Genomic DNA, 136,185 nt, shown 5'->3' with positions numbered 1-136,185 from the left:
CTATATCTTAGAATTTTAATTTTCAAATATATTATTTTTTACATTTTCATTTTTTTGAAAACTCAAGTCTTTTATTTCTTAATTAAACATTTTAAAAAAAATCTAACCAATACTCATTCTATAGTATAATGCAATTTAGTTAAATAGGATTGAATTTACTAAATTATGCAAATGTAGGGTTGAGCTTGACCAAATCTTTTTCAAGGGACTTATCGATTTTGGGGGATCTTTTCCTTGATTTTTCACGCAGCTTGTTTGATTTTACCCATACAAGAAATTATTTTCTTGCTGTTTTCCCTAACACTCAAAGTTCAAACCCTTAAATGATAACAATTAAACTAATAATAAAAATAATTATGTTAATTAGATATGTATGTCGCTCTCAGTCATACATTTACATTTCCATGGACCACAACGAAATATTTCACTAAATATCAGCCATCTAAATCATCTGATTAAGAGAAAATGAAATGAAGTTAATTTAGCAACCATGCTAAACCTAAGATGCTATCAGCAAATTGTCATTGATTAATTGTATAATTCTAATCTTAACCTGATTTTGGAATTGTTTATGCTGAAGATCACATTTCGATGAGATGGACGTGCAGACCAAAACTTTACTATGCGTTCTCACTTATCACAACAATCCTGGACGTTGATGTATCTGGCCACACCATGATTCCTGTGCCACGTCGTGGGAAGAATAAAATTAATATTTTGGTGAGTAATAATGAAAAATAGGATCCCAATTTCATCAAGGTATTGATTACGTAAAAGTAAAAATAATGGGGGTACGTACGTGGAGAAATATTTTTAAATATGATTGTGCTTATCCAAATTTAAATAACTTACAATGATAAAAATACATTTAATTAAAAAGATAAATATATTAATATAAAATTGATATAAGTTGAGATAAATATAGCAATATAAGAGATCAATATAGATATTTAACCATATACAATTCAAAAACATAGAAAAGAAAACATTTTTTTGTCGTCTTCGTCGTCTAGGTATAGGTATAGGTATAGGTATAAAATTTGAGATGAAGAGAAGGATTCTATTTTTAACCATTCGAAGTAAAACTTCAATAAAAAAAAAAAGAAGAAGTTGGTGATGCGATGAAGAAATGGACTTCAAACTACTTATATATTTTCGTGACAACACAAAAATGATTCGCTAGTTTTGGACGTAGTATTTTGAATCATATTAAGCTAGTGATTAAAACAAAAAGGCGGAATCATTAGGGCCATGATAGCTCTTCTTGTATACATTAAACAATATTAATTTCCAAGGACCACATCAATATATTAAGGGCACTACATATGAATTTTTGTCTAGCTAGCATCACGTACCAACCCAGAAATATTAGGTTAATACAAGATATATATATATATAGCTCTCATCTCATCATATAATTAAATGGAAATAATTAATTCCTTAATTGGACCACAGCAATTAGGATTAAGGACCACTGCAAATGAACTTTGTTATTTTGGCCATCCAAATCGACTGATTTAGAGAGAATGAAATGAAGCACATAAGTAAGTTTTACAGCTAACCGGATCCCAAGATCGCTATAGCCAAATATGCCATTTTTTGGATTTTTGTTTCAACACCACAGGAAATTAAAAAATGAATTATACCGATGAAATATTAATTCCATTGATGAAAAAATTATTTATCTATATAAAAAAACATATCGGATTGGAATCAGATCGTTAGCTAAAATTACATTGGTAATTTTATATCTATAAGTAATTTTATTATTAATTTAATTACCAATGATTAGTTTTACATAATATTATTATTAGTAATAAAAATATATGGTGATCAATTTCTATTACTATATCAGTTGGTAAATATTATTGATGGATTCCGACAAATAACCCGTTGATAATAAATCTCATCTCCTTTATATATATATATATATATATATATATATATATATATATATATATTTGAGTTATTAATCTTTGATTATTATTTTTTCTTCTATTTAAGTGTATTCCATTACCCGAGACTGTTAAATGCTAATGTGATCGGTATCAACTGACGTGTGTTCGTTTTGTAGTGACATGTAAGAAAAAAAGTTAATTGCATGTTTTTTTAACGATCAAGCATATCCATAAAGTTTATTTAAACTCAAACATAAAATAAACACTGAAAAATACAAAATGGCTCGAAAAAAATTCCACAGCTAACATTGTCAAAGTGCCTTTTCATCTTCTCACAATAATGCTTTTTATTTATTATGTGGTTAGCTAAGAGGAAATTTGATACTCAAACAAAATATATATATATATATATATAAGGTAAAAGTGCATGTATTGCACTCTCTGCAAGTGGAAGGTATTCATGTCCTCTAAGCAGTGTGTATAATATTTTCTAGCGTAATAAAGAAAAAAAACTTTTTCATTGTATTATTAAAAGTGTCAACATGTTCTCTTTTTTAATAGTGCAACAAGTGTTAGCAATGATATTTCTGTTTGTTGTTGATAGACCTTTTTTTTCTTTGTCTCACCCTAAAAATTACAACCTGACCTTCTTTGTTGTTATCATTTCAATTTCATTCCTTATTGTTTTGATTTTTAATTTTTATTCCTGACTTCTTTGTATAATTTTATTTATTTTTAATTTTATCATCTAATCCCAATTTGTCATATACTATATTTTTCAATTTGGTTTTTAATCTTTTGATTATTTTTTTGGGTCATTTGTTGATTGATTTTTCTTTTTTCTTTTATTTTTTATTTCAATTTCAATCCTAATTCTTTTGATTGTTTTTTTTCTTTTGTGAAATTTATTTTTCTTTTCAATTTCACCATTCAATTAAAGATAAAATTTATTTTGTATTTCAAGTTTGATCCTTATTTTTTTAATTGCTATTTTTTTTTTGTTTTGAATCATTTTATATAATTGAAATTATTTTTTTAATTTTATCCTTCAATATTTGATTGACTGGGAATTGAGTTTCATGATTTTTTTAGATAAGATGCTTTTGATTTAATAATCCTGATTACATGTTTGAAAAGTAAACACATGTTGACACTGTTTTTTTTAAAATGAGCTTTGTGATTTTTGTTATTTTTTTATCGAGTTATCATTATCACATAACTTTAACCACAAGTTTGGTGGAAAAACTTGAGTTGACTCGGCTCTAATTACCAGGGTAACATGTTTGTTATGCTAACTCAAACTAATTTATTTAGATTTTTTTTTTCCTTAATTTCATCCTTCTATATTTAATAAGAAAATAATTAAGTTACACCTGTTTTTTTTTAAATATTTTTTCCTAGGTTATATATATATATATTTTTTAATTTAATTCATTTATTATTATTATTATTATTATATTTTATCATCTAATTAAAATAAAACCATTTTATTTTACACAAATGAGCCTCGAATTGCAGATTTTTCAATCTTTTTTAAAACACATTCGTGGTATCTAACGTCATATATATATATATATATATATATATATATAAAGTCTGCAGCGTAGGGTAGCTAGGTCCACAGCTAGTTACCTACTAATCGAGGGAATAGTGCAAAGACTTGGTGTGACAACAATGCTGATCATATTTTATTTTTCGCCATTTTCATAGTTGTCGCTTAGACTTGTATTAATATGAATTGGTTGAGCAGCATTATCAATCAAGCATAAGCAAAACCGTCTTCTTGTATCAGCCAATTACATCACTTTAAGCGGTACCATATTGTCACTAACAAGCACCTCTCTTTAATCTCCACCTTAATCCCACTAGTCCATTATCACTTAACCCCACATTATTGATCATCCATGGCTGATATTCAAGACTATGCAATACCATTCCTTATCTTCCTAGCTTCCATCCTGCTGGTGCAAATCATCTTGGCCAAGATCCGTCGCAACGCTGGCCTCCCTCCAAGCCCCAGAGCCCTGCCAATCATTGGACATATGCACCTCCTTAGTCGTGTCCCTCACCAAGCCTTCCACAAGCTATCAGCCCGCTATGGACCTTTGGTTTACTTCTTCATTGGCTCAAAACCTTGTCTTCTTGCTTCTACCCCAGAGGTTGCAAAAGAAATCCTCAAAATCAATGAAGCTAATTTCTTGAACCGTCCTAAAGTAGCCAACCTTGATTACCTTACATATGGCTCAGCTGATTTTGCTACCATATATTATGGACCTCATTGGAAGTTCATGAAGAAACTTTGCATGACTGAAATTCTAGGGAGTAGAACATTAACCCAGTTCCTTCCGATTAGATGCGAAGAGAGAGAACGGTTCTTGAAGTTAGTGTTAAAGAGAGCTGAGGCTAAAGAAGCTGTTGATGTTGGGGGAGAGTTGATGAGATTGACAAATAATATCATATCAAGAATGTTACTACGAACAAGGTGTTCTGATACTGAAAATGAAGCTGATGATGTAAGAGAGTTGGTGAAAGAGTTAAATACTCTAGGTGCCAAGTTTAATCTTTCAGATTCAATTTGGTTCTGCAAGAACTTCGATTTGCAGGGATTTGAGAAAAGGCTTAAGGATGCTCGGGACCGGTATGATGCCATGATGGAGAGGATCATGAGGGAGCATGAAGATGCAAGGAAAAGAAAGAAAGAGACAGGTGATGAAGGTGATACAGTGAAGGATTTGCTTGATATTTTACTTGACATATATGAAGATGAGAATGCAGAGAAGAGATTAACCAGAGAGAACATTAAGGCCTTCATCATGGTAAGAAGCCTAATTTATGCAAACATCTGCGCACACAATTGAATCACCATAATTTACAGGATCATAAATGAGTAGAGTTCAAAGTGTTAGTAGAATTTATTTATGACCTACAAAAAGGTTTGTGCTGCAATTAACATACTAGTGAATTGTGTGAACTAGCTAGAAATTGACATGTAAGTTAATGCATTGTTCAGAACATATTTGGTGCTGGGACAGACACATCTTCCATTACAGTAGAATGGGGACTAGCAGAGCTCATTAACCACCCGATTATGATGGAGAAAGTTAGACAAGAAATTGACTCTGTTGTGGGAAGGAGCAGGCTAGTAGAGGAATCAGACATAGCAAACCTTCCATACCTCCAGGCTATCGTAAAAGAAACACTAAGGCTCCACCCTACTGGCCCATTAATAGTCAGAGAATCATTAGAAGACTGCACCATTGCTGGCTACAGAATTCCAGCAAAGACCAGACTGTTTGTTAATATCTGGTCACTTGGGAGGGATCCAAATCACTGGGAAAATCCACTTGAATTTAGGCCAGAGAGATTTACCAGTGAAGAGTGGAGTGCAAACAGTAACATGATGGATGTGAGAGGGCAACATTTTCATCTATTGCCATTTGGGTCTGGAAGAAGAAGCTGCCCTGGAGCTTCATTTGCACTGCAGTTTGTTCCAACAACTCTTGCTGCTTTGATCCAGTGCTTTGAGTGGAAGGTTGGTGATGGAGAGAATGGTACTGTTGACATGGACGAGGGACCTGGGCTAACCCTTCCTAGGGCTCATTCCCTGGTTTGCATTCCAGTCTCCAGGCCCTGTCCATTTTTAGCAATCTGATTGTAGATTTTCAGACACTATGATCTTGTTTCATGTGATGTAAAATGCTGCCCCTGGTGATGGCATGGTTGGTTGTGTTCATGCATGAATGTAAGTGTTCTTCTGGTATAATTCCACCCCTTTTGCAATTACATAAATATGAATCTAATTTTTTTTCGTAAATTGATTCCTGTTGAAGTTCCAAGTGGCAGACAGACAATTAACAGTTAATAATCGACTAAAGATTCTCACCCGGCTGATTGATCATGATTCATGATAGTGAATTTAAAATAGTAACAAAAATTGACTGAAGCTTGTAACTTAATTATAAGAAAAAATGGCCCTTTAATTTTCAAACCACCCTTTTATCAATTATCATCACTAGCTTAAAAATTATGTTAAGTTGTAAAATATCTTTTTGAACTTTGACGAAATAACATATACTTTACTGAATTTTTTCCTAAACAATATGATTTTTCAAATACACGTTGAAATGATAAGTTTAACTACTAGATAACATCGCACATATTGCTTAAAAAATACGGATATTATCCATGCATTGGCATGTAATGAGCATGCATCAACAATTTTTTTAAATAAAATATTATTTTTTTAACTTAAAAATACCAAAATATTCTTTATGAGCATGGAAATTACAAAAAAAATAATTATATGAAAGGACAAAAATACTCCTAGATAAATGCGTTGCTTTTTGTCTTTTCTAAGGGTAAAATCATGTTTTCAATGTATTTTAAGAAGGAAAAAACCATAAAACTCTTGGTCAACAACTTTAAATTTTTTGATTCTAGAGGTAAATAAGTAATTATACTTTTTAAAAGTTTTTAAATAAATCTAATAACCATTGAACAATATTTTAGATTTGGTTGATTTTAAGGGTAAATATATATTTTTACTATGTAAAAAAATAAAAAATAAAATACTCTTGAATAATTTTTTAATAACCAATAAATTATTGAAAAAAACTAATTTACTCTTGACTTTTATTTTTTCATTTTAAAAATAAAATAATAATTTTATTATAGCAATTCAAGTTGAAATTTATATTTTGTGGTAATGATATGGTCCGTCTAACGCGGTGGACCCATATACACCACCATATCAAAGGCCAGCTTCAATTCTCAGCCCAGAAACAAAGCCTCAGCAGTCTGTCCATTTGGGCCTGACCCCATTTTACTCTCCTTCCAAATTTTTTTCTCCGCTCTATGACAGTTGATTCGTATTTCATGGTACTTACCGTCTTTTCTCTATCTTTTATTGTCTCAAAGTCTCTTTGTTTCTCTTAAGGACTTCCTTCCAATGTCTTTAATTTATTGGATCTGATTATGTTTTCTTTATCTTTCCCATATTTTAATATGTTCTATTCAAATAATTTTTATTTTTTATGATATGATTTTGATAAAAATGTAGGATGTGTTTGTTTGTTATTAGAAAAGTTGGTCAACGAAAAATATTTTCCGGTCAACGAAAAATACTTTCCAGTCAAAGAAAAATTTGGTTTGATTTTCAGGAAAGTATTTTCCTTTTATTTTGGGCGGAAAACACTTTCCGGAAGTTGTGAAAAAATTAGAAATGTCATATTATTTGCTGATTATATCAAATTTGATCCTCAAACTTTTGATTGCTATATATATTTTGTTTTGAATATTTGTTTTTCAATTTCATCCCTTAGAATTTAATTTTTATATTAATTTTGATTCTCATTTTTATAATTGTTATTTGGTTTTCCCTTTTTATTTATTAATTAAAATTTTTTATCTATCAAATTTAGTCTTCATCCTTTTTATTGTTATTTAGTTTATTTGAAATAATTTATGAAATGATAATTATTATTATTTTAATTTATTCATCTTTTAATTTTTTAATTTTTTAGATTTGATTTGTATTATTTTGATTATTATTTATTTTATTTGAGATAATTTATGAAATTATATATTTTTCCTATTTTATTCTCATTCAACTTTTTAATTTGTAAGATTTATTCCTTATTATTTTAATAAAATTAAAAAAAAATATTAATAAGTTGTTTTTCAGTTGATTTTTTATGACATAACTAAACACTAGAAAGTATTTTTCAATTTATTTTTCATTATACTGCCAAACATCGAAAAATAATTCACTTTTCTAGAATTCATTTGTTTTAAAAAAATTATTTTCCAGCAAACAAGCGGGCCTAATTTTTTTTATGTTCGTTCATTGAATTTTTCTGCGGCTTTACAAATAAATTTGACCAATACTTGAGAGATAGTGTTGGGAATAATAACTTGTGGGATTATTTAAAAACCAATCCAATTCCAATCACATTGTAATTGCAATATTTCTCTTCTAAACTATCATATATATATATACTGTGAGGAGTAAAGAAGAGGAAGAGCAACCAGAGTCACGAATTATGACAATCATTAGTCGAGAAGGAGAAGAACTTGATCTAATTAAAATAAAAATTGCATCAATCATGGATTCCAAGAAATAAAATTTGTATGTAATACTAACATTATGTTTCTATAAAAAACAGAAAGATAATAAATAGCAAAATTAACTAAAAGTCGTTGGATTTCCCTTTCTAATACTTCACTCTCAAGATGGTGATACAAGGCTTGGTTGATGTTCACTTTCAAATTTATTGAGCTTGGCCTGCAATGAAAATCTGGGTTTGGTTCATACTTGGACATACATGTTTGGTTGATGTTCAGTTTTGACCTGGCCAACTGCTTGCAGGAAAGATCAAATGCCACTGTCCAAAACTTTGAATGATCATCTAAGAATAGAACAACTGAAATAAACCCATAGAATGCTTGTAGACGTTCTTTCAATCTTGGGGCTCATCTTTGCTGTGTGCCTGTCTCATTACTGGGTGGCAGGGGAAAAATATGAAAAAAGTTGCTCGGTCAAAGGCTTTACTCTTTCGGAATAAAACTTTTGATAATTAAGAAAATCGACGAGCTTTTTCTAAAGTAGCATTAATTGTGGCCTTATTTGTGTTTATGATTGTGTTAATTCTATAAAACGAATCTGGTTTTCTCTATGATGATTTTTATGCTGTGCCATCTTCGCAGTCCCCATCTCCCTCCCTCCTCCTGGAACCAAGTGAAATTTCTAGTTCAAAAAACAGGAAAAAAAAAGAAGAAGAAGAGAAGACAATGTCTCCCTTATAAATAAGTCTCTGAAAACTTGTTAATCTCAAATAATGTCCAAGATTTCGATCATGGCTGATTTCCAAGGCTATATCATATTTTCCCTGATATGGCTAGTCTCCACCATTTTGGTCAGAGCAATACTCAATAAAAAACGAACCAAACCTCGTCTTCCACCGAGCCCATTTGCCTTACCAATCATTGGACACCTCCATCTCCTTACCCCAATACCTCACCAAGCTCTTCACAAGCTCTCAACCCGCTACGGACCGTTGATTCATATATTCCTTGGTTCTGTCCCTTGTGTTGTTGCCTCTACACCTGAAACTGCGAAAGAGTTCCTCAAAACTCACGAAACTTCTTTCTGCGATCGTCCTAAGTCAGCTGCTGTTGATTTCCTAACATATAGATTAGCTGATTTCTCATTTGCCCCTTACGGACCTTATTGGAAGTTCATGAAGAAAATTTGTGTGACTGAACTTCTTGGAGGTCGAATGTTAGATCAGCTGCTTCCAGCTAGGCATGAATAGATAGGGCAGTTTTCACGGTTCTTGCTAAAGAAAGCAAATGCAAGAGAGTCAATTAATGTTGGAAGTCAACTTATGAGGCTAACTGATAATGTTATATCGAGAATGACAATGAACCAAAGGGGTTCAGATAATGATGATGAAGCTGACGAGGTTAGGAAGTTGGTGCACGATGTAGCTGAGCTTACAGGAAAGTTCAATTTATCAGATTTTATTTGGTTTTGCAAGAACTTGGATCTGTCCGATTTCTTCTAGCCTTGTTGCTACCAATAATCAGATGTATGAAAGCGAATTCTCTCTTCTCTTGTGATGATGGTCATGGGATAGCCAAACGAAATCAAAATTTGGACAAAAAATATGATGAATTGCTGCTGCCCCCCCCCTCCCCCCCAATAATAAATATAAAATATTGAGTTATGATCATTTATTTTTTTTTCTAAAAAAATATGAACATAATCATCTTTCTTCTAATAATTGTTTTTGAGCAAATCGAAACAATTATCCTTTAATTGATTAAGAAAGAAATTAGAAATTAATTGATTCGAGATTTTCAATTAATCAAAACTAGCTCTCCTCCTCCTCCTCCTAATAAAATCCACGTTTGTCCAGCGTGTCGAGATAGGTATCCTGTTCCTGTCCAACTGTAATGGTCCCATAAGTAAAGCTAGATTGTTTTACAAATAATCTATTTTAAGTTTGAACCTTATCCTCTCGTGTCTTTAGTCTTTACCAGCCTTAAAAATTATAAACAAACAAAAATAAATAAATAGCTTAAATTTCTATTCATATAATTAAACAAATTTTTAAGGCTACGTTTAATTATTATTATTGTCAAGATGAAGATAATAAAATAAAGGAGATATGATAAAACATAAAGTAAAAATAAAATTATGTTTGATAGTGTTATAAAAAATAAAATGATTATTTATATATCATGTTTGGTTGATGATGAACAACACATAATAAAATAAAATAAATCTATTTTATCTTTAATATAAATTATTGTTAAACTTATAAATTAAAAAAATAATTACTTATTATTTTTTCTTACATTAATTTACATTAAAACCTAATAAAAACCCAAGTGAAAAATCTATTGACTTAAAAAAAAACCAATTGCCGAAACAATGTTATCTTGATTATTTTACAAAAAAAAATTTAACATTAACCCTTTAGATCCATGACCCGAATCTTGTCCTGAATCGAACCCCAAATTAAGTTTAAAAATTATAATAATAATAATTTTTTTCCTTACATATTTTAATTAGATAAATTTAGAATTAATTTTTTTATAATAATATTTTAAAAATAAAAAATAATAAAAGTTTTAGTAATACATATTGGATGTTTTGGAATTTTTAAAATCCATTAAGAAATTGTCTTAAGAATATATTTATTTTTATATCTTTATTTTTGATTAAATACATTTTTATCTCTATAGTTTTCGTTTATTTTATCCTGAAACAGAAACAAAAGGCTATCTAAAACACTCATGTATTTTTATATTTTTTTATTATATTTTTATATAGTATTTAATTATTCAAAATATTATTCTATTAAGTTTTCCATCCAAATTGAAAAAATTATATTTTTAATTATAAAATTGTTTTATAATTATATTAAGAATATAATATAAAAAATTAAATCTCTCAAAATACTTTAAAAAATTTAAAGTTTCAAAATCACTATACCATCAAAATTTTATAAAATAAAGATTTTATTATTTTTTTTAAAAATCAAAATTATATTCTTGTTAAGGGTATTTTTAAATTAAAAAATATGATTTTTTTAAAATTTGAATAAAAAAACTTAATAAAACTACGTATCAAAAAAATATATATTATAAAAAAAATATAACAGACATAAAAATATAAGAATAAATTGATCATTTAGTCTAAAAAATAGAATAAAAATAAAAAAAACACAAAATAAATTCGATGGAACGTCTACTACGTGGGACCCATACAGCCACATCCCCCACCATGTCATGGGCCATCTTTATTTCTCTCTCGGCCCGTAGTTTGTCTCTCTCTCCCCCTCCCCCTCTCCCCGTGTTTTTTCGTCCCTCGATTCGATTATCTAACAAAAGTATCAATCAGGCAATCAGTCTGTTTTTTATCTTCTCATTCTCTCCTGCCTTCCCTATTTTTTAGCCTCTCCTTCTCAATGACAGTCGAGTCATTCATAGTACAGACTGTCTTATTTCTATCTTCTCTTGTATTAACATCACTTACATTGTCTTTCTGATTTGTTGGATCTGATTATGTTTCCTTTGTTTATTCTTTCCCATGTTTTAATTCGTTTTACCATATCTAAATTTTGTTACACAATTTTTAATTTTTATGATGTTTTTTTTATAAAAATCTAATATTTTTTATGTTTGTTCATTGAGTTTTTTTTTTTTCAGCTTTACGTATTAACCAATAATTGAGAGATTGTTGTGCGTAATAACTCGTGGGACTGTTTTTAATCAATCCAGCTCTAATTACATTGTAACCTCAATATTTCTCTTCAAAATTATCATATACTGTGAAAAATATTTTCTGGGTTTCTTTTAAATTAATTCAATTTCTCATAAAGTTCATTCCTTTTCAGTGATTGCAATTCTGGGTTTCTCTCAAAAAATGGTAACAGTCAATATAGGAATGCTTCATTATGTGATAGACCATATTTATGGAGCATTTATGCACAGAACCAAAATAAGCCCACCATTCTTTTCTAGAGGATGGGATGGTTCAAAGCTTGAGCTTTTAGAGAGAATGATTAAGGACTTGTTCCCTGAAGTTGAAGGCCAAAATTGGCCTCCAACTTTTATACAACCTATTTGGAGAACAGTTTGGGAAACCAGAACTGCTTGTTTAAGAGAAGGGGTTTTTAGGACTACTTGTGATGAGCAATTGATTAGTGCGTTGCCTCCTGAGAGTCACACTGCAAGGGTTGCTTTTCTTGCACCCAAATGTGTCCCGCCACAGAAGACGGCCTGTGTGGTTCATCTTGCAGGTAACACGGTATATCGTTAGCTCTGCTTGAATTTGAATAGTAGCTATAGTTTTAGATTAATTTTTTTAATTATAATTTGTGAGTGTTTGTACAGAAGTTTAGATGATATTTTATGTTGATTGGAGAAATTGTGAATTAAATGTTTTTATTTGGTTCACGGATGGTCGTAGAAGTTGGTTAAATGCTTGTTTGATAGTTTTCAATCCAGTTTAATACTTTTCGAAATGTTAGGGTGATTGCAAAGTGAGTATGGGGTTGCCTCTGTTGGCAGTGTGATGAATGCGTGCAACCTCATTTCTGCCTTAATTTGATGGTTACTATGGACTAGATTCTAAACCTTCATTTTGCAGGCACTGGGGACCATACATTTGATCGTAGATTGCGTCTTGGTGGACCATTATTGAAGCAAAATATTGCTACCATGGTGCTAGAGAGGTTAGAGTTAATCTTGACTTATTAGTCAATCTAGTAGGTGAAATCTCTTTGATTGTATCGTGTATACTACAAGTGCTGGATTTGATTTGAAAATACAATTTGCAGCCCTTTCTATGGACGGAGACGACCCATGCTGCAGCGCGGTGCAAAGCTATTGTGTGTTAGTGACTTGCTTTTATTAGGTAGAGCAACCATTGAAGAGACACGCAGTCTCTTACATTGGTTAGACTCTGAGGGAGGGTTTGGAAAGATGGGTGTTTGCGGACTTAGCATGGGTAAGAACACTTTGGTTTTAAAATTCTAGGTTGTACTTACCTTTCCTGGTGCCATTCAAAAGTAGACTGATTGAGTTTCTTAAAATCAACATGCTAGTTCAGAGTTCCGAAGAACATCAAACAATGTCCAAGATTTTGGTCCATTTTCCTCTTAAAAATCTTGATGCTCTTATTGAATCTAGGAGGAGTACATGCTGCAATGGTTGGATCACTGCATCCCACACCTGTTGCAACCCTTCCTTTTCTCTCTCCACACTCTGCTGTTGTGGCATTCTGTGATGGGATACTAAGGTATGGCACTGCCTGGGAGGCACTGAGAGAGGATCTTGCGGTGCAAAAGACTGTGATGACTCTTGAGGAGGTGAGACAACGGATGCGAAATGTGCTGTCTCTCACGGATGTCACGCGCTTTCCAATTCCCAAAAATCCCAATGCTGTAATATTTGTTGCTGCCACTGTAAGTATCATATATCTGTATCACCAGATGATGCTATTTTAAGAAAATGTGAGAAATTTGTGATTATTTACTCCTTCAGTCAACCATTACTATATTTCTAGATGGGTTGGTATCAATTTCTCCACTTTGCATCAACATGTTTATCAAGTCTATGTTTTTTCCATTAAAACTGCAAGTTACCATGCCAATATATGCTAGTTTGGACAGCCAAACAGGTAATGCGAACATTGAACCTACTGATAAGCACTAAGACTATTTAGCAAATTAGTCCCCATGGGCTCTAGGAATTATTGTTACCTGGATATACATGCATTATGCCATTTTCATTTTAGGCTGCTTCTACTGTTTACAGTTTTCAAATTCCTTCCTGCAATCTAATATTAGTTCATATCTTAATCAACTGTAATTGTGTTTTTAGGATGATGGTTACATACCAAAACATTCTGTTTTAGAGCTTCAAAAGGCTTGGCCAGGTTCAGAGGTGAGATGGGTTACTGGAGGACATGTCTCGTCCTTCCTTCTACACAATGATGAATTTCGAAGAGCAATTGTTGATGGGCTTAACAGATTAGAGTGGAAGGAGCCTCCTTTGTGAAATGGATCACATATGAAGAAGGCAACAATTGTTCTCTTTGGTTATATTCTTCACCCAGTAATTCTTGCTAAACTTGTACAATGTTTTACATGTGATTTTTAGGAGCTCCCTTTAGATAGAAGGAAAAATGGGGTGTTTTTTGAATTTTTTGTTCTCTTGACTGTAAAAGGAACAACACTGATTGAGGGTATAATGTATTTGACTTAATTGGAATTAACAATAAAAAATCTGAAATAATCATGAAAGGTCTTTCTTTTTTTTGGTTGTGGAGTTCTGATTATGTTCAGCTACAAAATTAGTGGCTACTGCTATCGATGCTTCGCAAACTTGAAGAGTGCATTTTCAATCCCAGCGCTTGCATGTTTAGGAAAGCGTTAAATACACGTCATGAAAAAAACATGGCATCAATATGGACACGCAGTTTTTTAGTCTATATACTCCAGGTTCCAGGATTTTGTTTAGTTTATCTGGAGCTTGCTCTGCAGGCTGAAATCAGAAAGAACTAATCCTACCTGGAGTACTTCACGTAGAACCTGCTCTTATAAATCAGGCATCATGTCATGAACTCAAATGTACATTCTGACTAAACAAGGTTGTCTAAAGATGGTGGGAAATAAGAACTCGCAATCATCAGCATTTTTGAAGTTGAGAGACTCAGGGTAGAAAGAAGTGGAGAAGTGGGAAATCCCTAGCTATGAGAAGTTCGTCTGATATTATCAATATTACATGGTAGTTTCAACAGAAAACATTGGCATTTTGAAGCTGTGGTTGAAGAATTGGGGAAGGAGCAGTTAGAATGTTTGGCAATCTCCCCTATCTCAACGGAATCATAAAAAGGAAATGTCAGTTTACAAACACTGGCTTGCCCCATGTCTCCTAGGCCTGTATTGGTTTATTGAGTGGATAATTGTAAAGTGGAGAAACGAAAGAAAAAGATACATATTTTCCTCTCATACCACTTCAAGGTACATTTAAGTGGCAAATCCATGCTCAGGGGAAATGCTTTTCCAGCCAACGCCTACTTGCAGCTTTCCAGTGGAGTGCCGCACAAGCGCCTGTTATGGAAATATGCTGTGTAATCTAAGCTCGGCAACTTACCACCTTGGGGTATCAGAGCGCAAAGCCTGTTGTAACTCACGTTCAAGGACAGGAAACTTAACTCAGTCATCTGAGTAGGAATGCTTCCGAAAATCTTGTTGTGGTTAATATCCAAATATGTCAAGGTGGTTGGAAACACCACCTTTGAAAAATTAAACTCCAGCAAATTCCTTGAGAGATCCACACTTTGAGTAGTTTTGTTTGGACCAAAAAACATGGAAGCATCACCTTCAAGTTTGTTGCGCGAGAAATCAACCAAACGAAAGTTTCTGTTGTCTAGTGAAGCGGGGATTTTACCAGAAAGTTGGTTATGAGACAGGGAAATACCCCGTACTCTGCCTACAAAGTTGCCAAATGATTCTGGGACTGGACCAGTAAGCTTGTTCCTGTCCAAACCAAGAATATCAATTTCTGGCAGTAAAGCGAGTGAGCTTGGTATTGATCCTGAAAGGCTGTTGAAAGACAGGTCCAATACTCTCAGATTCTTGAGGTTACTAAAAGAGTCAGGTACTGGGCCAGTGAGGTTGAGGCGGCTAAGCGTGAGTGAAATGAGGTGTATGAGCTTGGAAATGGAGGTTGGTACGGGGCCGGTAATATTTGTCAACTTGTGGAACTCAAGGGTTTTGAGATAGGGCAAGTCCCTGACTTCAGCAGGGATTTCACCAGAAAGGTTGCCAGAAAAAATTCTTAGGGAAACTACGCGGTTCGTGGTGGGGTCACACTCCACCTAGTTCCAAGCTGTGCAGCAGTCAGTGCCTGGCAGCCATGAGGCTAGGTGGTAAGGATCACCAAAATGTTTTTTAATTTGGAGAACTTTTTATCACGGGAATTGCAAAGTTCTTCTGAAAGGGAGAGCGAAAGAAGATTGAAAATAAGTAGGGAAATGAAGAGGGTTTTCATGTTTGGGATTGTGAGAAATGATATGCTAGCGTTTCTGTTTATAGGGATAGAGGTGCCATGTGAGCCATTATTGAGAGCTCAACTTGACGACATCTTTCGACTTGGGTGTTCAGGAAACAGATCGAGTAAAGAGTGCAGCAGCCATCAAGCTGCCAAAGGAATAATTTTTGCTTGGATTTTACCTATCCGTCCATGGATGGACTAGGGATTGAAGACACTGAAAAGGTGTTTTGGTATCTGACTTCCCTCGTTAATGTTTCGAAAGTGAGAAAACTTTTAGACAGAATAATAAAGCTATAGAAAAGTGCTATGGTGGTGGAGTGGGAATTATTTTTTTTTTAACAGATATGAATGGATATTGCTGTGTCTGTTTGCCACTTTACATGGCTATATTCAGCAGACTTGGAATGGTCAACAGGTCAATTATGATGGCCTCGGTTTTTTTTTTATCTCATATGAGCTGGATCTCAAATTCTAGATATTTGTTAAATGGAAGAGTTGAACAGACCAAAACTGCCCTGCTCCAATAAGGATGTGTTGAGGAGACACAGTTGTTGCAGCATGCCATGCAACCAGTTGTCTTCCGGTACTTCATTAGTTTGCCATTTTGGCTGTAGATTCCAGACAATATGAGAAGATTTTGAAGTTGATGATCTCAAAGAACGTTCCAGCTGTGGGTGATTATACAGGTTTGCAACTCCACTTAAACTATGATGTAGGTTTTTATATATAGCTTACACTGGGAGACTATTAAGTTGCAAATGAGAGACTCCCGTGAGCTGTTACAGAAGCTAAGAGCTTGTGGAATCATGCATGGTTTCTTAGTGAAATCCATAACTTGGCTTTGACACTTATGTTAGCCTCTGTCCAGTTTTGTAGTTCAGTGCCATACAGGCACATATTATCGAAATATGTGGAGTAATCAAAGTTCTGCAAGTCTGATATCCTATTCAAAGCTTGATAGCCTTAAAATTTGCTTGGCCGACTTTGGGTTTTTTGACGTCTAAATTCACCATAGAGGCTCCTTAGCTGCTATTTACATGGCTATTATAAAAACAGTTCGTTTGACGAGTCAATAATGACGCCTTTCTTAATCTGATATGAGATGGATCTAAATTTCTGTGTCTTCGAAAGAGAATATAAACCTTCACTTCTGGAAATCTTTTGATACCCACCACCACAAACAACTTCACCACTAAGTGATCCCTAGCAGGTATTGTCAATGAAAACGACATTTATCAAGATGTGATAAAGACTAAAATGGCAAAATCTTGGTGCTTTGACAATTCTTATGGGACAAGTGATACTGTTGTCTTTTTTCTCAGTTAATAACACAAATATAACTTACTAATACAAACATTATAAATCAAGATTTGTTTTCTTCAATGAGAGGCACTTTAATGTCTGTCCTTCTGCTTTTTGCAGCAGGTCCAAGTGGAGAACTGCTAAAAACTAGTCTATGGCTCTGAGCCTCGGACAGTTTTGTTACTATTGTCAAATGTAGTATGCAAGTAAGATAGCCTAATGCAAGATTCAAATACTCTCAAAGTTCTGTGAATTCAATGGACTTGAATAAGTACAAGGAGGAATAATTGAAAACAAAGATAATAATAGATATTTCTTATCTTTGACTAATCTTATTTTCTCAATACATGTTGCTTTCAGAAATATTGCAAATCCTTATTACACTGGAAATGCTTCTTTATCCGCTGAACTATTTGCAGTTTCCAAGTGGAGCTCCGCACAAGCACCTGTTATGGAAATAACTGGAGTAATCAAAGCTCTGCAACTTACCACCTACCGGAATCTGACCACACAGCCTGTTGTAACTCACGTTCAGGGACTGCAAAGGTAGCTGAGTCATTTGTGGAGGAATGCTACCGAAAATCTTGTTGTGACTAATGTCCAGATTTTCCATGGTACTTGGAAATACCACATTTGACAAATTGAATTCGAATAGATTCCTGGAGAGATACACATTATTAGTAGTTTTGTTTAGCCCAAATAACATGGAAGCATCACCAACAAGTTTGTTGCGTGATAAATCAATGACGCTGAAGTCCATGTTCCCTAATGATGCAGGGATTTCACCAGTAAGTTGGTTGTGAGACAAGTAAAGATCCGGTACGCTGCCTTTAAAGGTACCAAATGATTCTGGGATTGAACCTGTAAGCTTGTTCCTGTCCAAGTGAAGAGCACCAAGATTTGGCAGCAAAGCTAGTGAGCTTGGTATTGATCCAGAAAAGCCGTTAAAAGACAGGTCCAAGAATGTGAGATTCTTGAGTTGGCTGAGAAAGTCAGGTACTGTCCCTGTGAGATTTAGCCAGTCAAGTCTGAGAGACCTTAGGTGTACGAGCTTGGCAATGGCGGGCTGTACGGGGCCTGTAATATCAGTCAGCTTGCGAAACACAAGGTTCTGGAGATAGGGCAAGTCCCCAACTGCAGCGGGGATCTGGCCAGAAAGGTTGCCAGCAAAAACGGTGAGAGAAATGATGCGATTGGTTGTGGAGTCACACTCAACCTGGTACCAGTCTGTGCAGCAATCAGTATCTGACTTCCATGAGGCTAAGAGGTAAGGATCGCCAAAATCTTTTTTGATTTGGAGGAGAACCTGTTTATCTTGGGGATTGCAAAGTTCTTTTGAGAGGGAGAGTGAAAGAAGGGTACTGGAAATGAGTAGGGAAAGGAAAAGGGTATTCATGTTTGCTTCTGCTCTGGTAGATCTCTTCTTCTTTTTTTCACTTTGTTCTTTGAGATATGGAGTGCAAACGCTCTATTTAAAGGGTTCTGGCATCGATAAGTTCGTATGGTATGACGAAAGACTATAGGCACCTCAAAGCTGGATTTATCGAGGGAAAGTCCAAGAAAATCTTGGCCAAAATATGTGACTAAACGATGCCATAAATGTGTCAGATTTCAATTCGTTTTTGCTCACGTAAGTAGTTTGTGTTCATCCTCTTGACTACTTCTATTAAATTCTACCTGTCTTTAATTGCTGGCCAAGTGTTCAAGTTATAATTCTTACTGGCGTTGTATTATATATTTATTATGGATCCCATGCATCAGTACATATTCTTCCCTCTTGTCCTGCCTTGTTATCTACTCGAGGGCTGGAAAATTCAGTCGAAAAAACTCTCTGGAAAATAAACTAAATACAATATAATTTCAACCATAAAACACTTTACACAGAACAAAGGCTTCCTCTTAATCAACTTTACACGGGTACACGAAACCAAAATAGTTTGCACCAGTCAAAGACGAGGGTCATGTTCATTGCTTCGGTTTCGGTGTGTGTTTGGATTCTTAAAAAAACGTTTTTTAATTGAATATATTTTTAATTTTTAATATTATTATTACGTTAAGAACACCTTAAAACATATTAAATTAATATTTTTTTAATGAAAATAATTTTAAAAAACCAGTCAAACCCCATTACTAAATACACCTCGCTTTTCCGAAATAACCAACCCGGATCTCAATTTCTAGATGGTGTGGAAGGAAAGTTCGGAGAGAAAATATATATAATATATACCGACACTTGAATACACCTCCACCAACAACAGCTTCACCGATTGATCTCTCATGGGGTTATACACGTAAGGTCCTATATGGAATCAAAATGCGATAAGGTTGCATTTAATTGCCTTGGTGATTTGATGGGTTTGGACTACAATAAGGAACTCAAGTGTCCACTAAGAAAAGATTGAGAGGGGGGATATATAGCAACTAAAATATAATAAACTTTCTTGATGGAATCTACAAAAATATCATTTATTATTGTTTATATGATTTTTTAATAATAGTTTTATGCGAATTTTACTTTATGTATAGATCTCGTTTTGGTAGGGATTAATTTGCTTTCCACCTTCGAAACCACCTGCTCTTTTCTCTTCACATTATAAATAAGATTTTATAGAACATAGTTGGATGAGAATACGGTCCATAATCACAATGTTAAGATATTATTATCATATTTTTTTTTTCCTTAAGTGAAATTAAGGTTAAATGGGTAGCCCTTCATTCTTAAAAATCTCATCTCGACCTTACAAAAAAATTGAGGATAGAGTTTTTATTTTTATTTTTTTGGTCCAATTATCTAAGAAAAAACACAGTGCCACGGGTTTGACTTTTCTCTTAAACATATGATCAATATCAGAGTTTGTTAGGCCAAAGATTTTGTTTGACCCACGTAATATTCACTCAAGATGAAGTCCAAGTTAACTTGTCTTGCTTCAAAGGTTGTAATTAAAGACTCCTTTATTGTTAAGTTTAATTAGTAGAAAGAAATCCTTTAACTCTTAATCTCTCTTAATTTCCCTCGAACACCTAATTACAGTACCCAGGTAGGTGATTAGTTAAAATAGATGGGTCATATTTTATTTTAACTCATAATTATTGGGTAAGTACGTGCCGTTTTCTTCTTCTCTCCCTCTCTTAATTTTCTATCTATTTATCTTCTTCTTCTTCTTTTGTTTATTAAAGACTCGAAATTGAAATTGGGTTGTGATGTTCTTTTTCATCGCTTCCTCTATTTGACGGATATAGCTAAGAAAAAGGTAATGATGTGTTTAATTCTTTTAATTTTAATTATGTTTTTAATTTAATGCATGGAATTCTAGCATTGTTTTAAATACTAGAGGGATTCGAGCATTGATATTTTTGTATTATTTGTTCTTTAGTGTGTGTTTGGATTTTTAAAAATGATTTTTTAATTGAATATGTATTAAAATAATATATTTTTTTATTTTTTTTATTTTTAATATCAGTAAATTACAATTATAAAAAAAAACCTTAAAAACACGTTAAATTAATGCTTCTTTAAACAAAAACCAGTTTAAGAAGCATATAAAATTAAACAAATGAACCACTGACTCTTAAATAATCAAGATCTTAATTTCTAGATGGTGTGAAAGAATAGTTTAGGGTTGAAATCTCAAAATGAAAATATAGTATATTTTTTTTGAGATTTTATTTGTTTTTTCATTTTCAAAAATGTTTTTAAATTTTTTTTTATTTTCATATTATTTATTCAATTGATTTCTGTGTGTTTATGCACTTAACCCTAATCTCAAGAGGAAGATATTTTTGTATTACGTGGACATTACGATTCTTACATGCATAATATTGTTTGGATACATGTATTAGAAAAAGAATATTTGAAAGAGTCGACATTGACAAGACCCTACAATGTATTTAAAAAATGAAACCGTGCATATATGGATTAATTGTGAATAAAAAGTGTAGAGGTTATATATATATATATATATATATATATATATATATATATATATATATATATATATATATAGGATAGCTAGAGCTTGCATGCATGAATATTGCTGCCACCCAATTTTCTTTAAATTCATAATTTCTTGTGTTAATTTAACACTTCAGTTTTTTCGAGTCTCTTCATTGATTTCTCCTCTTGAGACCACCACGATTAGCGCTTGTCATCTAGTTTTTTTTTTTAGCCGCCTTGCCCCATTTTTCCAGCTCCCAGTCAAATAGGTTAAATTCAGTTATTATTTGACTTGAATGTCTTTTATCGTTTTCCCGAGTAATAATGCGGCGTGATGGAACGTTGTTTCAAGTTTTTTTAAAATTAAATTTTTTTAAAAAAATTTTAAATTATTTTAATATTATAATATCAAAAATAATTTTTAAAAGTTAAAAAATATATTATTTTAATATATATTTTTAAAAAAACATTTTAAATCATAACTATTGCTACTCACGGTACCTTAAATTGCACAGCCGGTCTCGATTATCTGCTCATGCACCTTGTAGTAAATAATAATTTCTTTAATTTATAAAATTATATAATTATTTGGAATATGTTAGTTATTTTATCATTGCTCCGTTGTGTTTTTTTAGTAAAAAAAAACATCAGATATAAATAAATAAATAAATAATTATTAATAATATTTTAAAAAATTTAAAAGCCGAGAGAGATGTAGATGAAAATATAATGAAATTATGATAGTAAAATGGATAATTGGCTCGTGCTTTATCGTTTACTGTGCTGAATTTTTTTAATGTAAAAAGTAATGTTCATCAATCACTGAAATCCTGGAGTATCGGAGGATGGATTAAACCATAATTTCTTCTGCATAATTTCTAATATTTCGTTGAAAATAATGATACTGCTAATAATTAGGTTCATTGTGGGAAGAATGCCAGCGCGCGCAGGAGATATTTGGAACATGTTCCGCGACAAGTGCATCTTATAAATAATTCTTTGAAGTACGAGTTTGGCATCAGTCATTGCATAATAATTATCAGACAAATGAATCGCATAAATTTCATCATCCAGTGGCCGTAGTGATCAAGCAATGATCATGATGGTCGACTGATCAGAAGCATCTGAATAAAAATAAGACTACTCTACTCTACAGTCTACTTTTCTCCTCGCAAAGGCACCAAGTGTGCCATTCTGCTAACAACGATTTGCATATCAACAGAAATATTCTTCAGCGTGCTTAGCCATCATTATTCAGAGTTCTCTAAAGCAAAAGATGCTCAACCTGTAAATGGGATATTTATTCTGGGTCCAAAAAACTTAGCAAAATAGAATCCAACAACGAAGGAGGGAGGAGCCCTTGTCTGTCAATTCATGCCTAAGCTACCAAAACCAAGTACAAAGAGGTTTAAGCACAACAGCTCTAGTGCTATGGCTACTGATGACCTTTTGACCTATATTAAGGGAATCGGTTTATATGAAGGAAACAGAATTTCTATGCCTTCTATGAAGAAAGTCATACAGACAGCAAGAAATTAAACTAAAGAAGAATAAAGATAGAGAGAATACTGGATAAAGCATCTTTATGTGCAAGAAACAGATTTCTGTGCTGCTTTTTTCTTTCTTTAAGCTCACCACGGTATTTTTAACTCATAAAAATTTCCAAAGTTAATAGTTTTTGCTTCCTTTTCCTCGCATTAACTTTGCTTCAGAACCCAGAAAGAAGAGAGGAGCGAGCTGTCCTCACTAAGTGATGCAGCTCAAATAAAGTAACCAGAATTGCCATGCATGCCTTGAAAGATAAGATTTTCTGGACCGGAGATTGAAGGGTAATGTGGATAGTTTAATGTTTTAGTTGACAATTTTATAAAGCTAAGATAGCTGAAAGAATCTATGATAGTGAACATGCACTGAATCACTTTATTTTAAAAACTAAAAAGATTATCTTTGTCCTTTCAAGTGGGGTGGCAATCACCTTTTCCTAATCTGAGACTCATTATGGACCATTCCAGCCTTGCATTTATGCTTGTAAGCAAAACACAAGCCTTCCCCATTACACTTCATCTAGTGGAACTCGTAGCATTGCAGCAGTTCTTAGTAATTCTCTCTTACCTTTTCCTTTCAAAATTAAGATTCTTTTTATTATCTGCTCAAAGCAAACCAGAAAGGTATTGTTAAACTGTTAGCGGAGTTGGTATGCTCTCAAGTTAAGCCTCAGCAGGAGGATTATATAAACTTGGTTTTAGCAGATAGCTTTTAAAACGTAAACTCCTACTGCACTTGAGCCTCCTTGAAATCAGGGCCTCCCTCATCACCCTCAAAGATTCCAAATGCCTAAAAAATTATAACACTCGGAGAACAGATCATTTGCTGATCGCGGCTTTCTTGGAAGGGTAAGAGTTCCTGGCTGTGATATGAGTCAGCGAAAGGAGGTGAAGATGAGCAACTCTGGCTGCAAAAATTCTTCTTGCATGTGAAGGTGAGAAATTAAATCTCTATGACATATAGATGAACAGTCCTTTTCATACATACTGCAATATCGGTTCTTCTAATCAATATTGATTTTGCTGTTTCCACTTCAGGCACTGAAACTACACGAGCAACTAAAGATACTTCAACTTCCACAAGTCTTGCGGTTGACTGAGTTAATTGGAGTCGATCCTGTGCATCAATACGCAAGCAGCAAGCTTTGCTGCTGCAAGAAGTTCTTAGGAAAAATCACTGGAAAAGGCTGCCCTCGATTTTGCACCAATGAATCCATTAGCTGCTCCTGACCACAAAGATGACTTCAAATTGAAGGACACAAAGCCTCAGCTTGGGGAACGTTGGCCTCATGGAGGACCACGCAGTGGAGGTGGGTGGATTAGCAGTGAAAGAGCAACAAGCACGTATGATCTTGTGGAGCAGATGTTTTATCTGTATGTCCGAGTTGTGAAAGCCAAAGATCTTCCCACAAACCCAGTAACTGGAAGCTGCGACCCCTACATAGAAGTTAAAGTCGGAAATTATAAAGGAGAAACACAGCATTTTGAGAAGAAGACCAACCCTGAATGGAAACAGGTTTTTGCATTCTCAAAGGAGAATATTCAGTCTTCGGTAGTTGAAGTGATACTAAGAGATAGAGAGAGAGTGAAAAGAGATGATCACGTTGGAAAGGTGGTCTTTGACATGCATGAAGTGCCTACAAGGGTTCCACCAGACAGCCCCTTAGCCCCTCAATGGTATAGATTAGAGGCTCCCCATGGAGATAACAAGGTGAAAGGAGAGGTGATGCTTGCAGTTTGGATGGGTACACAGGCTGATGAAGCGTTTCCAGAGGCCTGGCACTCAGATGCTGCTTCAGTTCATAGGGAGGGTGTTCTCAATATCCGATCAAAGGTTTATGTTTCACCAAAACTTTGGTATCTTAGGGTAAATGTGATTGAAGCTCAGGATGTAGAACCGCTTGACCGAAGTCAGTTACCACAAGCTTTTGTGAAAGCTCAAGTTGGAAACCAGATACTCAAAACTAAGCTATGCCCAACCCGAACAACAAACCCTATGTGGAATGAAGATCTGATCTTTGTAGCAGCAGAGCCTTTTGAGGAGCAGTTGATACTTACTGTCGAAAATAAAGCAAGTCCTGCAAAAGATGAAGTTGTGGGGAGAGTAGATTTGCCACTCCAAATATTTGAGAGGCGCCTGGATTACCGGCCAGTTCACTCCAAGTGGTTCAACCTTGAAAGATTTGGGTTCGGTGCTCTGGAGGGAGACAAGGGGCACGAACTCAAATTTTCAGTTAGGCTTCATCTCAGAGTTTGCCTTGAGGGTGCTTACCATGTACTAGACGAATCAACAATGTATATAAGCGACCAGCGACCAACAGCTTGGCAGCTCTGGAAGCAGCCTATAGGAATCCTGGAAGTCGGTATCCTAAGTGCGCAAGGGCTTCTTCCAATGAAAACGAAGGAAGGGAGAGGAACTACTGATGCTTATTGTGTAGCCAAGTATGGGCTGAAGTGGGTACGGACCAGAACGATCATTGAAAACTTCAATCCAAAGTGGAATGAGCAGTATACATGGGAGGTGTATGACCCTTCCACGGTGATTACCTTGGGAGTTTTTGACAACTGCCACTTGGGTGGGGGTGAAAAACCGGCAACTGGTGGTGGAGCTCGAATTGACTCGAGAATTGGAAAGGTAAGAATTCGACTATCTACCTTGGAAACAGATCGAATATACACGAACTCCTATCCACTTCTAGTCCTACAACCATCTGGACTGAAAAAGATGGGAGAACTCCAACTAGCAGTTCGATTCACCTGCCTATCACTAGCAAATATGATTTACCTATACGGGCACCCCATGTTGCCGAAAATGCATTATTTGCATCCTTTTACTGTAAATCAGCTAGACAGTTTGAGATATCAGGCCATGAATATTGTAGCAGTAAGGCTTGGCAGAGCTGAGCCACCACTAAGGAAAGAGATTGTGGAGTATATGCTGGATGTGGATTCTCACATGTGGAGCATGAGAAGAAGCAAAGCTAACTTCTTCCGTATTGTGTCGCTTTTTTCTGGTGTGATCTCAATAAGCAAGTGGCTTGGTGAAGTGTGTAAATGGAAGAACCCAGTCACAACAGTCTTAGTTCATGTTTTATTTTTCATATTGGTCTGCTACCCGGAACTAATTCTGCCTACTATTTTTCTTTATATGTTCCTGATCGGAATATGGAATTACCGTCTCCGCCCAAGGCACCCCCCTCACATGGATACCAAACTTTCATGGGCAGAAGCAGTTCACCCAGATGAACTGGATGAAGAGTTTGACACTTTTCCCACATCAAAGCAACAAGATGTGGCGCGAATGAGGTATGACAGACTTAGGAGTGTTGCGGGAAGGATCCAGACCGTGATGGGAGACATGGCCACACAAGGGGAACGTTTTCAGGCTCTGCTCAGCTGGAGAGACCCTAGAGCAACCAGCCTATTCGTAATTTTCTGCCTTGTTGCAGCTGTGGTGCTCTATGTAACACCTTTTAAAATAATTACCTTGGTTACAGGCTTATTCTGGCTGCGACATCCTAGATTTCGCAGCAAGCAACCATCAGTTCCCAGCAATTTCTTCAGGAGGTTGCCATCTCGTGCTGATAGCATGCTCTGAACAAAAGGAAAAGACTCTGTTTCTTGTTCTGCTTTCAGTTTTTTGTTGTGTTGGTTGGAAATGTTTCTTAATAAAAAAAAATCATTGGATTTCCTGGTGTCTCGTTTTCCTTCTTCATGCTAGGATCCTAATCTCTGTGTTGCTTTCAAGAAAATTATGTAATAAAGCAGTTTTTATTAAGAACCGGTTTAATGTTTTAATAACACAAACATAAAATTGATCAGATTTATTTAACAACCTTTGCATTTGGTTTTTCATTTTCCTCATTCGTTTGGGCAAACACATACCCTAATTAATCATGCTCTGGATGTAGAATGTTTTGTCATAAAGAGCAATCATAGGTTAATTCCTTGAAGTAGTAAAAAGAATAAACAATTTCAATAAAATATTTGACATTAATAAAAGAAAAAAACAATACTATAGGAAAACCAAAAAATTTTCATGTGCAAAAAACTGGAATCTTTGCCATAAATATCAAATCATACAACCATTGATGATCGAAATCCTTTTAAAAAAAAAATGATTAGTGTGAGAGAACTAAGAGTTTTAACTAGAAGACAAGCTCGCGAGGTTTAATGCCTGACTTCAGAGAGAATCTTGCACCCAAGTATGACTTCAAATCCGCGACTCCATCAATGGCCTTCATCAAAGTGGGCATCCACAACTTTTTGATCTTCCTTCCTATCAGATGAGAATATAAATGAACAACAAAAATCAGATTGGGTTTATACTAACCATCAGAGTAGACCAACCATACATACCAACTTACATGCTTCACCACATCGAAAAGCCTCCTTTCTAACATACAACCCAACTTAAATCAGAGTTGTGAGGACATTCCTGACATTATAAATTAAGGGTGAGTATTTTTGGTTTGATTTGGATTTCACTTAAAAAAATAATCAAACCAATTTTTTTCCAAAGAAAATCAAAACCGAAACCAGTTCAAACCAACCAATTTCAGTTCAGTTCGGTTTGGTTTGGTTAATTGAAAGGAAAAACCAGAAAAAAACCGATTTACTGAGTTTGCATGTTATGCTGAGTTTGCATCTCATGTTGCCATGAAACCATAGTTTTGAAACCGACCCGGTCATTGACCCGGTCAAGTGATCAGTTCACAGGTCAGATGGGTTGACCCGGTTAACCCGGGTCAACCCAAAAAAAACTTATAAAAAAAAACATAAACCAAATAAATAGAATCTTGGATGAGTTCTACTAGTTTTAGGGAGAGATTCCTGAATTCTTTAAATGCAAGGAATGGAGGATTCAATAAAAATGAACACATTACTCAGGTACCAATCTTAATTTCTGGAACTTGTGGGTAGAATTTATTTCTAAGCAACCAAATCTTTGCATTTTTGTTGGTGATGCAGGTCAATGAGAAGGCCTTGGAAGGACATTATGAACTTGTGGAAGAAGAGAACCCTCAAGTTTTGTTCTACAAGAATTTGTGGCTCGAGGCTAAAGCAGCTCGTTGTTCCATGAAGTATAAAGCTTCTATTCAGGGTATGAAAACTGAGATGGAAAAGATAAAGATGGCAATAAGATAAAAGATATTGTAATTACCTGAGCTCTCATTTAAGGGCTTTCGATGCAACCTTTTGTTCTTCTTGCCCTCTGCTATGAGGTTGGTGATTTTGGTAGATGAGTTCTTGCGTTGGGAACCCACCTTGCATCCAAATGTAATAAGCATCAAATCAGATGTCCTCAGTCGTCCTCTACTTCTCAACTGGGTTTCAAAGAATTGAGTTAATTAGGTTTGCAAATTGCTTCGTTCTTCTTCACTCTTCGATCTTCAGCGTTTTGGCCTTTTAAAAGGCCAAAACGACGTTGTTTAATGACTGCCAATATAAAAAAAAATTGAACGGGTCTCACCCGGGTTTGACCGGGTCCCTGGTCGACCCGCCGGGTTGACCGAGTTTTGCCGGGCCAATTTCCAAGCGGGTTTTTGCCTCCACCCGGACCGGTCCCAGGCCCAGGTCGGCCCACCGAGCCAGTCCGAGTTTTAAAACTCTGCATGAAACCATCCAATTAGTGTTCTTCGGTGGTGAACATTTGATTATCTCTAAAATCTTAACGTTCATTTCCCTTCAAGCTAACTCTCCTCTTGAAAGTAAAAGAAAGTGCATGAAGACTGCTAGCTAAGATCCAGAGTGCTCATTTCCCTTCAAGCTAGCTCTCCTTCAAGAAGTAAGAGGAAGCGCATGAAGACTGTTGGCTAAGATTCAGAGAAGGATTTTCTAGATTTTAATAGAGAGATGAACAAAAGGGAGTAGGTAGGGGGCAATGGCCGGGTTTGCTAGGGTTAGAAGAAGAAACTAAAATGTAGATGGGTCGAAAGCTATTTATAGGACCACACTACCGTTAATTTTTTTTATTTCTATTTGAATCGGTTCGGTTCAATTCAGTTTATTCAACTTTAACCTTATAAAATCGAAACCAGACCGAACCAAATTGTTTTTTAATTTTTCTAATCAGGTTTTTTTCACGGTTTGATTTTTTCAGTTATTTTTTTTTGTTATCTCAGTTTAATCATTTTTTCTATTTTTTTTGCTCACCCTTACTATAAATGAGGTAACATCTCCTAACTCTTCTATTTCACCTAATTCTATGAAGTACAATTTACCTCATAGGTATAATTAAGGGATATCCCCAAACCGGTACTCACCAGAAACAAAAGGAAGTCCAAATACTCCATTGCAAATTTTATCTCGGCCCATAACATGTTTGATGCAATAAAACTCTTTATGGTAAAAGTATTCTCAGAACAGGTCCCAAAAAATATAAAAAAAGTCATGTTAGATGAACACCGGGAGATGGCTATTTATGATGAAATGAAGGCTCTGCAGGATAACAATATTTGAGAGCTAACTATATTGCCAGCTGAAAAAAAAACAGTTGGATATAAATGGGTGTTTATTGTGAAGTATAAAGTAGATGAGATAGTAGAGTGATACATGACGAGATTGATGGCTAAAGGATATACATAAATATATAGCATAAAATGTTAGGGAACTTTCTCACCAATAGCCAAACTAAACACAATCCGAATACTCTTATCACTAGAAACAAATTTGGATTGGCCTTTACATCAGTTTGGTGTAAAGTATGCATTTCTTCATAGAGATTTAGAGGAGGAAGTTTATATGGATGTTCTCCCTGGTTTTACTGGAAAAAGAGCAGAAAATATGGTGTGCAAAATGATGAAAAGGAATCTCGGAATTACAAAAGTATCTAGCAAGTGAATTTGACATGAATATCTTAGTGGGTTGAAGTAATTTTTAGGAGTTGAAGTATATAAATCAAGATAGGGCATATTCTCATCACAAATGAAGTGTGCATTAGATTTATTAGCTGAGACAGGTATGTTGGACTGCAAATCTGTGCATACACCAATTGTACATAATCATCGTTTAGCAAAACACCCTATTTAAGTTCCTACAAACAAAGAACGATATCAAATATTGATGGGAAAACTCATTTACCTTTCATATACAATCTTGATATCGCATGTGCAGTCAGTCAATTCATGCACAAACCAGGTGAAGTAGACATAGAGGCAACATTGTGAGTGTTTAAATGCTTAAAGTCTTCTATAGAAAAAGGAACTTTCTTCTCAAAGAATGATCACCTTAACATAGTTGGTTATACTGATGAGACTAAGCTAGGAATTTGATTGATAGAAAATCTACTTCATGATACTTTACCTTTATTAGAGGAAACTTGGTGACTTTGAAAAGTAAAATGCAAAAGGTTGTTGCTCTATCTAGTGCTGAAGCAGAATTTAAGGGAATGACTAAAAGATTATGTGAGGTACTATGGATAAAGAGGTTACTTGAGGAGCTGGGATATTCTATGGATACTGAAATTAAGATGTATTGTGACAATAAAGTTGTAATTGCCATAAACAACAACCCAATTCAATATGATCAAACTAAATACGTGAAAGTAGACAGACATTTCATCAAACAAAAACTTGATGAGAAGACTGATTTTCCCTTTTGTTAAATCTAAAGGTTAACTAGATGATATACTCATTAAAATGGTATCAAGTAAAGTATTTCATTTCTGTTTCAAAAAATTATATATACGAGATATCTTTACACCAATTTAACAGGGAGTGTTAACAGAAGTTAATTCAGCGATTAGAAAAATACAGATCTGGAAAACTAGAAATCAGGAATATGTTTAGAAAAGACTATTATGTATTTCTTTTTTTAGAATTTACATCCTTAATAAAACTGTCATTGTACATATATAAATGTATGTTCTATACAATAAAATACAAGATAAAAATTATACAGAAATCACTATCTCTATCAATCTTGATAAGTTCATCTCTATGCAATTTGTTATCCATGACATTGAGAGTGAGGTCATAAAAGATCAACTCATTTGCATAACATAAATTTTAAATAGTAAACATTTCTTATCAAAATAATTTATGCCGTCAACATTTACTCGATGCAATTCTCCTAACGAATAAAAATTCATGAGAAAAAAATAAAAGCACCAGCTTAAACAATAGATCTCAAATATAATCAAATCAGAATTAAAGAAAAAAAATACCTAGAATTCAATAAAAATACAATCAACAAACAAGCAGCATTATAAACAAATATCATCTTATAAAGAGGCTACTCAAATGGTCAGCAATAAAGGTTAGAGGGAAAGATAAAGATTAAAGATTAGAGGGAAAGATAAAGATTGTGAGGCTGGTGACTTGGATTGTGTAATTTTTTCATCTTACAATTATTTTCAACTATATTTTCTTAGCAAATCTAAGTGCTTAAACCAAAAATATTGCTTAAATCAAAAGGATTATCAAGTGAAAAGAAAGAAAAAAAATTGGTGTGTTTTAGCGGTTTTAATGTCTAGATTTTTTTTATGAAGAGAAATAAAATATGGGATAGAAAGAGTTTTAATGGCTAGTTTTTCTTTAAAACAAATTGATGAAAAAGTTGTATTGTTTAATATAAAGATTTTTTAGTTATTAACTGAAATATAATGATAATTTTATAAATAATCTAATATTTTTTATTGATTTTTTCTTGGGGCTCCATAATAAGGATATAAAGTGTTACGAACTTCTAAACTCCAATATATAAATTGTAATTTTTAAAAGAATAAAAGCAAAATGAAAAGAAAAGAAAATTGTGTGAGGTTTTTTTTGTAATTATCTCATAAATTAATTTCAAGGTATTATTTTTAAAAGGGGCAAAAATATGGACTTTTCCATTGCATTTCTTAGATTGGAATTATTGAGTTATTGCACAATTTTTTGCAAATATCTTATTTCACCAAGCTATAAGCTGTAAAACATGTACTAATATTTTTTTTCCCGAATAACCGGGTGGTTAAAAAATAGGATATACAAATAAAATAGCTCTTTTCCAAAGAAAATAGCTCTTTTCCTTTACTAAACCTTACCTTACGTATCTTGATATTTAAATTTAAGAACTTCAAGTGAAAAATGTTCAATGATTTATATAAATATGTTACGAATTAAATTAAAAAAACTTTGATCATAAAAAATATTTATATTACATGAAATTATTTGATATTATTATTAAAATTGATTAAGCTTATCAATCTTAAAATATTTTGACTCAACTCCTTATCTAATTCAAAATTAAAATTAAATTGTGTAAAATTTTTCCTGAGTGACTCAATTAACCTAACATGTGCAAAAATAACCTAAAAATCAGTAAATTAAAAAATATGGTTTGATTTTGAAAACAAATTCAAGATTATATTAAGCTTGAGTGATGTGTTGTGCGCTAAAAATAATGTTCAAAAAAGTTGAATAAGGTTATATACATATCTAAAGATTATGAAATAGAATTATATAAAACACTAAGTATACTTGCATGCATTTAATAAATAATGAAGAAAGTAGTTCTTAACAGTGTTTTTGTTTTGCTTTAAAAGCAAACTATTTTTTTTAAGTGATAACTGCTTTAAAATATTGTTCGTAATCCAAAAGCAGCTGTGTTTTAAAAGCACAGCAATGTCAAACAAAAACAAAAACTAAGTCGCATCGACGCTTGTTATCCAACAAATATGCAATTGTTGAGGGAACTTTAATATAATACTATTAGTACATTACTGAACAGTTTTTCTTCAAATGGGGTCCTTAGCTCAGTGGTAGAGCATTTGACTGCAGATCAAGAGGTCACCGGTTCGAACCCGGTAGGGCCCTCTAAATATTTCTTAATTTTTCATTCTAATAAAGTGGCCCAAGAGCGGGCCCATTTAGGTTAACCGGGCTACATGACATTTTAAACTTAGATGAAGCCCACTAAGATGGCTAGATCCAGCACACAAAACGATTTCAGATGCCGTCAAATTTCTTTTTATCTTTTCAACATTTTATAAACTTCCATAGTTTCAATTAAAAAAAATAAAAGAGAGAAGGAAAAATCTCTTCTTCGGCCTGGAGGAGAAAAGGTCATTGTTTTGTTTCTTTCATGGTCCGTGAACACAAGCAGGACCCAATTTTCCATGATATCCTGTACCACAGCTTTCAAATGAAGCTTTTTAGAAGGTGTTTTGCGTCATAGTTGGATTGTGTTTTTGAAAAAAAATATATTTTTTTAGTTTAAAATTATTTTTTATATTTTTAAATTATTTTAATGTATTAACATCAAAAAATAAATTTTAAAAATATTATCATTTTTATACATTTCAAAACAAAAAATATATATATATTTTTTAAAAAATCTCTATTATTCTTCCAACTACACTCATCATATTATACATAGAACTAATGGGTGTGGGGAAATCACTGTTTCCCCACACCAAAATACACTATGGATTTACAATAGTAATCCATAGTGTATTTCTTTTTTATTTTTATTTTTATTTTATTTTATTTTTTACACATTCCTTTTTTTTCCAACTTTTCTTTTTTTTTCTGAAATTATTTTTGTTAATTTTATTTTTTAAATATTGAGCTGGTTAAAAATTTTGTTTTGAAATTTTTTTCTTTAAAATACTGTGGATTGTTGCGGTGTTTTCCCACATAGTTTTTCTATTTTTTTATATATATTGAGCTGATTGAGAATTTTTTTTGTAATTTGTTTTCTTTAAACATTGTTGATTGTTACAGTGTTTCCCCGCAAGGTTTTTTTTATAATTTTCTCTGAAATTATCTTATTTTATTTTATTTTTTAATATTGAGCTGGTTAAAAATTACAGTTACAATATATGAGGAAAACACTGTAACTTTCCTTGCAAATTATTGTGGATTGCTACAGTGTTTTTTCCCACATGGTTTTTTCCTGTTTTGTTATGTTTTTCCTTAAAATTATCTTTGTCAATTTTATTTTTAAAATATTAAGTTGGTTAAGAATTGCAATTACAAGTAAATACAAGTTTTTCCTCACAAAACACTATGGATTGATACAGTTTTTTTTCACATGATTTTTTTTTAGTTTCTTTTGTGTTTTTTTTTTGTAATATTTTTTTTCAAAATTATCTTTGTCGGTTTTATTTTTTTCAATATTGAGTTAGTTAGAATTGAACTTTATAATAAAGTTTGATCATGTGAAGAAAGCATTGTAGTTTTTCTCACAAAACATTGTGGATTGTTACAGTGTCTCTCTACATGGTTTTTTTTTCTTATGATTTTTTTAAAATTATCTTTGTCAATTTTATTTTTTAATATTGAGCTGGTTGAGAATTACAATTACAAGTCATTACAAATAAGACTAAATCATGTAAGGAAGCATTGTAGTTTTCATCACAAAACACCGTGAATTGCTACAATGTTTCCAACATGATTTTTTTTCTCTTTTTTTTGTGCTTATTTGTTATTTTTTAAAAAATTATCTCTATCGATTTGATTTTTTTAATATTGAGCTCATTAAGAATTTAACTTTGTAATTTTTTTTCTTTAAAACACTATGAATTGTTGTAATGTTTTCTCATATGATTTTTTTATTAATTTTTTTAAAATTATCTTTGTAGATTTCTTTTATATATTGAGTTGGTTAAGAATTATAATTACAATAAAGCTAAATTATATTGGGAAAGTATTGTAGTTTTTTTCACAAAATACTGTGGATTGCTACAGTATTTTTCTAAATGGTTTTTTATTTTATTTTATTGGGGAAAGCACCGTAGTTTTCCTCCCAAAACATTGTCAATTGCTACAATGTTTTTTCTCATAGGGTTTTTTCCTTCTAAAATTATCTTTGTTGGTTTTTTTTTTAATATTAAGTTAGTAGAGAATTTAACTTTGTAATTTTTTTTATTTTTTATTAACAGAAAAGTTGAATAATGTGGTGAAAGCACTGTATATTTCCTTACAAAACACTATAAATTACTATAAATTATTTTATTCAGTCTCTAAATTTCTATTAGCAACATAATTTTTTTTTATTATAAAATAATGACTTCATTGTATTTTTAATTTCTATTACTATCAAATATATTTATTTTATAAACTCGTATAGGGAATTCCATCTCGTACAATGTAAAAGTTGGCTTGTCAGCTTCAAAGTCATGATCTCAGGCCACGGGATAAAACGCAAGCATGCATCAACACCTACCTAGGCCGAATGGACTTTCAAGTTTCAACTTTCAGCACTTTTCTTTCTCTCTGGAACCAAATACTTTTGTCTTTTCTAACACAAATATAAATAAAAAGGCCCTAATGTCCTTGATCATCTTCTAATTCAAACCCCTTTCTAGTTAGCACTAATTATCTTCTTTTCCATCTTCATCAATTCTCCTTCCTGACCATCTATGCATTCATGGTCAAAGATGGCTGCCAAATCATTACTTCAAATAATCTCTCGAAGAAGAAATATTGATCAACTGAGAAATCGAGAGTTCTACCACTTCAATTTTTTTAATCCACTATTTGGTCTATCTATACATCTCTCTGTAGAAGACAAGGAAAGGAAATATAGAAGACATATTTGATAATAAAGGGGGAGTGATACTAAGAGATATAAAAGTGGTGCTAAGGATCTAGGGTTTCTATCATTCATTATTCTCGCCGGGGACGAGCCAACCAGAGGGAGCTGAGAGCTCGAAGACGATGGAAGTACTCGGCAATAGCAAGCAAACTCCTTGCGGCTTGACGGGTTGTGAGTAATTGATGCAGCCGGTGAATTGTTTGGTGCCTCAAATTATCTGCCTGTATGTAAAAAAAACACAAGTTAATTTATATCAAAAGAATAGTTCGCATCAAAGAAATTCCAAATAGAAAAAATAAATAAAAATCCATGCATGTCGTCATTTAGAATATGGTGTGATTAGGCTTGACCATAAAAACAACATTAAAAATTAAATTATCTTCTTAGGTTCTTAACTATACTATATAATTATATCCACTCCTGACTTTGTGATAGTTGGGGTCTTGATTGTCAAACGATCGAGTTATAAGAGGAAAATTTGAGAACGGAAAATGTAGCCTGTGTAACGTGTGTTAGTCTTGGTAAATATTCTTACTGTCACACATGTCTAGAAGCTTGATAATTAAATTTAAAAAAAAATGCAGTCACAATAGAAAGTTTAACCTAGAAATTAATTACAAAGGCATCAATCTCAAACAAATAATCTTTGTATGCTAACTAGTGCCCTCCTCTGATCTGATTATAATGTATTTAGGCCAGAACAGGAAATTCAAACTATTATATATAATTAATTAAGTCAATTGATAGCAATTAATTAAGAAGTGGTCAAACTATTTATTGCTCATATATATATTGTGAACGCCTGTGATGATTATTATGAATTTCTACGTCTTGACTGGAATATAACTTGAATTAGAATCCCAATTGAAACGTGATTGATATTTAATTCTAATCAATCTTTTGTTAATATTCTTCCCTAAGGTGATATTTTTCAAAGAACTGGCCTAGCATTCAAACTTGGGGCCACCTAACCCTAAATCTTCAAAGAAAAGCTGAGAGACCTCGTTTGCTAAGTGAAAACGAGGGTGTAGGGTCTAGAATGGAGTTCATGCTGATGAGCAGCTCAAGTGGAATGGTAATTTCATTGAAGATTTAACGAGTCAACTCAAGGTACACCCACCGAGTGAAGTTATTATGATCAGCTAATCAGGCTGGGTTTTGTTTGAGCAGTCAAAAAGAGAGTTATGAAGAATGGACTTAGGTTGCCTTCAGGTCAAACAGTTACGACCATGACATCATACAAACATGGGCTTATCAGATCACTTATAACATGTCGATATTTATCTCCGTGGGACCACCAGTTCTTGCCACATGTGAGACCTTTGATGCTGGTGATGATCAATTTACCACCATATGATCATGTGTGGTAGCTCAAGCATAGGCTTTTATGTGTGTGTGTGTTTGTAGCGTGGCTGGCCGGACAAACAAACAAATCTTTAATACGTTGATTTGTGCCTACCAATGTACTAAGAATCCTCCTGTATTGTCTGTTGCTTTCATTCAAAAGATTGATGTACGTTCAGATAATCGACATAAAATCATGGCATAACATACACGCATAGAAGCCATGAATATATATGTGTGTGTGTGCAACCACCACCCAACCTCACGAGGGTGAGACATGGAGCAGTTTCATGGTTTGGGGTAGGTTTCCCAACCCAAACAGGACCGGATTCCTTTACCGGACCACACTATATAGGGGCCCGCCAGCAAATTTAACGTTACTCACCGAACAAAAGCTGCATTATAAACTTGACACCACTATATATATATATATATATATATATATATATATATATATAAGCAGCTTAAAGAGAGCTAGAGATGATCATTATCATACGTACGTACCTGTCTAACAAATCCTTCAAGAGTGGAGAGCTTGTTCATTGCTACAGCCATTTGGCCCATATAGTTGGCCATATTAGGAGGATAGCACAATGATTCAGAAGCTATGGTATCTGAAAGAGATTGATTGAGAGCTTCAAGCCCTTGAGAGAGAGCATCTTCATTTTCTTGTGTTGATTGTTGCAAACCACATATTCCCAAGATTTGTTGCTCCGTTAATGGCTCGATTTGACCTACTATTATCTGCATCATTAGCACACAATTAGCAATATAGACAAGAAAAAAAGAATCTAAACAAGAATGGGGTTAACTACTGATTAACGACATGTTACCGTTTTGAGGGCTTTGCTAATTAATTCACTAGAGACCAAAGGAAAAGATGAACATGAAAACAAGACCTATGATTGTATCTGCAAATTAACGAAAAACAAAGATAAAGACAGGGAGTGGATAGCCGTGCAATTGTTTCTCATTCTCTTTTGTGTGAATGAAACCACAAGTTGTAGTAACAAACATGGGTTTTATTAGATTGACACCTAACTCTGCCCATTAGTAGAAACCTTCACGATCTGTTTCGTCATTCATTGATACTCATAATTTCTTTGTGTTTTAGGCTATCCTCTTTGCTACTCCCACCGGCAAAAGTTGTGCACCATGCATTAATTATAACGTCCAATATACCTCGTGCAAAATCTAATAATATCCTCACACATCATTTCACCGTTCTTATTTATGAGCACACACACACACGTGTGTGTGTGTGTGTAAAGCAGATATTTCCTGAAAACCAAAGTACTCTAAAAGTTATAAATTAGATTAAATATTGTTAGTTCTCGACCTACCTTTTTTTTTTGGCAATCTTTTTTGTTAATTTCTTGTCACATGTGATGTTATATATATGCTTTTGCAATGTCTAAGTTCTTGAATAAGAACCCAGAAAAAAGAAAGAAAATTAACCAAATACTTTTAGTTGAAAAGGGTGGGTTGTTCGGTACCTTGATGAGCTCAGATGGGCGGAAACCTCCCATCCACATGAAGCACCGCTCGGCCGGAGTCTTCCACATGCCGGAAACTAGATGGAAGACATCGGTCTTGGCAACCATGATTTTGAGATTCATCATCTCATCATAATGTGCCAAACAGTTGTCAACAAAGAGCCTGAGCTCATTTTCGGGTATATGCTCTTGTACTGCTGCTCGAAGCTCGCACATCAGGCGATGGTGCTCCTCAAGCCATCTTGCATACTCCATATCAAAAAACGCAGCATCTAGAAATCATAAGAGGGAAAAGAGGTCATTACTTTGATGCCCTAAAAAATAAAATGAGTAAAATATATATATAAATAAATACCTGAGTTAATATTGGCAATACCAACAGGAAGGCCTTGTTCTCCACCTCCACATAAGAATATGCCCTAGCAGGAACAGTAGAAAAAACCTTGATACATGCTAAGATAACACTATAAAAAAACAATAAATTAAAGCAGGTTAAGCTTTTAACTCACTTGAGCTCGGGCTCTTTGTAGTTCTTGTTCCAATTGGGTAAGCTTAATCCTACTTGACTCTAGCTGCTGAACATAAGCCTGTAATAATGAACCAAGAAAAGGAAACAAGCCTCACGATTTTATGAGTTGAACGTAATGGTTTGGGAACAATAATAATTGGCAATCAAATCAAATCAAAGACAATAATTTTCAAAGGACGGACTTTTTTTCTTAGCCTGCTTTTCCTTGCTGCCTCTCTATTCTGAGCAAGTCTCCTCAATGTCTGCATAAAAATCGATCGTGACAAACATTCAAAGCTCTTACCTTACACGAAAGTTCAAAAAATGCGAAAATATATGCCATAAAAAGTGAACCAAAAGAAGTCACCTTAGGATCTGGTGTCTTGGGTCCTTCCTGCTCCGAGCTTGATGTTGTTGGACCTTTACGTTTCCCTTCGCGCTGCCATAAAGAACAAAAAAATCAAACTTTTTAAATACAAATTCGAATCACAGAATCTCAGTTATATATGTAGACTCTAATTTTTTTAATTATTTAAATATTATAAATGCTCTATTTTATAAGTACAAGTAGTAGTCCTAATCTACCTTGATGGCTTTAGCTGGTTCACGGCCAGGTGCAGAAACGTTTCTTGTATTGGCCAATTCCATGGACGGTTCTGATGATCTCTTTGAACCACCAGTTTCTGAAGAAACTAATCCAGTAGCACTAGTAGTATTAGCCTACCAAATCCATAACAAACCCATTATAAAAAAATTCAGTACTATAATATATAATAAGGTTTAACTTAACCAGCAAGAAAATAAGTATATATACCACTAAATTAATTAAGTTATTAACGGTTTTGATTTTGTTATACCTTTGATGGCTCTACGTGCATAGGCTGAGATGGGAAAATATTCAAAGTTGGAGGTCTCATTCCTGCACCACTCTCTGCACACACACCCAAATCAACATAAATTCTCTTGAGCATTACTTCTCTTTATAGCTATAAATTTGAGAGAGAGAGAGAGAGAGTAATTAAAGGACCCGAGAGAGAGGGAAGGGATACAAAGCAAGAGAGGTATGAGACATGAGTGTGAAGTATAGGGATCGTCATGCAATTGTAGCTCTACGGTATCAAAACAGAAAAGGAAGGAATCAAAGAGAGAGAAAGGCTGAAATAACCCATACCCTATCCATATCCTTTCCATTACATGGAGAAATGAGTGAGGAATTGATCATGATATTTGCGTAGGGTTGTTATATGTCATGGTCTAAAAACAACAAGCAACAAAAATAAATTCAAAAAGGGATGGGAAAATAATGAGAGAAAACATTTTTTCTTGAAATTTGAAAAAAAAATATCTTTCTTGCAGCTGCAAGGCACAGGATCTGGTCAAAGAAAGTACTATTGGCAGAGAAGCAGATTTGCAATCTGCTGCTGAACATGTTTTCCCTGTGACCCTCAAACAGCCCTTTCCAAAGAGAATCTTCCCAGCAGAAACAGAAAAGTGGAAAGGAGAAAGAATACTGTAAAAAAATGAGAGAGAGAAAGAGAGAGGGAGGGGGGGGGGGGGGGAAGGCTCACGTCTTTGGTCTTGATTAACAGTGGAGGGGTCTTGTCCATCAAGATAGAGAAAAAGGGCTTGATCCAATTCTCCCAAGTCATAAGCTCCAGCGTCTTTGCTCCTGACACCAAAAGTACACATGTAAAAACAAAAGAAAACCACAGAGAAGCAAATGATTAATCTGCAGGGTCAAACCTTCTTAATTATTAATAGTTAGACTTCTAAAAAAGATAATAACAATAGACTCTAAAATGGGTTCTTGATACTTTCTTTAGTACTGTAAAAATTACATGAAGTTCCCAGGGATTGAGGATGATGATGATGACTGCATGATTCCATAAGGAATTTGATGATGATGTTGCTCTTGTAAATGACGAGGATCATGTTGTTGTTGCTGCTGCTGCTGCTGGTTTTGCTGTTGTTGATGATGATTTTGTAGTTGCTGCTGCTGTTCAAATAGATGAGTTGAGTGATTGATGACTTTATTGTTAGTAGCAGTAGTAGCCATGAAAGAACCCTCAAAAAGCTTGCTTTCTAACTGTTGTTGTTCTTCCACTATTCCTCCTCCAAGAGCTCTTGAAAACCCCATAAATGGCATAAAACTACCTTCTTTTTCCTCCTTTAAAGATCATCACCATATCTTTTTAGTTCTCACACATACATACATACAAACAAACAAAGAGAGTTTTGGTAAAGATGAAACTGAAAAGAAAGAAAAAAGAGGAAAGGGATAGAGGTATACTAATAAGATTGAATGAATGAGGGGAGAAAAAATGGAGTTGATTGCAAGGAAACAAGACAGACCTTATTTTCAGCTTTCTTTATCTACAAAACAAAAGGACCGACTTCGTGTGAAAAAAAAAATCTTATAAAATGGTCTTAAAATACCCTGTTCATTTTTTTGTCTCTGTTCAGACACAGAGAGAGAGAATTAAAAACCAGAGAAGACCTGAAGAAAAACCACTTAATTTGGCTTGTTTGGAGAGAACAAGGAAACCGCTTAAGGCATTTCATAGTCCAAGTTTCTTCGTATTCTTAGGACTTGTAATGACAAGAAAGCCCTAAGGAGTTTCCTATTGACATTTTCATGCAACCTTACACGTATAGATAGGTGAGGCGCCAGTGTTTTTTCATGCCCCTGACCCCTTGGCTTTTTTTTTATTATTATTACTGTTTTGAAATATAATTGTGATTGTTTTTAAAAATATTTTTTATATTAAAATATATTAAAATAATGTTTTTTTATTTTTAAAATTAATGTATCAAAACAATTTAAAATATAAAAAAAATTAAATTTTTATAAAACATGGTTTTCCACCGTGTTCTCAATCGGTGGCTTAATCTCTACATGTCCATTAGGTTTTTTTTTCCTTCCTTTTCATTTTCCTTTTTTTCTCTCCAAATTATAGGGTATACAGAGGAAGTGGTGCCATCCCTTTTTAATTTTGTACGAATTGTCAAAAGAACCTAAAAGTAATGGGATCGATACACTCAATAAATTAAATTCACCTCAAGTTAAAAAAAAAGTTTGACAAACAAAAATATTCAATGCAAAAATTGATTTTCTAAGTTCAATTTGATTAGGATATGAAGTATTATTCCATGTAAAGTTGGGTTAAAATTCTAGAAAAAACGTTAATTTTTGCAAGGCCATGTTTATTTTCCTATTAAAAATCTTGAATATTTTCATCGTTTTAATACATTAATTTAAAAATAATTTAAAATCTTGTAGTACTAATAACCAAAAGTTATATATAAAACTTAGCTTGGTTTATGATTCAATTCAAGTTATAACTTGAAAACCAGTTCAAATTAAAATAGTATTATTTTAACATTTTAAAAAAATAATGTTATTTAAAATTTTTTAAAATAAGTTTTGACCAGGTCATAGATTAATTATTTTATTTTTTATTTTAATTTGATCTAAGTCAAGTTCTAAATTTATTGAATACCTAATTCACTTAGCGATTCGGATTTAATAAAACTGTTAATATCAATATGTTCTAACAACCTTTGATCATGGGAGCTTCCTATCTTATTGTATTGGTGAACAAAGAGACTGCATTTGAGTCATAGGTGAACGAAATTAGCCATGTTGAAAATCTCTAGTGGTTTTTTTTTTGGTGCATTGGAATAGACAAAAAAAAGCATTGATATTATGAAATTTATCTCTTTTATTTATTTCAATTAAATCAGAGTGAAAATCTACTTTAATTTCTCAAAATATATCATACAAATAGCATTTGAATAAAAATATTTTATCTTGCGACTTATAGTATCGCAATTCAATAACTTCTTGTAATTTGTTATAATTAGGCATGTTCATGGTTCGGTTTGGTTTGAACCACAAAAACCAACCAAACCGAGTACTTAAATTTTTGAATATTCAAACCGAACCAAACCAAATTCTGGTTCGGTTCGGTTAAATTTGATTTTGTAGTAAAAAAACCGGAAAATCTAATCATCTCATCAATGAAGGAGACCACTCGTAAATCAACTTGCAAATTAACAAACTATAGAAAAAAAAAAAGAAGAGAAAAGCAAACCCCTAAATCTTGTCGTCGATTGATTTCAAGAAGAGGTTATGAACTTCAACATGGTAGAACCAAAAACCCATTCAAATCCCTGGCATCTAAACCCCCACAATACTATAACTAACACCACTAAGTGTTGATCGCATTGTGAATTAACCAAAAAAAAAACCGTTGTTCTTGAGTAATATGTGATATGAATCCAGAAAGTGATTCCTTTTGCTTGCAATGGATACAACGACCAAATTCACATTAGTGATTGTACAAATTTGCTTGTGGCTACATATTTTATTTTTATATAATATAGTTTAAGTTTATCAAATCAATTAGGGGATCACTTTCAATGAGTTAATTATAAATATGCAATTAAAATTAATCAAATTCGATGAGGAGAAAGTTAGAATCGCTACGTACAGAATGCCTCAACGTACTACATATGTCATTGACAGATTAGGTGAACCATAGTTTAGCCAAGTTGTCCTTACCTATCTCAAGAGATGTTGATGGCCTAGCAATCCATAATTTAATTAGCCCTTTTGCAACCATTTTAGTACTGATCAGCCTTTAGCTTCTCCAGCAGTCCTTGCTTCAAGGGCAAGGCTAAGACACTTTCCATAAGAACCCCAAACCCTTGCACTGGAAATTAATTCCATCCTTGCAACGTAACGAGATCTACACCATAAATGAGAATTATTGTTATTGGGAAATGAAAATGAAAAAGAAAAAAAATCAATCTCGAATTTGAGATGGATAGAATTATGAAGAAGGCTAAGGGTTCTACACGTACGTCCCCTGCCCTCCCAAATTAAGAAATTGATCCAAGAATTCCAATTTAAATCAATATTTTATGGGGTCGACAATCTATACACACAAGATAAATAAAAAATTTAGTTTTTTTTCTAAATTATATATATATATATATATAAAAACTCAAAGGGTACCAAACTGTGTCCTCGGGTCCAATTTTTGTTAATTACTTTATAATTATAAGCTAACAAGTTGCTAAGAGTAAAACAAAATGGGGATGTCATTAAAATTCTTTAGTGAAGGTTTTGTAGTCACATGAGGAAGCAAATATTCATGGCCAAGTTCATTTCAAGATGACGACAGCCCTTACAGAGCTAAGGGACAGAATCGTCAATAGAGAAAAAAAAACTCCCTCCATGTTATTTTCTTGGGCAGCTGTCAACTAGAGACCGTTGACTAAAAAACACGTGTCAAGTTAGAATTACCCATTTCTAATTTAAGGGGCAGGATGGGGGACCCATCAGATCATCGATAGAATCTGACGGCTGGCTGCAAATTTCAGTGTAAGAAAAGAGAAGTCGTTGTCGGAGAGATGATGGGACCCACTGGAACCGGCCCACACCTTTCCCGCTATATTTTATAATTCCAACCACTCCCAGAAATAAGAACTGTCTGCTAACTACAAAGAAAAGGATATCCGAAAGAAAGAAAAAATTATAATATAAATATATGGATGTTTTGTTACGTGTGGGCACTCACTTTTTTTTTCTGGGGGCCCATCTCCTATTTATTTTTTATTTTTTATTTTTTTATTGGAAATTAGGAATAGATCCCACTGCCACAAACTGGTCCCATTACAAATGTTACTAATCACTTGGGTCACACCTAATCCTGATCTTTGATCTTGTTTATTAATGTTAATTAATGTAGTAGACTTTATGATTTTGATATCTTTCTAATTTCCACATGGGTGCTTCAAATTAAGGTGATTAAATTGAAATTAAATTAAAAAAAATTAGATTATTTCACAAGTGTGAAACCTTATTTTTTATGTTGTGCAATTAGAGGATTCATGGGATTTTTCTTCCGGATATTGTCAAACCCATATCATAGCACTAATTATACCTAGCAAGGGCCAATGTTTTCAATTCCAACATTTGACGTCTTGAAGTTCCCATCGGAGCAAGTCATTAATTGTACGAGGCATCAAATTGCTTGTCAAATCAAAAGACATTCGGTGTTTGACTCGAACTGAAATTTACTCAAGAACATGGAGAGTATTCCATTCGAGCACATTTGTGTTTGTATTTTTTCTTTTAAAAAATTAAAAAAAAATTATTATTTTAAATTAATTTTTTCAATATTTTTTATTATTTTCACATGTTAATATCAAAAATAATTTTTTAAAAATAAAAAATATTTTAAAAAACAATCATTACAACACTTCTAAATAATTCTTCATTCCATTCTGTCCAGCGGAAGAAATTGGAACCAAAATAATGATGCGGGCTCTAATTAGTTTCTCAAACATAATCAAGTTTTGCACATTAATTTTTTAAAAAAGAAAAAATCTCAAGACTTTCCTCACAATAGCTAAGTTACTATAGTAGAAGAATATAATTATATTTACGTAGGACAGAAATGAGAGACCGTCCAAAGTGGTGGAGGATGCTTCTTCCATGTCTCATGATGTGTCACAAGGAAAGAATCTCTCACTTGCATGAGCAACACATGATATGGTTGGTCACCTTAACGGGACTAATATATTTTGTGAGAGCCTAAAACTGGAGACTTTTAGCAAAGCGGTCGCGTGTATGAACTTTTTTTGAGCATATCACAACCTGCAGATGTTCGAAAGAAGCTGGAAATTTTGTTGTTGCTGATGACAGTTTTTCTGTGAAAATCATTGGATTTTTTTCATCTACGGAAGAGGGCGCGCCAGAAAAAACCTTGATTGTCTTCCCTGCGCACGCTTATATTTTCTGAAACGTTTGTCTTTATTAATATATTTTTTTCCAAGTGAGAAATGTTAAATAGCTTTTATAAAATATATAAAAAAGCTATTAATAAAAATAAAAGGTTCAAAAAGTATAGTCTTTATCTTGCGAGCAGGTAAGGCAATCAAAGGTGTTTTCTCGCACAGCTCCACAGCTTTATATATGCGATCGTATTATATTATCCTTAGAATTTATTTTTTCACTATAAAATTGAAAACTTATTGATATTTATACTTTATATTCTTATAAAAGATAAAGTTATGTCATTTCACTATAGAATAAAAATCTTTTGAAATAATTTATAAACTTCATTTTTACAACATAACATGCATGTGTTAATCATGTATTTATTTAATTATATATGTATACTCCCATGGTTAATTTGTGCAAATGAGAAATATTTTTCTTCATTGCCATTAATTCAATTTTGGTATACACAAGAGCAGTTAGCTTTCAGCTATTCCCATTTATATCCAATTGACTTAAAATGTTCACAATTAATTTCTTGTGAACATATAGTTCCAAATCTTAAGCGGAGATCAGACCTCACAAGGTTCATGCATCAACAACATCTGAAGCATTGGATTAAGTTTATAAAAAATAAAAAATAAAAAGAGGATTTTTCCATCATAGAAAAAATCCAGCCTCTGCTAGAAAATCTTTTTTTTTTTTGAAATAAATCGATATATTAAAAGGGATAACTAAAAGGTAGCTAAAAACATCTTCTAGCCAGCCTCTGCTAGAAAATCTACTTCAACATCTTCTTCCTGTTTATTGTTAACGACTGCCTCGACATGTTCAAGTAAAGATAAAAGCTTATGCTTTTTCCATGCATGGAAAATCAACATTTACATATAAAAGCAAAGTGACCCCTTGGAGTCGTATCCCAAGGTAAAGTCTTCTTGTTTTATACATATCGAATACCCCAAGGTAATGTCTGTGGGTGGATTTTATTCAGAAAAACTGCATAAATGTTGTGCTGATTTGGACAATCTAGCTAATTGTGTGTGTGTGTGTGTTGTGGTAAGCCCACCACGTTTTTATAATAGACTGGAGATCTGTAGTAAAATCCTCTTTTATACGTGTGAGTTTGTGACCCTTCGTTTTTTTATTTTCGTTTTTCTTTAATTGGATGACAAGTGTAGGATTTGAGTTCAAAACCTCATTACGCCTTTTCTTTTAAAAGAGAGATATTATGGTAGTAAATATTTGATTAATAATCATTCATAGCAACACCAAATTAAAATCATTTTTTCAATTAGCTAATGCTCATGATAATAACTTGCAGCAATCAAGGTCCTTTATAGAACGGGATCAGCAAGGACATCGGCCCCCAAATTTTGATTTTTTTTCTTAACAACCCTCATCTCCTCTGTAACTTTTCAAAGAAGCTCGCAAGAATTGTGACCCCCGTTTAGGTAAATATGCTTTTTAAGGAATCAAGAGAACCTTTTATTATAATACGACACTTTTATAGTAAGAAATAGTACCTGACATGCGTTACACTGTGGGCTAGTAAAATAAATGTATGAGCATTAAGAAAAAATGTCAAAAAACCACAATTGTGTTTTCAAAAAACAAGAAAATTTATGATTCAGATCATAGACTCGGCTAGGTCAAATAAATTTGTTTTATATAACGACATTAGATGCATCAAATTAAAAAAAAATGAGTGATCATGATAAAAAAAAAATTCAAAAGAAAAAATCAATGAAGATACATTTCAATCTAACCAGGAGAGTCGCATGGAAATTCAAAAATAAAAGGGAAGAAATGACCCAAGTGAACGTAAGTATGCCTGCCGACACACAACTCATGCATGAGGCCGTGATAATTTTTCAATAAACTGGAAAAAAAATAGAATATAAAGTATTAAAGGATAAATTAAATTGAAAAAGAAAATCAATAAAAAAAAGAAAGAAAAAGGTCAATATCACTCGAGTTAACTTTTCAAACTCGTTACCTTGTTCATTAGCCTAGTGTCACCCAACCATTTCTTAAACAATCCAATGTTAGATGATGAAATAAAAAAAAATAATGAAAATCTCCAAAAAAAATAGTAACATATATATATATAAAGGAAAATAACATTGATTGATTTAAAGGTGAAGTTTTAAAAAATCAAATATTTTTAAAAAAACAAATAATTTTAACAAAAGGTCTCAAAGAAAAAAAACATGCTAACAAAAAGGATCGATGATCAAACGTCAAACAAAAAATAAAGGGGGAAATAACATTGATTGATTTAAGGGTGAAGTTTTTTAAAAAATAAAACATTTCACAAAACAAATCAAAACAAATTCTAAAATCAAAAGAAAAATAATCAAATCTGAAACCAAAATAAAATAAGAGGAAAAATAACATTTTAATGTTAGAGGATGAAATAAGAAAAAAAACTAATTTCATAAAAGGCCCCAAAATTTAAAAACAAATGAGGACTAAATGCTAAAAAAATAAGGAAAAAATAAAATTTATTGATTCAATGATGAAATTAAAACTATTCAAACATTCTACAAAAGAAATCAAAACAAAAATTTAAAATCAAACTAAAAGGGATCAAATCTGAAATAAAACAAAATAAAAGGGTATATAGCATTTCAATCAAGAGGACAACATGGTTTTTTGCTTGGGTAGCATGTTTTCAAGGCAAAATGAGAGGGAAAAAAAAGAAGAGAAAAAGAAGTCATCGGAGATAAACCAGCGAACACACCACCACACGCGCACTACCTCATATAGACAGGAATGCCGTGAGCTTTTAAACACTGCCGCGATTGCACCATTTTAAACGTGCAGAGCAATATCAAATGTTAACACTGCATCGCATACGCCAGCAATTTTTCTATCAAAAACATTAATTATTCATTTTAAAATACAAAATTGCACATGTTTTAACCTCATAATTACAAAAAGACCATAATGAAAAGACAAATAAGCCCTTTGAACCAAGCTTTAAAAAATATGATTCTAGGGGTAACCAAATAAATTCATTGTGCATTTATTCCTAAAATATTAAATGTTCTTTTTAAAATACAAAATTGCTCGTGTATTTATCCCATAATTACAAAAAAAACTACACTAAAAAGACAAATAAACCTTTAAACACAAGTTTAAAAATTTTTGATTAAAGAGTTAACCAAGTAAATTGATTGTGTATTTTTAAATAAAAAGACAAACCCGTCCCTCAAGCAAAGGTAGATTTGTTTTGATTTCAAGGGTATTATAGCCATTATACTATGCAATTTAAAAGGTAAAAAGACTACTTTGACCTCAATAAATATCACAGTGATCGATTGGTCCTTATACAAATATAAAACTACCCCAAAAGCTTAGCAAATGAGTTTTTTTAAGGAAGGGCAAAATAGTCATTATATTATTCCCTTCCACGGTACACTAAGTCTATGTGCCCAGTGAAATTACCACCCCATTCGTCTTTTTTTGATAAATTAGGCTTAAAATTTGAGCTTTTTGATTTATACTACTATTTATACTACTATGTTGAAATTTTATTTAACAATAATGGTTTTTTTATATATCCAAATGCATAACTGCTTAAAAAAAACCCATCAAGCTTGAATTTAGGAAAAATAACATGAGAAATATTAAGAATTATTGTAAATGAAAGAATATAAACTCCTAATCATTTAATTAACCATGCCTTAATACCATTTGAAAGTTGAGCATTTTTTTCAATGTCGTTATATCAAAACATATCAATGTAATATATAGCAATGGAATGCATATTATTGATAAAAAAAAATTGATGATATTTGTCGCACGGCAAAAAATCCACGCGGCGTCTGCTGGCGATTTTTCTTTTGTCGTTTGATTTGATTGGTTCGTTGGAGTCGCCACCTAGTATTTAACTGAAGGCTACTAGGAAACCCGGGTACTGGTCTTATCAAAGATTTGCGGGTAAGGGACTGGTTGTGGTTAGGGAAGGTATTAGCACCCCTAACGCACCCTACCTGAGGCAAGCTGCTTCGTGGACTTGATGTGTTAAAGAAGTTTTAAAAATTCTGTTCTTTCATCGAATTTTAGAAATACGACTTACATGTAAGTTCATAATTCTTTATCCGTGATCAAATCAAAATATTAAATTCTTCTTTATTCTTACAATTTTATCATACAAAAAAAAAACATTCATAAACAAAGTACAAATCACACATTTCCTTTTCACTATACTTTTCTTTTCTTTCTTTTCCTTTTCTTTTTTGGTTCTTTTTATACATCACATTACAAAATTATAAAAAATTAAACACTAAACAAAAATTACATTACATAATTTAAAATTACAAAATAATCCCTAAACTCCAGAAATTGCAAGGAAGGACTTCTGCAAGCCGGAACAGTGTCGCAGGAACAGTGGCGGCGCGTGGGTTCACGCGCCGCCGCCGGAAACTCCAAAAATCAGGGGATCTGGAATGCCTTCTTCCCCTCTGTCTTCCTAAACCGGCGGTGACCTGCAAAAACACCAAAAAACGCAACAAACAAGTCTGTTTTGGCCTTGTTTTCAGATCGGCTCCTCTTCCTTCTCCTTGTTCAGATCTGCTGCTCTCTCTGCAAGTTTTCTTTTGTTTCCTCTTCTTCTGCTTCTGCTTCAGGTCTGTGGGTGCTGCTGGGTTGCTGTGGAGCTGTTGTCGTCGTGGGACTGAGAGAAGGCTGGGAAGAAGACAGCGGGGCTGCCGCTGTGTTCGGCCTGAGGAAGCAAGGAGCTGCTGCGGGGCTGGTCTCCTGTGTCAGTGGCTGTTGCTGTTTAGGAAACAAAAGGGGAAGCAGACGTTGCTGGTGGGGAAGGAGCTGGTGGATCTGTTTCTTCGGGCATGGAGATCGGCTGCTGCTGCTGGCCTCTGTCGGGTGGAGCTGGAGACCGTGAGAAGGAAATGGGGAAATGTTGGATGTGCTCTGGACGTTGATTGCTGTCAAGAGGGAGAATGAAGGCTGTGTCGGTTTTGGGAGAGCTGTGAGGGGAAGAGGCAGAGGTGGAAGGTCCAGTGGTGGTGGCTCAGGCGAAGAAGGAGATGGGAAAGTCTTCTGGGGGCTATTTTTGTGCTCCCTGGTGCTCTTTTAGGCAAGGGAAAAGGCCAAACTCTGGCTGGTTTCGGGAGAAGGAAAATGAGGAGAGGCAGGGGGTTTTGCCGTGGCTTTGGTTCTCCTTGTTTCTGGCCAAGGGAGGGGGCAGCCTTGTGAAGGAGAAGATGATAAAAATCTGAGCAGGATGGGGGGTCTCTCCAAGGCTGGCGGCCAGAAATGAAGAAGAGGGAGGGGGCTGGCGGCTGCTGCCTAGGGTGCAGGAGAGAAAAAAAGTTCAGCCCTTAGGGTTTTTTTTTTGGTTGCTTTCTTTAATTGCAAAATTGCCCCCCCATTTGTTTGAGTTGTGGACCAGTATTTATAGGTAAAATGTTGCATGGATCTCAAAATTGGTCCCTCAACTTTCTTTTTTTTTGTAAATTTGATTTTTCTTAATTTTTTTGTATTTTTTGAAAACGAGCAATATCAACGCCGACTAAATGAAGAAAATCAATGATTTTAAAAATAACGCGTTAAAATTTGAACGCGTTCCAAATGTCTTTCAAAAATTTAAATTCTTTTGAGACGATGCTAAAAATGCTAAAAACGATGCAAATATATTAAAAATGTATTTTTTGGATTTTCAATGTTTTTCGCTATTTTTGGATTTTTCTGAAAATTTATCAAAACATGGGTCAAAAATTGGGTAGCAACAGATGCCCCCTCTTTACAATGCTTACGAAGCAAAACTCCTCAATGTTTCGCATAGTAAGCTTTGTAAAGAAAAACTCTAAATGTTTCTTCTTTTTTTTTCTTCTTTCTTTCTCTCTTTTTTTATCTTGAGATCCCATCTGGCGATCTCCTTTTCCAAAACCAAAAAATGTGTAGCTCGGTCAACCTGAAATCCCATCTGGCGATTTCCTTTAACCAAAGCTACATGAGATCCCATCTAGCGACCTCATTAAACCAAAACAAAGAATAAGTGTGTAACTCGGTCAACCTGAAATCCCATCTGGCGATTTCCTTTAACCAAAGCTACATGAGATCCCATCTGGCGACCTCATTAAATCAAGACTAAAAAATGTGTAAAAAGTGGTCTCATTGTAATGAGTGACCTACCCAGGTGGAAAGAATGTAAAAAAAATAGTCTCATTATGATGGGTGACCTACCCAAATGGAAAGAAGGGAAGAGTGGTCTCATTCTTATGGGTGACATACCCAGGGGAAGAATGGCCTTATTATAATGGGTGACCTACCCAAGTAAAAAAAAGATAGAGAATGGTCTCATTCTAATGGGTGACCTACCCAGAAAAAATGGTCTCATTGTGATGGGTGACCTACCCAATTGGAAAAGGGGAAGAGTGGTCTCATTCTTATGGGTGACCTACCTAGGGGAAGAATGGCCTCATTATAATGGGTGACCTACCCAAGTAAAAAAAGATGGAGAATGGTCTCATTCTAATGGGTGACCTACCCAGAAAAAATGGTCTCATTGTGATGGGTGACCTACCCAATTAGAAAAGGGGAAGAGTGGTCTCATTCTTATGGGTGACCTACCCAGGGGAAGAATGGCCTCATTATAATGGGTGACCTACCCAAGTAAAAAAAGATGGAGAATGGTCTCATTCTAATGGGTGACCTACCCAGAAAAAATGGTCTCATTGTGATGGGTGACCTACCCAATTGGAAAAGGGGAAGAATGGTCTCATTCTTATGGGTGACCTACCCAGGGGGAAGAATGGCCTCATTATAATGGGTGACCTACCCAAGTAAAAAAAAAATGGAGAATGGTCTCATTCTAATGGGTGACCTACCCAGAAAAAATGATGGTCTCATTATGATGGGTGACCTACCCAAGTGGAAAGAATGTGAAAAACGGTCTCATTATGATGGGTGACCTACCCAAATAGAAAGAATGTGAAGTGCGGTCTCATTATAATGGGTGACCTACCCAGATGGAAGATAGAAAAAATATGGAGTGGTCTCATTGTTATGGGTGACCTACCCAGGTGGAAGATAGAAAAAATATGAAGTGGTCGTGTTATAATGGGTGACCTACCCAGGTGGAAGATAGAAAAAATGTGAAGTGGTCGCGTTATAATGGGTGACCTACCCAAATGGAAGATGGTGACTTACCTAGCAAAAAGACTTGGTTGGAGCAGTCCTGACAGGACAAGGCTGACAAACGGTGCTTCCTGATTGCAAGGTTTACTTGAAGACTCCTCTTGATGATGGGGTTAATCTCCTCTTTTCTTTGAGATTCTCCTACTGGCAGGGTTCATCTCATTCTCTTCTCGTTTCAGGATCTAAACCGATTCTTTCATCATCAACTCAATGATTCTTTCTTTGTCCACAACCTTGCTGGATTTCATTGAGGATCTTTCTGTAACAAATCACAAGTATGTGCAATGCTTTGAGGTTAGATGACATGCATGCATCCTTACCTGATGTGAAATATAGGTCCCCCCCCCTTTGATGATCCATCGTCATAGGGTGCTTTTGTTTGCTAACCAAGGCCTTCTTTGGTCTTCCCATGTACTAGCTCATTCGTATGCTAGCCTTCCACTCACATGTAAGTGCAGTGCCCATCTTGGGCTGTCTACGACGATTACTGCTCTTGTTGTTTATCAAGCTTGACTCTGCCCCCAAGTGTGGTGTTGCTTGATTCATCATGAAGGATTTTATCTCCTTTGGATTCTTCTGAGAATTATCCTCTGATTGGTTGTGTGCATCATGCCAACCCATCAAGATTGTTAATCAGTCATGAACTTGCCTCCAGTTGAAACATACCCTTCAAGTATATGTTATCATCAACCTTCTTGGAAACTATCAAGTCATCTGAGCATGCATCTCATAGCTTGCAGTAAAAGGCTCATCGTTGTAAGCTCAATGTTCTTCTCCATGGATTCTTCTCAGCTTGTCAAATCAGATCATGAAAGGAAATGTGTTGGCATCATCAATGATGTTCATCACCCATATTCATGCGGTGAAGTGTACATTTGAGCTTCAAAGCAGATGGTCCCACAGTCAGTCTTGGTGGGTGCATCTTTCCAACATTCATTCAAATGCAACTATGCGATAACATCATTCAAAAGTCATAGCCATATTGGAGATGATAAACCAAGATGAAAATATAAAAATATCCTTCAAATGCAGCGTTGCTCATCAATTGCTGCTAAAATTCACTATATCACAGACTGTTTTTGAACAATATTGCCCCGTGCAATGATTTGAATGCTCGTTCTGCTGATTAGCTTTCTTTAAACATCATTGTCCTCAGTGCATTGATTCATCATTTGATCATCTTTCATTGCCCCCAGCTGATCTGAATACTATTTGTTTTCCTTCTCTGGATCCACTGTATTGCTCCAAGGTGGTCAACTTTTCAAGGAGTCTCGAGAAGTGTTGATGTCATTTCTATCAAGGATTTTGCAAACTCAATCGATGTTTTTGTTTGACAACATTTCTTGTTTTGGAATCAAATCTCATATTTCAAAGATCATGTCTATTCATGTCTAATTATTGAAATGAAATCAAAGAGATATCAGTTTTGGAAAAGATCTTTTGAAAATCAAGCTTTTTGGTCAAAGACCCAACACACACTATTCAATATAGTCCTTTGATTGTCTTGTATTTTGAAACAGAAATAACCCTTTGTAAGATTAAAATGACTTTCTTCATGGTTCTTTGTATCAGTTTTAATCTTTGATCTTGGGTATATCTCTTGAGGGTATGTGATGAGGTGACCTTCTGTTAATTTCAAAGAAAACTGGTGACTCAAAGTCAAAACTTGAGGATTCATCAAGAAAGATTGTTTTCCTTTTTTAGCACCAATTTTATCAGTATGCATAATAACCAGTAGCTTAATTCATGAAGCCACGACTCTTATGGAAAAGCTCTTCAAGTTTTGAGAGCGCCATTTATCGGTTCAGATTGCTTACTTGATCAAAAAGGGCTTTTAAAAGCATGTAATGCAGGCTATGGTTCATGGCTTATGAAAGAAAGGAAAATTCAAGCTCAAAAGGTGTTTGAGGGTTTCAAAGACTTAGGATCAACATTAACTATTCATCAATTCTCTTTCTCTTGTTGTCATAGTATAGAAAGTGACATATAACCTTGTTATTCTCAAATATCAGAATTCTCTTAACATAGGTCATAACCAAATCCAACTTTTCTTTGATGAATAACCAATCTCAATCATCTGATAACTTCAGGGCTTTATCATGGATGCCAAAGGTCATGGCTTTCACATAGCATTTCTCATAGTTTTCTAACATGCCCCCAGTCTAGGTCTTCTTTCTTTTAACTCACTCTCAAACGTTGAACTTTTGTTCTAAGCCTTCTCTTTCACTTTTGTCTTCTCTTATTTGCCCCCAGTGTGGGGTGTGATCCTAGTCGGGGTTTTCTTGAAAAAAATATTCTATCAGGCTCAAATGGGGACCGCAAGGGATAATATTTCAAGAAATGTGAAAGGATAACAAAGATGGCCTTTTCTCATTTCAAGTAAGGTCGGTTAGAATCGATAAATTTTGACCTCATCCAATGTAATGATTTGGACTTGTAAGCATCATGATTCATAGTCCATGACTACTGAATCCACTACATGTCATTATGCATACTTAAAATTTAGCTACATGATGTGTGGCTCAGTTTCAAGAGGTATGAGTTCAAAATTGTTTGGTCACCTCATGTCATTTTCAAACATCAAGTTATTTCTGCAATCAAAATACTTTTAATCTTCAGGATTGATTAATCTTAATCGCATGTTGGAGCTTGATCAAAATATTTTGTAAAAATACCCTTTGAAAGAAGCATCTCTTGATTTCAAAACAACAGGGAAACAAAGGAAAGACATGTTTCGTTCAAGGATGAGATGTGACCCCAAAACAAAATGCAAGATGGCAAAATCCATAACAAAAATGATTGACAGTTTAACCCCTTCCTAGATCAGCCTCTTTGGCAATATCTCTGTTTTGCCAAGCAATTCCGATCACTCGTCATTCTGAGGATGTTCTGGCGACAAAATGATCGATGACAAGCTCCTTCACAGATTCCTCTCGTCTTTTGCTCACCAACTTCCGGACTCGATTCTTGCAATTGTTCAATTGAAATGGCTGAGGACCCCACCATGACATCACATCTCTTGTCTGGATTATATCACCTAAAAAACAGTGGTTGGATGGGATCTGTCAGAGTCAGGCAAAAGTCTGGAATCTGGCAGATGCTGGTAAATAAAACCCACATGGCAAAGGAATGTCTATCTTTGGCAAAGACATTGGAGTAGTTGATGCTTGAGCAAGACTTGACTAGGCAAAATAACTGAAGTTTCTCAATTGAGAGTCATCTTCTGATTCAACTCTCATCACTATCATGGAATCCATGGTAGATCCTTCAATCTTTCCTCTCTTGATAGCTAGCTCAATTCTTTTGGCAATCCACACAACTTCATGTCAATATTTCAATGTTGTTGTGGTTGGTTGAGGGTTGTTGGAAACCTTTCAACAGCTTGGTAATCTTGGCAGCGCATAGAATCATGCAGCGCTATCACTGTCAATGTGTGAAATGATGCATTGTTTTTATTGGAGGAGAAACTGCTGAATATGAAACTCCTTTGTCTCCTCTTCGATCCCTCACTGACAGTGCAGCAAACAGACACCTGTAGAGGGAGCTCTGCTCTGTTGAAGTTTCAATCTTCTTTCTATTTTTCAGCCGAGGTCTGTCTCTTTTCCCTACTTTTGCATTTTCAAACTAACATCGATGAGAGAAAATTATAGATGATCAAAAACTACTGCATCCCTTCTTGGACTCTCCACTTGTAGATCTACAAACAGATTTCTGCAGAGAGAGCTCTGCCATGGTGAAGTTCTATATTTGCTCCTGTTTTCTAGCTCAAGTCTGGCTTTTCTGCCTACTACAGTGTTTTGATGCTGAAACTGGTGGGGTAAGTTTTCATATCGTTTGGAACTACTACATCCCCTCTTGCATTCTCCACTTGCAGAGCCATAAACGGGTTTTTGTAGAGAGAGCTCTGCCACGTCAAAGTTCGATGACTGGTCATGTTTTCAGACTAGGTCTGACTCTTTGGCCTACTCCAGTGTTTTAGTGCTGAAACTGATGAGCCAAAGTTTTGTATCGTTTGAAAGTACTGCATCCCCTCTTGCATTCCCCACTTGCAGAGCCATAAACGGGTTTTGGTAGAGAGAGCTCTGCCATGTCAAAGTTCGATGATTGCTCATGTTTTCAGACTAGGTCTGACTCTTTGGCCTACTCCAGTGTTTCAGTGCTGAAACTGATGAGCCAAAGTTTTGTAGCATTTGAAAGTACTGCATCCCCTCTTGCATTCCCCACTGGCAGATCTCCAAACAAATCTCTACAGAGAGAGCTCTGCAACATAGAAGTTTGATGTCTGTTCATGTTTTTCAGACTAGGTCTGGCTCTTCAACCTACCACGGTATCTTTGTGCTGAAACTGATGAGAGATTTTTATAGCATATGCAACTTATAAATCCCCTCTTGCATTCCCAACTTGCAGAGCCATAAACGGATTTTTGTAGAGAGAGCTCTGCCACATTGAAGTTCAACGTCTAATCATGGTTTTTTTTTTTTTTTTTGCTGCTGAACTGGAATCAAGCTCACAGTAAGGGTAACCTCCAAGAAGGCTAACGCACCATGCACAGAAGGCTAGTAGTTATTTGGTGCCATTGAAAGATGTGGAGGCGATGGACAATCAACAGGGTAATTGACCGAGAACAAAAGTTGTCATTAGTTATGACTGAAGGCATTGTTGTCGTTGTTCATGACTGCAAAGGAGAGGTGCAGCTTCAATGGGACGTGGACGAGCAGTGTTCCCACAGAAGATTGTGCAAACATTCCCTTTCCATTTGATGCTCAACACTTGTTCAAGCAGATCTGAGCCTAGCTACTTCCCCTTTGATACTCTCAACTTTCTTTGTGATAATGAGCCTCTATCTGATATCTTTCTTCATTTCCATCATCTTTTTCAATCACGTGTAGCAAACCTCGGACAGGGGAACCTATTTTCCCTCATGGTACATGCATGATAAATGTATGAACATGTAATCTATATGAAGAACTCGCCCTTCGAGGGGTGACATATGGTCGTAACTCTTGTATGATGAAACAAGAATCTTGTTCTTGTCCAAACTCTACAATGAAAATTTCTGAGTGACGGCCATTGGGTCACCCGCAAGTCCTGAATTCAAGATGCTTCAAGAAGGGCTTGCTCAAATGCAAAACAACTATTTACGAAACATACATCCTAACGGCAGGTTTTAATCTTTTTAAGTGAGACAAGAGGTAGGTTTACTACTTGGTCTCTAAAAAGGGTCTCTCGTTGTCCCAGTGATCGCCCTTGTAAAGACAATATGGGGGTTCAGCAGATAGTGGGATGGCACATGTACCAATCACTATCAGTCTAAACACTCAGCAAAGAGTTGGGGTTTACACAAACTTAAACCTTGACTCAAGTCATAAGGCAAGCTGCTAGTCCCCCACCTAACCTGGAGCTTGTGTGTACTAAAAATAAATACAAGTGATGCATGAAACAATTCTAAAAATGCATGGATAAAACAAAAATAAAACAAGACAAAAATGCTAAAAAACTTAAACACATCAAATACACAAAGCTTAGTCCGATATCGTCAGAAACAATACCTTCCCCAGCGGAGTCGCCATTCTGTCGCACGGCAAAAAATCCACGCGGCGTCTGCTGGCGATTTTTCTTTTGTCGTTTGATTTGATTGGTTCGTTGGAGTCGCCACCTAGTATTTAACTGAAGGCTACTAGGAAACCCGGGTACTGGTCTTATCAAAGATTTGCGGGTAAGGGACTGGTTGTGGTTAGGGAAGGTATTAGCACCCCTAACGCACCCTACCTGAGGCAAGCTGCTTCGTGGACTTGATGTGTTAAAGAAGTTTTAAAAATTCTGTTCTTTCATCGAATTTTAGAAATACGACTTACATGTAAGTTCATAATTCTTTATCCGTGATCAAATCAAAATATTAAATTCTTCTTTATTCTTACAATTTTATCATACAAAAAAAAAACATTCATAAACAAAGTACAAATCACAGGTATCACACATTTCCTTTTCACTATACTTTTCTTTTCTTTCTTTTCCTTTTCTTTTTTGGTTCTTTTTATACATCACATTACAAAATTATAAAAAATTAAACACTAAACAAAAATTACATTACATAATTTAAAATTACAAAATAATCCCTAAACTCCAGAAATTGCAAGGAAGGACTTCTGCAAGCCGGAACAGTGTCGCAGGAACAGTGGCGGCGCGTGGGTTCACGCGCCGCCGCCGGAAACTCCAAAAATCAGGGGATCTGGAATGCCTTCTTCCCCTCTGTCTTCCTAAACCGGCGGTGACCTGCAAAAACACCAAAAAACGCAACAAACAAGTCTGTTTTGGCCTTGTTTTCAGATCGGCTCCTCTTCCTTCTCCTTGTTCAGATCTGCTGCTCTCTCTGCAAGTTTTCTTTTGTTTCCTCTTCTTCTGCTTCTGCTTCAGGTCTGTGGGTGCTGCTGGGTTGCTGTGGAGCTGTTGTCGTCGTGGGACTGAGAGAAGGCTGGGAAGAAGACAGCGGGGCTGCCGCTGTGTTCGGCCTGAGGAAGCAAGGAGCTGCTGCGGGGCTGGTCTCCTGTGTCAGTGGCTGTTGCTGTTTAGGAAACAAAAGGGGAAGCAGACGTTGCTGGTGGGGAAGGAGCTGGTGGATCTGTTTCTTCGGGCATGGAGATCGGCTGCTGCTGCTGGCCTCTGTCGGGTGGAGCTGGAGACCGTGAGAAGGAAATGGGGAAATGTTGGATGTGCTCTGGACGTTGATTGCTGTCAAGAGGGAGAATGAAGGCTGTGTCGGTTTTGGGAGAGCTGTGAGGGGAAGAGGCAGAGGTGGAAGGTCCAGTGGTGGTGGCTCAGGCGAAGAAGGAGATGGGAAAGTCTTCTGGGGGCTATTTTTGTGCTCCCTGGTGCTCTTTTAGGCAAGGGAAAAGGCCAAACTCTGGCTGGTTTCGGGAGAAGGAAAATGAGGAGAGGCAGGGGGTTTTGCCGTGGCTTTGGTTCTCCTTGTTTCTGGCCAAGGGAGGGGGCAGCCTTGTGAAGGAGAAGATGATAAAAATCTGAGCAGGATGGGGGGTCTCTCCAAGGCTGGCGGCCAGAAATGAAGAAGAGGGAGGGGGCTGGCGGCTGCTGCCTAGGGTGCAGGAGAGAAAAAAAGTTCAGCCCTTAGGGTTTTTTTTTTTGTTGCTTTCTTTAATTGCAAAATTGCCCCCCCATTTGTTTGAGTTGTGGACCAGTATTTATAGGTAAAATGTTGCATGGATCTCAAAATTGGTCCCTCAACTTTCTTTTTTTTTGTAAATTTGATTTTTCTTAATTTTTTTGTATTTTTTGAAAACGAGCAATATCAACGCCGACTAAATGAAGAAAATCAATGATTTTAAAAATAACGCGTTAAAATTTGAACGCGTTCCAAATGTCTTTCAAAAATTTAAATTCTTTTGAGACGATGCTAAAAATGCTAAAAACGATGCAAATATATTAAAAATGTATTTTTTGGATTTTCAATGTTTTTCGCTATTTTTGGATTTTTCTGAAAATTTATCAAAACATGGGTCAAAAATTGGGTAGCAACAATATTGATAAATATTCTAATTGTTATAAAACTCAAATTTAACTAGTTAGGAAGGTATTGTAAAACCTAAGATTGGTTTAGTGGATAGACCAATACAATCCACGACCCAATCTTCAAGTTGAATTGGTTTTCTAATATTTCAATTAATTAAAATAAAATTCAATAATTAACCATGTACACCAAATAATCTTTTGGATAGCTTTGGGAACTTGAAGGTGTGATTCCTAGTAAGTTGTAAGAAATTAAATGGGTTGGTATGTATCCCTTAACAAACCTAATGAGGTTCACAATATTCTCCCTTTCAATTATTAGAAATCAAATTCTGAAAAGTAAAATTTGGTTGAATTTTCTAGTTTCAATTGGCAGGAATCAGTACTTGTATATTACCGTTGATCATAACGAAAAAATAAACTTAGCCTTAATATACAAAAACTAGGTAACCTGATAATATATGCACATACCGATCAATCTACAGTAAAAAACATTTTGTTTTTTAAAAAAGGTCCCTTAAGGTTTGTTGGTAAGTTTCAAATGATAAACAAATAGTTATTCATTATTTATGAAACCTTGTTTTTGGTAAAATAATAATAATAATAAAAGCAATCTACAGCTCTATGAATTAATTATATATATATAAATATTATATGGCGTGTGAATGTTAAACTGTGCATATTTTGTTTATTTATACGCTTACAGTAAAAATGACTTCTTATAGCATTGAGTATATATATATATATATGTGTGAACCTTAGTTAGTTAAAAATATTAATTAATTTCTTAATCGAACTGTCATTGTCAAAGCAGTTTTTCCGTTTTATGTTATTAATAAAGAAGAGAAAGAGATACAGAACCCTTATTACATAAAACAGTAAGATTTGAATTTTATTTATTTATAGTTTTTGGCTCGTCCCGAACCCCACATCAATCCCTTGTCCTGAGAAAGACAAACTATTGGATTAGGTATATCACACGTCTACAAAGTACAATAATTTATTATAATCTACCATTCAAATGGCTAGGATTTTCACCAACTCTTATCTTTGGCACAGTCGACATTTCCAGCCTGAAAATGACAACGTATACCACAGGAAACCCTAAGTTCTAGTTCGAAAAGTACACTTGATCAGCTTATATGTGTGTGTGTGTGTTGATTAGAGAAATTTGCTTCCCAAAACATACAGGATTCTTGACAGGACACGTATGGCATTGACTCGCATTAATTTTTATCACGAATAAGAGTATATTCGTGATAAAAATTCCATGTATGTGTGATACTCAAACCTACCACTGATATTAATGTAAATCATATGAACACCAGGATGTCAAGCAAATTTACCTGTAATGCTGGCTGTTGTGAAAGTATACTTATATCCATAATTATATATAGATGATTAATCTAGTTCATACTTAATTACATGTTTCTTGGGATATTTAGTTAAGAGATTTTATATATAGCTTTTTGCTATGCTGATATCAATCTTCTTTTGCAGTCTACCTAGCATGGTGTTCTTTTATATCTAAGTAAGAATACCATTATTTTCTAATGATTGATGTATATTTAGGTCACCCGATCGATGCAATCAAAGTATTCTAGATACTGTCAAGTATAACATAAAGAAAAATAAATTTAATATTCTTTCTTCATTCGTTTTGAGTTCCAGAAGAAAACAGCAATGAGTTGCAGCAACTTCATGGTCGACACAAACATAGGAAGATTGAAGTATTGTGTGTCTGCTTGATGTTGTCTGCTACAGCTTATTTTCATGCATGCTCCCTTCTTTACTCGTCGTTCAAAAATCATCTTGTTGCAATTATTAATATGCATACCAGTTTTTTTTAAGCTCGAGCTAGCTAGCCATATGCATTTTGTATGGGAAATAATTTGATTTTATCATGCAAGGGGGTTGCTAGGAAATTAATAGCAGCTAATTATAGCATCAGCATGCAATAAGACTTTTCATTACTGAAAGGCTTAGGCTCTAATAACGTTGTTGTTGTTTCATGAGCTTCGTGTTTCAGTCTAGTCAATAGATAAAGTCATCTTCATCTTCTACCCAAAAAAAAAGATTATATGTTCAGTTTCTTCTTCTTGTGGGAAAGAAGGCGTGGGAACTGCAGTTTAATTTATTTGGCAAATGTTTTGAATGTGGTGTATATTTAAATTAAATTTAATTATCATTTAAAAAATAGTTTTCTGAGTAAGAGATCGATGATTTCGATATAATTATTCTAGAAATAGATTATGATTTCCTTATTATGATGATAATGATTGAGGACCAACAGCATCACATTCATTGCATCTTCCCTGCATTGAAAAGTTTTTTACTCATTAATTTGAACCATCCAATATATAAATGCAACCCATTACATTATTTTTTGGTTGACTTTTTTAAATTAAGCCTTTGGTCAACTAAGCTGGAAGGTGTACAAGCTAGAATATGAAGTGTTAGCTAAGCCAATGTATATATACTTGCTGTAGGCTTGGAAATTGTTGCAGTTAATTAGGTTAGGAGATCATAAGTCAATTTAAGTATCCCTTGAAGTTTGCAGCAGACTCTTGACATATTCAGGGGGAGAGGGTAGCGAGGGTTGCCACTTCCCCCCTGTACTATTTGTTTATGCTTTAATTCCTGCTTAAATTAGGGTTTGACTCTCCTCAATGACTTGGGTTGTTTAACAATACCATATCCAATGCTATATTGTATGCCTAATCTTGCTTCCCTTAAATGGTTTATGTTTTTATTGAGGATTTATAATCCCAATAACTTTTGACCAGATTAATTTTAATAATTCCAAGTCATATGGCAATAAAATTCATGAGTCTAAACCTACTTTCATAAGCTTACCTACTTTTTTTTGCCATGTGAGCTCTGTGTTGGTGTTCCCTCTATTGTAAAAGTATTGTATCCACCTTGTATATATATTCGGCAAGTCAAACACTGAGATTGCGTAACAGTGCTGGTTACACTTTGATGTTATAAAACACAATTTCGCTATCATTGTTTTCAGTGTATCGCCTAGGAATTCAACACTATTTCACGAAAAAGCTCATTGCTCAACTATAGTATATCAATTATGGATTCAGAGAACCGCTAGCAGGGGCTATTTATGGCCTTCAAAAGATTATAATTTGTTCAGAATCACCCTCATCTTTGTATTTTTCTTGAAGAATGTGTATAAATCTCCCCTTAGAAGTAAAATTATGCCTTTTGTGTAATGTAAGATTTACTTTTCTCTAAGATCATGTCCCCAGAAGTACTTCTGTTGATCATTAGCCAGTTAAGACCTGCCATTCAAAGCCACGTTAATTAGGCGAGCGTCTCTTTAACATAAAAGGAAAATCGTGTTGTGCTAGGCAATTTGAAACTTCCAAGGAAGAGATCAAAACTTGAAGGGGATGTATCTTCTTATCTTGAAGGGATGGGAATGGGCACCATTGATAAGGTGGACACATCCAACGCCATTTATGTCTTGTACGGAATACAGGGCTTTGTCAGCCGATAATAGTAAAAGGTTTTGGTTGAGAATCTCATGAAGCATCTTTGTAGTTAAGAGATCGAAGTTCATTGAATTTCTTGATAAATGGGATGGTGGGGATAAAGATTTGCTATCTATAGCACTGGTTTTTTTTTTGCAATATTTGAGGGAGGGGGACCATTATAGACCTTAATAATTCCCAAAGCCATCAAGAAAGTCCAAAATCTTCATGTGGGGTCCTTTCACAGTTTCTAAATATAGCAAATATTGCACAGGAGGGGGAACTCTTTCCTAGGGTTATCTGTTTTAGCTGGCAACCACATTGAATGGGGTTTTTCTCTGTTATGGCCTGATCGCAAACTTCCATGTTTTCATTTAACCCAGACGCCTACTTCCTTCCTGCTCCTTGGCCATGCAGGTGGGCAGCTGTATATAATTATCCATAGACAAATTATTGATCCAACACGCAAATATATATACAGGTTGATGGTTTACTTCAAATTATTATTATTTTTTTTTGCTTCTCTTTAAATTGTAAATTGATATCCCAGTTGAAAATTAAGGCATGCAAATTAATAGCGTGAGTAATTCCATTTCTACCTTGCATTTAGTCTACTTTGACTTGGCTTCACTTGAAAAACTAGCAAAAGATGAATTGAATTTTATTGAAAAGGACAATAGAAACAAATTTACTAAGCGATTTTTCAAAGGTTTCACACACCAATGAATTCTGTGCATGCACCAGCTCCCTCCGAGTCTTATTTTCCTTAACTTCTACTGTCTGAATTCTTGCCCACAAGAACGATAGCTGAGTTTATTGTTCTCCTTTTCAAACCTAATGCATTGTTTTTGTGCGTGCACCTTCATATGAAACTCGTTTCATACGCGGGAGAGATTCAAAAGGAAAAAAAAAAATTAAAATGGTAAGCCTAACATGTGCTAATTAAATTACTTTCAATAAAACCCAACACACTACCAAAAAAAAATAAAGAATCCCCATATGAAATAAAACAGAACTATTACGGCCAAGATTATTGATAATTACTTGATCAATTAATTCTTCAAACAGAAAGTTAGAAATGACAACCTCCTTCTGAAGAGTGGAATTGCAGATCTACTCGCTAGCTAGCTTTAATTTGCTCTAATTGAAATACAAGCATGGCCGCATGCAATACATTAGATGCATGTTATTGCCAGATTTGATTGCGTAATCTTGCCTTTATATTTTGGATTGACAGTTAGAACACGACTCGACATTGTTAAGGGAAAGCACATAGATCAATTGCTATTACCATGTCCTCTGAATTTATAGTAAAAACAATATCTATCTATCAACTCTTTATGAATATATAGGCAAGTATGGGTGGCATAAAGCAAGAAAGGTGCATATCCTTGTATAATTTGAAGCCCACTACACGAAAAACAAACATGATAAATTTCAAATCTTTACTCCACTAGTTGACATCTTAAATATTTAACGCGGCAACCAAAATAATTAATCGTCGAGGATATGAGATGACGCTGGAGGCTTTTATATATATAAGCTCACGAAGGAGGGTCAACCTATAACTAGCCAATCTAAATTAGGTTTTAGAAAAAATCAATCTAAAATTGATTTTATTTCACGTGGTTAACTCGACAAGTGTGAATTCATAACCTCATTAACCTAATTAAAATACAATTTGATTTCTTTTAGAAAAAAATCTTCAAAACAACTTATTTTTTTAACTTTTTAAAAAATCAAAGATATTATTTTAAATATACGATGATACCACCAATCTCATATTGGTTATGAGATGAGAGTATTAGTTACTTATAAACACAAAAAGCATCTATTTCCCCGAGAGATATCTTTTAAAAGAACAAAATCCATTATGTGTATATTCTAGTGAGACAATACTTTTTAGGAGACCTACAATGTACGATGTGAGCATACATTATTATTATTAGCACTTTATGTGAAAACATCAATCATGTGCGGCTACTCAAGCCCCTTTTATAGAGGCTATGATGATGCCACCCACAAGCAGAATATTGAAAAACACAAATGAAAATTCTAACAAAATTTTAATTATTGGTAAATTATAGTAACATTACTGATGAAATATTTTCTCATTGGATCCCTCGGTATATACCAATGAAACAATTCTATCGGTGTATACCGACGGAACAATTCTACCATATACGGGTATTGACACGCATCATCATAATTGTTACAAACACAAGATGGTTTTAAAAGATCTTTCTTATTTTCATATATTTGAATCAAGTTTGTTTCCAGTTAAGTATTTAGTGATTCATACATCTTAATAATGTATTTTTAAAATCTTAAGTTGTTGTAATTGCTTTTTAGATTCAAATAAATTCAATTGTTGTATGATATATTTTTCGTGATCTAATATTACACCAATTCTTTATTAATTGTTCTTTATTTATATTAATAGAAAGAAAACATTTCATTCCAGCACAGATTAAATTAAAAGTTAAGAATTTCATTTTGGGTTCCATAAGGAATCTTCAAATATGTTCAGCAGAAATCAAATATCGGCTCTAAAGTAGGAGTGGAAATCAAGACGTGGGATTGACCACTCAACTCTTTCGTCAGCCTCCGCAAATGATGATAGTGGGAAACGACAGGTCATTCGTTGAGAAACGCTAAGGGGGTTGATGGGTTTGTAGTCTTACAGACATGTTACCTAGTTCTGTGTGTGAATGAAAGTATTCAAGTCCTCGTTGCTTCCTCTAACATTTGGAAAAATTATTATACATAAATTACATGAGTCAACAGTCAATATTCATTTTTTTTTGTTTTTATTAAAAAAAAATAATTAAACCAAAATTAAAAAAATTCAGTTTAAACCGACTAGTTTTAATTCGGTTTATTTTTTAGAATAAAAACTATTTCAAACCATTTTAATTTAATTTTTTTTTTTATTATTTAGCTCAATTTTTCCGATTATTTTACTCCTCGCTAATAAAAACAACAGTTTCCAATATTATTTTAGGACAGCGGAAGCTGGGCCTGAGATTCAGATTTTCTAAATAAAAAATACAAAATCATAACATGTCTAGTGTACGATCCATTGTGTATTGGTCCATCCAATTTATTACAAGCCTGGATTGCGCCTTAACATCTCTGCTAGGCCTAATTCCATCACGGTGCTTGTTGGCCTGGGACCCAATAGTCTCAATTCCATCCTAGATTGAGTTTTTAAAAAAAATAATAATTTAGAGTTAAACATGTTAAAATTGATTTAACTTTTTAAGAAATTATTCAACACAACGTTATTTTGATTAATTAAGTTAATTTAAATTAACTTGTATAATCAATAACCAATGTTCAAGATAGGGGTGTCTAGAAGTGTAGTTACATTTGTTTTTTAAAATGTTTTTTTATTTAGAAATGTATCAAAATAATATTTTTTATAACAATGCATTAAAATGATATAAAAATATAAAAAATATATATTAATTTAAAAAAAAATAAAAATTTTTAGTAGGAGGATCAACAAAACGGACCCTCTCTTCTTCTTTTCTCGGAAGAATTGTACACCATGTAATGCATAGATTCTCGTTCAAATTCCACCCACAACAAAAATTAAATCAGCATGAACATTTGCATGTTGAAAGTCAAAAATCTTAAATTTGATTTTTGGACGGCAACCTATTAATCACATTATTAATAAGAGCACCACTCCAAGAGTCAGAAACTTGTTTTCCTCATGTCTAGTTTATCTGGCTACCGTCATGGGGCACCGAGATAATAAAGATGGTGCGTTACTTACTCTTCATTAAAGAAAGAATATCACCACTTTGTCAATTGCAAGCATGGTCCCTCATGGAGGGAGCCAGTGAGTCAACCTGCCTTACCATGTTTCGGTCCATCTCTTGAACCATAGCTTTCTCTCAAAAGCCTAATAATAATAATAATAATAATAATAATAATAATAATAATAATGTCTGTAGGGCACAATCGAATCACGATGGACCGCTTATCCTATTCAAGACCATAGTATATATTTATTATCGCACAACTATAAGTTCATGCCCTCTTAAAACCAACTCAGAACTTTCATTTTCTAGCATATCCTTGTCTGTTGTTTATCTATTCCATTTTTATTTGGTGAGTCAGATCCCACGCGTTGTTCCATTTCCATCCACTGCGTGAAATTAAAAAAAAAAAAGATCACTTAGTGATATTTTAGGCAGACATGGGCATATTTTAGGCAGACATGGGCATAGAGTAAATATAGAACTTAACCTTAGTGAGATTTGTCGCCGCGGCTTACCCATCTAGCCATGTTTTCCTATCTGGTTTTCGGCCGAGTTGGGCCGAGTTGGGTAAATATATTCAATATTTCCTAACACAGTCAGATAATGCTACAACACTCCGCTATAGAAGCCACCATAACCAATCAATCTACTTTGGACTGCAAAAGCAGCTACCACACCCTAGGAAGTTAGCAACTGCTGCTTCTTAACCACATCCTGGTATGTGTCCCACCACACAGATTAGATACAGCATATTTATGCAAATCTAAAATATAATAGAAAACAGAATGCACATGAAGATCTAGTCTTTGCTCAGTAATAGCATTTATAATATGCTTTTGTTTAATAGAAATACCCAATAATTAGGGAGGCAATCTTTGTCTTTCCCCATGACTTTGAATAATTTATCAAGTAAAATAAACACAGGTTAACATGAACAGAGTCTGCTGTAAGTTAGACAAGAAGGCAGGAAGTGGATATAAATTTTTCTCGCTGGCCATACAGGATGTCCTGGGAATGATAGAATACCAAACAAGCAAGAGAACATTACAATATAGAAAAGAACAAGTTGGTGCTCATTAATATAATCTAAACGGGCAATTCTTTTTTGATAGAAAAAAGAAAAGAGCAGGACAGGTGAAATAGGCTGTATTTTAGTGAAAAATGACCAAGGAAAAAGAAGCCATTCCATTGCAGGAATATAACAAGGTTGAGATCAGAAATCCCAGTGGACAACAATATCTACTAGATGAAGTGAAGCACAGAGAAGGTTCACCAAAGGTTAAATTCCAATCAAAACCTACAAAATTACAAATGAAGTTGGATTGATTACCATAAAGCTCGAAAGTTGAAACAGAAATCCTATTAAAATATCTTTAAATAACCCGCAAATCCACAAAATCTACTACCTTCAGAGGAAGGTTACAAGTTGTGCCAGAACCACCATCTTCTTCTCTGACTTGACAAGATCAGATGCAAAATGCAATTGCAGATAAAACTGGCTTTGCTCACAGCATGGAATCGGTTCTTGCTGGCAACCGCCGGAAGAAATTGAGTGGAACTGAAGGAAGTTTGTGGCGGAACCTGGGATGTCTCAGCACATACAATCCAATGAGAACTGCCACAACTTGGAAAGGAGTAATATATAGAACAATGGCAGCAATCAGACAAAAGAGCACAAACAGAGCTGTGGCCCTTGGGTCTCGCCAGCTCAGTAAAGATTGCAGCCTCTCCCCTTGAGTAGCTAAATCACCAACAACAGTCTGAATCCTCCCTGCAATACTTCTCAGACGATCATATCTCATCCTTACAATATCAGCAGACTGCGAAGTTGGGAACGTGTCAAATTCCTCATCCAATTCATCGGGATGAGCAGACTCCGCATGAGAGAGACGAGTGTCCATGTGAGGAGGATGCCTTGGCCTCCATCTATAATACCAGACACCAATCAGGAAGAGATACAGGAAGATTGTGGGCAAGATAAGTTCTGGATAGAGGACTAGGATTATAAACAAAATGTGAATCAGCACTGTGGTGATTGGGTTTTTCCAATTGCATATCTGATCAAACCATTTCCCTATAGCTATTAGCCCACCGAAAACGTTCATGATTCTGAAAAAGTTGGCTTTACTTCTTCTCATACTCCACATGTGAGACCCCACATCCAGCATATATTCAACAATCTCCTTTCTTAATGGTGGCTCTGACCGGCTCAGCCTCACTGACACAATCACAGTGGCCTGATGCCTCAAGCTATCTAGCTGGCTGACAGTCAGTGGATGGATATAGTGCATCTTTGGCAGCAAAGGATGTGAGTACATGTGCATCATATTGAGCAATGATGAGCATGTAAAACGAACTGCCAAATGAATTTCTCCCATCTTTTTTACACCATTACGATGCAGGACCAACAGTGGATAGGAGTGTGTGTAAACCCTGTCAGTTTCAAGTGTGGAAAGACGGATTCGTACCTTTCCGATCCTTGAATCCCTTGACCCACCGGGCTTGTCCCCTTCATGCAAATGACAATTATCAAAGACCCCGATTGTTATGACAGTACAGGGATCGAAAACCTCCCAAGTATATTGCTCGTTCCACTTGGGCGTGAAACTGTCAATGATGGTTCTAGTACGAACCCACTTCTGTCCATATTTTGCCACACAGTATGCATCAGTTGTTCCCCGACCATCCTTTGCTTTCATGGGCATCAATCCCTGAGCATTGAGAATACCCAATTCAAGTACCCCTATGCTGTGCTTCCACAGCTGTTTGGCTGTCGGACGAAGATCACTACTATAGTGTGTTGATTCATCCAGAACATGATAACCACCCTCCAAGCAGATCCTCATGTGAATCCTGCTGGCAAACTTTATTTCTTTCTTCTTTTCCCCTTCTACAACAACATGTTTCTCCAGATTAAACCACCTAGTGTTCACAGGGTTATGGTCCAACCTTCTGTCTACATGATGCATTGGAATCGCGCATCTCCCCAACACTTCATCCTTGTTGGGCGCAATTCTATCTTCCACACTCAAAATCAAGGGCTCCTCAAAAGGTTCTGATGCCACAAACATAAGGTCCTCATTCCACATAGGATTAATACTCCTGCTGGGAGAAACTCTTGTTCTCAGGACTTGATTTCCCAGGATAGCTTTAACATATACTTCTGGATACCTGCCTTTATCACTTGGTACCAGGTCCTGTGCTTCAATCACATTGACCCTCAAATACCATAATTTCGGGGAGAGATATACCTTGGACCGAATATTAGCAAGACTATCTGTTCCACTAACAGTAGCAGCATCTGAATGCCATGCTTCTGGAAAAGCTTCATCTGCCTGTGTTCCCATCCATACCGCTAGCATCAATTCCCCCTTAAATTTATCTCCTTTCCTATCCTCCAAGCGATACCACTGTGGCGCCAGAGGACTATCAGGAGGAACACGCTTTGGTATCTCATTCATATCAAATAAAACCCGGCCAATGAAATCATCCTTCACAAGATCCTTATCCTTAACAGTAACCTCAAGCATCGACGCCTGAATCCGCTCCTTTGAAAATGCAAACACCTGGTTCCACTCCGGGTTCGACTTCTTCTCAAAATGCCGAGTAGTGCCCTTATAGTTTCCAAGTTTAACTTCCACGTAAGGATCACAACTACCTGTGACATCCTTCGCAGGCAAGTCCTTGGCCTTAACGACCCGGACATAAAGATACTGCATCTGCTCCACAAGATCATAGGTGCTCGTAAGCTTGTCGCCAGTGATCTTTCCCCCTCCAAGATGGGGATTGGTCTCTTTCAATAGAAAATCATCCTGCGGTGGCTTCTGCATCATGTTGGCTCAAACGAGAGACCCCCGAAAAAACAACCCCAATAGTGCTTTTCAAGTTGAAGTTGAAGAGCTTGTCTTCTAAGGAACCAAAATCAAAACAGGCTTTGAATTCAAAGTCCTTCAATTCGAAAACCCTGAAATATAGGAATAAAAAATCCCAACCAGCCGTTACTAATTACCAAACTAAGAGTAATTTAAATAGTCAAGGAGACTTCATAATAGGAAAGAAACCAAAAATCCAAACATTCAAAGAACCAACAATAACCTTAACAGATAAATATGAAACAGAATACCAAAAGAAAATTGAAACACGGAACTCAAAACGACATATTTCATAAGTATAAAGAAAAACTACACGAAATGATCTTTAATATTTCATCGGATCCTTTAAATGACTGTTACTTACAAAAAAATCCTTAAATGTTCAGATCTGAAACCGAAGACTGTAAAAAAAAAAAAAAAACAGACACAGCAAAATTATATGTCAAAACATCAAATGATATATTGATTCAAATTTTTTATTAAAAAAAAAATGCTCACAAACTGCACCGTAAACTTTCTTTTTCCGCTTGGTTGCTCAGAAAATGTAGAAATATCCAAGAAAAAAAACCGTTTACTATCACTGATTTTTTTTAAAAAAAATTCCTTTTCATCAACTTAATAAAAAAGCACACTCAAAAACTCTTGTTTGGTTTCTCAGAAAGTTACAAGAAGAAGATGGGTTCTAACACAGCTTGCATAGAGTTAAGATTTTTCAGGCTGTCCTTCACTTTTTTATCTCATTTTCACATAAAATAAAAGTACTGAATAAGCAAAGAAGGTCACGGAAAATTTTTTTTTAAAAAAAAAAAACAGTAACGTCACAACTTTGAAAAGCAGGCTAACAACATAAACCAGAGAAAAATAAAAAAAAAAATTGTAAGAAACGAAAATGCGAAAAAAAGGATTGCTCCTAGCATACCTCGAAAAACATGGGGAAGAAGATCTAGAAAAAGAACCCTAGCGCTCCTTCATCTACATAAACAGGGAAGAGATAAGAATGAAGAAGAGAAGAGAAGGGAACAGAAGAGATGAGAAGGGAACAGAAGATAACTCTAGAGAGAGGGGAGGAGTCGCAATAGTGCTTTTTGCCTTTTGTTTTATTTTATTTTAGTTTTAATTTTAGCAGGAGTGTTTGTTTTTCTCTTTAATGAATCTTTGAGAATACACACAGAACATACTCTCTCTCACTTTTGCCCTCTCTCTCTCTCTCTCTTCGGGCTCTCTGTTGCTTTGTCTCTGTTTGCGAACTACAGAGAAGGGGAGCGTGTAAATAACTGCGGTAGGGGCTCGCGCGTGTAGTGACCGTTCGTCTTAGGAGCGTTGTGGTGTGTTTTTATCTGGTGGGTGAATCTGATAGTAGCGGCAAGGAAACTTTGGTAGGCAAAGAGTCTTTTCTGTTTTGTCATTGGATTCTTTTCACGTTGGTTGAGGTGGTGAAAATGATATTTCGGAAGGATGCGGTTTTTATTTTGGTATTTTTAGTGTTAGTTAGTTAAGCATGGATTAGAGTTAGGATTACAAGTAATTGCGTGGACTTGGGCCATATTTTAATTGGGTTTGCTGTTGGTTTTTTAACTTGTACAAGGAGGCTCGGCTCGGTGATAAAAATTAAAAATAATCAAAAATAAACAATTTTAAGAGTTTAAGTTTTCGAAAACGACAATAGATCTAGTTCTATTACGATTTGACAAAAAAATCCAAGTCAAATGATTTTTGACTCGATTTTAAGATAATGATAGGTGTGGGTTTTATAATGCTATAGCAATAGTACTGGATTGTTGTCCTGGTACTACGTTGTCGTTTTTCAATGTAAGAAAAACTCGAGATTATTAAAAATATATGTGTAGCCTGAATTCATTTTATTTATCAAAAAACAAATTAGAGAGTTCATTGCTAAACAACAGCTTAAATTCAAAAACTCAAATTGTTTAATAAAATTCCAAGTTGTTATTTATATTAGTTTTTAATGTTAAATGTGAAATACTGTGTTCTAATCATGAAAAAGAAAAAGGTATTTTTAAAAGTTAACTTGCGTCTGAAGTAACATACAGACATCCCCGACGTGTGTTCTAAGGTCAGAGTACAGCATTGTAATTTCCAAACATGTCCAGGGGTTACGTGTCCTTCATTGAGGTAGGTTTCATGGTAAACATGTGCGGTTGAAGGTGTTAGCAATATATTAAAGCCGTACAAGGGCAAAAGGACGTGTAATGCAGTGTTTGGCCTGTGCTTTTTATTCACAGGTGTCTTTCTTGCTCACCAAGAGAGAGATTCCATTGCTCGGAGGATCACCGCAGCCGGCATTACAAGCAAGAGCATCTCTCTATAATGTCCATTTGTCACAGGAGATGATGGTCCAGAGAGTACAGTTGGCTTTGCAAGAACGCAAGACAAATTAAAGCCTCCCTACAGTGGAGCCATGGTTTTGGAGGTTTGCCTGGTGTATTTTCTTTGATCTGTGAGCTAGGTATTTTATACTGCTGAGAGGACATTGTTAGTTCGGCCGGTTTCCTGGCAGGATCCATTTGCACCTTGACTACCAACGGGAATGGTGGTACCCGCTCCGCAGCAGGGTTCCGCCCAATTATTTTCTAACATAAATAAATTGATAAGCAAAACATTGAGATTTAAATAATTAACTTGACTTGTTTAATAAATTTAATTAAATTAATTGCATGATTAAAATAAATAACAATAAATAAATTGAACTAAACAAAAAAAAATTACAATTATTAATTAAAAAAACACTTGCTAGTATCATGTTATCCCGAGTTAATTCAAACCAATATATTAAACATGCATCCCTATATAAAATAAAAGATAAGGATAATTTTATGGAGAAGAATGTGAAAAAAAACAAAGTTCAATTTTAAATAAATAAAATATTAAAAGATAAAATTAAATGAATAAAAAAAAATTTAAATGAAATATTAAAATCAATTTAAATTAATATTTTAAATATATGACTCGATGATACAATTACTCAGGTAAATCCTAAAAACTTAATGGCAAATATTATAGGGAAATTACAACTTGCTCAAGTAAAAATGCATGTATTGAGCAAGGTGTGTATATACGTGTGAAACATCTCCGGTTCCTTTGATGATGACAAGAAGCATAGTGCACATGAGCTCAGTGTTCCTGGTAGTGGTTGATTAATTTGAAGGCAACATTCCAGTTTGAATCTACACTTCAAAGGGGAGGTGTGGATCGACTTTCGGTTTGGCAGCCTGATATGAAACGAGCCTCTTCCAGCACAGTGTCTCAGGCTGCGAGTAGAAAAGGTAAATGGAACTTTCTATATTTTATTTGTTTCAGAATATATAGTGGCTGTGTCGGCACGTAGAAAAGCGAACATTGGATCGCAAGATTTTTAATATAAATCCTAGAATGCACACTTAATACGAAGATTGGATTCTCAAAAAGGATCGCACGATGATACGAGAATATTGGCTATACCCATCCCTATTTATTTTTAATTTATTTTTGAATTGAATCCCTCAAACTTTAATTCTTTTAGATAATAAAAATACATATGATTTTGCAAAATTAACCATCAAGTGCATGTTATATTTTTTCCTCAATATCGTAGGATCTTCATTTCTAGACAACAAAAAAAAATCAAGTTCAATCTAAAAAATTTATGTGAAGTGATTAAATTAAAATAAAATTTGAGTGATAAAAAAATAAAAAGGGTTGAATCTCTCAATCTTTTAAGTTATTTGAGCTAAAAAAAATTGAAATTAATCTCTTGAAATTTTCAAAACTTTAATTAATGTTTTGAAAATCATCAATTTCTCCTTCATTGTTGAAATTTGGTCAATTTAAACTCTCTAGAAATAATTTGATCACATTAAACCCTTTTATCTCCAAGTTTTTATTACTTTAAGTCTGTCATTTTTTTTTGTTAGATTGATTGTGAGCATAATTTGATCGTCTGGGCAAGTTCCACGTAGATGGCGTAAGATAAATTAAATAGCATACAAAAAAGAAAAAAAAAGTCAAAAATGGAAATTAAAATAATTTTCTTTTTTATTTTTATGGAGAATTTTGTTGTTTTTTTATGGATATTTTTGTGTCACTTTGTAAAATTATTTTTATTTTTTTCTCTCTGGTTGAAAGTTAAATTCATTTAAAGATTAAAAAGTAATCCAATAAATTAAAACTATAGATCAAATTATGCATAAATCATGTGACTTTCACATGCAAAAATACATGAGAGGTTTAAAGCAACTAGAGATTTGAAGTAAATGATTCAGTTCAACCAAATTCTAATGGTAGAACTGAATCATTTAATATTTAATACACATTGAAAAAAAATCACAAACCCAGTCGTCCGCTTATTCTCCGACACACCCGGCACCAAAAACTTCAAAATGCAGTGAAATAGATGGAGACTTGCATGGAAAGTGGCGTTAAAACTACTCGACGATGATGCTCTTTCCATGATTTACTCATAGAAACCGCCATATTTTGTCGAGGCATATCTGTATTGGAAGGCAGATACAAAGGCGTGGCGGGCTCAACAAGCAATCAACTACGTACATTAGTTCGAGGTTTTTTTTTTTTACATGTTAATTTGATATCGAATAGTGAGTGACCTTAGCAAGAAGTTGACCTATATCTGCAGGTCATCGGTCGATTGCTGAGATGTTACCTGGTCACCACTGGCCATGCTCGTTTTACTGTTTTACAGTGCTCGCAAGCCCACGCATGCACTGTCATTTAAGAATTTTATGTTTTTTCCATCAATTTTTCCAGTCATGACCATGTAAATGGCGGGGAAAGACATGGATGATTTTCCTACCACTAAAATGGTGTCTGTGCAGAACTCGAAGAAAGAGAGGGGAGATGAAACTCGGGATGAAATATCATTAATTATTTATTCCGTAACTTTAACCCAGATTAATTACGCTTTATGTTTTTAAAAGATTATTTGATATGATGGTAGCTAGCTTCTGTTATTTAATCAGAAAAAAAGTATTCGCTTAATTAGATAGCTTGTATTTTTTTTGCACCGAGTACTTGTATTTGAAACATTAATTTTATAGAAATTAAAATAATTTGCTTTTTATTTATTTATTTTGCATACAGAAAATTATTTTATAATGTTTTTAATCAAATATTTTTTTTTAGATCTAAACAATTTTTTAAAAAAACCATAATAGCAAAAACTGTCACATAAAACATTTATCACGCTCGGTTTTTACCCTCTCCACATCTTTCATGTTGACATCATTGCCCGTCCGCCCGTCTGTGTTTGTAGTGCCAAGAATTTTCAAGCTTTCGCTTTTAGCTCTGATAAAGAAAATGAACGAAATTACGATTTTCTACAACGATTTATTTTATTATTATTATTTTAATATCATATTTGTAAATTATATTTTCATTTTCACTGTATCTTTTTTATCAATTGATGCACCGATATAGTTAAGAATTAACATGTGTCATATTTCCATAACATAAAATCTTTGTTGATATACATTTTGATCCTTTATTTTTTTAATTGTTTTTACTCTGGTTCATATGTTTTAGTTTTTTTATATAAAAAAAGAGTCTTAATTGATTTTTTTCTCCTTATATTTTACAGCAAATACAATTTAGCTCTTGACATTATTTCTCAATCAAGTTCTTACATGTTAAATTATAGACCATGTCAAAAAATTAATTATAGATGTATCATATTAAAGAAAATAAAAATTCAATAATATCAATAATAATGATAAAACAAATAAAATCCACGATCAATTAATCCAATCAAAAAAAATTATTAGAAAGTCAAGAGACTGATATATTAATTTGAGATATAATTCATTCCTATTATATTATATATTCTTATGAATTGTTTTCTTTTTTATTGTTTGCCTCAATTTTTTCTAGGTTAAAAGAAGGGAAATAATTTTTTTAAAGAAATAAAATAAAAAAAATCTCATAATAGATATATCATATTTTATTTTTTTAAGAAATATAAAACACAGGGACCAAATTGATTTTTTTAAAAAAATCAAAGGACAAAAATGTACATGTCATGTGAAAATTTTTAATGTTATTAATAAAAAATATATACTGGTATTAATATTAATAACCGATGATGATGAAAAAAATAATATATATATGATATTAAGATAACAAATTGTGAAGGAATCTCTTTAAAAAAAAAGAGGGATGTAAAAAAGCATTATTATGAAATGGAGCATATTTAAGGCACGTACTGTATAGTCTCGTTGGGGGGTATGATTAGGCCTAGAAGTCACAAACCGATCACAAGTTCTCACCTGGACTTGACCCAGAGCCTCTGATACAAAACCCATCGTTTATGCGACAAACAACGTGGCCAGCTAGAGATCCTTGATGTTGTCGGGCCGCCAACTTTTCAAGAGATCCGAGGCTTTAATTTTAGGTCCAAATAATTTATGGGAAATGCTGGAGACTATAGCTCCATAGTCAAAAAATGGCTTAGAAATTGGTGACTCCTTATAATCCTTTATCTTCTTTTATTTATCATCAGCAATTTAAAAAGAGTCACTGATAAAACTTTTTCATTGCATAAAAAAAGAGCTGCTTTTATTTATTATTATAGGACATACTAAAGAGATTAATATTTTATTGTTTTTTTCAACTACTCACTGAGATATAAATCATAATAAATTAGAATAATGTAATAAATTAATAATATGATTGTCTTTACCAAAAAAATAAAAACTTATTAAACATATATTTGAGGTAAAATTATTTTTTTATGAGATACGTATGATATTAAAAGATAATTAAAGATATAATGATTTGTTTGAGTTTTTTAAAATTTAGTAATGAGGAATAATATGATTATCAGATATTTAACATTGAGATAATGTATATTAGATTTGTCAGATCTATGCACATAAGTTTGATATTATTGTCCGATGTAAGTTTTTTATAAAAATATTTTTAAAATATTAATATTTATTTTTTTATATTATTTTAAAAATTATTATTAATTAACTGTGAAGCGAGTGTAAATAAACTAGTAACAATTTAAAAAGAGTCATTAATAAAAACACATTTTCTGAAAAAACTAAAAGCTCAAAAAGACTAAATAAATAACAACTCTTACATGTCACAATCTGATTGTCTTAGCGTCAGATTCATCAAATAAAATCCCGCCACGCAGCTTTTCCTCATGTAAGTACCCGCACTGAACCTCAACCCTCACTCTCCTTCTTTCCCTCACAGGACCACCATCCATAGTTACTCAGAGATCTCCAAACACACAGCCAGGAACTAATCTCTCTCTCTCTTGAAAACCATGACAACAGAAACAACGTCCACGCCCGACCCGAATACAAATCCTGCTCCAACTCCAACTCCAACTCCAAACCCGAATCCAAGCTCCCTAATCCACCCACGCCGGGAGCCATTCGAGCACGGACTCTTACCAATCCCCAAACTAATCTTCCCTGACCCGACCCCAACCCTTACACAGCTCAAACAACGGCTCTCTACTCACAACCGAGTCAACTCTTCCTTACTCGCTGACTCTCTCCAGATCTCCACCGACCACGCGAGGCTGATTCTCGACACGCTCGCTTCGGTTCTGCACTCTGATTCCGACCCGCTTGTGAAAGCCCGGCCCGATGAGGTCGATTCGGCTGGCGCCGATTTGCGTGATCTGATATTGTTTCTATATATTCAGTCTTACAAGAAATTGTTGCCGAGAACGCATAAAGATGCCGCTTCTGTTGCTGATGTTTGGCCGTCGACTTCAGCTTTTGATGGTTACCTGTCGGCTTTATCGCCGCTTCAGGTATTGTTTTTGTAATTAGAGGGATTAATTTGGTTAATTTTATAAATGGTGGTGTTTTTTAAGATTATTATGTTGATTAGGAATGTAATTGTCGTGTCTATGAACAATTGGATGGAAAGATTTTACAATATAATGTGATAACATTTAGGAAGGGTTAATGCATTTCATATCATAGTGATCATAGCAATCAAGAATGTGTTTTTAAATTTTTTTTGTGTAGGATACAGTCCGGACCTCACCTAGTGCTACGGGTTCATGTAGCAAGTTATGAATTTATGTTGATTCCATTCTTGACCCTTTTATCTCGGATTCTAAAAAAAATGATCTTGTTTTTTGAATTTCTGGTTTGAGAGATTAGATGATAGGTTTTGTACACTATCTGGTATACAGCTTCATTCTGTAGAACTATATGGTTAGCAAGCGCTCTTAGTATTCACTTTTTATGGCGCTATTGTGTTTATTTGTAATAAATTAGATAGTTGAGTTTGAGTTCCATCCAAAAGACTCAAGCCTTGTGGCGGGTGGTCCATTCTCAGCTTTATATATTAATCATCTATTGTTTATTTATTCGATGTGGGATAGGTTATCTAACAGTTTGCAATCTTAGATTCGTCAACTTTTGCTGATGCCTTTGATGTTTAGAATGCTGCAAACCAGTCCCAATTTGAGAAATCTCCAAATTGCATGGATTGAATTTTGTTTTGTTTGTTGTTTTTGCATGAATATAATGTAGTCTACTTCAACCAAAATCTGAAATTGGTGTTTAAATTTTGATTGTAACTTGTTTATGTTGATTTTTAATTGATGTTTCTTTGATTGCAGCTTGTGCGTAGCAACAACCGCCGGTTTATGCCATCACAGGCAGATGAAGAGGCTCATCAGTTGTCCTACCTACAAAAGCACATGGCTAACATTCTCTCTCTTTTGGCAGAGCCTGTGGAAGGAGAAGGGGAAGGCGAAGGAGAAGGAGAAGAGTCTCTGGTTTGTAAAAATATTTCTCAATAGTTGGTTAAATAGGAACATTTATAGGTGTTGCATGCATGCTCGAGGCATTATAACTTTCTTTTCATGAAAGTATATTTCCAGAATAAATATGATTTGGAAAATGTTTTAACGTCAACTTGTGTTTATCGACGCATATTAATGCTTGGATCTCTTGGTGTCTTCATAATTTGTTTTCTGCTTGTTGGTTTCTTTTTCATCTGGTTTTAATTTGCTACTTTAACTGCACTTTATTAGGTTTTATCCATGGAAGGATTTGAGCACCTTGGATTTCTTCTTCAATTTGGTGACAAAGGATCTGAAGTAGGTACCTTAAGCCAAGCTGCCCCGTTTTTTGCCAATTCAGATCCTGACATGCCTGCCGCTCCTGCTGCTGCTACACAAGTCCATGATTGGATTTCACAGAATATAGCATCTGCTTTGGAACATATTACTGAAAGAATTTCTGCAAAAGAAAATGGGCCAGCCAATTCATCTGATTCTGATGTAGCCATGACTGATGCCTGTACAAGTTCTATCAAGACCCCACCTAGTGCTAGGGGTTCATGTTTTATCGAGGGGATCTCTAAGTCATCATTTGTAAAGCAACCATCAGATCTTAAAGGTTCTTCTTCTGTAAAGGTTAGCATTGTAATGAATATTCATCGTTCCATCTCTGTTCCTTCATAAAAATAACCAGATAGCATTTTTGTGAACTTATGATTTCTTAATTTGAAGCTATTGCTTCTAACAGGGATCATTAAGGATATGTGGTAGATTTTCGAGCCTAGTTCAATACAATTCTGCTTGACTTAAAAGCATGTATTTTTCCCTTAAAATGCATGGCAGGTTTAATCCTTGGTATGTTAACATGCAAATCACATCATTAAAACTTAGATTAGCTTGTAATGCTGATGGGATTTGACTTTATGAATTTGGTTATGAACTCTGGTCGTGGATATGCCTGGCTTCTCTGAGATTTATTTGTGTTGTCTGAACCAATTTGCACCATACAATGTTGATATGCTATCATGTGTACTATCTCATGAAGAGAAAAGAGCCCTTCCTTGACCATTGTTTTGGTGAACATTTCTTTGCCTGCTTTGTCTATGCAGCATGGTTTTAAATTTGTCTGCTTCAAGGTTGTATTGTTTTTTGGCCATTTTAACTGTGTTGTGTGGTTGCAGGTTCTGAATTGTCATGATTCCATCCTTTACATCTTAGCACCTCTGAGATATGCTACCATTTATGGATGCTCTGATGCTACTATAGTCCTTGGAGCTGTTGGCAAGGTAGTAACAAACACTTGGTTTTTGTGAGTACTGACTGTTTCAGTCACCTAGTGTTCATATCTGCTGGAAATCTTTCTCTTGTGGTTTAGTCACCAAATGTACCTCCTTTGTTAAATGAGAAATTGAATGGTATAAATTTCTTAGCAATTGATTTTTCACCACATTGCTGTCTACGATTGTACGTGCAAGTGTGTATGGGCATTATTATCTATTGCGTTTAGCATCTGTAGTTCTTATTAACTCTTCATGTGTTGATGTACCACTTGATATTTACGTGAATAATATTTAACAAGGAATCTATAGTTGTCAATATTCTGTATGGAGAGCGTACCTTTCCACATTCCTTCAACTGCTGTATCTTTTCCTAGTAGCCATTACTCTTGGTGAGTGATTAGCCTTGCAGCGTGTGCCTTCATCAACTCATGTTGAGGGTTATGGGTTATTTTTAGGTAAAAAAATGATGATGTGTATGTCTTTCAATGTCTTTTACAGGCTGTAAGGATTGAACATTGTGAGCGAGTTCATGTTATTACAGCAGCTAAACGAGTCTGCATTGCCAATTGTCGTGAGTGTGTGTTCTTTCTTGGGGTAAATCAACGACCACTAATTGTTGGTGATAACCATAAGCTACAGGTGAGCTTTTGACCATCCTCTTTTTGTGCCGTAAACTGTTAGCTGTCATGGCTGTTATAATATTCTGCATTGTAAATTACAGACTTACAGAGGAGATAAGTTTCTTGGTGATGCAAGTGTCCACTTACCTTTCATGTCTGGTTTTGAACATAAAGAAAATTTACTCATAATTGAACCTCAATGTGGTTTTCTAGATTCTTTTTAAGTTTGGTGATTAAATTAATTTAGTTCTGGAGCCTTTTGTGTTTTGCTGGTATTTCATTGTATTGGCTATTGCTAGATGTGGGCCGGCAAAAGGGAGATGTGCACAAACTGAACTCTTTAACCTTACTCTTGAACACATGCATACTGCTATGATGTGATTTGTTTATTGAAAAAAATGAAACCTCTGTACTTTTGCATCCTATTAAGCAGTTCATTGGTTATAATTGAACATCCTTTCTCCCTTATATTTTTCAATTACTAATGAAGATTAACACTATAAGCATTCTGTTAAATTTTAATCAGGTGGCACCATATAATACATTTTATTCAGAGTTGGAGGAGCACATGGCTGATGTAGGCATTGACGCAACCATCAACAGATGGGATGAAACTTTGGCCTTGGGAGTGGTTGATCCCCATGATTCATTATCTCACCCTGCTGGTGTCTCTGATTTTCAAGCTGAACCAGCTGCACGGGTAGACCCTGACCAATTCACAAACTTTCTGGTATAATTTATACATTCTCTTGTTAATTTACTGAAAATTGGTGTGTTTGTTTGTTTGTTTTAAACACCTTTGTTGATTTCACTATTCATTTTCTGTTGAATCTCACATTTTTTAATTTGATCTTCTGCAAGTATGTGAAGTTTGATGTCCAGATTATTTGAAATTATCATTTATTGTTTTTACTTCTTTTGCATTCTATGTTGTTACCTGTCTCATTTCTTTTTTTTTCCCCTGGGGTTTTTGGGGATGGAGGTTGGGTATTATTGACTGGGGTCGCTTTCCCTTCCTTTTTGAACATCCATCACATGGAATTTCATGTTTCCTTTTGGGTTAATTTTACTTATGAAAACATTCACACGCATTTTCCCCTTCCTGATTTAACAGATTCCCAATTGGTTTGGAGCTGAATCCCCAGGGTCAACGAAAGACAACCCATTTCAATTACCCGAGGCTTACATGGCATCTCAGCAGAGAAATGTACGTGGACTGGCACTCAAACTGATTATAACAAGATGATCTTTCCTTGAGAATCATTTATAATAAGATGATAGGAGAGCTATACAATTGTATTTTCTTAGAGCTGCTTATAGTTCATGAGTTTGGATTTTGCCTGGGTTGCCCCTTGCCAACATATTACGATTGCTAGTTTTTGGTGTTTGATTATGTGTAACGCCTCTTATCTTTTCCAGCAAAAGAATTTGGGAGAGACAAAGAAATTATTGAGGGAAGCTCCTCTTGAAGAAAATCAAAAGCGAGAATTGTCAAGTGCACTCCACCTGTTATTTAAAGACTGGTTATATGGTAATAATTACCTTAATTCTTGTTATTAATATAGTAATATGCTAGAAATGTATATGTTTGATGCAACCATTATAAACTTCCCAAATATTCTGAAATCAAAAGTTGACATATACGAATAGACCTACACAGACAGATAGATGGACACACACACACACACACACACACACACACACAATTATGAGTAGGTGGATGCAAGTATATAAGCATCTTGGTTCCTTCATTTAGTTTTAGCCATGAATATGATTTTTTACACATCTATGCTAACAGTCTTTGTAATATGATGCAAGGATATTCTAATCATTTACATATATGTGTTCCTTGATACTGATCATAAAACATAATAGATTATTATTTTTCAGTATTCATAGTGTTATCGCTTACACGGTTTATTAGTCCAAGGAAATGTATTTGCTTTGGTCATGTGGTCTACTTTTCAATCAAGTTTGTTTGGTGAATGGAATATCTTGCTGTTCGAGGGATCGAAGATAAGATTATGATGTTGTTGAAGTTCAAATTAGGTTTATGTGAAATTTCATCAAAAGGTTTGAAAATTAGAATTGGAAGTATCTCATCCTGGGGTTAAGTGGGGAAGTGCTTGTCCCAGACCTAACAATACTTGTCTATACTCACTTCATCCCTTACAGATTATAAACCTAACAATACTTAGCAACTCTGCATTTGTTACTGTATGTTATTTAATGTGAAACTGTCTGTATCCAAAACATTTAATGCATATACAGTAAAACAAACCTATAAGATGTTTCTGCTAACAATTGTAAAATATTGAGTTGTCGTCGCTTTATGATGCTACAGCTTCAGGAAATGTCAGACAGCTTTACTGCCTACAAGGTGATTGATGTCAAATGATGGATGATTATGTGGTGCGATCGAGGATGACTTCGGGTGCAATCAAGGATGGTTTTGGAAGCTTTTTCGTGTTGTTTCTGTTTCAGTGGTATATCGACTGGTAGTAGATAGAGGCAGCAGAGAATCAACCCGATTCACTTTGATAATTCGGAGTGGACATTTATCCTTATTTGGTAGTAGATAGAGGCATCAGAGAATCAACCCTATGTACTTTGATTCTTTGGAGTGGACATTTATCCGGTGACATTGGTGCCTAAAATGCGGTGTCTATGCTAATCTAATTGTAATAATTTTTGGAAAGGAAATTTTACTGTAGTAGTTGTTGATTTAGGTTCACAATCATGCTTGGTTCTAATATATACTGTGTGTGAGATTAAGATAAGAGTTATTTTTTATTTTTTTTGTACTTGAAAAAATATCAAAAAAATATATTTTTTAATATGAATACATTAAGATAATAAAAAAACAATAAAAAATATTAATTTAAATTTGTTTTATAAATGTACTGGGATGTGAAATGAAATATGAAATCATATTCATTTCTTGGTATGAGGGTCTTGAATTTGCTGCTGAGACGGGATCTTGGACACTGTTGATATGGCAACATTGGCGGGTTAAAAATTGTAACTTCCATAAGAAGTGAAAGCATGCCTTCAATTTTGTTCTGGTTCTCAGCTAGAGTACATTTTTACTGTGGGATGTTTTTCACCGGGCAGAAGTAGCAAATGTACAACAGTTTTTGATGGATTTAATGATCTTCAATTATTAGATGATTTGTTAGAGTTTTCCCTTTTATTTTGAATGTTTGTTTTTCTATTATAACATGTTTTTTAGAATTTATTTTTTACTTGAAAATATCAAGTTGATACTTTTTAAATGTTTTTTTAATAATTTTAATATACTATGTTAAAAATATTAAAAAATTATTATTTTCATATATTTTCAATTAATTTTTTTTATAAAAACTTTTTACATCACATTATCAAATTCACCTTCAAATACACACCAGGCCTGGATATAGATTTAGAGAGGTAGATAAACAATCCATCTCATCAAACTTGAGGTTATTTTTCCTTTTCCTTTAATAATAAAGAACAATCTGTAATTTGTGAAGACTGCCCAGCGTTCTAATTTTCATATCAAAGCTGTTCATGAATGGTAGATGAACAAATCCGCGAGGTTTGGAAATTCATTGTTGGTTCTTAATTTCCAATGTGCTTAATCTTAGAAAAATTACATGACCACCGACCTGAATCAATGTCATTAACTTCTCTCTCTTGTTCATTAGGATATTGTGCTGCTGGAATTGAGCACCTCCATTTCCTGGATCATGTCACCGTTTACACTTGCAAAACTTGGGATCACAAGGACTAGCTGACTAGCTCGACGGGGCTAGTTGAAGCAGCTTTTCTGCTTGCTCTGGGAAGAAGGTGATGAACAGATATGCACCTATACGCATTAGATAGTCAGAAAGGAGGAATTGCTGTAAGGGCTCAACAACATCATCATGTAAGCTCTACAAGTTGTTCGACTTACAGACAAGTACAGTTCCAAGTACTGCTGAGATCTTGCCTTGAATTGTGATCAAACCAGCTTTGCCAGCATCTTGCAACTCAGTAGAACCTTCAGAATCAAATGTTCCTGAACAAAAATAAAAATAAAACCCTCGTTTCCCTTGCTTTGCATATATTATAATTGCTTTGCTTGACAAAGAAGGGTTGGCACCAGAGTTTTAACCTGGTTTTACAGATTGAAGCCCTGATGTCACACATGCTACATTCTTGAAACCAGCTGCCTCTAATTTGGTGGCTGCAGCCGTAGACCTTGACATTAAAAGGAAACTGAGTCGTGTCATATAGTTTCCAGGCAAGGCAAGTTCAAAACAGTGAAACCATGAAAAATTGAAGCGATAAGAAAGTAGATATGGTGTTGCAAGTTACACTGGTAAACAGCGATACCATCTCTCAATAGAAAATAATAGGATAAGAACTTAAGACACACAAGGAGAGATAAAATTATGAGTAAAAACTAATTTCTATGCCATGATGGATCCTCAGACCCCAAGATAGGTAACCAAGAAAACATTTTGTCATCTCGCTTTTCCCTGTTACTAATTTCTTATCGAACGCCCCTCTCCTAGAGCAACTTCAATCAAACATCTCCTCACCTGTGCTATCAATGGTTTTGTTTGAAGATATTGAACTACAGGAGACCTAACTGTGGGATCAAATCTTGAACTTCATCTTCCAGACTTTCCAAGAAATAAAGCTCACTCTTAAACATTTCTGGGCTATTAACAAATAAACAATCTATATATTAAAGTCATATATTCTTGACATATCACCGAATTAATCTCTTTGATAGAATTTACACCTTTCTATTTATCTACACAGCTGCATTCTACAAAAATCTATATCATAAAAAGGGAAACCAAACAACAGAACTCCACACGAAACACAATTGTGGCTTCTCTGAATCACTTAATTCAAGGACCCTCAAACTGGTACTATAAAAATATGCAGCAAAATTCCAACATAAGAGCAAATACCAATTCAAAAATACTTCTGCGTTATTAGGTCATGCCATCAGTGGCAGAACAATAACTGACCTTAATCCTTCCTGACATACAATTAACAGTTTACTTTGAGGTGAAAGCTGACTCTGCACAGAGTCCACAAATTTATCATTGAGCTTAGTAAATGGCAAGCCGAAGAACAAACCAGAGAAATTGTTGTGCACAGTTCTTTTTATTATTGTACCTGCAGAAAATTATTCTAAGGGAATGAACAAACAAGAACATAAACCAGCAATGAAAACTACAAAGGAAGAGGTTTTACCAAAGTCATTGTCTTGATTCTCGATAAATAGAGGAACATGATAGCATGATTTTATATGAGCTCGTTCATATTGAGTTTTGTCTCGTACGTCAAGCACAGCATATCCCCCATCCGTTACAAGTTTCTTTGCTTCATCTGGATTCACAAAATTCACTTCTGCTCTAATTCCAAAATTTCTCCAACGTTTTGGTTTTCCCCGGATGGTTCTTCTATGATGAGTGTCAAATTCCAACCAAGATGTCCCGAAATTACTGAAATCACACCCTTAATCCCTTATTCCTGTGTTCATAATTATCTATTTCACTTCTATAAATGTTGAATAATTTTTTTTTTCATGTACTCATGCATTCACTTATTTCAGGCAATTTTTTGTACCTACTAAATACAAGAAAAGGTCCAAAATCTCCTTCGGCTCTTGAGAAAAATATACTATAAACAAACAGAATATTAATCTTCCTCTATATTTAGTCTCTAAGAGCGACATGATCACTTGAATAGTTGAGCTGCAGTAGTGTTGAAACTTGGAAACCCAAAGGAGGAGGACAAAAAAGAAAAAAAAACTTAGGATTAATCAATGTTTTTCCAAAATCCCATGAATCTTCAAAACCAAAGTGGAAAATAGGAGTAGTGAAATATAAGAAAGGTTGGGATTGTTTTGTAATGTTCTACACATCAAGGCAACATCTAGAATTCAACAATAAAACTTCTTAATCTTAAGCTTTCAAACCAAAACAGCTTCTTTTTGAAAACTTTTATTAGCATATTAGCATGCATGGTACCTATTCTTGAAGAAATTAAAAATAAAAAGGCTGCGGATTTGCATAGTAGAAAAAAGTGCTAACAAAAAGTGAGAACAACTTATATTACCTTCTTGAGGAGAGAGTTAAAGCACAAGTAGCAATTCCAGCCATTCTTGGTTTGCAGTTCTACTCCGTGATTATCTCCAACTCTCTTTCTCTGTCTCTGTTTCTGCCTTGGCAACTTTGAGTATCAGTTGATTTGCTGGCATGGCCACATGAAATTGGGAGAGGCAATGGGTCGCTGCCACGTGGCACTGCAGAAGGGATATATTTCCAGATCTTCCGTCTCTAGCAAGCCCTGCGTTTGTTTTAGTTTATTTGGTTCATTTTTCTTTGTATAAGAATAAATTTGCTGCATTCAACATTGGGCCTAGACCAAGAAATATAAGCCTAAGAAGTGATCCAGTAGAGAATCCAATCACGGGCCATTAATTTACCACACTCCATTGCAGTTTAATTAATTAGCCAGCTCCATAAATTTTGGAAAACGAGAGGGGGATGACTATGTAATCTCTACTAAAATAATAATAAATTATTATTATTATTATTATAAAAAAATAAAGTTTTAGATCAAAATTGAATTTTTAAAAAATTAAGGGATCAAAATTTTATAATTTAAAAGGTAGGAGGACCAAAATAAACCTTTTAACCCTATTTCAAAACCGTATCTATTTTCTTCGTTATTTTCACTTTGTTCCTTCTGCTTTTAATTTTATTTTTGATCAAGAAATTTGAAGTAATGCGTTTGGCATTGGAAGAAGAGCAAAGACGGAGCAGCAGTCCCAGCATTCTTAATCAGATGATCCACTGTTGCATAGAACCTAAAATCCATGATTAATTATGCAGCTTAGAAGCTTATTGTTGTCATCGCATGCAGAAGTCTTGTGAAGCCACAACACAGCTAAATTCTTAGAACTCCAGTTAGTTATGCTCAGGCTTTAATATTTGTGCACACCATCATGTAAAATTCAAACATGCAGAAACCTAAACGAAAATGTATCGAGAATCCTTGCTACGCCACTAATTCTTCAAAACAAATGAGAAACATTCAGTTTACCAAAACAGGCTCAAGGATACTTTCTGTTTAACAAAAAAATCTAGTTTATGCATGCATGCATGCTTACGTTGGCCAAAGTGGTTCCATGTCTCCTCAACAATTCGTTTGCAGTCTTCAACCTTGGCAACATCCGCACAAACCACAAAAAAACATCCGGTGATCCCAGTTTTCGGGCTTTATCAGCCACTAATCCCAGATTGTCTGGCCTCTCTTCTTGCAGCAAGGGCTAAACGAGCTCCTCTACTCGCATACTGATCATAAGCGAGCTAGATGCTAATCGTGGCCACCGAACGACGACAGCAACTCTATTAACACTATAAAAACTTACTAGGATCGAAAAATCCCTCAAACTCTAGAGATATTTATGAGATTAATACCGACCTCACCAATGCCAGAAGATACTCCAGTGATGATTGCAACTTTTCCTGCCATGTTTTCACTGAATATGGATCTCTTTATTTAACTTCTCTTTGCATTCTTCACTTATCTTACTGATTGACTGGTAGGTTTAGGTTCCGACGAACTTGTTAAAAACAATTATCAACAACGATAGTCCAAAAGGAGTTATTACAAATAGTTCAAAGTTGTTATTTGACTCATGAGATTTAATTAACACGGTAGTTGTTGTGTGTTTTTTATTAAAAAATATATTAAAATAATATTTTTTTTATTTTTAAAATTTTATTTTTGATATCAATACATTAAAATAATTCAAAATCATAAAATAAAAATTAATTTTAAATAATTTTTTTTATATATAATTTTAATCAACCTTCATTTGAGTCTTAAGTCAAAATTAAGGTGTAGTCACTGACACGAGTTCTTGACTAAGAGAACTTATGGGTAAGAATGGTTGTTTGCTTTAAGCACCAGTCATTTAAGTTCAACAAAAAGTTTGTGAAATCAAATTACTTGCATCACTCGCAGAGGGAGGGGCGAAATGGGGTTCTTCTCGTCCATCTGTTGCTGCTTTTATCGGCCTTCTCGCGTAGCCAGTGATGGAGTGCTTGGAGCGGCGAGGCAGCCTGTCAGGTCAAATTTCATTGAATCGGATGCTCGAGCACCAATTCTAGTTCCACACTTCCCTGTGAATTCGAAGTTCTCTCGTTTGTAATCAGCAGTCTTGTTCACTCTCAGCGTCTTGCGATCTTGTACAACGTTCATGGAGTAAGATAATAAGTTTGAACTCTCTATTTTGAATCATGTAAATTGTAAGATTCTGCTGCTTGTAGTTTAAAAAAGCTATGTACTGATGATTCAGGTTGTTTGAATCTGGAATCAACGAAAAACTGTAGAAAGGATCAATTAAAAGATACAAGTTCGCCTTTTGTATCCAACTATCGATCATGTACTGTTTTGATGGCTCTCGGACAAAATTATGAATATCTAGTCTGATGGAAACTGTACTCCATAAGAAATCACATAATTTGAATAAAAAAACTCCCAGGTTTTTGCTACGTTTGCATAATGGGAAAGATGATTATGTAAATCACACCTCTACCACTTTTCAGAAGTAGCTTAACCATTATTGTTGTATCTGTTTCAATTTGGTTAATGACAAAAGCAGTTGTCTCAAACTGGGAAAAAAATAATCATGTAACAGATGACTAAACTGCCGAAACATGTTTATTCAAACATCCATCCAGACCTAAAAGGTAAAATTCAAGAAAAGAAGATCCACGAGTATGATTTCATCTCCGAAAACATACAGGCAATTCAGCATACATCTATAACTGCTCTCCCATCAACCTGCCAATATCTTCATTTTTACCAACAGTGCTGAAAAACTATCCCTCAACAGCGGATCTTTTCTTGGTAGTGTAAGGATAATACTCCTTGCCAGTGTCCATTCTTGTGGTTTGACCTCCAGCATCAATGATTGCAGAAGTAACAGCAAGTGCTGCTCCAGCAGCAATAGCATTTTTTATGTTTCTTCCTGCAAACAGGTAACAAATCAATCACATCAAGTAGCTACCCTAACAGTTCAACACAACAGGAGGACAGAACAGACATGGTTAGCATGCAGCAGAAAATCAATCATGTGCTAAAAAAGACCAGCATGGACCATGAACAGGTAACTTAACTTGTATGCTCTTTGAAATCGTATAATTTAAGACCAAGAAATGGGAGGAAAAAAAAACATCATTCAGACATGAGTTCATAATATAAGACCACAAGAAGAGAAAGAGATTGCAAAATTTAACATGAATTTTAAAATTTAATATTATGATCTCTCCCAATCCCTCCCATTTATCGAAGGCACATGCATGTGCATACAATATACACGCCAGCCTTCAAAATCTCTAAGGTTGGAAGTAATGAGGGGGCTGTCAAAGATTAGCTAATATCTTTTATCTCTTGGACTCACGATAAACTTAACAAAACAAAATGTCAGTGGATTTGAAGGATCAACTGCTTCTGATGTTTGAAGATATGACTTTTACAAGTGTTTTTTCTTCAGATCAGATATTTTCTCCCTAACATGAACCAAGAAACCTGGGAATTCTGATCTGCTAACCTATTAGCCTCATATCCATTTCCCTAAGACAGTCTTCCATCCCATCTAGAATTTATCAGCATTATTGTTTCACCTTTCATTTTCCAAAATTCTGAGAAAAGACAGAAAATCAATTGCTTTTCTCAAGCACATGAATTCAGGAAGGATAACCGTACCGCTGATTAAGAATACACTAATTTGTGCAAATCTAGAGATGGTATAAATAATGGAAAAGAAAAACATTAGAATTTCGTTATTGCTGTCTCCAGTTTACTGATTGCCACCATTGACAAATTCACAAGGTTAAAAGGCCAATATTGAGAATGTATGACCACCACAAAAAATTTCTTGTAATAAACTGAATCAATAAAAAGATTAAGGTTGATTAATAACTAGATTTGTCAGGTTCATAGAGGTTAAAAAGCCTCAAACAAATACACAAAACTTCAATACTAAGATCTAGTTTTTAATATCCAACTCTAGGTTATTCCATTTTAAATCCCCATCGGATTAATGAAGCCCTGGATCAATCCACCCACATCCACTCCACAAATATGAGATTCTATAGGATATATATGGTCATTTATAATGGCTCACACTATAAACTCAAGGATTAAGCAAGTGACTAACAAGGAAACCTCATAACAAATTAATTGTTTTCTCTGAAACATAAAAGTTCTGCTTCATACAGTACATGGAAACTGAAACATAAAAGTTCTTTATCCAGTACATGGAAATAAATGCCTCAAAAGGATAATATGTACCAATAATGCTTAAGGGACAAGGTTACTAGGATCAGTGTTGTCACAAGGTGCTCGCTTAAGCGCAGGAGGTGAGGCCAAGGCACCTTTCTTAGCACGAGGCGATAAGTTTGAAAAGGCGCCGCCTAGGTGAGCACCTATGCATGGGAGGCAGGCGATAAAGGCGTTGCCTAATGAGAAAATTATTTGACACTAAGGATTGATTTGAAGAGGCGTCTCTTCAATTTCTGTTTTTTTATAAAAAAAGGACTTATGTTTTGTCTTGTTTGTCTCTTTTTTCTGGTCTTATACAAGAAAAAAGTTTAAGGGTATTTTTTGTAAAAAACATAGATTACGGTAAAAAAAAAGAAGAGAAGACGTGAAAGTTAAAGAAGAGAAACATATGAGAAAGTTGAAACAAGAAGAACAGAAACAAACGTGAAACACCACCAGAGAAGAAGAGAGAAGAGTCAAGAGTGTAAACTGAAGAGCAACAGAGGCATTCCTTTAACTTTTTTTCTTCTGTCATCTCATCTTTTTGTTTCTTAATTTCTCTCTCTCTCTCTCTCCCCATGTTATTCCTTCTCTCTCTTCTGTTATGCTGCCGAAATTTCTACTAAGTTATATCATATATAATATTGTATATCATACAGGTTGAGCGCCTTGGTTCATTCGGGCGTGTGCCTCAGGCATCTTTCAGGCTTGGCGCTTTTTAGCATCTTTCGCCTTTGCAACACCAACTAGGATACACAGCATGGTTACTACAACCAGCATAAAATTCCAGGATGAAATAGCTTGCCTAACAAATCAAAGACATGTTTAAGCTGCTTAGGAAACATATTTTTCAGTCACTAAACTTTAAATAGCAACCTTTTCATCCACTAATTACACCATATAAGATTTTTATAGAACCCTTTTATCTTCTTTGAGAGTAGTCAGTAGAATTATGAATATGACTCCCTCGCCACTCTCAAAATAAAAGAAAGCTCTCGATAAATAAATAAATAAAGCAAGCTTAGAAATTTTGAAGAGTAAGTTTTGCTACCCAACAAGTTGGACTGAAATATTGATCAAATATATCAATACACAATTGAATTTCCTAAGTAATACTTTCCACAGGAAGCACTTGCAACCAAGCTCAATGACGCTAACAAAGACAGTTAAAAATAACACACAAAAACCCTCACCTTTGAAGCCCTGTACAGGAGCTCTTGCAAACAAACCACCCACAGCTCCATTTTGTCAACTCTCAAACCAAAATCACAGAACCTCAACTCTAGATCAGTTTACAGCATCCTATACTATATTTAGTTCCCTTTCAGATCCCCTCTAGATAGATGAAGCTTCAGATCCACCAATTTGCATCCTCCATAAGTACTAGGTCCTATATGCAGGCATTTCTAATTGGTTGCACTATAAACACCGGATTATGCAAGTGACAAACAAAGAAACCATAGCTCAAGAAAACAAATGTTTTTCCTCTGGAACATAAAAGTGTTTTTCCTCTGGAACATAAAAGTTCACAATTATCCAGTATGCGAAATGAAAACACCTCAAAAAGTTACAATGGGGCAATGATGCATGAAGTTACTAGTGTACCAGGATGCCCGTATGTTCATTCTAATCAACTTAAGTTCCATTCTGTAGCAGTTTCCCCATTAGCTAATCAAAGGCATTTTCCAGCTTAAAACACACTACACTTGATATGTTTTCTACCACTCACCACACGTGAAGCAAAATTATGCCTTCTACCACTCAAAATTATGTCTTCTACCACTCACCACACATGAAGCAAAACTATATCTTTTACCACTCATTTGCTTCATTAACAAAGATGGCCAGTAGGATCAAAGCACATATATAATTTTACTGTGTCCATTAAAGTAATAGTAAATCTCTCAAGAAAGAAAGCAAGTTTTCAAAATTTGAAAAGTTAGTTTTCCTTCAGGGTAAGTTAAAAGAAACGTCAATAGAATACATCAAAATAAGATCAAATTTCTCAATGCACTGCTTTCCACACCAAGCCACACACTGTCATGCTTGATAACTCTAACAATGAATCAACATAAAAAAAAGCATCAATAAAAAGTAACAATAATCCTTACCTTTAAATCCTAGAATGGTAGATCCAGCAACGAAACCACCAACAGCTCCATTAATAAAATCTCTCTTCATCCTATAATGCTGCACAAGCTGCTCAACACCAATGTAAACACCACCAATAGCAGCAAAAGTCACGCCATGGTTACCCATCATCTTGATTGTTCTTATCAATCCGGGAAGCGCAACACTTTTCTCAACACGAGGCACATCATGCCAAGTTGCAACAATAGTCCCCCATATAGTTCCGGAGACCAAACCCATAGTCGCACCCTTGATAGTTTTCATCATTGGAGTATCATCATCCTCCAAATACCTCTTTTCTGATGGATCCATCACTAATATATTCTAACTGCGTCCCACCCAAAATCACAAACAGAATCAAAAGTTAGCATTTTCCACCACATTTAACGGAACCAAGAAAATCCCACATTATATATAAAAAAATTGATCTTCCAAGAGAAATTGATGACCCAGTTGAAATCACTTATTAGTTAGAAGAAAATGAGAAGCAGATGATATAGAGACTGCTTGATAAGTGAAATCAGGCAAGGCAATATCAGATTTGAGAAACTAAATTAAACCCTAGAGAAATTAATAATTGATGGAAAAAAGTGAATTGGAGAAGTAATTAATTTGCTAATTAGATCTCAAAAAATTGAAACTAACCTTTCTGATTGCTGTTCTGTTCGAAGAAGCAAAAGAGAGGGAGAGGGAGACTGCACTGAGTAGAAGAATGGTGATTTTGCTGGAGTCGGAATTTACTCATCATCTACTTCTTGTGTCCCTACGTCAGCTAACTTAGTCCGTATTTACCAGATTACCCTCCCTCTTGTCAAATATTTGCTTATAACGGTTCATTTTCTTTATTTATTTATGTAATTGTTTGTTTAATAGATGTCTTATAGCCTCGCATAAAATTTAAAACTTAAAGAGATGGCGTGTTAACGTCTGATTTAGTTTATTTACAAAGATATCTCAACATTCCAGCAAGTATACATTTTAAAGATGAGTATCTTTAATGTTAAAATATAGTATATTTTCTAAAATGTATGGTAAACTTATATATAACAGAAAAGGTTAAACAATAACGAGAACTGTTCCTTGTCATTATCTTATTTGATTTGATAAAACATTTGTTCTTACAATTGATAATAGTTAATATTAGTTTACAGCCGCGCTATGCTATCAGTTGGATAAAAAAAAAATTAAACGTAATAAAAACTATATATATAATAAAAATTATTGGAGATTGTTATTAAATATAATTCATTGAGTCGGTTTTGAAACTCCTGACCTATCTCTTTACCTGACTCAGGTTTAAAATTAAATCATGTGAGGTTTGTCTCGACATGACTAAATCAACTTGGTGCAAAAGTAATATAGGTGACCGATAAAAATAGTTCGAGTATGAAATTAAGAGGAGAAAAATAATGAAATTAACAGAAAAAAATTCTTGACCTAACTCTTTGTCTAACTCGAGTTTAAAATTCAATTGCGTGAAAACTATTCTGATATTATCCAGTCAATTTAGTTGGTTCAGAGATAACCTATTATTCTAATAACCAAATTCAAAGAAAAAAAAGATGGGATGAAATTGATAGAAAAAACCTTCCAATTTAAAATTAAATTATATGAGAGTTGTCTTGATAAGAACAAGTCAATTTAGTTAGTCTAAAAAAACCTTGAACAATTATTAAAAAATATTCAAGAATGAATTTGAGAAAAAACAACGAAATAAAATAAATAAATAAAAGTTGTATTAAAAAATACAAAAAAAGCTTCTTATGTATAACCTTTACTTCAAACTCAATTCTTTTGTAGGAGCAAAGTAATTAGTTATTATCACAAAAATAAATATTTTAGTCTTGTATTTAATTTTATCCAATAAAAATGTATATTGTATGAATATGTGTGATAGTAGAAAAATAGAAAAATTTATGAATTTTTTACCCTTTTTTTAAGTTAAAACATGAAAGATGGAATTTGAATAGTAGACGTGGGCCATTCTTGCAAACTCTCATTTGACAAAACAATTTAATTCATCTTTATTTTTTTATTTTAAAAATAATTTTTTTATTTCAAATTCATTTTTTTATATTTTTAAATATTTTAATATCAAAAATAATTTTTTAAAAATAAAAAAAATATTATTTTAATATATTTTAAATAAAAAATACCTTAAAAAATAACCATTACCATCCTTCTAAACATTTACCTTTCCTTTCTAACTTTTTTTTCCCATCAAGGTATAAAAAAATATTTTTTACTTTTTGGCGATTTAAATTGACGGGGACGAAGCCTGTGATTTATCGAGTTTAGAGGAGTGTTCTAGTCATTTCACTCAGAGCAGTCATCGTTTGCTCCATCAAATTCTTGACCCGACCCGGAACCACATAACGTACCAAAAAGGCCAAAACAAAAAACAGGAAGACTGGCGTTTGTAATAGCACGCACGCAAACTGCATTCACTCAAGAATCAAAAACCCAACTCTGCACCCAAAACACTGAAACAAAGAATTGAATTTGATTTCAATTCCACAAATTCTCGAGAAAACAATTCAATTCCGAAATAAAAATGCAGAATCCCGATGACATCCGAAATCTTCCAATCGACATCTCATTTTCTCGTCTCGGAGGTAAAATTTCAACTCCTTTACTTGATTTCGTATTCTCATTCTCTGTCGTTTTTCATTAATTTCGTCGTTGTTTTTGTACTCAAGAATGGCTTGTTGATCGAAAACGAATCCCCGCCGATTGGAGAAAACGAATTGCATCAATAAGAGCTCGGATTTCAAAAGAATTCACTTCACTCCCCAAAGAAATCGATCCCTATTTCCAAAACCTAGACCCTGAAGGTTATGTTCGTTTCGTTAATCTGTATCGTCCAGATTTATTGAGTTCATAATTACTAAATTGACACCACTATCACTATTTACAGGGATAGGGTACTTAGAGGCTAAAAATATTTATGAAATTCTTATGAAATCAAATCCAGAAAGCCGTAACATTTTTGGCCGGCTATCAGGTGCTGCTGTAAGTTAGTTATCTTTCTCTGTCTCTCTCGTTGTGCAATTTTTTTTTAATATTTCCGTTGATGAAATGATGCTATCTTTTTGTAGGGTGCTTGGGAGGCAATTGTGCGTTCTTTCGAGAAAGATTATGTTTACCTTGGTGAAGCTGCGCAAATAATCATCCAAAATGTGAATTATGAAATGTAAGTTTGCCATCTTCCAGTTTGGTTGGCTCCATAGTTTTGTTGAAGAATGTTCTGAATTTTCTTTTTTGTTAATGTGGTTTTTATTTTTGTGAATGCAAAGTCCGTATCAGAAAAAGCAGGTGCAAAAGATCCAGCAACTACTGGCGGAGCTAGAGCGCAAGGAAACTGATATAAAAAGAAGTGCAGCTCTTTCTGCGACTAAATATGTTGAGGCTTGTCAAGAGCTTGGATTGCAAGTGAGATATTGGCCTTGTTCAATAATGGTTGCGAAATTGTATAGACATGGATATATGTGATTAATGAATTAAGTGGTGTTATTTCTCACTGTAGGGAAACAATGTGAGGGTTGAGCTTTTAGAGACTGCAAAATCACTTCCAAGCACATTTAGCAAAATTCTGGAAGTTATAAACAGCGATACCATGTCACAGGCAATAGAGTACTATTCCAACTTCGTCAAAGATGTTCATACGGAAAAGGATGTAAAGATGATAGCCTTTTGTTTTTCTTTCGAATGATTATTGCAACATTCTTTTCTTTGCATGAATTATGTTTTTATTATGAAGATTGGATTTTATTGTTGATTAATTTCATAAAATTGCAGAAACCTTTGAGATCAGTGTTGTTGAACTTGAAAGATATTCGCGGGAATCCTCCTTCTCTGGATGTTTGTGCTGACCCTGTGATCCTTGATTCTTCAAATATTCAATTGGATTTGGATGAATCAAACCATGAGAGAGGGGACATGGATGTTGCTGCCAATAATATTGACTGGGATATTTCTGTTGATGGTGCTGATATTGACTGGGATATTGGCACTGTAGAAGAAACAGATGATGGTGGTAATGGTTTAGGTCCTTATGAAATCGTAAATGCAAGTGACATCTCGCAGAACTCTTCACAAAATGAAGCTGTAGAATCTGGTGAGACTCCATTAAAAAAAGAGGAAGAAAATGTTCATACTGAGATTTCTGTATCAGAAATTTGTTGGGATATTAGTGTTGAAACACCTCAAGTTGATGCAATCAATGACACTAATTTGGTAGACATGGGTTTGGAAAATCAGACATATGTTCTAGATACCATAACTCACACCCCGGGAATGAAGGAAGGCAGGAGCCAGCTTTTGGATACAGAATATCGGAATAAAATTCTTGACGATTTATACGAGGTATAGGCTAATTTTTCATATTGTAAGGCCAGTTTGGATAATGCTACTGAAGTAATTTCTTTTGTATTGGTAAATATTTTGTATCTTCCTCTTTGAGAACTAAGATGGATGATCCAGCATTAACAAAGCCCTGAGGAACTCACTGGTTTCTACTTATATTTTAAATTAGATTACAACTTTTAGATTAATTGTTGATATTTGCTATTAATGATTCATTTTAGATAAAAGCATTTTTGAGTCAAAGATTGGCAGAGTTGAGTAATGAAGAGACCATGTCTTTGCAACATCAAGTCCAGTCGGTTGCTCCCTTGGTGCTGCAGCAGTATACTCCTGATGCTATTGATACAATGTCATCTAATGTTTCTTTGGCCATTTCTTTACTGACAAATGGGAAAACAAGAGACTTGATTATGCTTCTTAACTCTAAAAGGTACTAATAGATAATGTTAGCCGGTTTTATCATTTACAGCTTGGCAAGTGTTATTTTGTCCTTTTACTCATTTAAACAAAGTTTGCAAAAGAATTTGTGTATGATAGTTTTGCAAAAGTAGAAGAGTGGATGTACGAGATAAGCTGAGTGGAATTTCCTATTGTGTTGAAACTTGAAAAAGATACTGTGGGTCAGCATGTGATGAACACTATATAATTCTTCCTATTGCATGTGGTGAAAGGCTTGAAAATACCAAGTAATGAATGTCACTGTTTGAGAATTGCAAAACTCTGTAATCAACTGCCCAACCAGTGAAATTGTTTGTCTTGTTATTAGGCTGTAGGAATCTGTTAATGCATTTTATAATTTTGAAAATTTGAAAGTGGACCTACACTGCAAACAATCATTTGGTGTATAGTAGCCATGAAAGCAGATATTTCAATATGGGAATTTTTTTTAAGTATTCTGGGAAAGGAGGTGGGGAGGTCTGTAGGTCCTTTTCTGAAGATGGCTGTTCTGGTCTTCATATATATGGTAAATTCATTTTTTTTCCGCTTGTGTTGATTTTCTTCTGCTAAATGTATGGCTGTGGCTGTACCTTTTAAGGTATAGGTGTTGTATTAAAAGTAGGCATGCTTTTAACCAATGCCTGTTTAGTGTACTGGTACTCTTCCAGAGGAGAGGGAGTGATGTCTTGAGGTCAAGCTCTGCTCTTTTCATCCAAAGAATAATATAAAAAAAATAGGCACATTTTTCTTTATGATAAGTTGTAATACTAAATTCTAATGTGTTATCCTGAATTCCAGATATCTGGACAGACTAGTGAGTACATTGGAAGCAAAGAAGCATCATGAGTTGAAATTAAAAGAGGGGTTAAAAGATGTGGCTGCTAAACGCATGGAACTTCACAATTCTATATCTTCATCATGGCCAAAGCAGGTAGCTTTTCTTGGATAATAAAGTTGATTCTGCTTCCAGGAAAAAAAGAGAGTATTTATTGTCATAATGAGGGAAGTGCTCTGTTTGTGTCGTTCTCATGCCATTATTTATTTTGAGTTCTCATTGCCTTCCACAAACCCTTCCATTTTTTCGCTTCTGCTCTTTTCGTACTTCCAAATAAAAATAAAACAAGTAAAATGCATCTAGTGTTTGTTTGGGTCCATGATCCTTAACATGTAACGTGCATAACTTCATCATTCTCGAATCTACCAACAAAATGTCCTTGCCACACTTGTCTTTGTTCCTTGACGGTGATTGATTCCCAAGCATAACTGTTATTTTCATGGCAAGATTTCAAAATTCCGTACCACATTTCCTCTATAGTATTTTTTGTATGGGTGAGCAGTGGATACCATAAAGGAATCCCTCGTGGTAACTTCACACACACACACACTAGTGATGCTCTCTAAGTCTGCTCGGGTGGCAATTGTGATCCCTCAACTCCTGAACCACCAGGGGAATTTACAAGATAAATTTCTTTATACTTTTGCGTGTAGTCACATCCTGTACTGTTTCTTTTCATTGATGCGTTCTAGTTTACTTTCACGATAATGAAAAAATATGATCCTGGTGCATGTATTTGGTGAACGGTCTTTGGATAACTGTACTGAACCTCTTGATTTTACCTTGGATTTAGGGAAAAAAAGGACTCTCAGATGCACTCAAATCTTTTTCTTGGGTGAAAATTCTTTAGAAAGGAAAATTAAAGTTAGCTGTGGAGTTTTGTTTTTGGAAACAAACTGAATTGTTGGTGTTTCAATTGCAGGAAGCAGCTCTTGCTAAAACCAGGGAGCTGAAGAAACTTTGTGAGAGGACACTCTCGTCCATGTTTGATGGAAGACCTGTTAATATAATCGGAGAGATCAATGCCTTATTGAGCAGTGGAATTGGTGCGTAAACTCTTGAGACTTTTGTCTCATGCTGTAAACTTTAGGCTCAAAGAATCTTCTTTACAGCTCGAAAAAAAATAAGAAACGTTGGAAAAGCTAGTCCTTCGTTCTCAACAGACTAGGAAAAAAAAAAAAGAGTAATTACTTTGAACTAGCTGTAAGAAATAATTGGTGGGGGAATTCTTATAAATTATTTTTCACCTGGCTCTCTTTTTTTTAAACAATGCTAATGATATTAATGTTTTATTGCTAACATTATTGTTGATCATATAATGCATTGATGAATTACAGTACGTTTGTCTGATTAATCGTTAAGATCCACAGTACCATGTTCTAAAAAAACAACAACATTAACATTGTTTTAAAAGTTTTTCCATGTTGAATACGCCGTAGTAATTAAAAAATGAACTTCTCATATGCTTGAAGGCTTGTACTCGTTGACAAGGAAGGAAATACTTTTATATTTTTTTAATGAATGGATGTGAAAACTTTTTTTTTTAAAAGAACTTAACGAGTGAGAGATATTTTGTAACTAAAAAAATAATGAATATCCCATATTGGTGGTAAAAAGGATCGAAAAAAATTATTATATCCCTAATATTTTTTTGTTTTTTTAGGAAAGATTTTCTTTTTTTGGCAAAATAATCTCTCCATGAGCTATTTATCATAAGAAATATCTAAAAAAAATCTTTGTATTTCTACACATAAATCATTATTCACAAATAGTATAATTACCATTTTATACTTTCTAAATAAATCAATGATCACTATTAGAGGTAATTGGATCCTTTTGTAAGCCTCATTGGTCATTATAGGAATGAGTATGGAGCATGTATGTTTTTTTTTTAATATAATAAAATAACTAAATTATTCTTGAAAGCAAAATCTTTAAAATTGTTATCTAAGAATTTTTTTGACTTTTTATTTTTTAAAGCACAACAATAAAATAACTAAATTATTCTTTCTTAGAAGCAATTTTTTTTAACTAACATACATGAGTTTATTTATTTGAAAAATACTAAACACAATTTTATTATGTAATCCAACAATCTCATCTTCCTAGGATCCCAGGAATCAATAATTTTCTAACTTCACATTTAAAACTTCCGTATCCGTAACATGTGCACAGAACTTCCAAAGTTTTGGCTTTGATGTTCACTGGGGATTTCACTGTTGGTCCTCGATAGATCGTAGTCTATGATATAAATAGCCATGGCTCCAGAGGTTATACCATGGCTGTCGCATGCAGCAGGTTCACATGGAAGGATACAAGTATATTTTTTAGCTACCTTGCCCTGTCATTTTTCTGTTGTTCTAGTTTATGTTCAGTGTCTTCACCTTTCTGTTTGGGAGCCAGTGCTCTGCTTCTTTTCATGCCGTGTTTCGCCTTGGGGGCTTCTTCTGCTTTCATGGTGTCTTCTATTGATCTACTTTGGCTTATCAAGAAAAGAAAAAGAAAAATGAAAATGACAAAAACGAAACTCAACCTCAGACCTCGCCCCTTTTGCCCATGCAAGAGTATCTCGTAGCTACAAACTCTGGTTTTTTGAACGAGCGTGTTCCCATTTATTGTAGCATATTTGCTGGGCATTAAGAAGACTAAAGTGCAAGAACTCTCAAGCATCATTTGTGAGTGATTTGAGCTCTATTATCAGGCAGGCTGTCAGGAGTTCCAGCAAAGCATGTTTTACAGCAATTTATCTAAGAACGATACACCAATAACAGATTTCCTAAACGTGGTTGATAAGTAAATTGATTGTTGGAAATAAAGAACCACTGTAATTTACGAACTTTGTTACAATAGACTGTTATCCATGATGTTTCAAACATGCCACCACAAAAATACGAGAAATGAATTAACTTTAAGTGGTGAAGGCAGAGGATAGAGGAACCAAACTTGTGATACAATGAGTTATGAAACTAGTTTGTCTTGTTGGAATTTGTGTTGGGCAGTTTTGGAAGCTTCCAACTTCCAAGTCAAAATGTCCTGCTTGTGGTGAGAATCAACTTTGAGATGTCATCCTTTTAATTTGCAAAAATAAGAATCATTAGACATGGAAGCTACACCGTTGTGACTGGATTATTTTATTCATAAAAAATGATATAAAAGTGCTGCAACCATTCTAAAAACAAAATAAATTTATTTAAATTAGATTTAAAAAAATAGATAATAGTAGCAATCGGAACAAAAAAAATATAATTATGGTAACTGAGGAAAGCAAATTGCAAAAAAAAAAAGAAGAAGACGCTGCTTAATTATTAGCCAATTAAACATGAAAGGACAAGATTGGATGACCATGTAGAAAAAAAAATTAACAACTTGAATTAGCATGGCAAACTTGTAACTTGAGTATTAAGAGCTAAGCCAACATAACATGCGGGTCAGGTTATGAGATCAGAATAATCCTATAAAAAAAAATAGAAAGCAAAACACAGAGCTCATTTTAAAAAATAATTGATGATATCAACCCATAAAAATATCAACCCATAAATAAATAATATCAACTTATATTAACTTTTCAAGCTTGTGATCCAAGTCATTAGAACGAAAGCACCATACTTGAAAAAATCACGATGCCTAATTTTCAACCAATCAAATATTAAAAGATAAAATTAGAGAAAAGAAACTAATTATACAAAATGATTTAAAATAAAAACTAGCAATTAAAAGAATGATGATTAAAATTAAAATAAAAAATAAATTAGAAGACAACTATAAATTTTTTTATTGAAAGGTGAAATTAAAAAAAAAACAATTAAAAGAATGAGAATCAAATTAAAAAAATATCACAAACTGGAATTGAATGCTGAAATTAAAAACAAATTAAAATTTTATAAAAAAACAAAGAAAAACAATTCAAAATAAAAAAAATAAAAACTAAAGTTGAAATTTTAATAAATAAAAAGACATCTTTGAAATTTTAAATAACACAAGTTTCAAGGTGGAGAGAAAAGACAAAAAAAAAATAATTGTTAATAATAAACCAGCTCATCATCGATGCCATCCATCGCCTTACCAGGGAGAAGACATTAGAATTATTCTAATGACATGACAGAATTTTTTTTTTTAAACTGGAAAACATTTCATACGCCGCTAGAAAACTACAAGCGCCACTCACAAGTACCAACCACTTTTTCTCTAAAAAAAATTTTATATTTACTAAAATATCAAATTATTCCCATTCAATTTGATAATAACAAAAAAAACCAAGTTCAAAAGACAAAAAAAAATAGTTTTCAAATTTTGCTTTTAAAACTAATTGTTATTTTACTTTGTTTAAAAAAGTAAAAAGACAAAAAAAATATCCCTGGATGCTAGCTTTAAAAATTTTTCTTTTGAAAAAAATTTAATCATCCTATTTTGTTTAAAAAACAGAAAAAACAATTCTACTCCCTATCAATCCGATAATTATCAATCAAACTTGCAAAAATATTGAATTACCTCAACACCAAGCCATTGATTTTTTTTTTTTTGGGGGGGGGGGGGGGTAACAAAATGATAATTGAACTGTTGCAGTGGATAATATTATGTGTGTCTAGTACACATCCTTCCGTTTTAGTTTGGTGTGGTTTTTTTATTTTTATTTTTATATACTGGCACCAAGCATCAAAAGTTTGAAACAATTGTACATGCAACATGAAAACCGAGAAATTGCGTACAGTATGCATTAATATTCTGCTGTTAATGTAATGTAAAACTTAAGAATTCTTTAGTATCTATCTAATGCAAAACAACTAAAAAGGATAATTGAGAGGTAAAATCTTGCAGTTAAAAGGCATGCTTACTTTTGCAGCAAATCAATCCCTACCTTAAACATACAAATATCCATTATTTAGAACGATTTTGGCTTGATACCTATGGAACCTAGCAGACAATAAGAAGGAAGAAAGGAAAATGTATAAAGACTCCTATTAATGAAGGAAGAATGATACGAGGGAAGAAAAAAGCAGTTTCTCTTTGCCAACGAATTTATATACAATATACACAAAAAAAACTTGAGAACAACCAATGCAGCCATGCACTGTTATTTGACCGGTTCTACCCTTCGTTACCGGGGAAAACTTTAATGAAAGATTTTAAGCATTACCTTCTAGCAAGCATTTGAGATTCTGAAGTCCCTCAGCGGAAATGCTCCGCCTGAATCTTGTCCTCTGTACCACCACCGGTGGCGGTGGCTCCAAGTGAAAGCTAACAATTACAACGGTCAAGTTGTCGGTTGCTCCCCGATTTATTGCTTCCCCAACCATTTCTCTGCAGCACTGCTTCACATCATTGTGCTCTTGAAGTCTCTTCCTAACAAAATCTACTGCATTTTGGTTTGAGTATACATCCCATATTCCATCACTTCCGATTATCAAAAACTCATCTTCCTTGGTCAACGTAACCAATTTAAGTTCTGGTTCAGCACTTAATGGGCCACTTTTCTCACCTGTTTTCTTCATTCCTTCGAGATGCCAATCACCTAATGCACGGGTAACACCTAACTGACCATTTAGATAACCATCATCAATGAATCCACCTAAGGACTCAATTCTAGTCCTTTCTTTAATGCAGCAAGGTCTGTGATCCTCTGACATTTCCTTAGCTACTCCACCTCGTGATAATACTGCCCGACAATCACCAGCATTTGCCACAAGCAATGACCTGTCCAAGATGAAAACATTTTTTTATCAAGCAATGCACTTTATCAAAAGACATAATGGAATGCCAATATATGATATTACTAAATGTTTGGAGCAATTCCTAACAAGGTAAGATCTTAGGTCTCATTGCAGATCTTTATGATAGGTCAGAAAGCTATATAATTGGGTCATCATTGCCTTTTACCTTAACTACTAGAACTCATTCAGGACTGTTACCCAGGACAAGATGATCTTGGAAGTCAGAAATGGACTAAACAAAAGGGATGGCGAGAACTAGAAAGTCCTGAATAAACCGTAAGAAGAAGATGACTGATCGCTAAATAGGATAGGAAGCACTCACCTCCCAAATATCATTGCAGTAAGTGCAGTAGTGCCAGAAGAACGGGCTGACTCAAGGGAGCATGACTTTTCAAATGCAGCATCAGTCTCAATGAATGACCTTGCGACCACTTTCTCAAGTTTTACAGGGAAATCAGCATCCTCAACAATGACTCTTGGTAAATGTTCACAGACAAAATGTGCTGCACTCTTTCCTCCATGCCCATCAAATACCTGTTTTCCAAAGTACATGTAATTGTCAAAATAAGAACGAAAAAGTCCCATTTATTATTGCTTGTATATGCTTGTTGGCATTATTTTTCTAAAGATTTATGCAGTGCAATTACATCTTATCTGTTTCCAGACGAGCATAGTTAAAAGTAAGAGAGCTATTCTTGGTGTCTGATCGGCACAAAGGAGCATGCTTGAACTTTGGATCAACTCAGATGAATTAGAGAGCAAGGGTATTACTTCCTTTCTTTATCAAAAAAATTACTTCAGGACCTCTTCTGTGTGTTACACGATGTACACTTTTAACCAAGAGGAAAAGGAAATCTCATCCATGCTCCCAAAAAATTGTGTTATAAATGGGTAGTTTCTAATCCTTAAAACATGACCAACATCTGATCATTGACCCCGAAGAAGGATTCCAGTCATACTAATGGCTCCACATCAGCCTCAAATTAATACTGTCAGTTTTGCATGCTTAAAATATCAAAATGGTGGTGATTGCTTTCCTGTATAGATAAAAACCCTCTAGTTTAAAGTATCTAGCAAAACTAAAAGAGTGAAAGTGTTGATGAATGATGTCCTTATTCAGAATGCATAACATCTTTAAATATAGGAAACACTGCTATCAAAGACTCATTAACCACAGGAAGCTTCAGGTCCCTTTTGCCTATTTGTAGTTACAGGGGAGTGCTTAAGTTGATAGACACTCAATTTGTGGACTTGATGCTTTTATAGTGTTACTTTAGACACAATTATGACGGCAGAATACAGGATATAAAGCACAGGTTTTAAGCATGCTAATTGAAAACAGTGGCACCTTCAGATTTTCAAGTCTAAAGTGATGCTCAGATTAAATTAATTTAAAGTGATAAGCTCTGATTAGATTTTAGACTAAATAGTACTTTCTAGAACCTACACACTTGTTATCTTCATTATAAGTTCAAAGAGAGAAAAGTGAGATCAAGACAACTACATGTCCTCCAAGTCAACCTGGTACTCTATAAAGGTATACCACAATGAAGTTTGGTAATCATGAAGCGAAAGAAGCCCTTATCCTAAAATATTTCTACCATATGAGCTAGAAGACCAAAAGCTATGATTTTTTTTTCATTACCAAACAGAAAGCACAATTAAAAATATAATGCTTGACAAGGACCAAAACAACAGAAAAACATAAAATTCATTAGCAGCTAAAATAGCAGATAAACAACAGATTGGACAATAACTTACACCATAGAAAGAAATAGCATGCTCGCTGATGAGCAAATTGGAACCAAACTTCTTAGCCAAGTCACTGATGCAAATGTGTGTGTCTTCCATGTAAGGCCGACCGCCAATATCAGACCATTCTCCTGAGCGAAGGGTGGGGAAAAAATCTGTTAACAGATTCTGTTTCCTTTCTGTGACCACTCTATCCTCGCAGATGCTTTCCAGCTGAAAGAGCAACCACAAACAAATAAAACTAAATGGGATTGCAGAAGAGCAAATAGTGATGAAGATAAATATTCCATAGAAGGCTATAACATGAAGTGAACAAGGATGATACCAAGTCTTGGGTTATCACCACCAAAGAGAAAGTAATATGGGATTGTAATAATACTTGTGATTAAGTGCAAATTCAAGACCTCTAAATAACAGAAGTGAGATTATGGACATAGAAAGGCATGAAATGGTTAATGATTAAGAATCAAGGCAGGGTTCCTACGTACAGTTTACAAGATACTATAAAAATAAAAGTTCAACCAGGATTAATGATTGACAACCAGCCCTGTTCTTTGATTAATACCAAAGTCACTGGAGAAAATGGAAGTAAAAAGATTCTCTCTTTCACCATCTATCTATCTATCTCTCCATGACAACTATGAGTCCAAGCAGAATAGTAAATACGTCATGGGAATAAAATTGAAGAGAAATAATTTACCAAAGCAAGCAGTACCATGCAGGTGGTGAAAAAAATAAAATGAAAGAGTCATAGTACTGTAACTAGCTCATTGAAGCAAACAAACAAGAAATTTTTTAGTGCAGACTGCAGAGAATCAAGGCAGGAAAAATATTGTATCCACATATCTCCAAAAGCCCACAAAATCCATGAACCAGCAACAATTTCATAAGTAAACAACCAGCTAAAAGTCGGAAGCTTTTTAGAGCAAATAAGGAAAAGGAAATTAGAAAGCAACACTAAATATGGATACCATGAACCAACAACAATTTCATAATTACACAACCAGCAACCTTTTAGAGCAAACAAGGAAAAGGAAATTAGAAAGCAACGCTAAATATGGATCATCAAGAGCTTCAACAGCTAGGAGGAAAAAAAAAGACAAATACAAATTCATCAACAAAAATCAAGTTAAGCATGGCATTAATGAACAGATTGCATAGAGTCAACAACTCAATTCTCACCAAACACGTCTTCAAAGGAAATAACATAATTCAGAACACAAACATGCACGGACAAAAACACAAAAAAAATCCCAACTTTGGAAAACAGTAAATCAATTCCGACAAAAAACCGGCAGAATACAGAACACAAACAAAAAAAAGAAAAGAAGAAGAAAAACCGAACTAAGGAAAAGAAAGAAGGATTCTTACAGGATAAGAGTTGGCAACACTAATCCCACCACTAGAACAAATCAAAGAAGAGTCTTGATCAAAATTCTCCATCCGGGTTTGCAAGAGGTCACAATGCAAAGGCCAAGATTGCATCTTGTTGCTATTACTATTATTGTCAATTGGGTTCTCTATTTCTTGCTCTGCATCCTTTACACACATGGTTATGGTCAATATTATTATTATTATGTTGGTGACAGAAAAGGAAGAAGAAGAAAAAAGACTTTTTAGAGTCTTTGGCAACTAGTTGTTGTCTTTGTGGGAATCCAAAGTAACAACAACACACCTCACATGAGAGGAGAAAAAGAAAAAGTAGAAGAAGAAAGAGAGAATCAAAGAGAGAAGGCTTGGATTAGAGAGGGGTGGAAGACTATGAGGAATATATCTAAGATGATAAAATGGAGGCTAATGGGGTTCGAGGGAGGAGTTGTTGAGGGCCGAGAAAGGGTGGAAGAGAGAGAGAGGGTATAAATAAGAGCTGTTAAATTAGAGATTTTTCTAAGAAAGCGTGGCTGAAAATCAGTTGGTTAGGTTGTAGTTGCAGTTGTAATTGCTGTACTCTATTATCCCGAACGTTGTTCTTATGGGCATCGTGGATATTGGATACATAAAATAAAAATCTTTCTCTGTCTTTTTCTTATTTACGAAATGCCCTTACAGCTATGCCTTTTGTTCTTGTCGTTGTTGATAGGAAAAGGGAATTATATATATATATATATATATATATATATATATATATATATATATATATATATATATATATATATATATATAATAATAAAATAAATAGAAGAACAATTTTAGGGATTTGAAGAATAATTCAAGGAAATATGTTCTATTTTTTTAAAAAAATCATGTCTTAATGGATTAGCAAATATAAGATTTTTATAATAACCACAACTTAAATATCTAAAAAAATAAAACATTCAAATATTTTATTTTCAATGACTCAATAATATTATGGAAATGATAGAAGTCCCTTTTAAAAAATAATAGAGAGATTGTCAAGCAATGTAGCCTTATTTCTGTTCTGTACTGAATTAACTATAAAAATTAAATTTATAACGCATAGATTGTGTGACAAAATAAATAAAAAAGCATTTTTCCACGGTGGTTTGAGAAAAAAAAAAAGTTTCTATGATGTCTTGATGTACCCTTAAAACAAATATTCCTTTTTAATGCGTTTATGGTTCTGTAAAAAGAAAAGTTGTAAAAACACTTGTTTGAAAACTTATATTAAAAATATAGGAAACATATATATATGTATGTATGTATTGAACAAATGTATAATAATCATTTAAACAACTTAAAGGTTATAATATAGTCTTTTAAAAGTATTTAAGAGTATTCGGATTAATAAAACAATTTCTATAAAATTTGTGTTTTTATATATAATTATGGATAATATGAGAACCTTCCTTCCATGAACTTTCGTGAAAAGAAATTTCATGGCAAATAATTCCCATCATATATATATATATATATATATATATATATGATGGGAATTATTTGCCATGAAATTTCTTTTCACGAAAGTTCATGGAAGGAAGGTTCTCATTTTTTGTCAAAATCAACAGTAGAAAATACTTGTGTTTCAGGGCATAGGTTACAAACCTTCACCTTTTGGGGTGATTGCTATTTCACCCCGATTCATTCCAAAATATATATTTAAACATCTCATGGAAAGAAGCTTAGATTATTTGCAATTGGACTCTTGTCAAGTTATTTATATTCAAATTATAAAAAATTAAAATTGTGGTGTTCAGATTTTTTTGTCTTAGAAAAATAATTTACAACAAACTAATAAATTATACAAAAATAATATTTTAAAGTTAATTATGTACACCTCCACCAATGAAGTGTTCGTGTAGCGATTAAGGCATTGTTATATCCTTACAAGGATGGGAATACAAGTTAAATCCCTAAAAAATGTATTTATTGGGAGAGACAGTCATGAATCCCGAACAAAATTAATCTTATCCTTTCAAAAGATATGAGAATATTCAAATAAGAAAAAGAAATTATATACTCGTACAAGTTATAGATTTATTCTAATAGAAATAATTGCTTGACAGGAGCAAGACTCAAATTCAAGATACTTTCCCTATTTTGTGTTCTATAATTGAAAGATGGCCAGCACAATGATTTTCACGAAGAAACCAAGATGACATTTTCTTCAAAGAACATCATTATCTTATATTATTATTTTGACTTTGACTATTAATCACTCTTGAGCTACCCTATGAAAGCATCAATTTAAGATATAACTGACGAATTTCATCTTTATATACCATCAAGATAGATCCTTATGGAATTAATATACATTATTTTTAGGTAGTTTTTATGATTATAATTGAAAATAATAAGTGTAATAAATTTTATTTATAAATTATAGTTTTTTTAATTAATATTTTTTTAAAAAAACTTAATGAGATCTATGTAAATATTTTTAAATATATAATTAGAGTAAAATATAAATTACATTATACTACATTACGCCATGAAAAGAAACATAATTCTAATCAAATTCATGAATGTTCACAAATATAAAAAGACCATAATTATTCTTTTCTAGGAGCTACATCGATCAAAGTTGTTAATGATTGCAACCAAGTTACTGAAATGTTTTCAATTATGCCATTTTTGTCGAATAGGAAGAGAGCAATTGATTTCAACATTTCGAGAATTAACTCTCCATGCTAATGACAAGTTGCATCACGGGGTTTTGTTTCGTTTATTTAATTGGGTAATAATTGCTAGAAAGATCTGAAAATGATATGCTATGAAAATTTGGTTTGTTTGTGAACCAGAAGATATCTGATAAAATGGGAAGATGATGCAAGACGATGACTTTAGATTTGCCCTTTTGCTTTCCACAAGAGGTAATGAGTCACACCATCCTCTCCTCTGCAAGCAGAAAAAAAATATTATCTTTCATGTTCATAGCGAAAAAGATCTTCGCATTCAATGCCAAGAAACAAAGAGTTTCACGTCCTACGCTACCTTTCTTGTCTTTTTTGCTATGTAAAGAGACCTCCTTTCTCCTTTCAAGGAATGCCTCACAAAATTCATGGCTTTCTACAAGAAAGAACACAGGCAACTTCACGTATTCTTCCCCACAAAGAAAGTAGGATATTATTTCCCCTATGCTGTCCTGAAAGAAAGCAGTACTTCTGTCTAGCTGCCGTGTTGTGGTTTAAGATCATGTTTAATTTTTGTATTTTGATAGTATTTTTTTAAAAAATTAATTTTTATGTATTTTTTATTTTAAATTAATATTTTTAGATCATTTTAATAAGCTGATATTAAAAATAATTTTTTTATTAAAAAATATCATTTTAATGCATTTCTGAATAAAAAATACTTTGAAAAGCAACCGCAACCACATTTTTAAATGGCTTCTAAGTGCTAATTGGATATTGATATTGTTCTATACTTGAAAATGCATTAACACATCAAAATAATCTAAAAATATAAAAAATAATTGAAAAAAAATTAAAATTTCTTCAAAAGCATTTTTGCACCGCAAAAACAATCAATTACTAGAATGTTGTGATACATGATACTTTCTAAAAATACTTAAATACTTATGAAAAACAATCAATACATGGTACTTTTCAATCAATACTTTTCATAAAATACAATAAAATAATTATTTTTATAACATCAAAACCATAAAAAACACACCAAACAAAACACGATTTTAAAATATACTTAAACACGCGCAAACCTTGATTGCTTTTATGATAATTACAACCTTTTTCTAGCACTTTACATGGTCAAAGCCAAAGAGGGAGCCACTTTCATTAGTTTATGATTTTGTTGACAAAGGAATCTTTTTGGTTGCTTGGTACGTGGCCTAAAGAGGGTCGTCAAAAGATGGACTGACGTGTCACACTTTGATCCATTAAATGATGAATTAGTGTGTTTCCTTTTTAAAATCCATTAAGCCGAATGAGGCATATTGTCGTTTCCCCTTTTTAAAAAATCTTCATTCTTGTTTGCTCTCTTTTCCTTCCAAACGTGCCGAAGAGGTTTGAATGCAATAAGACCAATTAAGTTAAGCAAAACTTGCTGATAATAATTAAGTAATGCACGGTAGTTTCTTTAATATGACATTTGGTACAAGGAGATCATAAAAATAATTTACAAGACTATATAATTTATTAATGTTGATGAAAGGTGAGAAAAATACTTAAATTATTAACAATTATCGGTGAGATAGAAATTAAAAATTATTTAGTGCGTATTTTGAAATAAAAAAAAGGAGAGAAATAGAAAAAATATATTTACTTGGATAGTACTAATACTAAATACCCTCTTAATAATTAACATCTCCCAAAAAGAAAAGAAAATATAAGAGAAAAAACAAAATAAAAAAGTGATGGTCCAGATTAGACCAGCCCATTAAGCCATATGGATCCCGACAGCACCGGCCCGTTATCCTTTCACTGCCAAGAGAGGGAGGTGTTCGCTGCTCTGTTAAACCAGCCTCACGCTGTACCCTCCACTCTAGGAGTCAAGAAACCCACGTCTTCACTAGGATGCAATGGCTCAACTCCTGGCTTGAAACGGGCAGGCCAGAATTAGGCTGATCTGAACCCAGCCTTCTAGGCTGAACCAACGTTCCATCACCTTACAGCTCCCACTCGGGTTACAAGCCTATGTTACCTGGCTCAGCTGAAGTGCAGGCAGATGGATGAGGGTTATAATGCTGTGATATTATTTCTTTGCTTCCGATGTGGGATTGCTCTCTCTCTTTTTCGGGAGTCCGTCATGCTTGACTCTCATTTTACATCAAATCACAAATGAGATGGGGAAATCTGGGCAGTAAAAATAATATATTGAAAACGAAAAGGATAAGAAGTTGAATAAAAATTAAATTGATTGTGTTAACATTTCACTGGAGGGATTCTTACTCATTGGAAAGTAGGTGAGGTGTCAAGTTAATGGCTGTAAGTTGCACAATCATCAGCTTCACAGTTCATGGTTTGGCTTCATTATCTGGTAAAAGAAGACAAATAATGGACTGTGATTACATCACTTCTGATGGAGAATGCCGGAGTGATTACAGATTAGAAAAGCTAAACATGAAGGGAAAGTAGAACTTTAAATCATTAAATCCAAATTAAGACAATCTTTTTATAAGAATTTTTATGTGTTTATTCGTTTTTATAAGAATAGTTTCTCTTAGAAAAGAATTGTATACAGAATATGATAAATAAACCAAATATTCATATAACAATGCATTAGAAATGCTGGTTGTCGATGCCTATTAATAACCTCTTTTTATTATTTTATTTAGGAAGCCTATTGTGGTAATTTCAAGTCATATGAGCAGGTTAATTATTGAAAAAACAAATTGAAAAAAAATTATTCAACTCAATTTCCAAATTAAAATTAAAATTAAAAAGAAAAACTAGATAAAAAAATTGATTGTTGATAAATAAAACTAAGAAGACTAAACCCGAAAAATAGTTAAAAAAGAAAAAGAAAGCAAAGCACTGATTTATTAGTGAAACAATACTTTGTTGAGTATGGCTACAGTGATCCATACTATCCAAAAAGACCTTTGGCAACGCCCTCAAAACCTTACTGCTTCTGCAAAGTCCATGGTAAGATTAAATCTTTCAATAAAAGGATCCACAGGGAGAGGAAGACTGTGACATAAGAGCAAAATCCTATAAATAGTTTTGTTAATGTTAATGCTAACTTCTCTCTCAATACTTGATAACACTTTAATTTCTGACATGAAGTTTTGCCTTGTTTCCACCATTGCGGCAAACCACGTGATAAGGAGAGAACAACATGGAAGGTAGAAGAAGTGGTTGAAGAGGAGAGTATGCATGAAAAAAAAAAAAAAAACCCTAAATTTTCTGTTTATATATGCATGGTATAAATGTAATTTTTCAAACTTTCAAGATTACTTAGTCAGGTTTGGGTTAAGTTTCGAGTCGAGCAAGGCACTACTCATATCCTTTTGACTTCAAATATCATCCAAATCCAAATGACCAAAAATAATTTATACACATTCAGGTAGATATTTGATGAACCTAAATATTTAACAGGCTCAAAACCCCCTAGCAACCCATTTTCCGCCCCTTACAGACAACACATCGCAGTTTCGGCATCTGGGATGCAAAGGGAAGATGAAGATGATCCATAAATGTCTAATGAAAGCAATGGGAAGAAATATACGAGCGCATTAAATACTTTCTCAATAATAATGTCATATCAGAAAACCTTCCCAGCAACCACTTACCAGAGCAATTGAGTAAAACAAAACAGATGGTGATGAGATATTGAAAAACAGTTGAAGCTAATTTGCCTATAGAAGATAAAGACTCCAAAGTATACAATGCTGTAATGGTATAATACGGAAACTAAGTATTCCATCTCAACTAGTTGACAGTTAACTCGAGAAAATGTCCAACCATCATTGTCATGATACACAGAATAGAAAAAATAAGAGCAACCGCCATTCACCTATAGAAGAAACGCGTTATTCTTAGCTGTCTGAGATCATAATCACAACTTCAGCACTTGAATCCTTTGTCCAAAGATAATAAGATAAATCACTCAGTCTGCATCAGTAAATAAGTAAGATCAATAATATATATATATAACAGTAATGTTTCCAATATGAAAAAAAATAGATTTGATTCCATTCTTTTTGTTTCAGCATTGACTATAGAAGAACTTTGAAGAACTATTAAGAACGAAGCAAATTTTCAGCAGAACATTTGCTATCAATAGAAAACACAGAGAGATGCCATATGCTTAAGTGGCAATTGACAAAGCTTTGGCAAAAACTTTTCTGCAATGCTTAGTGTTGTGTGCTTATTTATTATACAAAGATCTTGTGCAACAAGTTCCGCCCATCCACTGGGGTTGATTGGAGATTTAAAAAAAATAATAACAAACCAGGGCTTACCCGCAAGAATTTACTGTCTCCCATTTTTATCACATACTGGATGATCATACACAAAAATTAGCTTTCTAGGCAAGTAACAAAGGGAAACAAAAGAATAACCAGAGACTAATCTATAGTCAATGGGTAAAATTGATAAGTTATTAGGGCATCTCAGAAAATCATATTTGCAGTTAATATTAATACAGCTGAAAGATGAAATGGTTTCACAGAAAAGAAATGAAATGAAATTCCTTAAACATGCTAATACCTTTTGGCGTTTTGAATTTGGTGGGCTTGGTTCAGTATCACTATAGCGATGAGATGTTCCAACACCAGAGTTTTCGGCCTGCAAACATGCCACTGGTTAGCCTTGTGGTTGTGCATGTTTCTATGCACATGACAATTTAGCTCAACATATTTACAACATCATGCCGAAGCCTTCATGAACCATTTGATTGGCTAGAGTAAGAAATCCAGAATAAAAGTGGCATGAAATACAAAGATCCATTAAAAGAGCAACTGAAAAAGCTACTTACATTGGTTGAAGAATCTTGAGGCCTCTGATGCCCAGAGCTGCGTGCTTCTACTGGAGGTATGTCATTGGGTTCTGCGCCACCACTTTGAGATATGAGGGGCATGATCTCACGAAGCAGATTAGACAAAAATATCCCCTCATCAGTAGCTCTTGGTTCCGCTTCCGCTTCCGCTTCTGCAGTAGCAGTAGATGGTTCTGCAGTCTCAAGGACAGAACTAGTAGCTGTTAATCGTGAGCTGGCATCCTCCATGTGGACATCGCCAGGTAAGATGGCCCTCAGGAGCTGCATAATACCGCTGGGGATAGGTTGCTCAGAATCCAGGTTGTTTTGGGACCCACTAGCTGACAGAATGTTGATACTTATACTGCGAGAAATAGAAGGCTCTTGTCTTGAATTTGGTGGCAGTGATCCTGGAAGAAAGAAAGGTTGGTCAACCAGCAAAGAACAGTTGAATAAGCTCATTTCTTGTCATGGAGCCATATTATCAACTATTAAGGCAAGATACAGCTAGCAACCATCAAAACTTTGACTATTATGCACAATGTTAACTTCAATAGAATAGAATTTCTATATGCTACTGTGAGCTGGAGAAGTCGTTTCCATGCAAGCCTGTTACAACATATTCCCAAAGGTCTCAATCAAATCTTTACAGGCTAAAAGCATGGAAGAAAATCCAGGAAACTTTTGAAAAATGAAAATACAAAATTACACATTATTTTCCTCATTTTTTTAGGGTGAGGATCAGGACGGGGCAGGTAAGTTTTGCCGTCAAATTGGAATCTCCATAAGTGTGGATCAGAATCATCAAAGAAGGGTGTGTGTGTGCTGTAATAGTAAGCATGGCATGCATTCTAGGAAAGAACAATATATGTGGAAGTCGCCATCCCTCCCTCATGCAGGATAGGGACAATTAGAATGTTGGGGCAAAACAAATAACACAATATGCATAAGCCATAAGGCATTGACAAAGATATCAACCACCATTAGCTGCACCACAAGTAAAACCACCGACCGATACACATGTAAACATAAGTCAAACCATAACATCTCCCTTCAAGCCTCCTGAGCTTGCACTGGAAGAGATGTGCACAACTAGAAACTTGCAACTTTTCATGAACCAAGTAATCCTCGTAACTTCATTGAACTGCAATATTGTCACATTACCATCTCTTGTGCGTTGTTCGGTGTTTTGCCGGTGTACAGCAGGTTCAAGGGTTGGCGGCTGGTCAGTCTGGACCCCAGCAGCATGATGCTCACCAGATGCTTGAGATCCTTGTCCACCATTCCCATGCCCAGAAGCTACATGTTGAAATCTTCCGAGAACAGGATAGTACAGACCTATAGAATTACCAGACGAATCAGAAGGAAGGCGGCCAAATGTGCCAGGAACGGCTGCAACCACGGTTCTAAGAGGCACCACTCGTACAGCCTCCCCAGCAAAAGATGAACCCTCTGAGACCCTTGAAGTTGTTTGATTACTAGGATTTTCACCACCAGAAATGGTTGGTGGGTTTCTCAGCCCAGCAGTCTGCTGTGTCTGACCACGGTCCTCACGATTGTTGGGAGTAGCAGTTGATGAACCTTTGGTTAGAAGAAAATAAGTTGATAAGTAGGTTCACACATCAAAGAAACCATACATATTAATAATTCAAGGCATCAAATTTGAAGATAACCTCTTCGTATTTGTATATCAATTCGCCTTGGAAGAATCCCAGTACCAGTACCAGTACTATTAGCCAAACCAGATCCCGGTTGCCTGGATCCCACAGGGATAGCACCAAAGCTAGTCCCCGGTTGAAAAGGAAGGGGCTGCATGCATAGGAGTGATCAGCAGAAAACATAATTTAAAGCAAAATGAAAAGGGGAAAAACAACAGATAAAAAGAATTCATAAGGATGTCAAGATTATGACCTGAACCATTAGAGGATTAGGACCAGATTGATTGATAAAAATTGCAGGGCCAGCATTAACAATGGCTTCAGACTGTAGATATTCAAACCAAAGCAACACATACAGCTCAGAAGATGCCACGCATGAAAGGATGCTGTAAATCAGAAATTAGATATAATCTTACCGGTGCTTGACCTAGTCGTAATGTCATGATTGTACGTCCAAGTTCAAGCAGAAGAGCACCTAAATTATGAAGTTGGACTCCAGTTCTCAATGCACTAGACTGAGTGGTGTGTCGCAGTGCAGGATCAGTAATATCTGCTTGATTCTCTAGTTGCATGGCAAGTTGCTGCCAACATACAAAACAAACAGGGAAGGGGATCCAATGTATTCAAGTTCTAGTTCTGGCAATGAATAAAAGAAAGATAAATGTTGTAATATTTCAAGGTCAAAAGAATCAAATTCTATAAATTAAACAAAACAAAGAAACATAATAAGAAGATGACCAATTCCTATGGCCACAAGCAACTAAACTTCACTGGTGAAAAACAGAGTATACAATTGGCTAGCCAAAAAATAATGGAAGACTGAAGCACATTTTGTAGATAAAATGATGTTAAATAACACACAAGTAAGCATTCTGCAACTTGTTCGGTGAGTAATTGTCTACTAGACCGAATCACTTCTGCCAAGGATGCAGGTGTTGGAAGCCTTTCTTGTCCAGTTCCTGATTGTGACATGGAATTAGAATCTATTTGCTCAGTCCTGCGTGCAGCATCTGCTTGTGCATTGTTTTCCCCGCCTCTGCCTGTCAATGAAAAGGATTGCAATCCAATGACCAAGTCAGCCTCGTTGAAAAAACAACATTTATTAACTAACAGAATTTCGCAAAAAGGAGACACTGACCAATGGCATCAAATTCTCGCCTCATATGGCTCAGATATTGGGACAATGTTGTCAGAGAGTCAGGAATTACCTACAAGGACCCAGAAAATTAGAGCCTGATATTTAAAACTTCAATAAGATATGCAGGCCAAAGAATTCAGGTTATAGAATGAAGATAGAGGGTGGGTAAGAAGAGGACTCCAACTTACAGGAGGATTCATTGACCCCAAGGAAACTGCTGATGGAAGCCCAAAAATATTTTGTGCTCTGTCAGACAGGCCCCTGGTGCCAGTTTGTTCAGATTGCAGCTGGCTTGTGTCTGTGCTACCACCAGCAGCTGATGTTCTTGACATACCACGCTCCTTAAACATCCATCCCAACCAAAGAGAGTAAGACCAAAAACATAAATGTGCATTTACAGATCTACAAAAGCATTAAGGTGCATCTTTTTAATTTGGCAAAACATGAATTAGCTTGATATCTCAAAATAGGTCTAACATCTATAGCCAAACAAAAGATTATGATTGACAACTTCCAAATACAAAAATGCTGGACATTTTACTCTGAAAACATTTTGTTTGTCTGTCTCTGTGAGTGAGAAAAGTGGGAGGGACTTGGGAGGGAAGAAAACCCCCCTCCCTAAAAACAACAGTAGATTTTCTTAAGTAAAACTAAGCTGTACATTTTACTCTGAAAACATTTTGTTTATCTGTCTCTGCAAGTGAGAAAAGTGGAAGGGAAGAAAACCCCCCTCCCTAAAAACAACAATAGATTTTCAAAAGTAAAACTAAACTGTATTTAGTTCAAGAGTTTAGAATTTAAATATTTACCCTGACAACATCTACCCCTTCACTGCCACCTTCGATATTTGAAAACCCAAAAGATCCAAGGACAGCAGAGACAATCTGCTCCAAAGAATCAATTAAGAGATAGTTATGGAATGATTACATCATCTGTATGAAAATCCAAGATTGCTACATTCAACATCTAGTTGTAGCCTCACCCTACTGATTTCTGGAGGAACTCCATCCCCTTGATCAGGCACACTAAAAGTTTCTATTACAACACTGGGAGCCACCTGACCAGTGTGGCGGCTTGAACCTGATGCAGGATCATTGCCTGCAACATTGACATGTAGGTGTTAATCCTTGGTTCATTTTACAAGCATGTGAAAGATATAGTAAAAAATACAAGAAAAAAAGGTATACAATTCCATTTCAGAAAGTCAGGATGTCTTCCACTAAGTTTTGAGTGTGACACAAACATAAGTAGTATTGCTACAACAATTTCTAAGTTCCTATAGATGACAGTGACTATTATTATATTTATGCTGGAGCATCATTTCTGAATAAAAATATAATCATTCAATGAGAACCAGCAAAACACTACCACTTGCTTTTTTGATTAATCATATGACAATATTAAGCAATCAACGAAATTAAATTCCAAGGTTAATATGTTATATCCAGAATCCCATTGGTTCAACAGAAATGGATTTCCCGGTATCTAGTTGCTTTCCACCAAGGTGTAGTTGCTTCTCACAGAGGCAAGTAAAAGATGTTTCGATTTCCAAGATTACAAAATTTTAGGTCCAGCACCGAGGATTTTTCTTTCTTTTCTTTTAGTTGCGGAGGGGAGGAGGGGGGGGGGGGTTTAGTGTACTATACCAAGCTTTTAGTAATATAATTAAAGCAGCACAGGAAGCCATACTTTAGCTGATGTAACGAGTGTTAAACACTCTATGTGGGGCAATCATCCATTATTGCCATTAATTACCTTGTGCAGCAGTTTTTTGTTTTTGACATTTACCGGCTGTGGGACATCTGTGGGAATCTTTGGACCGCCACAACTAGTCCTCCACAGCTTAATGACTACGCAACCCATTACTGAGACAAACTTAGTACAGTTGAAGAAAATGATGCAAGCAAATGTTAAGGTGAGCAAAACCTGGATGATTGGATAAGCCCTCAGATGATTGCGGTATAGGTTGCCGAACCACCATATGCAAGGTGTGACCATCTTCAACATCTAACTTGCGTTAAGTGAATAAACCAAACCAAACACTAAATATAATAAGACAATAATGCTAATTGAGTAACAAAAAATAACAGGTACACATCAATTTTCCTTTTGGAACCAAAAAAAAAGTTTAATGCAGGATGGTTCAAAGGTTACTGGTTAAATCAATGAAGATCCCAATCCATACAAGATCTAATATTTGCAAATTTATTATGGAAAGGTAAAATTCTGACTAGTTCATTCAACACATGTTTTGATTCTAATGCTTCACCCACATTTAAAGTTTCCTTCTAGCAAGAAAATTACCCTCGCAAAAAGCAATTGCCAGAAACTAGCAGAACTCAATTTACTTTGGAAAAAAAAACTGCAGATGTGGACTTATTTGGAATATATACATAGGTGAGTTTGGGTGTTTGCTTGGGTGTGATAGAATCAATTGAAATATGACATCAGATCTCTTTTCTCAACCAGACAAATAGTCCAAAGTCATTCACTCTCTCCTATAAATATGTTAGTGAAGAACCAATGAAGAGAATCAAGCAGTCATATGTATTTATACCACATGCCTTTGACCTCTTTTTTTGCCAAGGCTTTTTCCCATTTCACGTCCATATTAGTGTTTCACAGACTTACAATTCACTGTTGCTGATGGAAAACATGAAATTGTTTAGCATTGCAGGATACATCTCATGGACATGGAGAACTAAAATGTGAGCTAACTTGGGATTTATACTTCAGCATAGCTGGAATCAGCTGTGAGGAACAGCACTGCAACACTATCCAACCACAACTCAACCTTTTACCAGCCAATGCACAAACTCCAAGTTGCCCCTATATAACTCTTTTGCATCAACATTGTGTTAATAAGCTCTTTCCACTTTTCTACCTGGCTTTACAGTTCACTGTCAGAAATAAATGTCTATCTTTGGTTCACTACTTATGTAGTACCTTCATCAAAACTGTTAACAGAAATTTGAAGTAAATTTTTATCAATCTCCTCACTTTGGGTCCACAATATTTCTGATAAATAATGTACTTGAAGTTGCATTTGAATCTTAAGAAAAAAGGATACGATAGGCAGAGAGTAATTGGTCATCTTTTAAAACTTTTCCACGGCATATTAGACGTTGTTGTTCTGATAGCACACCAGTGACAGAAGCAATCTGTTCTTTCAAAGCAGGAACTGGCATCTGCAAGGATATTCAAGAAAGGTGAAAATATGATGAAATTAATGGCTTCCACAAACAAAATTCATGTACAAGATATCAACTAGTAAATCCTCACTCACATATTAGCGTACAGGCCCTATTAAAATTATATTGCAGGGTACATTCTTACAACTAAGAATCTAGTGATGGCAAAAAGGGTTTCGACAGTGTTTCATGTATAAAAGACACAGGGAAATAGTGGATCTTCTGTGATTGCTTTTTGACAGGTCGCTCATGAGATCTGCTCCTCGTATTTTCTGCATTGTTGTAAATATAGTAAATCAATTATAGGATTGATTATTGTTCTATAAATAGAGTAAGTTAACTATAGGGCTGTCAGTTACACGGCTGATTGCAGGGCTGATTTATATGCATTCAATTATAGCTTGATTCTAGGGATTTAGATTAATCCTAGACCTGTATATAAACATACTATACTCATGCATCAAGAATAAGAGAAATATCATTTTCATACTCTAACAATTCTACATGGTATCAGAGCCATAGGATTCTCTTTTCTTTTAACATGGCCCAATTGAGTCACAATTTTTTTTTCTCTACTGTTGGTTGTCCTGCTTTGATTGCAATAATGACAAAGGGTAGGAACACAGAAGTGCAAACTGTGATTTCTGATGTTGTTCCCATGACAACAAAAATCACAAAGCACAAACTGAATAATACCAATTATTTGAATTGGAGCAAAACAGTGCAAGTGTATCCTCGTAGTATTGATAAAGATGACCACCTTGTTGATGATCCACCATCTGATGCTGCAGCAAATAAGGCATGGTTGAGAGATGATACCAGAATTTTCCTGCAGATTCGAAATTCTATTGATACTGAAGTGATTGGTCTAGTTAATCACTGTGAATTTGTTAAAGATCTCCTGGATTATTTGGCTTTCTTATATTTTGGAAAAGGAAATATCTCTCGTATATATGATGTGTGTAAGGAGTTTTATCGCCCAGAGAAGCAAGACAGGACTCTCACTGAATATTTTATGGATTTTAAACGGGTATATGATGAGCTGAATTCTCTTCTTCCTTTTAGTACTGATGTGAAAACTCAGCAGTCTCAACGTGAGCAGATGGCTGTTATGAGTTTCCTTGCAGGTCTGCCACTAGAATTTGACGCTGCTCGAACACAGATTCTTTCTAGTCCGGAGATAACCACTCTTCGTGACACCTTTACAAGAATTTAGCGTTCAGAGGGATCTCGATCTACCCCTATTATCACTAGTGCCCTTGTGAGTCGTGGAACTTCAAATGAAGCTGGTCAAGGAAGTCGAGATGGTCGAGGCAGTCGTAAGAATACTGGTTTTCAAGGCAGTTGGAGTGGTTGTGGCTTAGGTAGAAATACTGGTCATAACAAACCAGTTTGTTATTACTGTGATAACCTGGTCATACAAGACGTACTTGTTGGAAGCTTCATGGTAAACCTCAGCAGCAAGCCCAAGTTGCTAATATTGCAACTCAAGGAATCAGCCATGTATCTACAGTGTCTTCATCTAATGATAAGTCTGTGCTTGTCTCTGCTGATGAATTTGCTCGCTTCACTCAATACCAAGCCTCACTAAAGTCCAATCCTTCTACAATTGACGAGTCAAGTAAACCCACCACATGTCTTGTGTCATCCTCTAGCAAATGGGTCATTGATTCAGGTGCTACAAACCATATGACAGGTGACAAAGGTATTCTTTCCCCTTTTAAACCTTACAAAATCTTCAAAATCTTCCTAGTGTTACTTTGGCTGATGGGTCAACCACTTCTGTTATTGGTTCTAGAACAATCTCTCCTACATCATCTATTTCATTATCCTCTGTCTTGTGTTTGCCCAACTTTTCCTTCAATTTACTCTATGTTAGTCAAATCACTAAGGCTCTCAATTGTTGTGTCTTATTTTTCTCTGACCTTTATTTATTTCAGGATCTTATGACAGGAAAGATTATTGGTAGAGGACGTGAATCTGGTGGTCTTTATGTGCTTGAAACTACTATCCCAAAAATGCCAAATCCGAAAGTGCCAAAACGTGTTGCTTGTTCCAGTACTATGACACCTCTCGAACTTCACTATCGGTTAGGGCATCCTTCGTTACCCATTTTAAAAAAATTGTTTCCTCATTTCCAAAAGTTCTCATTTAAATTGTGAGTCTTGTCAATTTGCCAAACATCATCGCTCTTCATATGTACCAAGAGTTAATAAACATGCTGCATCCCCCTTTGAGTTAATACATTCTGATGTTTGGGGTCCTTGTCCAGTACTTTCTCAGTCTGGATTTCGATATTTTGTCACTTTTATTGATGACTATTCTCGTGTCACTTGATTATATTTAATGAGAAACATGTCAGAATTACTCTCTATATTTAGTGCCTTTTGTGCTGAAATAAAAACTCAATTTAATGTTTCTGTGCGCATTTTACAAAGTGATAATGCAAAAGAGTATTTTTCCAAGCCTTTTAACTCCTATATGTCACAAAATGGAATTCTTCATCAGTCTTCATATGTTGACACCCCACCTCAAAATGGTGTTGGAGAACGTAAAAATAGACGTTTACTAAAAGTTGCTAGACCCTCATTTTTCAAATGAATGTCCCTAAACAGTTCTGGGCAAATGCAGTTTTGACTGCTTGTTTTTTAATTAATCGTATGCCCTCATCTGTTTTGGCTGGTGCTACTCCTCATTCTATTTTGTTTCCTTCTCATTCTTTATTTCCAGTTGAACCACGCATTTTTGGTTGTACTTGTTTTATTCGTGATGTTCGGCCTGGCGTGTCTAAACTAGATCCTAAGTCTCTGAAGTGTGTCTTTTTAGGGTATTCTCGTCTATAGAAAGGGTATCGATGTTACTCTCCTGAGTTGGGTCGTTATTTGGTGTCTTCTGATATTTCATTTTTTGAAACCACTCCATTCTTTCCCATGTCGAAAATTTATAATTGTGAGGGGGAGAATGATGATATTCTAGTGTACAATATTACCACTACTATTAACCATGCTTCCTCAAATGACCCAGTTCCCATAAAACCAATCATCACCCAAGTGTATTCTCGACGTCCTCCACCAGCTCCTATGTCTACAGATCCTAGTCTCAATCTTCCTATTGATGTTCGTAAAGGTAAAAGACAATGTACTCATCCTGTCTCATCGTTTGCTTCTTATATACATTTGTCTCCTTCTTTGCGTTGCTTTATTGCTTCTTTAGACTCTGTATCTGTTCCCAAAACTTTAGTTGAGGCTTTGTCCCATCCTGGTTGGCGAGCTGCTATGGAAGAAGAGATGAGAGCTTTAGACGATAATGGCACTTGGGAACTTGTAGACTTACTAGCAAGAAAACAGAGTATTGGTTGTAAATGGGTGTATGTTGTCAAGGTCAATCCTGATGGGTCTGTGGCTTGTCTTAAATCCCGTCTTGTTGCCAAAGGATATGCTCAAACATATGGAGTAGATTATTCTGATACCTTCTCTCCAGTGGCTAAACTTGCATCTGTTTGTTTATTTATGTCTATTCCTGCTCCTAATGATTGGCCTTTACACCAGTTAGATATCAAGAATGCATTTCTTCACGGTGATCTGAAGGAAAAGGTGTATATGGAGTAACCACCTGGGTTTGTTGCTCAGGGGGAGTCTAGTAAGGTTTGTCGACTTCGAAAGTCCTTGTATGGGTTAAAACAAAGTCCACTTGCTTGGTTTGGGCGATTCAGTTAGGTTATTCAAGAATTTGGTATGAAGAAGAGTAAGTGTGATCATTCGGTATTCTACCAACAATCTGAAGTTGGCCTTATCTTGTTGGTTGTGTATGTTGACGATATTGTTATCACTGGTAGTGACAGTAAAGGCATCTCAGCTCATAAGTCTTTTCTTCAAGCAAATTTCCAAACTAAAGATTTGGGGATGCTAAGGTATTTTTTAGGTATTGAAGTTACAAAGTGTAAGAAGGGTATCTTTTTATCTCAAAGAAAGTATATTCTTGATCTTTTGACAGAAACTGGAAAGTTGGGTGCCAAACCTTGTAGTGCACCAATGGTCACCAACACACAACTTACAGCAGAAAATGGTGAGTCGTTTGCAGATCCTGAGATGTATCATCGATTAGTTGGCAAGTTAAATTATCTAACGGTGACTCGTCCTGACATTGCATATCCTGTTAGCATTGTGAGCCAGTTCATGGCTTCCCCACGAACCACCCATTGGGCAGCCTTGGAACAAATTTTGTGTTATCTTAAAGGAGCTCTAGGGCGTAGTATATGGTATAGAAATCATGGTCATACTCATATTGAATGTTTCTCAGATGCAGATTGGGCAGGTTCTAAAATTGATAGAAGATCTACTACAGGTTATTGTGTTTTTGTTGGGGGAAACTTGGTGTCATGGAAAAGTAAGAAGCAAAATATAGTCTCTCGTTCCAGTGCTGAATTAGAATATAGAGCCATGGCACAATCCACGTGTGAACTTATATGGATACAACAATTGCTCAATGAGGTTGGTCTTGGTAGTTCACTACCTATGAAGTTATGGTGTGACATCAAGCTGCTCTTCACATTGCATCAAATCTAGTTTTTCATGAAAGGACTAAGCATATTGAAATTGATTGTCACTTCATCCGTGAGAAAATTCAGCAAAATTTGATCTCCACTAGTTATGTCAAAACTACAGTGCAGTTGGGTGATATCTTCACTAAAGCTTTGAGTGGTCCTAGGATTGAATATATTTGTAACAAGCTGGGCATGATTAAGATATATGCTCCAGCTTGAGGGGGAGTGTTGTAGATATAGTAAATCAATTATAGGATTGATTATTGTTCTAAATAGAGTAAGACAACTATAGGGCTGTCAGTTACAGAGCTGATTTATATGCATTCAATTATAGCTTGATTCCAGGGATTTAGATTAATCCTGGACCTGTATATAAACATATTGTACTCATGCATCAAGAATAAGAGAAATATCATTTTCATACTCTAACAATTCTACATGCATGAATAGTAGGTAAAACGTTGGACAATTGGATAATACTCCATGGTTTTTACCTAAGGGCTTGTTGAAGAGAAGTTTTTGAGAGGGGAAAGGGAGTTGGATGCTAGAGACCGATGTCTTCGTGTCAACTGTGTGGAATTAGGCAGGTCTAAATGGCACAACACAATAAATCATTTATTAGGACTGGAAATCCTCTGACTATGTTGGTGAAGAGGCTTTAAGTGTAATTGTTAAGACCACCTAATTTCCTCTTCTTGTTTGTCTTTTTCAGGATTCAACTTCTAGTAATTCTCTGTCTCTCATTATGACAATAGAAATATGCTCAAAACGCAATTTGGAGCTCTTGAAAAAAGTGGAAAAAAGATAAAAAATAAAAACAGAAAGAGGTCGATCCTTGGATAAACATATTGCTCCCTAAGAACTAGCTTTAAGATGTAATTTGATTATTTGAACTCATTGATCACCTAAAGTATAATAACACAAGATAAGTGTACAATAAAATACCCACTACAATGACGTGAGCCACAGTTCAGTGGGAGCCAGAAATTACCTGTTTATCCACTCTCAAAGTATAGGTTTGAGAATCCAATGTTTTTATTTTTATTTCAATATTTGTTTCCGAACCTTCCGCCTCACCAGCTTTCGGAATTTTATCAGCAACATTACTTCCCATTCTCGTCAGATGAATGGACACCTACAAACAAGAAAGAAAAATAAATAACAGGAGATTAGGTTTGGGAGTTGCTGGGATGAGGCAACAGCATGCTTGTATATCAACCAGACAAGTCACAGTGTTATGTTGGTAACATAAATAAGGCTCCTTCGGAAACAATAAGTCAATAAGTGCACTAACGCCTATAAAAGGGACTGAAGTTCCCCTCATTGTGGTCATAATACATCATTGTTGACAGAGAGATAGAGAGATAAGGAGCAGAAATGCCGGAACAAATAACAAAAACAGGTAAGCAGAACATTGTCGCATATAAGAAAATCTTGGCTGCCACCACCATATACACGTATTGCCAAAGCAATATGCACTTCAAGACAACTCGAAACAATGTTTCTGCTTCTTTCTTTGTTTTTTTTTTTTTTTTTGTGAGTACATGTGTGCTCTTGTGTGAGCGCCATGCATGTGTGTCCTATGAGACGATCAGAAAAATCTCCAGACTTGCAAAACACATAAAGATGGTAACAATATGTGTGAATAACATAACAAGTCCTGCACCCAACCATGATGAACAGCATTGATCTGATTCTTGATATTCTTTCCATTATTTACTGACTCGGTAGGATATCACTCACTAGATGATGGTGACTACTCAGGAGTCCCTGCTGCAGCTATTAGTTAATATTTTAAGAGGTCATAAAGGAGAAACATATCATCATGTTCCCATTTGAGAAGTTAGTGTGTTATAATACTGCTATAACAGTCATGACTGTGTTTTCCCAATTCCTCCTCAACCTTCTATAATTAAATTGAAAAACTTATACGGATGGTTAAATGGAACGTTGTAGCCTGCAAATCATAGGAGAAGCATTCTTCGGCGTTAGATTAAGTAGCCAAGTAACATTCCCACCTTGGAGTTCCTTGTGTTCTTCTTGTTACCAGGAGCAGAAAACAAGTTTCCCGAACAACTCTAATTCCATGTCATGTGTATATATGTGCAGACACTTGCGTTGTGTTTTCCTACCGAAATCAACTTCAGGCCATAAAATCCCAGGATCAAATCCATTGTATATAATGAAGAAATCAAGCTCCAAGAAGTAATGTCTCAGTCCTAAGGGACATTACCGACATATTTTTACTTCATATTTCGCTCCACAAAGTGAAATTCAATTTAAACTCTAAATTAGAAGAACTCAAAATCCAAGCTTCTACCATCGAAACAGCTTATCTGGAATTGGGGCCTGCACCCAATTCCAAGCTAATTAGTAGAAAAGGGAAAATCAAACGGTAAATTCAAATATACAAAACTAAACTACTGCCCAGATAAAAAAATTTAGGACATTTCCAATGACCAACAGATAGAGAGAACAAAGAACACTCTCTTACCACATTCTACATATCTAAAGAGAGTACTTTTTAACCCTAGTTATCATTAACCACCAAGATTGACAATCTTTAACTCCCATCGCTCGCACTTCAATTAAACATAAATCACTAAAAAAAGATAAACCCAATAATTTTCATTGAAGCTTGATCAAGTTACCACAACCCAATTACCAACCCTTCCCTTCAGTCACATGCAAACAATCAAAATCCCATATACCATTTATCTCTCACTCTATAGGGTTTACCGAATCTTGATCAAACAAAAAAGATCAAGACTTTCAACTTCTGGGTCCTAACCAATCATCAAAACCATGCAAACCAACCCATCAGGTTCCAAGATTGACAACCCAATTCACACAATCAAGAACTCAATAAAGAATACAAAGAAAAGGAAAGCGCACATGATGATAAAGGAGTCTGTAAGTTACCTGGAATGAAAAGAAATTCTGGTTTAAAAAGTAGATGGGGAGAGAGAGAGATTAGAATAAAAATGATAGAGAGAGATACTGTGCGCGCGCTCTCTCTCTCTCTCTCTCTCTCTCTGTTTTAGTTTCTCTCTAAGTATTCTGGGGCTGACACCTGAATTCTATTCACGAACTCAAAACTTATATCTCCCCTCTGTCAACTGTGTTGTTTGTACCGTGGCCAATGTAGGACGAGGTTGAGAAAATTATTAAAGAAATAAAAAGTTTAAAACTACTCAATCATTAAAGATCATTAAAATTATATGAATAATAATAATAATGATATTTTTTAAAAAAAAATTCTATATTCTTGTTCATATAAGATTCAAGATTATTTTTTAACAATTCAATCATTTTAAATGAAAAAAACCTGATAAATGAGATATTAAAGAATATAATATTATGTAAGAATATAATAAATATGAGTATATATAAAAGAATTATCAAATAGATTGAGTTATTTATCTGGATGGATTCTCAAAGTAACGAGGATGCCTGAATCCAATTTATTTGTATGGTGGTGAAGTTAAGAGTTAGAGATATTGAAGAGCTGGTTATGGAAGGAAAGGTATAAAATCTATCTCATCAACTACTCTCCTTTGTCATATGCATCAACTTAAAATAGACAGTGGTATGACTCTGTTTAATTGAATTATTGTCTTAGAGCTGGTGTTTCTAAAAAATTTAATTTTTAATTTTTATTATTTTTTTAAGAAAATAATTTTTATTATTTTTTGATTGTTTTGATGCGTTAATTTCAAAAATAATTTCTTTAAAAAAACATCATTTTAATGCATTTCAGAATGAAAAGCACTTTGAAAAGCAACCACAACCACACTTCTAAACAGGCTTGTACGGAGTGGGATATTTTTTTTTTTAGGATTAACTTAGATTTGTAGCCTGTGATATCTTATAGACTAAATTTTTTTAACATTAAAAAAAATATAAGTGATGACAGTATTTTTAAAAAGATAAAAGAAATTTGAAAGTTAGGTTATTAATTTTATTAGATTCAATAACTTTAGTTGATTTAATAATATAATAAATAACAACAACAGATAAATTGTAAAAATAACAAAACAAAATTGGCCCGAGTTAACATGGGTTAACCCGCAAAACTTGTGATCTGTCGAGATCGAAATAACCTCATAAAAGAATGAAATCAGAAAAAAAAAAATCAAGTGTAAATAAGACTTGAAAAGAAACCCGAGTCAGCCCCATACTGATCTTTCAAACCTGTAACACGGGTCCTAAGTCTAAAATCATTCTATAGAAGGCAAACCAAGAAAATTTATAAGGTCAAATTCCAGATCAATAAGTCAAATTCCAGATCAACAAAATCTCGATCAATAAATGCTAATGGATAAAATTGAAAAAGAAAGTTAAAAAAAAGGTTAAAAACAAAACAAATGGCAATTAAAAGAATAAGGATCAAATCTGATATAAAATAAAATATTGAGGAATGCAATTGAAAAATTAATTCAATTAAGAGAATGATAAATAAATATTGATAGATACAATTAGAAAGATAGTTCAATTAAGAGAATGATTAAAAAAAATCACAATCAAAATAATGAGAACCGGATTTAAAAGAAGGCAGATGAGGATTAAATTGAAAGAAAATTCTAATTCTATGGATTGTTTAAAATAAAACAAATAGTAATAAGAAGAATATGAACAAAATATGAAAGAAAAACAAATTAAAGAGTTGCTTTGAAAATATACAAGGGAAGACACTGAAATCTGAGAAGAGAGAGGAAAGAAAAAAGAAAAAATATGGTTGTCGGTACAAAACCCGATATCTTTTGGCCACACAAGCTACCCAGGAATGGAAGAGCCGCTGTGATAATTAAAACATCATTGTGGAAGCTGGAGTTTAGTAATTGGACAACGCTATATGCACCGCCCAAATAGTGTGGACGTTTCCAAGAATGCCTGCGTGATATACACACGCAACTCACCTTTTAACATTAAATAATATTTTATATATGCTAAAACACTAAATTTCCCCTGATCGGACTCAATAATAACAAAAAACAACATTGACCTAAGTTCAAGACAGTTTGAATTCAAGGGCAATGTAGTTATTTTACTATGCTTTCAAAATAAAAGAGTAAAAAAAAACCCTGCCCACCAGTGCATTTTTTTTTTACCTCAAAGAGTATATTAGTTCTTTTATTGTGTAAAAAACAAAAAAAAGACAATTATACCCCTACTGCCAAAGCCAATTGTGTTTTGTTGATAAGGGTAAAATCATTAATTTTACTATTCCAATTCACATGCAATAAGTTTAGATCTGTGATAAAAATACTACGGTGAAATCACTATCTCTTTTAGTTTCTTTTAATTTGGTTTAGGTTCCACTGGTCGTGGGTCTACACTAAGTTGCGGTCTGAATTATTTTTTTTTGTAAAAAACAATGTTCAAGTATCGCATGCGCATTTTAAATAAAAAAGAAAACTTTACGACCCGAGTTATAGCCCCAATTGGTCAAGTAAGCTAGTTTTATTTGAATCAAATAAAAGAAAATAGGTAACAATAGTAAACAAACAAAAAAAATCACAGTAACTTGGGGAAAAAACTTTTTTCCATGAGCGGAAAACGATGTTCTTAAATTTTCAGCCAATTAAGCATGGAAGGATGAAGTTTGATAAAAAAAACTGGCGCAAGTCAACTTGAGTTAATATGATAGACATGTAACTTGGGCAATAAGAGGTGGGTCAGCCTAGGTTAACCCATCAAACTCGAGTCCTGGGCCATAAGAAAAGAAATCAAAGAAAATCACAAAGGTATTTTTTTAAAAAAAAAACTAATATCGAATGATGAAACCAGAATAGAAAATAAGCTAAAAAGGGGATGCAAACCCTTATTAACTTTTCAAACCAATGAAACGAGTCATTAATTAGTTTGGCAGCACCATGCATGGAAAAACCACGAAACACAATCCTAAACAAATCAAACAATGAATGATGAAATTGGAGAAAAAAAATAATCACGCAAAAAGGATCCAAAATAAAATGTAGCAATTTAAAAAATAAGGATAAAAATCAAAATAAAAAATAAATTAGAGGACAATTATAAATTTAACAAAAAGATAAAAAAAGAATTAAAAAAAATAAGGATCAAATTGAAAAAATAATATACCATAAATTTGGATTGAATGATGAAATGTAAAACCAAAATTGTTTTTGTATAAAAGGACCAAGGTAAAAAAATAAAAATCAAAAGAATAAGAATCAAATTAAAAAAAAATACAAGACAAATTGGGATTGAAAAGAAATTGAAAACAAATAAAACTTTTACAGAAAAGCTAATAATAAAAAATCATAAATCAAAAGCATAAGGACTAAAGTTGGAATATCAACAACAAAGAAGATCAACCTGTGATTTTTGGGAAAGGAGAAAGAAAGAAAAAAACAAAGCCACACCAGCAATTGATTGCCCTACCACCATCAACACGTGTTATGCCAAGAAGAAAACGATACCGTAAAGGTTCCAACGACATGATGAAAGGGAATTTTCTACCACTGGAAAGCATCGTACACACCACCTGAAATATGAGGGTGCTCCCTACATGTAACTTGTATTATTTAATCATCATTAAAAGACTCAATTGCCCTTGACGAAACCCATAATAACAAAAAAAATGAAAATATCAAAAGGCCCCTGGATGCATGGTTTTTTTTTATTTAAAGGGTAAACTTGTTATTTTAATGTATTTTAAAAAATAAAATAAAAAAATAAATACCCTTGAGTGCTAGTTTTAAAAATTTTAGCTTGAAAGGTAATTAGGTTATTTTATTATGCTTAAAAATTAGAAAAGAATCTTATATCCTTGGTCAATCCTTTAATGACTAAGATGCCATATAAAAAGACCGAAATACCCCTTAACACCAAGTCATTTGATTTTTTTAGGAAACGAAAAATAGTAATCATATTATAGTGATGAATATGAAAATGTGTCTATGGTCATTGTGAATTTGCCTTTTATTTTGCCTTTTTGTTATATGGTTTTAAAGTGCTTATAAATCCAATAGCTTTAAATGCATTTTTAAAATAAAAGTGTAGGTAGAAAACATATTAATAAATAATTGCAATCAAATAGACTTTAATCTACTTGTGCAAAATTGGGTCAAAAAACACAATTATCTTTAATATCTAGAAAATCACTAGATAAGTGGACAATTTGAGTCAACTCGAGTTAGCATATCAAACTTGTGACTCGGTTCGTGAGGTTGAGATAACCTCATAAAAGCAAACTGAAAAAATTAAGATATCAATTCCCAACAATTCAAATGAAGAAGGATGGTATTGAAAAAAAATTAAAAAAAAATGATAAAAAAACTAGTAAACCTGAGTAAGACCACCAAATCTCGCGAGCTGACTCATGCGAACAAGAAACCTAATAGAAGGAAAAATAAGAAAAAACTATAAAGCTCAATTCTTAAACTAACCCAATGTTAAAGGATAAAATAAAAAAATATTTATTCTTAAAAAACAACTCAAAAATATACCCGAGTCACCAGAGCTACTCATCAAACCAAAGACCTAAGTGACGAGACCAAGATAACCCCTTATAAATAAAAGTGAAGAAAATCACGAATCTTAATTTTCAAAAACCTAATGTTGAAGGATGAAGCTGAAAAAGAAAATCAGTGTAAAAAAAATCTAAAAGAAGATCGATGTCAATTCAGGTTAATATTTCAAACTTGTAATCAAGGTCATGAGACCGTGAACACCTTATAAAAAATCACGAAGTCCAATTCCTAACCAATTTAATATCGAATGATAAAATTAAAAAATAAATCAACTCTAAATAAGGACCTAAAACAAAAAAAAAATAAGGATCAAATTTGAAATAAAAAAATAACAAGACAATTTTGTTTTTTGATAGAGCATCACAAATTTCAAGGAGAGGATAAAAAAAAGATATAAAAAAAGGAAAAAATAAAAATAAGTCTTCACGCGCCACCAACCACTCCACGCACTATTCCAACAAGAAGATCATGTTGCTTTGCTTCCAACACAATTGCTAATGGAGGTGTTCTGCCACCAAAGGTAGCCGCACAAGTTGCAAGAACATGAAGGCAAGCCTCCACGTGTTGGCATCTGTAACACACACGCCATCTAATTTGCACTGCCTTTTTAATCTAGTCCATCATATTTATTATACTTTTAATTTTGGTCCCTCAACATTCAATTGTTTCACATCAATATTATTTTATTTTATTTTTCCAAACCGAGCGTCAAAAATTTCTATTAACATTGCAATAACTCATATCTAGGTAACAAAAATAAATAACCAAGTCAAATCCCAAAAAAGTTAATGTGAGAGGATTAAATAAGAAAAAAAAGTTCAGTGACAGGAAACAAAATCAGTCCTTGATGTTAACAAATTAAAAGGATTGAAGATTTGTTTGATTTTTAATTTTGGTCCTCAGATCTCCAATTCTTTTAAATCGATGAAACTAAATTTGATTTTGCGAAACCAAGTATCAACCGAGCAACAAAGTATTCCTCCAGACAGCATGAGGTTCCCATACACTAACATAAAAATAACCTATAAAAATCAATTTCAGATCAACACAATGTTAAGGGACCAAATGAGAAGAAAATAAATTGAGGGATCAAAATGAAAAAAAATCAGGATAAAAAAACATTCATTGTGTGAATCCACAATAAAAACTCTCACATACTGCAGTAAATGACCAACACTTCTTGTTTTTTTTTTAAAGATGGTTTATTTATTTATTTAAAGTGAGGTTTGTTTGCATATAATCTACACCAAAGCTTTGTTTGGTAATATGACCAACCGCACACTATAAAACATGCATTAAGATAGCTTCGAGATCCAAGTTTATGGACTTACAAAACAAAGAGAAAACTATATTTATTTTTTCTAACATCTTTGAGGGTATAAACTATATTTATTGAATTATTCTTTTAAAGAGAAAACATATACATCAAAATCATTGTTGGTGGTGGCTGAAATTTAGTTTCAAGAGCTTTACCTCTTCCCTTTCTTTTCCAAAGATTATATCTCATTTTTTAGCTTTCAAGAATTGAAATGTAATAAAAATGAAGTTATGTATCAAAATATAAAACTCTAAAATAATAGAGACCAAATAATGTGTAGACTTACACTCTAGTGACCAATATGAAGTTTTTAATGTGAAAATGAAAAAAAAATATATGTTTTTTTCTTGTTTACTTTGTTCTCTATTAGTTTAATTTTTTTGACTATAACCTTAAATTCTATTCATGAAATTAATCTTTAATTTAATTGCACATTTTCTTAATACATTTTGTATACGCGAGGACATGTAACGAGAAGTAAATCCTAGAATTTAAAACAATGACAAGTAAAGCAATCATAGTAATGAAATAAAAAACATTAGATTTT

At 34.3% G+C, this 136,185-nt stretch overlaps 12 protein-coding genes, 1 long non-coding RNA gene, 1 other non-coding gene and 2 pseudogenes across 19 annotated transcripts; 7 read left to right on the top strand and 9 right to left on the bottom strand.

Moving 5' to 3' along the window:
* The first annotated feature begins 3,655 nt into the window (after positions 1–3,655).
* LOC133689149 (3,9-dihydroxypterocarpan 6A-monooxygenase-like) lies at positions 3,656–5,712 on the top strand. The gene is made up of 2 exons (XM_062108924.1): positions 3,656–4,714; positions 4,909–5,712. Exons 1-2 carry the CDS (start codon positions 3,803–3,805, stop codon positions 5,548–5,550), a joined length of 1,554 nt encoding a protein of 517 aa, XP_061964908.1. The 5' UTR covers positions 3,656–3,802; the 3' UTR covers positions 5,551–5,712.
* Positions 5,713–8,734: 3,022 nt separating this feature from the next.
* On the top strand, positions 8,735–9,573 carry LOC133688106 (3,9-dihydroxypterocarpan 6A-monooxygenase-like; annotated as a pseudogene).
* A 1,659-nt stretch (positions 9,574–11,232) lies between these two features.
* On the top strand, positions 11,233–14,215 carry LOC133687842 (uncharacterized). Its single transcript, XM_062107176.1, has 5 exons — positions 11,233–12,208; positions 12,559–12,643; positions 12,749–12,918; positions 13,101–13,375; positions 13,794–14,215. Exons 1-5 carry the CDS (start codon positions 11,833–11,835, stop codon positions 13,968–13,970), a joined length of 1,083 nt encoding a protein of 360 aa, XP_061963160.1. The 5' UTR covers positions 11,233–11,832; the 3' UTR covers positions 13,971–14,215.
* A 349-nt stretch (positions 14,216–14,564) lies between these two features.
* Positions 14,565–16,267, bottom strand: LOC133687843 (polygalacturonase inhibitor-like; annotated as a pseudogene).
* Positions 16,268–17,506: 1,239 nt separating this feature from the next.
* Positions 17,507–18,861, bottom strand: LOC133687806 (polygalacturonase inhibitor-like). The gene has a single exon (XM_062107133.1). It carries the CDS (start codon positions 18,667–18,669, stop codon positions 17,683–17,685), a length of 987 nt encoding a protein of 328 aa, XP_061963117.1. The 5' UTR covers positions 18,670–18,861; the 3' UTR covers positions 17,507–17,682.
* Positions 18,862–23,275: 4,414 nt separating this feature from the next.
* On the top strand, positions 23,276–26,441 carry LOC133688731 (FT-interacting protein 1-like). The gene is made up of 2 exons (XM_062108322.1): positions 23,276–23,686; positions 23,790–26,441. The coding sequence occupies exon 2, from the start codon at positions 23,959–23,961 to the stop codon at positions 26,347–26,349; it is 2,391 nt and encodes a 796-aa protein (XP_061964306.1). The 5' UTR covers positions 23,276–23,686; positions 23,790–23,958; the 3' UTR covers positions 26,350–26,441.
* A 6,038-nt stretch (positions 26,442–32,479) lies between these two features.
* Positions 32,480–32,551, top strand: TRNAC-GCA (transfer RNA cysteine (anticodon GCA)). Its single transcript has one exon. It is a non-coding gene; the product is annotated as a tRNA-Cys (tRNA).
* Positions 32,552–35,164: 2,613 nt separating this feature from the next.
* LOC133689148 (bZIP transcription factor TGA10-like) lies at positions 35,165–41,171 on the bottom strand. 2 transcript variants are annotated; one of them, XM_062108923.1, is made up of 12 exons: positions 40,977–41,171; positions 40,463–40,812; positions 40,193–40,293; positions 39,482–39,555; positions 39,210–39,344; positions 38,992–39,063; positions 38,828–38,887; positions 38,626–38,703; positions 38,472–38,535; positions 38,117–38,388; positions 37,125–37,364; positions 35,165–35,497 (listed from the first exon to the last, which is right to left on the bottom strand). In XM_062108923.1, exons 2-12 carry the CDS (start codon positions 40,768–40,770, stop codon positions 35,348–35,350), a joined length of 1,554 nt encoding a protein of 517 aa, XP_061964907.1. In that variant the 5' UTR covers positions 40,771–40,812; positions 40,977–41,171; the 3' UTR covers positions 35,165–35,347. The 2 variants fall into 2 exon arrangements, with proteins under 2 accessions (XP_061964907.1, XP_061964905.1); XM_062108921.1 differs by having other exon boundaries at positions 40,463–41,171.
* A 27,354-nt stretch (positions 41,172–68,525) lies between these two features.
* On the bottom strand, positions 68,526–72,476 carry LOC133688228 (FT-interacting protein 3-like). 2 transcript variants are annotated; one of them, XM_062107646.1, is made up of 3 exons: positions 72,155–72,476; positions 71,600–71,636; positions 68,526–71,327 (listed from the first exon to the last, which is right to left on the bottom strand). In XM_062107646.1, the coding sequence occupies exon 3, from the start codon at positions 71,194–71,196 to the stop codon at positions 68,869–68,871; it is 2,328 nt and encodes a 775-aa protein (XP_061963630.1). In that variant the 5' UTR covers positions 71,197–71,327; positions 71,600–71,636; positions 72,155–72,476; the 3' UTR covers positions 68,526–68,868. The 2 variants fall into 2 exon arrangements, with proteins under 2 accessions (XP_061963630.1, XP_061963629.1); XM_062107645.1 differs by lacking the exon at positions 71,600–71,636.
* A 5,909-nt stretch (positions 72,477–78,385) lies between these two features.
* Positions 78,386–84,685, top strand: LOC133689806 (uncharacterized). Its single transcript, XM_062109858.1, has 9 exons — positions 78,386–79,018; positions 79,841–79,999; positions 80,258–80,641; positions 81,187–81,291; positions 81,784–81,924; positions 82,432–82,635; positions 83,020–83,112; positions 83,325–83,436; positions 84,250–84,685. The coding sequence occupies exons 1-9, from the start codon at positions 78,521–78,523 to the stop codon at positions 84,291–84,293; spliced, it is 1,740 nt and encodes a 579-aa protein (XP_061965842.1). The 5' UTR covers positions 78,386–78,520; the 3' UTR covers positions 84,294–84,685.
* A 723-nt stretch (positions 84,686–85,408) lies between these two features.
* On the bottom strand, positions 85,409–88,245 carry LOC133688200 (rhodanese-like domain-containing protein 9, chloroplastic). Its single transcript, XM_062107609.1, has 6 exons — positions 88,008–88,245; positions 87,141–87,391; positions 86,912–87,062; positions 86,041–86,126; positions 85,840–85,944; positions 85,409–85,752 (listed from the first exon to the last, which is right to left on the bottom strand). Exons 1-6 carry the CDS (start codon positions 88,049–88,051, stop codon positions 85,682–85,684), a joined length of 708 nt encoding a protein of 235 aa, XP_061963593.1. The 5' UTR covers positions 88,052–88,245; the 3' UTR covers positions 85,409–85,681.
* Positions 88,246–90,477: 2,232 nt separating this feature from the next.
* Positions 90,478–95,151, bottom strand: LOC133690170 (outer envelope pore protein 16-3, chloroplastic/mitochondrial). The gene is made up of 3 exons (XM_062110387.1): positions 95,004–95,151; positions 94,340–94,686; positions 90,478–90,933 (listed from the first exon to the last, which is right to left on the bottom strand). Exons 2-3 carry the CDS (start codon positions 94,668–94,670, stop codon positions 90,785–90,787), a joined length of 480 nt encoding a protein of 159 aa, XP_061966371.1. The 5' UTR covers positions 94,671–94,686; positions 95,004–95,151; the 3' UTR covers positions 90,478–90,784.
* Positions 95,152–96,727: 1,576 nt separating this feature from the next.
* LOC133690074 (CDK5RAP3-like protein) lies at positions 96,728–101,335 on the top strand. The gene is made up of 10 exons (XM_062110231.1): positions 96,728–96,973; positions 97,058–97,192; positions 97,276–97,370; positions 97,457–97,551; positions 97,655–97,790; positions 97,885–98,034; positions 98,157–98,723; positions 98,945–99,153; positions 99,960–100,092; positions 100,919–101,335. Exons 1-10 carry the CDS (start codon positions 96,913–96,915, stop codon positions 101,048–101,050), a joined length of 1,713 nt encoding a protein of 570 aa, XP_061966215.1. The 5' UTR covers positions 96,728–96,912; the 3' UTR covers positions 101,051–101,335.
* A 1,433-nt stretch (positions 101,336–102,768) lies between these two features.
* On the bottom strand, positions 102,769–109,408 carry LOC133690010 (probable protein phosphatase 2C 27). Of its 2 annotated transcripts, XM_062110150.1 has the most exons (5): positions 108,828–109,408; positions 107,466–107,669; positions 106,027–106,238; positions 105,131–105,687; positions 102,769–103,064 (listed from the first exon to the last, which is right to left on the bottom strand). In XM_062110150.1, the coding sequence occupies exons 1-5, from the start codon at positions 109,005–109,007 to the stop codon at positions 103,060–103,062; spliced, it is 1,158 nt and encodes a 385-aa protein (XP_061966134.1). In that variant the 5' UTR covers positions 109,008–109,408; the 3' UTR covers positions 102,769–103,059. The 2 variants fall into 2 exon arrangements, with proteins under 2 accessions (XP_061966134.1, XP_061966133.1); XM_062110149.1 differs by lacking the exon at positions 102,769–103,064 and having other exon boundaries at positions 104,973–105,687.
* Positions 109,409–113,222: 3,814 nt separating this feature from the next.
* On the bottom strand, positions 113,223–114,835 carry LOC133687883 (uncharacterized). The gene is made up of 2 exons (XR_009841056.1): positions 113,765–114,835; positions 113,223–113,668 (listed from the first exon to the last, which is right to left on the bottom strand). It is a non-coding gene; the product is annotated as an uncharacterized LOC133687883 (long non-coding RNA).
* Positions 114,836–115,147: 312 nt separating this feature from the next.
* LOC133689561 (ubiquitin-like domain-containing protein CIP73) lies at positions 115,148–130,046 on the bottom strand. Of its 3 annotated transcripts, none has more exons than XM_062109459.1 (16): positions 129,747–130,046; positions 127,816–127,959; positions 122,161–122,278; positions 121,017–121,097; positions 120,073–120,188; positions 119,900–119,974; positions 119,279–119,431; positions 119,091–119,160; positions 118,814–118,992; positions 118,369–118,533; positions 118,206–118,277; positions 117,968–118,103; positions 117,459–117,875; positions 116,295–116,704; positions 116,027–116,104; positions 115,148–115,429 (listed from the first exon to the last, which is right to left on the bottom strand). In XM_062109459.1, exons 2-16 carry the CDS (start codon positions 127,936–127,938, stop codon positions 115,421–115,423), a joined length of 2,202 nt encoding a protein of 733 aa, XP_061965443.1. In that variant the 5' UTR covers positions 127,939–127,959; positions 129,747–130,046; the 3' UTR covers positions 115,148–115,420. The 3 variants fall into 3 exon arrangements, with proteins under 3 accessions (XP_061965443.1, XP_061965444.1, XP_061965445.1); XM_062109460.1 differs by lacking the exon at positions 129,747–130,046 and adding an exon at positions 122,377–122,553 and having other exon boundaries at positions 127,816–127,955; XM_062109461.1 differs by lacking the exons at positions 122,161–122,278; positions 127,816–127,959; positions 129,747–130,046 and adding an exon at positions 121,773–122,130.
* Between the last annotated feature and the right edge of the window lie 6,139 nt (positions 130,047–136,185).

The sequence above is a fragment of the Populus nigra genome, chromosome 3, assembly GCF_951802175.1.
Source record: "Populus nigra chromosome 3, ddPopNigr1.1, whole genome shotgun sequence".
NCBI lineage: Eukaryota > Viridiplantae > Streptophyta > Magnoliopsida > Malpighiales > Salicaceae > Populus > Populus nigra.
Note: the sequence above shows the minus strand (reverse complement) of the source record. Positions and strands in the feature narration are given on the sequence as shown.

Coding starts and splice junctions, on each gene's coding strand:
- LOC133687842 (XM_062107176.1), top strand. CDS start 11,833: ATGGTAACAGTCAATATAGGAATGCTTCATTATGTGATAGACCATATT. Junction 12,209..12,558: donor CTGTGTGGTTCATCTTGCAG/GTAACACGGTAT, acceptor TTCATTTTGCAG/GCACTGGGGACCATACATTT. Junction 13,376..13,793: donor TAATATTTGTTGCTGCCACT/GTAAGTATCATA, acceptor TTGTGTTTTTAG/GATGATGGTTACATACCAAA.
- LOC133690010 (XM_062110149.1), bottom strand. CDS start 109,007: ATGTGTGTAAAGGATGCAGAGCAAGAAATAGAGAACCCAATTGACAAT. Junction 106,239..107,465: donor ATGCTATTTCTTTCTATGGT/GTAAGTTATTGT, acceptor TTTGGAAAACAG/GTATTTGATGGGCATGGAGG. Junction 105,688..106,026: donor ACTGCAATGATATTTGGGAG/GTGAGTGCTTCC, acceptor CATCTTGGACAG/GTCATTGCTTGTGGCAAATG.
- LOC133688731 (XM_062108322.1), top strand. CDS start 23,959: ATGAATCCATTAGCTGCTCCTGACCACAAAGATGACTTCAAATTGAAG.
- LOC133688228 (XM_062107646.1), bottom strand. CDS start 71,196: ATGATGCAGAAGCCACCGCAGGATGATTTTCTATTGAAAGAGACCAAT.
- LOC133688200 (XM_062107609.1), bottom strand. CDS start 88,051: ATGGCTGGAATTGCTACTTGTGCTTTAACTCTCTCCTCAAGAAG. Junction 87,392..88,007: donor TTAACTCTCTCCTCAAGAAG/GTAATATAAGTT, acceptor GTGTGATTTCAG/TAATTTCGGGACATCTTGGT. Junction 86,127..86,911: donor GTATGTCAGGAAGGATTAAG/GTCAGTTATTGT, acceptor TTTAATGTCAAG/GTCTACGGCTGCAGCCACCA.
- LOC133690170 (XM_062110387.1), bottom strand. CDS start 94,670: ATGGATCCATCAGAAAAGAGGTATTTGGAGGATGATGATACTCCAATG. Junction 90,934..94,339: donor TACCATTCTAGGATTTAAAG/GTAAGGATTATT, acceptor ACCTGTTTGCAG/GAAGAAACATAAAAAATGCT.
- LOC133689806 (XM_062109858.1), top strand. CDS start 78,521: ATGACAACAGAAACAACGTCCACGCCCGACCCGAATACAAATCCTGCT. Junction 81,292..81,783: donor TCCTTGGAGCTGTTGGCAAG/GTAGTAACAAAC, acceptor TGTCTTTTACAG/GCTGTAAGGATTGAACATTG. Junction 83,113..83,324: donor TGGCATCTCAGCAGAGAAAT/GTACGTGGACTG, acceptor TATCTTTTCCAG/CAAAAGAATTTGGGAGAGAC.
- LOC133687806 (XM_062107133.1), bottom strand. CDS start 18,669: ATGAATACCCTTTTCCTTTCCCTACTCATTTCCAGTACCCTTCTTTCA.
- LOC133690074 (XM_062110231.1), top strand. CDS start 96,913: ATGCAGAATCCCGATGACATCCGAAATCTTCCAATCGACATCTCATTT. Junction 97,371..97,456: donor GCCGGCTATCAGGTGCTGCT/GTAAGTTAGTTA, acceptor ATCTTTTTGTAG/GGTGCTTGGGAGGCAATTGT. Junction 97,791..97,884: donor GTCAAGAGCTTGGATTGCAA/GTGAGATATTGG, acceptor TTCTCACTGTAG/GGAAACAATGTGAGGGTTGA.
- LOC133689148 (XM_062108921.1), bottom strand. CDS start 40,770: ATGCCATTTATGGGGTTTTCAAGAGCTCTTGGAGGAGGAATAGTGGAA. Junction 38,536..38,625: donor TACAAAGAGCCCGAGCTCAA/GTGAGTTAAAAG, acceptor TGTTCCTGCTAG/GGCATATTCTTATGTGGAGG. Junction 35,498..37,124: donor TTGAAGGATTTGTTAGACAG/GTACGTACGTAT, acceptor TTTTACATACAG/GCAGATAATTTGAGGCACCA.
- LOC133689149 (XM_062108924.1), top strand. CDS start 3,803: ATGGCTGATATTCAAGACTATGCAATACCATTCCTTATCTTCCTAGCT. Junction 4,715..4,908: donor ACATTAAGGCCTTCATCATG/GTAAGAAGCCTA, acceptor TGCATTGTTCAG/AACATATTTGGTGCTGGGAC.
- LOC133689561 (XM_062109459.1), bottom strand. CDS start 127,938: ATGGGAAGTAATGTTGCTGATAAAATTCCGAAAGCTGGTGAGGCGGAA. Junction 118,104..118,205: donor CTAATCCTCTAATGGTTCAG/GTCATAATCTTG, acceptor CTATGCATGCAG/CCCCTTCCTTTTCAACCGGG. Junction 117,876..117,967: donor TGATATACAAATACGAAGAG/GTTATCTTCAAA, acceptor TTCTAACCAAAG/GTTCATCAACTGCTACTCCC.